We start from the raw sequence: 136819 nt of genomic DNA, 5'->3' as shown, positions 1-136819 counted from the left end.
CTGAGGCCCAACAGCAGGGGTGGCCAGGAGTACAGGCACGGTTGGAGGAATTTTGGGCCAGGGCTGCACAACTCCAACAACTCACTTGATCTTCAAAGAGCCCATTTTATTGGACCAGGTGCTACCATTGTTCCTTCTGCTTAGATGAGGAAACTGAGGTCCAGGGTTGTTCAGTGATGCATCCAAAGTCACCCTGGCCCTGACCATCTGGCTCAGTGGTAGAGCATTGTCCTGGTGTGTGGAAGTCCTGAGTTCAATTCCCAGTCAGGGCACACAGGAGAAGTGACCATCTGCTTCTCCACACCTTCCCCTTCCTCTTCTCTCTCTCTCTGTCTTCCTCTCCTGCAGCCATGGCTCAAATTGTTTTGAGCAAGTTGACCTGGGCGCTGAGGATGGCACCATGGCCTCTACCTCAGGCTCGGTTGCTGAGTAATGGAGCAGTGGCCCCAAATGGACAGAACATCGCCCTGTAGGGGACTTGCCAGGTGGATCCCAGTCAGAGCTCATGCAGGAGTGTCTGTCTCTCTGCCTGCCTCCCTGCCTCCCCGCCTCTCACTTAAAAAAAAAAAAAAAAAAAAAAAGACAAAGTCACCAGGCCACTGGGCTGACCCAGAGCTGGAGCGCCAAACCCCAGGGGCTGTCAGGACCATCAAGAATGGAAGCTGAAACTCAATTTAAAAAAGAAAGAAAGAGAGAGAGAAAGAAAAGAAAAATTAAAATACACCAGAAAAGAAACCATTTAAGAAACAAACAAAAAGTAGAAGCTGGTTGCTGCAAGTAAATAGAACTAGCTGACAGCCACAGAGAAAAACCAGCGGGTGTGGGGTGCAGAGGGCAGAGGCAGGGAGCACGTGTTGCAATGCAGAGGCGCTGAGCAGTTGGGGTGCAGGCGGGCCCTGCGTCAGCCTCTCCCAGGCCTGAGCGCCGGCCTGCTGCCCCCACTCCTGCTGCCTAGCTCGGGGACGCTGTGGCACCTGAGCCTGAGGTCACAGAGGCTGGCACAGACCGAGCCTTTTCTCTGTGCCGAGCCCTTTCCAGCCCTTGCTCATTTGAGCGCCACCCTGCACTCTGAACCTTCCGTCCATTACCCCGGGCTGTCCTCTGGGCCAGGAATAAGGTCACCTCTTCCTGCAGGGGTGGGGTGCTGGGATAAAACAGGGCCCACCCAGTTCCCGCCCAACCTGCTGGGTTGGTTTGGCCCTGCCTGTGCCCCACGCCTGGGGAGCCAGCTCGTGCCTTGCCCACTGGCTCGGTCTATGAGCAGGGACTTTCAGAGTCTGCTGTGGCCACAGCGGGTGTGGGCCCTTGGGGTACCCTCCTGAGTCCTGGAGAACTCTGGGTTTGAGGAGCTGGGCAAATCCTCAAGCCCGCCAGCCTTGTGGGTGAGTGCAGGTGTCCAGGCCCCCCCGGACCCTGAGGCAGGTGAGCCATGGGGAACCATGCTCTGGACACAGATAGCGACACGGACCAGTCATGTTGCCGGTTGGGGGTCTCAATTTTTCCACATCTGCAATTTTGGGCAATGAACACCCCTCACAAAAGCTAGGGGGCTGGTCTTTGCAATGACAGCTCTGAGTGGAGGCCCAGCGTCTGGCCCCACCAGGTTCAGCTCCCTAGTTCCAGGGTGGGGTCAAAGGGCATGGACTGGAATCAGGAACAGATGTTCAAGTCTGTTGGCCCTTTGCTAGTCAGACAACACACTCCCTCTCTGTGTGTTGGTTCCCCCGGGGGTAATAGCTCACACAAGGCACTCCCGGGACAGCTGAAGGGTCCCCGGGGCACGACAGGGGTGAATACACTCACACACACATGCCACCCTCAGTCTCCTGGCATGGGCATTGTGCATGGCCCGTCTCCAACTCGGCGCTCTTTGGGGCAGAGCGGGGTTCTGTGCAGCACGTGGCAGGCCCTCGCTGTTGAACTCAGCAGAGAGGAAGACAACCAATGAGAAGCCAGCCCGGTCCTGAGCCCCACCTAATGCCCCGCTGGTCTCCCCTGTCATCCCCCAGAGCACTCTGAGACAGAGATGCTGCCAGACCACTTCCCAGAGGAGATGCTGAGGCCTCATGGCTCAGCCCCGTCGCCTGCCATGACCTGGTCCACGTGGCAGAGTGTGGGACCCGCCACCAACAAGAACTCTCCTCCTCCAGGCTGCACTGCCCCAGCTGTGACCGAGGAAACGGCTCCAGGAGCGAGAAAACTCGAGGAGGAGGACTTGCCACGGGGGCGTGGCCTAGTTCACGTGGGACCTTGGCCACCACGCTAGAGCGACTTGGTGCTCCATGCCTCGGGTTTTTTCATTTCTGAGACAAACCAGTGTTGCTAGGGGCTTGGTGCTGTTTATGTTACAACATGAGGGGCTCAGGGGGCCTCCTGGGTTGAGTGGTGTTGAGTTGATGGTAAGGAGGGACTGGTCTCTACTAACGGATATAGTGGGGAACAGTGTTCAGTAGAAGGAACAGCATGTGCAAAAATATCAAGGCCTGGAGATCTGCTCAAAGCCAGGGAGGGCTGGAGCCAGAGTGGGTGGGGTGGATTGTGGGGGGGAGGCTCTCCATCTGCATTATGAGGGTGACCACAGAGGGGCTGCTGTCAGTGGATGGCCACACTTCCGATCCCAGCGGTTCCTTCTGCTAGAAGGCCACCCGCCCTGTGCACGCTCTCTACCCCGTGCAAACTAACCCAAAATGCAGCCTCATTCAAGGAGCCTCCCCCCCCCCCACAACCAAGGTGTGGAAGTGGGAGCAAAGCCGGGCTTGGACCAGCTCAAAGGACACACACTGAGGAGACTCCACAGCTGGATCCAGGGGCCAGAAAGAGCCCGTGGGCTGGGGTGCGGGTGGGGGAGCCTGGGGTCCAGCCCCGCTCTGCCTCTCTCTGAAATCACTCCCCTTCCAGAGCTAGCCAGGCTCGCTGCAGAACTTTCCCAAGTATTAGAGACACAGGTCCGCAGTGGGGTTTCCAGCTCCCACAAAGCTCCTCAGGGAGCTTACAGTGGGGTTTCCTGTTGCAGGTGTAGCCTGGGCATTAACCCCACCCTCATCATAGCCTGTCGTATGGATTGGACCACTGAGGGTAACAGCCAAGAGGAACACAGTATCTTGGCCCCGGGGGGTGGTGGCCGGGAGGTAAGGTGCCGAGGCTGTTCCCGGGCAGGGCAGGACCCGTGCCCGTCTGTGGGAACTGTCACCTGGGACCCGGAGAAGAAACAGCAATAACCCCTGGGTGCCCACGGCCAATTAGCTAAGGAGGAAGAGGAGGAGGAGACTGTCGCAAGGGCCCAGATTTTGAAATCTGACTGTGACAACTGCTCTGATGAACTCGATTCCCCCACAGGCTGGGATCCACCTTCTCCAGAGCCTCCTCCCTCCAGGTAACCCCACAGCCTCTGCTTAGTGGGGTCCTGGCCCACTTCTTAACCACTGGGTCTCCCTCATCTGTAACATGGGGTGATGAATCTTCCCTTCTGGGGTGTTTTGGGTTGAACTGTACCAGCCAAATCCCCATGTTTGAGTCCTAACCCCCAGGTCCCCAGAATGGGACCTGTACTTGGAGAGGGGACCTTTACAGAGGTGACCCAGGGACAGTGGGGTCACTAGGGTGGCCTCGACCCAATCTGACAGTCGTCCTTAGGAGGGGGGATGTTTGGACGCAGGGACACAGGGAGAGCGCAGTGTGACCATGCAGATGGCCGTCTACCGGTCAAGGACAGGGGCCTGGAGCGGAGTCTCCCTCACCAGGGGGCCTCAGGAGCAGCCGGTTCTGCTGACACCTGGTCTTGGACATCGGGCCTCCAGAACTGTGAGACCAGAAATGTCCCCCATCTCACAGGCCCCTCTGTGGAGTTGATCATGACAACTCGAGCTGACTAACACAGGGAGGTTGTTAAGATCATTCAGACAAGAGTATTTGAAGTGCGAACACAGTGCCTGGCAGATGCAGGCCTCCAATAAGCGTGGGTGATCATATGAATATTTAAAAGCGCATCACACCCTCTATAAAACAAAAAAACAACTACTAAGACGTGGGATTGTGCCGCTGGGAGGTGCAGGGCTATTGCGTACCTCTGAACTCCTGGGTTGGGGTGTGCACTGTGCACCTAAGGCCTAGGAGCACAGACAGTCGCTAAGGGCTCTCGGTGACCGACTTAGCCCCTCTGTGCCTCAGTTTCCCCATCGGCTAATAGCATCTATCCGGACGGCTGTGAAGAGCACCCAAGGCAGGGGTCAGCAAGCCCTGGAAAAGGGCCAGAGAGCAAATGTTTTCTTCTTAGAGGGTCACACTCATCTGTTAATTTGCGCAATTCTGCAGGTAGTGTGTAAAAGGATAGTTGTGGCTATATTAAAAAAAACAAACAAATTTTATTCACGGATACTGAAAGTTGAATGTGTAACACTGTCAGGTGTCATGAAATGCTAGCCCTCTGCAGATCTGTTTTCAACCACTCTTAGCTTGAAGTCTGCACACAGACAGGTGGCTGGCCAGCTGGGGCCCACGGGCCCAGTCCTAAGTGAAGAATGACCCCTGGGCAGCTGGGAGGTGCTGGGCAGGATGGTCTGCACAGACTGGGTTCTCGAAACATTTCTGAAAGTCACTGGCTCCCTTTGGGAGGGTGGCTGCCTCCATGACGTGCCACACTTTAAGGCCCCCAACCAAAGGTTCCGGAGCCCCTACTGTGTGCCCAGCCCAGTGTAAGTGCATTGGCATTATTGCTCTGAAACTGCACCTTAGACGCCCTAGGTCCCATTCCTAGCTCCCATTTTACAGAGGAGCACAAATTGAAGTTCAGAGGGAGGTCACTCAGCACCACTCCGCTTGGGCCTGGAGCCCCTGACCCGCCTCTGCAAACCCAAGCCAGTGGGGCAGTGGCAGGGGCTGTCAAATGAATGGTGGAGGGGTTCCCAGGAGCATCCAGGAGGAGGTGACACATAGTAATGGAGAAGCAGGGGTCAGGGAGGGACGTTTCCTGCAGAGGGTTGGCTTATGCAAAGGCCAGGAGGTGGGAAGGGATGTGGACAGTTGGGACAGATGGAAGGAGGGGTTAGTGGTGAGAAATGACACTGAGTCATAATGAGACTCCACTCTGGGTGTGAGGACTTTCTCTGAGGGCTGTGGGAGCCACTGATGGGCTTGAAGCAAGGGAGGGACAGACTTTCCTTCGGAGAGCCCTCTGGGGGCGGTGTGGACACTGGTCTCCAATAGAAATCAAATGCCAGCCATGTGGGAAAACTTGATAGTCATGGTAGAAAGAAAAAAAAAAAAAAAGCAGTGCAATTTATTTTCATAATATATTTAACCAACTATATCCAAAATATTATTTCAACATCTCATCAATATAATAAATTATTGAGATATTTTACACTATTTTTCTGACACTAGGTCTTCAAAACTGGGTGGGTGTCTCACACTCACAGCACATTTCGACTCAGAACAGCTACACTTGAGGTGCTCAGTAGCCACGTGAGGCTCGCAGAGGTGTGGACGGTGGGCTGTGGAGGCAGGTGGGCTGGCGGGAAGCCCCTGTCTAAGGGAGAGCAGTGGCGGCCCTGGGGCCCACAGGATGGACTCAGGACTGGCCCGAGAGTGCACAGAAAGCAGCACTGAGTCTGGGCTCTGTCGAGTGTCCAGTGTGCAGTCACAGAGCAGCAGAACTGCCCGAGTCAGTGTCAGCCCAGACAGCTGGTGTCCCCAGACCTCCGGGTCAGCCTCTGGGCCCCTGGCCACCCCCCACTCCAGTCTGATGTGAGGCTTCCTGTCCCAGCTGGAGGGTGACCCGAGGCCTGACCCCGGCGGCCCTGGCAGATGAGGCCGGAAGGAAGGCCTCCTTCTTGATGCACTCCACAGCACGCGCTGGGCTGGCGGGGGCTTCCCCGGGGACTCCCTCGGGAAGCACTTCACACGCTGGTGGGCACTCAGCCAGGGCGGCCCCCAGCCGTGGCAGGAGGCGCGGGCCTCGGGGCCAGAACGGGCCAGCAGCATGAGGGGGCTCCCCATGGCACCTGGATCTAGGGGTACGCCACAGTTGTCCTCACAGATATCCAGAGTTCTCAGGGAGCATGCAAACAGGCTAGGAGGCCAGCTTCCTCCCAGCCCCAGACCCTGCCCCCAAGACTCGGGGCAACAGAGAATTGGGTCAGGAGCATATCTAGATGAGTGGCCTGGGTGAGGTGTGACACCTCCCTGATCCTCACATGGCTCCTCTGTGAAATGGGGGAGTTTTGAACCCTCTCTCATCGGCCAGGGTGAGAATTCAATGAGCTCATGTGGGTGCTTGTGGGTCCACCAGAGTTATCTATGGCCATGTCATAAAAGGGATCAGGGCCAGGGAAGTGAGTATAAGAACTGAAAGAAGGGCAGAAAGCAGGTGGGAGGGTGCAAATGTCTTGTGACAGGGGTCACAGCTGCTGGGCCTCCGTGAGTGGAGGCTGGGGACAAGGCAGAGCCTGGCCAGGCCTCCCAGGGCAGGCTGGGGACGCTGTCTTCCCAATCAAGAGCAGTGGCAGTCGGGGAAAGGGACTAAGCTGGGGGTGATGTGTTCCGATCTGAAAGATGGGCCCGGAGCCTGGGAGAGGGCTTGGAGGGAACAAGGGTGAAGCTGTCAGCTTGGACAGGACAGGAGGGACAGAAAAGGGGAGAAGTGGGTGTCTGCGTGCAGGAGGCAAGAACCACCATGCCCTCTGACAGGCAGGCTTTGGGGGCTGGTAAGGGGGTGGTTCGGGGGCTCTCCCTCCAGCTCTTTCGGGGACTTCCCGCAAGTGGAGAGCGCTCTCCCGGGTGCTGCTCCTGGCCGCCCGCCCTGCTGCCCGCTGATTGGTGGTTCTGGGAGGAGGCTTTGCGCACGCTCAGCTCAGGAGCCCCGCCCGCAGGCGATACGCCCTCTGCGCATGCTCAGCCCCAGGAGCCCGGCCGGTAGGCAGTGATCCCTCTGCGCATGCCCAGCCCGGGAGCCCTGCCCGCAGGCGGCAATGAGTCACAGGGTTCTTAGGGGTCCGAACTCTGCCCTTAGGGAGGGCCGAGAGGGAGTCCATTGTAGCCCCATATTTGAGCACCCCCTCCAGTATCTGCTGACTCAGGAATGAAGGCGGCATTGGCTTTTCCGTGTGTCTTACTTACTCTCTTATCTGCTCATTGGGAATTAAGTTGGGGGACGTGGTGGGGTGGGGCTGCTCCCACCTTTTCACGGAGGTGGGGTGGTCGTGGGGAGGTGCCCAGGTCTAGGTCCGCACCTGGGAGGCGGTGGGCTGGAGGGGAGCAGGGTGGCGTGATGGGGGTTCTTCTCCAGGACTTGATTTCTCACCTAGAGTTCTAGAATTCATGCCACAAGTCGGGACGCTGATGCCTCCTGGTGTGTCCACATCCTGCCTTCCCTGCTGTCCTCACCCTCCCACCCAACCCCTGCGGACTGGGGGTTTTGCTTCCAATTTCAAACGTACCAGATTTTATTCTGTTGCCATTCCCTATCCTGAGCTGTCTGTGGGCAGACTGGGCCTTCCCCGGGGGAGTGGAGGAAGATGGACCCACCCCCCACCACTAGAGTAGTGTTTGTTCAGCCTGCATCCCCTTGGTGTTTGGCCAGGGGATGGGGATGCGGGTCCCTGCCAAGCCTTCTGAGGCCTGCTCAGCTGTGGCTGCGCGGTAGGCACGGGTAGAGCCAGTTGGAAATTTATGCCAGGGGACGGAACCCCGTGGCTTTCTGTCTGTGCTGGTGAGGCTGGGGACACCGTGTCACCCTCTTAGCCTCATTTTCCCTGCTGTAACTGGGCGAACGGTACCCATCTGCCTGCCAGGCAGGTGCTCTGCAGAACCAGACTAGCTCAGCCTACAAGTTGCTGGTCTTGGGTCCACACTCCGTGACCCCAGTGGGCATGATGGGGTGTGGGGACAGAGCAAGGGGGACTGGGAACAGGATGAAGGGCAAGGGGTGGCCTCTGAGTTGGCACCTGCTCCTATCTTTAGTATCAGGACTCTGATGGAAGTGAGGTCACAGCTGATGTTCACAGCCAAGGTTCTAGGCAGAGGGTCTAGGGGCAGGGGAGGTGGCTCGCCCAGCTGGGAGCCAGTCAGGCCAGCACAGAGCGGAAATGGGAGCTCCCTGTAATTCCTTGACTGGAGGGCGGCACTCCATAATCCCTGCTGCCCTACCAGATAGCAAAGGGACCATGGCATGGGCCTTGGGGCCCCCTCGAAATGCTGTCACAGCATTCTGAACCCACTGTTGGGGTCACATTGCTGGTTTGCTGTGTTAAGCAAACACTTTTTAAGGGTCTTCTGTGTAGCAGCTTTGGTTCAGAGCTTTTTTTTTTTTTTTTTTTAAAGCTCTTATTTATGCAAGAAATAAATCTTAACAGCCCATTTACAGATGAGGAAACAGCAGCTCAAAGAGGTTAGGGTACTTGCCCAAGTTCACCCAGCTCATGAGTGGCAGAAACAGGCTGGAACCTCGCCTATGTGCTGATGGGTGGGAGCGCCCTGATTCATCTTTGATGCCCCCACCCCTCGCCCTGGTGGGAGTAGCAGGCCCCTGAAAACAGGCTGAAGGGAGCTGGTAACTGATGGTGGGGAAGGGAGGCTGCACTCGGGTCCTCTGGTCCTGGGTTCAGACTCCGCTCCACCGCAATGAGGAGTGCCCTCGGACGAGTTTCCTCCCCTCTCTGCGTGCCAGTGTCTTCCTCTATCATGTTTATGGACATAATTTAGAAATCTGTTGTGAACATTTAGTGGGAAAATCCTGCCAGAGTTCAGAGCCAATTTATTTAGTTTGACAATAAACAGTTTTTGCAGTGCTCCCCAGGGTCGGGAGTGGTGGTTTGGAAGTGCCCGGGTGGAGTGCTGGGCATTTGGGAGGCTGTGTCAGGGCCCAGCTCCAGGCTGACAGCCCCTCCCCCTAAATTAGAAAAAGGCACCTCCTCTGAGCAGATGCAGGCCCTTGGGCTCATCGGCTTGGCCTCTGGGAAGAGACCCAGTTCTCCTCTTTTTGAGCCTAAAAGGATTGCGGTTTCCCCCTCATTCCTCTCCTCAACCCCGAACTGGGGCTGGACCACATGACTGGTTCTGGCCAATGCAGGTGCGACCAGGGCCACGGCTCAGTGTGCGCCCAGAGTCAGGGCCCAGCATGTGACCAGGATCAGGGCTTACTCAAACCTGGGACCACTCTCAAGGGTCAAGGTGTGACTAGGGTCAGAACTCATTGTGTGACCAAGCACAGGACCCACTGCGTGCCAGGGTCACAGTCAGTGTGTGACTGGAATCGGGGCTCAGGACGTGACCCGCGGCAGGACTCGGCGTGCCCTGGGGCTCCGCAGGTGACCGAGGTCCGGGCGTGCTCTGCAGCCCAGTGTCCCCGTGCGGTCGGTCCCCTCTGCTCTGCAGCCCAGTGTCCCCGTGCGGTCGGTCCCCTCTGCTCTGCAGCCCAGTGTCCCCGTGCGGTCGGTCCCCTCTGCTCTGCAGCCCAGTGTCCCCGTGCGGTCGGTCCCCTCTGCTCTGCAGCCCAGTGTCCCCGTGCGGTCGGTCCCCTCTGCTCTGCAGCCCAGTGTCCCCGTGCGGTCGGTCCTCTCTGCTCTGCAGCCCAGTGTCCCCGTGCGGTCGGTCCTCTCTGCTCTGCAGCCCAGTGTCCCCGTGCATGCGGTCGGTCCCCTCTGCTCTGCAGCCCAGTGTCCCCGTGCGGTCGGTCCTCTCTGCTCTGCAGCCCAGTGTCCCCGTGCATGCGGTCGGTCCCCTCTGCTCTGCAGCCCCGTGTCCCCGTGCATGCGGTCGGTCCCCTCTGCTCTGCAGCCCAGTGTCCCCGTGCGGTCGGTCCCCTCTGCTCTGCAGCCCCGTGTCCCCGTGCTTGCGGTCGGTCCCCTCTGCTCTGCAGCCCAGTGTCCCCGTGCGGTCGGTCCCCTCTGCTCTGCAGCCCAGTGTCCCCGTGCATGCGGTCGGTCCCCTCTGCTCTGCAGCCCAGTGTCCCCGTGCGGTCGGTCCCCTCTGCTCTGCAGCCCAGTGTCCCCGTGCGGTCGGTCCCCTCTGCTCTGCAGCCCAGTGTCCCCGTGCGGTCGGTCCCCTCTGCTCTGCAGCCCAGTGTCCCCGTGCGGTCGGTCCCCTCTGCTCTGCAGCCCAGTGTCCCCGTGCGGTCGGTCCTCTCTGCTCTGCAGCCCAGTGTCCCCGTGCGGTCGGTCCTCTCTGCTCTGCAGCCCAGTGTCCCCGTGCATGCGGTCGGTCCCCTCTGCTCTGCAGCCCAGTGTCCCCGTGCGGTCGGTCCTCTCTGCTCTGCAGCCCAGTGTCCCCGTGCATGCGGTCGGTCCCCTCTGCTCTGCAGCCCAGTGTCCCCGTGCATGCGGTCGGTCCCCTCTGCTCTGCAGCCCAGTGTCCCCGTGCGGTCGGTCCCCTCTGCTCTGCAGCCCAGTGTCCCCGTGCATGCGGTCGGTCCCCTCTGCTCTGCAGCCCAGTGTCCCCGTGCGGTCGGTCCTCTCTGCTCTGCAGCCCAGTGTCCCCGTGCATGCGGTCCTCTCTGCTCTGCAGCACATTGTCCCCGTGCGGTCGGTCCTCTCTGCTCTGCAGCCCAGTGTCCCCGTGCGGTCGGTCCTCTCTGCTCTGCAGCCCAGTGTCCCCGTGCGGTCGGTCCTCTCTGCTCTGCAGCCCAGTGTCCCCGTGCGGTCGGTCCTCTCTGCTCTGCAGCCCAGTGTCCCCGTGCGGTCGGTCCTCTCTGCTCTGCAGCCCAGTGTCCCCGTGCGGTCGGTCCTCTCTGCTCTGCAGCCCAGTGTCCCCGTGCGGTCGGTCCTCTCTGCTCTGCAGCACAGTGTCCCCGTGCGGTCGGTCCTCTCTGCTCTGCAGCCCAGTGTCCCCGTGCGGTCCTCCCCAGGTGGCACCTGCTGGACTGGAAGTGGGTCTTCATCTCCACGGGTGCCCCCTGCCTGAGACCCGGAGGCGTGGGGTCAGCCGTGCTGCGGGTGTCGTCCTCTCTCTCACCCACACCCTGCCCGCAAGGATCTGGACACAGGGGTTACACCCCGAGTTCTGCTCGAAGCCAGGGCCTTCTCTGCTTGTCCACGTCCCGGATCCCGACCTGCAAGTTCTCCAGGCCTCATTCTAGCCTTCGTGCTTGCTCCTGGGCCAGGACACTGCCGAGCTGGAGGGGAGGAGCTGCCCCCTGGAGGGGTCAGACGCAGCTACGGAGATGGTTTGTGGAAACCAGGAAACGTACATGTGTGTCCACAGGTCCCTGAGCGCAGGCAGGCAGCCCCCCGCGGGGCTGACCCCAGTGAGGTGAGGAGGGGTCCGTGGCTCTGCTGCAGGCGGCCCACTCTAACCGCTGGCCCTGAGACCGGCTCTCATTCTGCAGGGAGTGAGCTGAGCCCAGAGAGGGTGCCTGCTCACCCTGCATCCCACAGCAGAGGAAGCCCAGTGAGAGGGAAACAGCCAGCGTTCTGGCCTCACCACTGCGGCCGCAGCAATTAAGGCGACTCCTGGGTCTGTGGGCTCCAGCCTGACACCGCTCCTGGGTACCATGGTCGATCACATCGCTAGGATATTGGGGGGGGGGTCTTCTCAACGAGTGATACATTTAGTTTTTAAATGGAGAGCAATGCTTAACCCACTGTCGGCACTCCCAGACACCCGGCCTGTTCCCTGGGGGCTTGGCTGAGGCCCACGTGCACCCCCACCTGTTGTCTCTCCGTGACTAGAGGACGCTCTGCCCCCAGCGCGCCCCGGGCTGAGGCTCGTATGGGCCCAGCGGGGGAGAGAAGAATGGGAAGTAAAGATCGCCTGAGATCTGAGAACAATGGCCAGGTCTGTAATTAATATTTCAGCAACACAGGATAACATTAGCATCGCCCAGGCTCTCCCTCCGCGGTTTGTCCACTGCTCCGCGTGTCAGTGAGGCTGTGGTCTCACTCCGCCGGTTCGTCCACTGCCCCTCGTGTCAGGGAGGCCGTGGTCTCCCTCACGCCTGGGTTCGTCCACTGCCCCTCGTGTCAGGGAGGCCGTGGTCTCCCTCACTCCTTGGTTCGTCCACTGCCCCGCGTGTCAGTGAGGCCGTGGTCTCCCTCACTCCTTGGTTCGTCCACTGCCCCACGTGTCAGTGAGGCCGTGGTCTCCCTCACTCCTTGGTTCGTCCACTGCCCCGCGTGTCAGTGAGGCCGTGGTCTCCCTCACTCCTGGGTTCGTCCACTGCTCCGCGTGTCAGTGAGGCCATGGTCTCCCTTACTCCTTGGTTCGTCCACTGCCCCGCGTGTCAGTGAGGCCGTGGTCTCCCTCACGCCTGGGATCGTCCACTGCTCCGCGTGTCAGTGAGGCCGTGGTCTCCCTCACGCCTTGGTTTGTCCACTGCTCCGCGTGTAAGTGAGGCCGTGGTCTCCCTCACTCCTGGGTTCGTCCACTGCTCCGCGTGTCAGTGAGGCCGTGGTCTCCCTCACGCCTGGGTTTGTCCACTGCTCCGCGTGTCAGTGAGGCCGTGGTCTCCCTCACTCCTGGGTTCGTCCACTGCTCCGCGTGTCAGTGAGGCCGTGGTCTCCCTTACTCCTTGGTTCGTCCACTGCCCCGCGTGTCAGTGAGGCCGTGGTCTCCCTCACGCCTGGGTTCGTCCACTGCTCCGCGTGTCAGTGAGGCCGTGGTCTCCCTCACGCCTTGGTTTGTCCACTGCTCCGCGTGTAAGTGAGGCCGTGGTCTCCCTCACGCCTGGGTTTGTCCACTGCTCCGCGTGTCAGTGAGGCCGTGGTCTCCCTCACTCCTTGGTTCGTCCACTGCTCCGCGTGTCATGAGGCCGTGGTCTCCCTTACTCCTGGGTTCGTCTACTGCTCCACGTGTCAGTGAGGCCGTGGTCTCCCTCACTCCTGGGTTCGTCCACTGCTCCGCGTGTCAGTGAGGCCGTGGTCTCCCTCACGCCTGGGTTCGTCCACTGCTCCGCGTGTCAGGGAGGCTGTGGTCTCCCACACTCCTTGGTTCGTCCCCTGCTCCGCGTGTCATGAGGCCGTGGTCTCCCTCACTCCTTGGTTCGTCCACTGCTCCGCGTGTCATGAGGCCGTGGTCTCCCTCACTCCTGGGTTCGTCCACTGCTCCGTGTGTCAGTGAGGCCGTGGTCTCCCTCACTCCTGGGTTCGTCCACTGCTCCGCGTGTCAGGGAGGCCGTGGTCTCCCTCACTCCTGGGTTCGTCCACTCTCCGCGTGTCAGTGAGGCCGTGGTCTCCCTCACTCCTGGGTTTGTCCACTGCTCCGCGTGTCATGAGGCTGTGGTCTTTCTCACTCCTGGGTTTGTCCACTGCTCCGCGTGTCATGAGGCTGTGGTCTCCCTCTGCGGGTTTGTCCACTGCTCCGCGTGTCATGAGGCCGTGGTCTCCCTCACGCCTGGGTTCGTCCACTGCTCCGCGTGTCAGGGAGGCCGTGGTCTCCCTCACGCCTGGGTTCGTCCACTGCTCCGCGTGTCAGTGAGGCTGTGGTCTCCCTCACGCCTGGGTTCGTCCACTGCTCCGCGTGTCAGTGAGGCCGTGGTCTCCCTCACTCCTTGGTTTGTCCACTGCTCCGCGTGTCATGAGGCTGTGGTCTCCCTCACGCCTGGGTTCGTCCACTGCTCCGCGTGTCAGGGAGGCCGTGGTCTCCCTCACTCCTGGGTTCGTCCACTGCCCCGCGTGTCAATGAGGCCGTGGTCTCCCTCTGCGGGTTTGTCCACTGCTCCGCGTGTCATGAGGCTGTGGTCTCCCTCCGAGGGTTCGTCCACTGCTCCGCGTGTCAGGGAGGCCGTGGTCTCCCTCACGCCTGGGTTCGTCCACTGCTCCGCGTGTCAGTGAGGCTGTGGTCTCCCTCCGTGGGTTCGTCCACTGCTCCGCGTGTCAGGGAGGCCGTGGTCTCCCTCACGCCTGGGTTTGTCCACTGCTCCGCGTGTCAGTGAGGCTGTGGTCTCCCTCCGTGGGTTCGTCCACTGCTCCGCGTGTCAGGGAGGCTGTGGTCTCCCTCACTCTGGGTTCATCCACTGCCCCGCGTGTCAGTGAGGCTGTGGTCTCCCTCACGCCTGGGTTTGTCCACTGCTCCGCGTGTCAGTGAGGCTGTGGTCTCCCTCCGCGGGTTCGTCCACTGCTCCGCGTGTCAGGGAGGCCGTGGTCTCCCTCACGCCTGGGTTCGTCCACTGCTCCGTGTGTCAGTGAGGCTGTGGTCTCCGTCACGCCTGGGTTTGTCCACTGCTCCGCGTGTCATGAGACTGTGGTCTCCCTCCGCGGGTTCGTCCACTGCTCCGCGTGTCAGTGAGGCTGTAGTCTCCCTTATACCTGGGTTTGTCCACTGCTCCGCGTGTCAGTGAGGCTGTGGTATCCCTCACGCCTGGGTTTGTCCACTGCTCCGCGTGTCATGAGGCTGTGGTCTCCCTCACGCCCGGGTTCGTCCACTGCTCCACGTGTCAGTGAGGCCGTGGTCTCCCTCCGCGGGTTTGTCCACTGCTCCGCGTGTCAGTGAGGCTGTGGTCTCCCTCACGCCCGGGTTCGTCCACTGCTCCACGTGTCAGTGAGGCTGTGGTCTCCCTCACGCCTGGGTTTGTCCACTGCTCCGCGTGTCAGTGAGGCTGTGGTCTCCCTCCGCGGGTTCGTCCACTGCTCCACGTGTCAGTGAGGCCGTGGTCTCCCTCCGCGGGTTCGTCCACTGTTCCGCGTGTCAGTGAGGCCGTGGTCTCCCTCACGCCTGGGTTCGTCCACTGCTCCACGTATCAGTGAGGCTGTGGTCTCCCTCACGCCTGGGTTTGTCCACTGCTCCGCGTGTCAGTGAGGCTGTGGTCTCCCTCCGCGGGTTCGTCCACTGTTCCGCGTGTCAGTGAGGCCGTGGTCTCCCTCACGCCTGGGTTCGTCCACTGCTCCGCGTGTCAGTGAGGCTGTGGTCTCCCTCACGCCTGGGTTTGTCCACTGCTCCGCGTGTCATGAGGCTGTGGTCTCCCTCTGTGGGTTTGTCCACTGCTCCGCGTGTCAGGGAGGCTGTGGTTTCCCTCACGCCTGGGTTCGTCTACTGCTCCGCGTGTCAGTGAGGCCGTAGTCTCCCTCATACCTGGGTTTGTCCACTGCTCCGCGTGTCAGTGAGGCCGTGGTCTCCCTCACGCCTGGGTTTGTCCACTGCTCCGCGTGTCATGAGGCTGTGGTCTCCCTCTGTGGGTTTGTCCACTGCTCCGCATGTCAGGGAGGCTGTGGTTTCCCTCACGCCTGGGTTCGTCTACTGCTCCGCGTGTCAGTGAGGCCGTGGTCTCCCTCACGCCTGGGTTCGTCCACTGCTCTGCGTGTCAGTGAGGCCGTGGTCTCCCTGACACCTGGGTTCGTTCACTGCTCCGCGTGTCAGTGAAGTTGTGGTCTCCCTCATTCCTGGGTTCGTCCACTGCTCCACGTGTCAGTGAGGCTGTGGTCTCCCTCACTCCTGGGTTCGTCCACTGCTCCACGTGTCATGAGGCTGTGGTCTCCCTCCTGGTTCGTCCACTGCTCCGCGTGTCAGTGAGGCTGTGGTCTCCCTCACTTCTGGGTTCGTCCACTGCCCCGCGTGTCAGTGAGGCTGTGGTCTCCCTCACTTCTGGGTTCGTCCACTGCCCCGCGTGTCAGTGAGGCCGTGGTCTCCCTCACTCCTTGGTTCGTCCACTGCTCCGCGTGTCAGGGAGGCCGTGGTCTCCCTCACTCCTTGGTTCGTCCCCTGCTCCGCGTGTCAGTGAGGCCGTGGTCTCCCTCACGCCTGGGTTCGTCCACTGCTCCGCGTGTTATGAGGCTGTGGTCTCCCTCCTTGGTTCGTCCTCTGCTCCACGTGTCAGGGAGGCTGTGGTCTCCCTCACTCCTGGGTTCGTCCACTGCTCCGCGTGTCAGTGAGGCCGTGGTCTCCCTCACGCCTGGGTTCGTCCACTGCCCCGCGTGTCAGTGAGGCCGTGGTCTCCCTCACTCCTTGGTTCGTCCACTGCCCCGCGTGTCAGTGAGGCCGTGGTCTCCCTCACTCCTGGGTTCGTCCACTGCCCCGCGTGTCAGTGAGGCCGTGGTCTCCCTCACGCCTGGGTTCGTCCACTGCTCCGCGTGTCAGTGAGGCCGTGGTCTCCCTCACTCCTGGGTTCGTCCACTGCCCCGCGTGTCAGTGAGGCCGTGGTCTCCCTCACTCCTTGGTTCGTCCCCTGCTCCGCGTGTCATGAGGCCGTGGTCTCCCTCACTCCTGGGTTCGTCCACTGCCCCGCGTGTCAGTGAGGCTGTGGTCTCCCTCACTCCTTGGTTCGTCCCCTGCTCCGCGTGTCATGAGGCCGTGGTCTCCCTCACTCCTGGGTTCGTCCACTGCCCCGCGTGTCAGTGAGGCTGTGGTCTCCCTCACTCCTTGGTTCGTCCACTGCTCCGCGTGTCATGAGGCCGTGGTCTCCCTCACTCCTGGGTTCGTCCACTGCTCCGCGTGTCAGTGAGGCCGTGGTCTCTCTCACGCCTGGGTTCGTCCACTGCCCCGCGTGTCAGTGAGGCTGTGGTCTCCCTCACTCCTTGGTTCGTCCCCTGCTCCGCGTGTCATGAGGCTGTGGTCTCCCTCACTCCTGGGTTCGTCCACTGCTCCGCGTGTCAGTGAGGCCGTGGTCTCCCTCACGCCTGGGTTCGTCCACTGCTCCGCGTGTCAGTGAGGCCGTGGTCTCCCTCACGCCTGGGTTCGTCCACTGCTCCGCGTGTTATGAGGCTGTGGTCTCCCTCCTTGGTTCGTCCTCTGCTCCACGTGTCAGGGAGGCTGTGGTCTCCCTCACTCCTGGGTTCGTCCACTGCTCCGCGTGTCAGTGAGGCCGTGGTCTCCCTCACGCCTGGGTTCGTCCACTGCCCCGCGTGTCAGTGAGGCCGTGGTCTCCCTCACTCCTTGGTTCGTCCACTGCCCCGCGTGTCAGTGAGGCCGTGGTCTTTCTCACTCCTGGGTTCGTCCACTGCCCCGCGTGTAGGTGAGGCCGTGGTCTCCCTCACGCCTGGGTTCGTCCACTGCTCCACGTGTCAGTGAGGCCGTGGTCTCCCTCACTCCTGGGTTCGTCCACTGCTCCGCGTGTCAGGGAGGCCGTGGTCTCCCTCACTCCTTGGTTCGTCCTCTGCTCCACGTGTCAGGGAGGCCGTGGTCTCCCTCACGCCTGGGTTTGTCCACTGCTCCGCGTGTCATGAGGCCGTGGTCTCCCTCACTCCTGGGTTCGTCCACTGCTCCACGTGTCAGTGAGGCCGTGGTCTCCCTCACTCCTGGGTTCGTCCACTGCTCCGCGTGTCAGTGAGGCCGTGGTCTCCCTCACGCCTGGGTTCGTCCACTGCTCCGCGTGTCAGGGAGGCCGTGGTCTCCCTCACTCCTGGGTTCGTCCACTGCTCCGCGTGTCAGGGAGGCCGTGGTCTCCCTCACTCCTTGGTTCGTCCTCTGCTCCACGTGTCAGGGAGGCCGTGGTCTCCCTCACGCCTGGGTTTGTCCACTGCTCCGCGTGTCAGTGAGGCCGTGGTCTCCCTCACTCCTTGGTTCGTCCACTGCTCCGTGTGTCATGAGGCCGTGGTCTCCCTCACTCCTGGGTTCGTCCACTGCTCCACGTGTCAGTGAGGCCGTGGTCTCCCTCACTCCTGGGTTCGTCCACTGCTCCGCGTGTCAGTGAGGCCGTGGTCTCCCTCACACCTGGGTTCGTCCACTGCTCCGCGTGTCAGGGAGGCCGTGGTCTCCCTCACTCCTTGGTTCGTCCCCTGCTCCGCGTGTCATGAGGCCGTGGTCTCCCTCACTCCTGGGTTCGTCCACTGCTCCGTGTGTCAGTGAGGCCGTGGTCTCCCTCACGCCTGGGTTCGTCCACTGCTCCGCGTGTCAGGGAGGGCGTGGTCTCCCTCACGCCTGGGTTCGTCCACTGCTCCGTGTGTCAGTGAGGCTGTGGTCTCCCTCACGCCTGGGTTCGTCCACTGCTCCGCGTGTCAGTGAGGCCGTGGTCTCCCTCACTCCTTGGTTTGTCCACTGCTCCGCGTGTCATGAGGCTGTGGTCTCCCTCACGCCTGGGTTCGTCCACTGCTCCGCGTGTCAGGGAGGCCGTGGTCTCCCTCACTCCTGGGTTCGTCCACTGCCCCGCGTGTCAATGAGGCCGTGGTCTCCCTCTGCGGGTTTGTCCACTGCTCCGCGTGTCATGAGGCTGTGGTCTCCCTCCGAGGGTTCGTCCACTGCTCCGCGTGTCAGGGAGGCTGTGGTCTCCCTCACACCTGGGTTCGTCCACTGCTCCGTGTGTCAGTGAGGCTGTGGTCTCCCTCACGCCTGGGTTTGTCCACTGCTCCGCGTGTCAGTGAGGCTGTGGTCTCCCTCCGTGGGTTCGTCCACTGCTCCGCGTGTCAGGGAGGCTGTGGTCTCCCTCACTCTGGGTTCATCCACTGCCCCGCGTGTCAGTGAGGCTGTGGTCTCCCTCACGCCTGGGTTTGTCCACTGCTCCGCGTGTCAGTGAGGCTGTGGTCTCCCTCCGCGGGTTCGTCCACTGCTCCGCGTGTCAGGGAGGCCGTGGTCTCCCTCACGCCTGGGTTCGTCCACTGCTCCGTGTGTCAGTGAGGCTGTGGTCTCCCTCACGCCTGGGTTTGTCCACTGCTCCGCGTGTCATGAGACTGTGGTCTCCCTCCGCGGGTTCGTCCACTGCTCCGCGTGTCAGTGAGGCTGTAGTCTCCCTTATACCTGGGTTTGTCCACTGCTCCGCGTGTCAGTGAGGCTGTGGTATCCCTCACGCCTGGGTTTGTCCACTGCTCCGCGTGTCATGAGGCTGTGGTCTCCCTCACGCCCGGGTTCGTCCACTGCTCCACGTGTCAGTGAGGCCGTGGTCTCCCTCCGCGGGTTCGTCCACTGTTCCGCGTGTCAGTGAGGCCGTGGTCTCCCTCATGCCTGGGTTCGTCCACTGCTCCGCGTGTCAGTGAGGCTGTGGTCTCCCTCACGCCTGGGTTTGTCCACTGCTCCGCGTGTCAGTGAGGCTGTGGTCTCCCTCCGCGGGTTCGTCCACTGCTCCGCGTGTCAGTGAGGCCGTGGTCTCCCTCACGCCTGGGTTCGTCCACTGCTCCACGTGTCAGTGAGGCTGTGGTCTCCCTCACGCCTGGGTTTGTCCACTGCTCCACGTGTCAGTGAGGCTGTGGTCTCCCTCCGCGGGTTCGTCCACTGTTCCGCGTGTCAGTGAGGCCGTGGTCTCCCTCACGCCTGGGTTCGTCCACTGCTCCACGTGTCAGTGAGGCTGTGGTCTCCCTCACGCCTGGGTTTGTCCACTGCTCCGCGTGTCAGTGAGGCTGTGGTCTCCCTCCGCGGGTTCGTCCACTGCTCCGCGTGTCAGTGAGGCCGTAGTCTCCCTCCCGCCTGGGTTCGTCCACTGCTCCGCGTGTCAGTGAGGCCGTGGTCTCCCTCACGCCTGGGTTTGTCCACTGCTCTGCGTGTCATGAGGCTGTGGTCTCCCTCTGTGAGTTTGTCCACTGCTCCGCGTGTCAGGGAGGCTGTGGTTTCCCTCACGCCTGGGTTCGTCTACTGCTCCGCGTGTCAGTGAGGCCGTGGTCTCCCTCACGCCTGGGTTCGTCCACTGCTCCGCGTGTCAGTGAGGCCGTGGTCTCCCTGACACCTGGGTTCGTTCACTGCTCCGCGTGTCAGTGAAGTTGTGGTCTCCCTCATTCCTGGGTTCGTCCACTGCTCCACGTGTCAGTGAGGCTGTGGTCTCCCTCACTCCTGGGTTTGTCCACTGCTCCACGTGTCATGAGGCTGTGGTCTCCCTCCTTGGTTCGTCCACTGCTCCGCGTGTCAGGGAGGCTGTGGTCTCCCTCACTCCTGGGTTCGTCCACTGCCCCGCGTGTCAGTGAGGCTGTGGTCTCCCTCACTTCTGGGTTCGTCCACTGCCCCGCGTGTCAGTGAGGCCGTGGTCTCCCTCACTCCTTGGTTCGTCCACTGCTCCGCGTGTCAGGGAGGCCGTGGTCTCCCTCACTCCTTGGTTCGTCCCCTGCTCCGCGTGTCAGTGAGGCCGTGGTCTCCCTCACGCCTGGGTTCGTCCACTGCTCCGCGTGTTATGAGGCTGTGGTCTCCCTCCTTGGTTCGTCCTCTGCTCCACGTGTCAGGGAGGCTGTGGTCTCCCTCACTCCTGGGTTCGTCCACTGCTCCGCGTGTCAGTGAGGCCGTGGTCTCCCTCACGCCTGGGTTCGTCCACTGCCCCGCGTGTCAGTGAGGCCGTGGTCTCCCTCACTCCTTGGTTCGTCCACTGCCCCGCGTGTCAGTGAGGCCGTGGTCTTTCTCACTCCTGGGTTCGTCCACTGCCCCGCGTGTCAGTGAGGCCGTGGTCTCCCTCACGCCTGGGTTCGTCCACTGCTCCACGTGTCAGTGAGGCCGTGGTCTCCCTCACTCCTGGGTTCGTCCACTGCCCCGCGTGTCAGTGAGGCCGTGGTCTCCCTCACTCCTTGGTTCGTCCCCTGCTCCGCGTGTCATGAGGCCGTGGTCTCCCTCACTCCTGGGTTCGTCCACTGCCCCGCGTGTCAGTGAGGCTGTGGTCTCCCTCACTCCTTGGTTCGTCCCCTGCTCCGCGTGTCATGAGGCCGTGGTCTCCCTCACTCCTGGGTTCGTCCACTGCTCCGCGTGTCAGTGAGGCCGTGGTCTCTCTCACGCCTGGGTTCGTCCACTGCCCCGCGTGTCAGTGAGGCTGTGGTCTCCCTCACTCCTTGGTTCGTCCCCTGCTCCGCGTGTCATGAGGCCGTGGTCTCCCTCACTCCTGGGTTCGTCCACTGCTCCGCGTGTCAGTGAGGCCGTGGTCTCTCTCACGCCTGGGTTCGTCCACTGCTCCGCGTGTCAGTGAGGCCGTGGTCTCCCTCACGCCTGGGTTCGTCCACTGCTCCGCGTGTTATGAGGCTGTGGTCTCCCTCCTTGGTTCGTCCTCTGCTCCACGTGTCAGGGAGGCTGTGGTCTCCCTCACTCCTGGGTTCGTCCACTGCTCCGCGTGTCAGTGAGGCCGTGGTCTCCCTCACGCCTGGGTTCGTCCACTGCCCCGCGTGTCAGTGAGGCCGTGGTCTCCCTCACTCCTTGGTTCGTCCACTGCCCCGCGTGTCAGTGAGGCCGTGGTCTTTCTCACTCCTGGGTTCGTCCACTGCCCCGCGTGTCAGTGAGGCCGTGGTCTCCCTCACGCCTGGGTTCGTCCACTGCTCCACGTGTCAGTGAGGCCGTGGTCTCCCTCACTCCTGGGTTCGTCCACTGCCCCGCGTGTCAGTGAGGCCGTGGTCTCCCTCACTCCTGGGTTCGTCCACTGCCCCGCGTGTCAGTGAGGCCGTGGTCTCCCTCACTCCTGGGTTCGTCCACTGTCCCGCGTGTCAGTGAGGCCGTGGTCTCCCTCACGCCTGTGTTTGTCCACTGCTCCGCGTATCAGTGAGGCCGTGGTCTCCCTCACGCCTGGGTTCGTCCACTGCTCCGCGTGTCAGTGAGGCCGTGGTCTCCCTCACGCCTGGGTTCGTCCACTGCTCCGCGTGTCAGTGAGGCCGTGGTCTCCCTCACTCCTTGGTTCGTCCACTGCTCCGCGTGTCAGTGAGGCCGTGGTCTCCCTCACGCCTGGGTTTGTCCACTGCTCCGCGTGTCAGTGAGGCTGTGGTCTCCCTCCGCGGGTTCGTCCACTGCTCCGCGTGTCAGTGAGGCTGTGGTCTCCCTCACTCCTGGGTTCGTCCACTGCCCCACTTGTCAGTGAGGCCGTGGTCTCCCTCACGCCTGGGTTCGTCCACTGCTCCACGTGTCAGTGAGGCTGTGGTCTCCCTCACGCCTGGGTTCGGAGGGAGACCCCCCTCCCTGCCCTCTCTTGTCTGAGTCCCACCTTCCCTGCATCTGAATCAGCAGCTTTGTAACAGAAGGGAAAGTAAATGTATGGAGGGAATATTGGTTAATAACATCCTTCCAAGCTCCAGGTGTACAATGAACATGACAGCCGGGACCTGAGCTCTCCACGGCGTGCTCCCTGCCCCAGGTCCGGTTCCCTTCCCTCACCGTGGATTTGACCCTCTTTACAAGGTGATCCTACAGAATGTTCGCTAAAAATAACCCTGTCCAACATCCACAGACACGGATGCTTATTAAGAATGAGAGCATCGCCTGACCTGTAGTGGCGCAGTGGGTAAAGCGTCGACCTGGAAATGCTGAGGTCGCCGGTTCGAAACCCTGGGCTTGCCTGGTCAAGGCACATATGGGAGTTGATGCTTCCAGCTCCTCCTCCCTCTCTCTCTCTTTCTCTCTCTCTCTCTCTCTCTCTCTCTCTCCTCTCTAAAATGAATAAATAAAATAAAATAATTTAAAAAAAAAAAAAAAAAAAAAAAAAAAAAAAAAAAAAAGAATGAGAGCATCCCAAATAGATTTTCATAGAATATGAATTTTTCTTTTTTTAAATCTGTTTATCATCCTGCACAGTATCAGTCTGTATCCACCAGGACTCTGGTGCCTGGGCCCTGGTGGGTGGCCCGGGTGGTGTGACCTCTCCCACCTCCACCTCAGGGTGGGCTCTGGGGCCCACCAGACTGGGTTCCAGTCCCCGACGCACACCTGGGGAGCCGGCCAGCTGAGGGGGTGGTGGGAGTGGTGGTCTGTCTCTCACTTGTCCCTGGAAGCCCTGTGTGGAAGTTTGATTCCACCCATTTAATAGAAGGAAAAACCAAGGCTCAGCGTGGCCTCCACCCAGGCCCAGAGCAGTGTCTGAGCAGCAGGCTGGCTGCCCCCAGGACCCCCAAATCCCCCCAGAGACCCTCCCCCTGCTCCCTGCCCAGCAGACTTCACCCCTACCACAGCTAAAGTCCCTCCATGCCTCCAACCACGCTGCGCCTTCTGTGACCACGGCTCACCCTCCCGGGCCAGGAAGGGCTGCAGACCCAGGCCCGCCCACCGGCAAGGGCCTTCGGGGAGGGGACACAGGGAATGGGGGCTGTCTAGGGCTGGGAATATTGGGGTACCTCTCCTTCAAGTCCCTTGTGCGCTGTCAGTCTCCCGGATGTGGGGTTCACGAGGCCCCCTTGGGAGCTGGGAGCTCGTCCTCCTCTGGGCTGTTGTTCTAAGGTATGGAGCCACACACAGCTGGTCCTGGCTCAGAGGTCTGAGCTGAAGCCCCCCTCCCGAGGAGGGGGTAAGGCATGGTGGGGCAGAGGTCAGAGGTCAGAAGCCACACACAGCTGGTCCTGGCTCAGAGGTCTGAGCTGAAGCCCCCCTCCCGAGGAGGGGGTAAGGCAGGGTGGGGCAGAGGTCAGAGGTCAGAAGGCAGGTGCAGGGATCAGTCCGGGCCAGGAGGCAGCCTGCAGGCAGGTGGTCAGTTCTGCCTCCGACCCGGGAGGGAAGTTGGACCCACAGGCTCCTCCCTCCCTGCCTCAGTTTCCTCATCCATCAGATGAGATGGGGATCCCTGCCTCCTCACAGGGCGTGAACAAGCTCCCAGGTGGCACAGGGCACCGAGACCCCTAGAGTCTGTTTGAAAGGACACAGAGGCCCCTCGATGCAGCGTCCCCCCTGGGCGGAGGGCTGCTCCCCGGTGGGCTGGGGGCAGGTGGCCACTGGCAGGAGCTTGGTGGTGTTCTCATCCGTGAGTCAGCAGCAACGGGAACATTAATTTATCTGAGTGGCTGAGAACGAGGAGCCTTTGCCAAGGTTGGGCTGAGGGCACTGGGTGGGGGCAGGAAGGCAGCAAGGATGCTGCTCTCGGGCACCTGGTTGATGCCCCTGGGGTCTGCTGGGCTGCAGGCCCTGTGCCTAGCTCCAGGGACCACCGTGAGAGAGCGCCGGTCTGACGGGAGAGCCAGGGGACGTGTGCCTCGCATGATGGCACCGGGGAGGGTGGGTGGGGTTGGCAGGGCCCGTCTGGGCCCTGGGGCATGCTGGATGGGGCAGAGCCCAGCGTGGTCCAGGGCGCTGAGGATCTGGAGGTGGTACAGCAAGGGATTCAGCCCCGGAGCCTCCTGGGGGCGCCAGCTGTGAGCCACCTCGATCTCAGGACTGCTGACCTTGGAAACATCCAAGAGCAAATGGACGTTGTCCTGAGCAACTCGGTTTGGGGTGAGGTGTGACAGCAACTGTAGCGGACTCAGACGGCTTTCTGGGGCCAGAGGCCAGCCAAGCGCGGCCCCAGGCGGAGGCCAGCTGGGGCCCTGCCCAGCGCCCGTTGTGGAGTGCGGTGGGTCAGGACAGCCCAGGATTCTGAGGGGCGGTCACGAGGAGCTCTCAGGCCACAGCCACGGCCCACCTGTGCCACTGGGGTCCCTCCTGCAATGGCAGGTGTGAGGGCGGGGCAGTGATGCGAAAGTCTGTGTAGCCTGCCGGCCAGCCTCTATAATACCTTCTCCCTGGAAACGTCCAGAGGCCCAGCCGTCCTCTATGGAGCCTGCCGGCCAGCCTCTATAATACCTTCTCCCTGGAAACGTCCAGAGGCAGCCGGACGGCTGGGCCCGGTGGGTCAGGTGGAAGGCGCTGTTCTGTGTTGACTCACGGCCCTCTCGCCACAGCCTGGGCTTGGCTGCAGGCAGTGCTGGGTGCGCCCAGGTTTCACATGCTGTAAGGTATTGTTAGCCCTGTTTTTCAGATAAGGAATTTTTAATAGGCTTTTTAATTTTTTTTATGGAGGTATAGTTCACATAACATAACATTAACCATGTTAAAGCGAAAAGTTCAGTGGCATTTGCAGCTACCACCTCTACCTCATTCCAGAACATTCCGTCACTCCACACGGAGACCCTGGACCCAGGGAGGAGTCGCCCTAACCCCGCCCTTCGGGTTTGCCTGTTCTGGACATGTCACAGAAGTGGGACGGTGGCACCCGTGGCCCTTTCTGCCTGGTTCCTCTCTCGTAGCCTAGCGTTTTCAAGACCCACCCTCGTCGCGAGGGTGTGTTGAGGCTTTGTCCCTTTTCAGGACTGTGTAATATTCCAGAGTGTGGCCGTTGATCCATCCATCTGCCAGTGGGTATTTGCGTTGTGTCCGCCTTTCGGCTGCAGCGAATGATCATGTCAAGATCGTGAGGCAGAGAGGGGCGGGGACCTGCCAGGAGCCCAGGGCCATTTGGGTAGGAGCCGGGGTTTGAACTCCTCTTTGTAGGGTCTCGCTGTGCTCTCTCTCACACCCCGCACCACCTACCCCTTTGGGACTGAGAACTTGATGTGCACCCCCAGGGATAGCTCTGCTTCTGAGGGTCAGGCTGGGAGGCCCCTCTGAGATGCGTGAGCACAAGGGAGACATTCTGCAGGTGGTGTCCTGCCCGAGGCTGCAGACGTGACACGTTCTGCATGGCAAGGGCTCAACACCCTGGGGTCTGAAGAATCTCACACACTAAGCTTCCGAAGTTCCCGCGTGTGTCCCGCCCCACCAGGGCGGACGTCACTAGTTAGGACCAGGCAGGCCCGGCCTCAGCCTCCCCGCAAACCGCCAGGACAGCCCCCAGCAGCCGCTCGAGGCCAGGTCTGCTGGCCCCGCCTTGCGCACGCTGCCCACCTCTAGCTGACCCCTCCTGCTCTCCTGGTCTCCCACCCTCCTCCCCTCTCAGGACCCACGGCCCCATCCTGTGCCCGCCATCCTGAGGCAGGGCCTGTGGGCAGCTGGGAGGGACCCCAGAGAGGACCCAGGAGTGATGACTCTGAGAGGTCTCAGGGTGGGGACCACCAGTGACAATTCCCTGGGCCCTGCCCCTGCTTCATCGAGGGTGTCTGCACTGCTCTTGTTGATGACAGGTTCTGTTCCTGCTCCTTGTGACCCCTGCCCCTGTCCTTCCACCTCCATCGGGGGAGCCGGAGTCCTCTGTGGGAAAGGACGAGCTCCGGGCCCAGAAATAGCCGAGAGTGGACAGAAATAGCCCTGGCCTCCACAGAGAGCGTGGAAAATCAAACAGGGAACATTAGCATTTGCCCGGCAATTTCCACAGCCATTATCTCATTGGGTAGGTGATGTTTTTTATCCTCATTTTAGACACAGGGGAACTGAGGTCCAGAGAGGGGAAGTGACCTGCCTAAAGTCCTTCTGCCGGGCAGCCAGGTCGCTGATCCCTGTGCTTTCCGTGATACGGTCTGCACGTCCACACCTTTGAGCCTCTGCCCCCCACAGTGCCTGCTGCTAAATATGCCTTCACTTGCTTCTCTCCAAGGGGCAAACTCCTACTCACCCTTCAAAACCCAGCTACATGGCACTTCCTCGGGAAAGCCTTCCCCAATCCTGCGGAAGGCAGGTGGGCCCTAGTACGGGTCCCTGCCAGGGCCTCACCACACTGAAGGAGAGCTGTGGGTGCCTTCTGATGAGGATTGCGCCTTATGTATTGCTGCATCCTATGCAATAGAATTCTATGCCAAGGAGCATAGTAGGAGCTCAGTAAATGCTTATTGAATGACTGATCAGTGGAGACTGTTCTCACTAACATCTGAGTGATGGTAAGCTGAATGCCTGTCCCTTCCCTGCATTTTCATCTCAACAACCTGAGAAGTGAGCATTAGTAAGGGCATTTCACTGGTGAGCTAGCTGAGAGAGGTGGACTCACCTACCCAAAGGTCACAGAGCAACTTGGACTTGGGATTTGAACCCAGTTCCACAAGCGTGGATCTCTCTGGAAGGCCAACTGTGTGCCTGGCACCAGGCTCAGGAAGAAGGACTTGAGGTGGGCAGTGCATCTGACTGCCCAGCCTGTCCACTCCTTGCTTCCCCGTCCCTTGGGCTGGCTCTCAGGGGTGGCGTGTGAATGCCCTTCCCTGTGCCCAGCAGCCCCTCTGCAGGGTCTGGCGGCATCTGCTGAGCACTCCTCCCAGGCTGGGGGGGACATGCTCTCCTAGGGACCCCGCGGCGCCCCTCTCAGCCAGGATCCTGCCAAGTGCCGTCTGCAGCTGCCAGCAGGGGCCCGGGACAGGTTGATCTTCATGGGAAGATGAGGGCTCGGTGCAAGCGGCCAGAAGTTCTGCACTTGGGGGGACCTGCGTGCATCTTGGGGATCCTGGGAACACCTCTGGACTACACTCCTCCCTCTCTCGCCTTCCTCAGGCAGGCCCTCCACTTCTGGTCTCCTTTGAGGGGGTCGGTGGCAAGCTGGGGCCTGAGGCTGCCCCTGTGAGAGGCTTTGGGGTGTGGCGGGCAGAGGCCACAGTGCAGGGAAGAAAGGAATGGGCAGAAGGTTCTAGAGCCATCACAGTGAAGGAAGATCCAAGGGAGGATTGCAAGGTTCTGATTTAAAGAACTAAGGTTCTGGCCCTGGCCGGGTGGCACAGTGGATAGAGCGCTGTCCTGGTGTGCCGAGGTTGTGGGTTTGATCTCTGTCAGGGCAACAGGAGAGGCGACCAGTGAGTGCACAGCTAAACGGAACAAGTAAGTGGAACATGAGTTGATGCTTCTCTCTCTCTCTCTCTCTCTCTTCCTTTCCCCCTCTCTCAAATCAATGGGGGGAAAAGGAATTAAGGTTCTAGGACTATTAACATCTCTCCAGTTCAACAAGGCCTTGGTGGCTGGGGAGAAGGCCAGTAGCTCTGGGAGGGGGGCAGGGCCCGTGGTGGGTGGACAGGCCTGTGGTGGGGGTGAGTGGACAGGTTCACGCCGGTGCACGAGGGAAGGACAGGGTAAGTTGGGAGGGGAAGTGCGCCCCAGAGGGAGGAGCAGAGCTGCAAGGTGACTGGCCCTTGCTCTGGGAGGGGCCACCTGAGAGGGTCTCAGGGCCCACTGGCCACACGGTGGGAGCTTCCTGGGGTGCCGATGGGCACGTCTGGGGGAACTGGCCTTGTGCCCACCCCACCCAGGCTGCCCTCAGCTGAGCCAGGGTGCGGGTGGATGGAGACATGGGCGGTGTCATAGCCCAGCTGTCAGATTGGGGTGCACTGGACACCATCTCTCTCTGTCCCTCGAAACAGGGCCTGTCCCTTCTGCCTGACAGGAGAGGCCAGGGATCACCGAGGGACTCCTACCTAGTCCGGTTTCTCCCTGGCGTCTGTCTGTCTGCCTGTCTGCCTCCTGCTTCCGTGCTGCCTGGGTTTGGGACAGGTGCCAGCGCTGTGGTTGTAAGGCCATGGCACTGCTTGTCAGGACATTCCAGCCCTCGGGCATGTTTCTCTTTCCCCCCGCGCACATGCTGAGCAGCCCGAGGGCCAGGCTGTGACTCAAGGCAGGGGTCTGACCCTCTTTGGGCTCAGAAGATGGTGCAGAGGTGACTTCAGGCCTCGTTGCTCAGGAGGGGTGGCTCACCAGGGGACCTCCCCTCACGGTGGCCACCTTGCCCAGCTCTCTTCTGGCAGGTGGGGACACAGACACCCGAACCCAGGGCCGCCTTGAATTTCCCCGGTAGGAGGGGCCTGGGTTTCCCGACTCAGCGTCACTCTTCTTCCCAGGTGGGCCAGGAAGCTCCTCCGAGCAGCTTTCCTGGATTGCTGGCTCTAGGGCCACCCCCACCCCCCGAAGGTCAGGTAGCAGAGGTGATCTGGAGGGTCACTGCCAGCCCAGGACAGCTGGCTGCCTCTGCCAGGCCAGCAGCGCCACCTGGTGGCCCCAGGCTCCCAGACACCTTGGTGCATCTGACGTCTCCCTCAGACCAGTGGGAGGGGCTGGCCCAAGGTCACTGGCAGCCCTGAGAACCCAGGAATCCTGGGCCCCTGAGCCCCGCCCCCTGCCAGGTGTGTGCAGGTCCCAGGGGATGCTCAGAGGCAGGGCTTGTCCAGAGGGATAAGCGAGAAAGGGGAGGGGTGTCTCAGTCATTGTGACCGTGGGCTGGGGGGGAGGGGACCCTCAGACTCTACCTGGCAGAGGGAAGGAGGGAAGATGCTGTTGAGTGAACGAGACACTACATGCACATGCACACATATGCACGTGTACATGGACACATACAACATGGGCACATGCCCAATGCATGCATACACACACACACACACACACACACACACACACACACTGGTGTGTAATTCTCATAACCCCACCGTAAGGCAGAAGGTGTCAATTACCCTCCCATGACAGAAGTCGGAGCTGAGCCTCAGGCTGGCATGTGACTCAGGCCAGATTGGAGAGATGGTGTGGCCAAGGGGGCGTGCACAGGCAGGACACCCACTGCCCCTGCTCGGGCTCTGTTCCTGGAGTGTCCACCCTGGGCTGGGCTGCGGTGCCCTCTCTGGCTTTAGGGTCCCAGGAGCTGCCCCCAGCCCTCCCTCCTTGGCTTTGCCCTGGAGAGGACAGGGAGAAGGGGGGTTCAGACCCCTGGACCTCACCCCCATGCCCTAGAGCTTGACTTTCAACACCCCCGTCAGGCCACTAGGAGGCCAGTCGGAGGCCCTCCCAGGTCCCAGGACTCCTCCATGAAGCGGTCCTAGGCCACCAGCAGTGTGGACACCCGGGACTCCCAGGGGCAGGTGCCTTTCCTTCCCTGCAGCCTCTGGATGTGAAGGTCTGTGGCTCCTGGGGCCCTGTGACAGGCTGGGGACGCTGACATCCCTCCAGGGCCACAGTTGGGGTCCCGATGGGTGAGGGCAGGGCAGGTGACTCTACTCCTGGTCTGCTCCTTCCACCGAGTTCCTGCCCCACCTCTACCCCCACGGGGGAGCCCCTTGGGAGCCCCCACCCTGGCATGCGGTACCCCGGGAAGGCCCCCCTGTCTTGAGGTATAACTGAGGATCCTGCACTTTGTGGGGCCACCTGTCTGTCCAGGACACCCTCCACCCCCAAGTTGGAACCCTGGAAGCTGAGGGTCCGCAGGGGAAGGGGCGGCAGGCCCTCAGGCCGGCTTATAAACACACAGCGTGTTCTCCCATCTAAGTCGTGGCTGGGCCGGGCGTGCAGTCCCGCTGGCTGGGTGGAGGGAGCAGGCAGGGCCCCCGACAGGCCGGGGAGCTGCTAGCTCTGAGCTCTGATTACAGATGAGGCCCAGAGAGGGGCAGGGATGTGGCTGAGGTCTCATGGGGACCAAGAGGGGCTCCTGCCCACCAGACGTGGTGGCCTCTCCTAGGCTGCTCCCTGGGCAGAGGGCTCCCCCTTACAGATGGCACAGCCGGAGGGTCCCAAGGTCAGCTGATCAGCTGGGCAGATGGGTGGGGTGGTGGGCCGGCTAAGACGAAGACACAGAATAATAGGAGAACCAGGACACAGAGCAGTGACCCCACCAAGGGTGTTGGGGCCGAGAGCAGGGTTGGGGCGCGGGGCTCTCTGCAAGTCTGGGGGGCTCCAAGTGGCAGGCGGTCATGTGGAAACAGGTGGTGGTGGGGACACAGGGAGAGAGTAGGGGCCTAGGTCTGGCTGCAGGGGCCACGTCCCCAGCCTGTCCTGCCTCTTCCTGTCCCCCTCCTTCCCTCTCCCCTTCCCCTACTCTGGGGACACCCTCCGCTTTGCTCTGCTCACACTGGTCTCTGCCTCCCCGTCCACAGCCTTCCTGGCTCCTTTGAAGGATCAAGGGCTGGGGGCAGCCTTGGCTCTGGGGTCAGGCAGGTCCGGGTGGGAATTCTAGCTCATTTTCCAGGCGGTATTAGATAGCTCAGACCCAATACATCTCTGAGCCTGTGCTCTCCTCTGTGAAGCGGGAACACAGACCGCTGGGGTATGGGGACCCGCCCCCCGAGGGTGTGAGTACCGGCAGTGACTGGCTCAGGGGTGTCTTCACACATTCACACCTGCCTCCTGGGCTCCCCAGCCCTGTTCCCGGGGGGCGGACCAGGCACAGAGAGCCTCCTGAAGGGATGGGGCAGAGGAAGTGCGGGAGGCGGGGAAGGGGTTGTGTGTGGCATGTGTGGGGTCTAAACCAGGACATTGGGGTGGGACGCCCACCCTCACCGGGTGCCTGCACTCCTGCCCCAGGCGTCGGAGGCCTGCAGGAAGCCGGGGACTGGGCCGCTGTGACATTTCCTGCTATTAACGAAGCCGAATGTAAACAGGCCCTAATATTTACTTCTGACGCCTCCGGCTCAGAGGGTGCCAGACAGTGAGAGTGATGAGCCCCTCGGCCAACGCCCTCCCCACCCCAGCGCTGCTTCTCTGGGCCGCAGATGGAGACCCTGCCGTGTGTGAGGCCGGAACTAAGAGTCGGAGGCCCAGGTGTGAGACTCTCCTGGGTGCCCAGAGCCTCAGTTTCCCCATCTGTGAAACGGGGCGACCATCCTGACCTCCCAGGCTTACAGGGAAGCCCAGGGAAGGGGACAGCTCAGTGTCACTTTGTGAACCCACAGGTAGGGCCCTGGTTCCCCCCATCCTGTGGGTTTCAGCTAACTGCCCCATCGCCTCCCTCACCCTGTCACCACATACTTTGGCAATAGGAGGACACTGTAGGCATTCTGGCTGACCTGTCCACGCCCACATCTTCTCCCTGAGCAGGTGGAGTTGGGACCAGCATGGGGCGAAGACCCGTCACTCTGCTGGCCTGCACCCCCACCCCAACGATGGCGCCCACAGCCTGCCCGCCAGCTTGCCACCTGCTCCCCCCTCCACCCCCTGCCCTTCTGAGTGACTAGCTCGAGACCTCTAAACCTGCCGCCCCGTCAGTGATGGCAAAACCATGAACCCACCACCCGGGCCTTTCCTGGGAGCTCATACCTGTCCACAGGACAGCGAGTTCAGGGGGTCATGCATAGATACCCTCCCAACCGGCTCAGGGCCCCACGGCGACCCCTGCCCACTAGCTGGGTCAAGGGCACAAAGGGAATAAACGGGTTTAATTTAGGACGAGGACTTCTTGCTAAGGAGACTGTTTACATCAGATATAAATACACAGGCCATCTCACGGCACTCGGGCTTTCGGAAAACCCGGAAGGGAGGCCACAGGAGGGGGATGCGGAGGCCTCATACCCTGGCCCCTGTGGGACCACGGACGGTCCTGGTCTGGCCTCTGGAAGAGAGGGCAAGCATCTGTGGGAGCCCCTACCCCTCCAGTTGCAAGGCCGAGGAGAGGGGTAGAGCTGGGGAAACTGAGGTCCATCTAGCCAGGGTTCTGCACAGGGGGCCATTAGACTGAGTTCTCAAAGGTATGAGGTTGGCCCCCAATTCCTGCGCCAGCCCCAGGAGACAGGTGGCCACCCTCTCAAGCTTGAATGGTAGAAGGCTCCCCCTGGGTCCAGGTATCCCTTAGCCCCAAGGCTTTTGCAGACCCTTAGGGACCCAGGTTGGATGGTGGGCTTGTAGACCTGGGGACCAACGGCGCATGGAGGCAATCCTGGAGTCCAGGTCAGAGGAGGTGACCAGAAGCCCAAGTCAGAGAAAGGCTCCCTTCCCAGAAAAGGTGGGGGGCAGGACGAGCCAGGTGAGAGCAGCTGCTCAGAGCCCAGGGGAGAACAAGGGCTGGGTGTGGGGAGGCGACCCGGGGCCGGCAGACCCGCGTTTGGGTCCCGTGTGTCTTCGCTCCTGGTTTTCTCATACATAGGATGGGGCCATGAGCCCTGCCATTCTCCATCCTCCGAGGACAGAAGGCAGGGTCTTTGAGAACATTCCTGGAGTGGGTGGGCGCTTTGAGCAGTCTCCACGGGGCAGGTGTGAGGAGTTGGAGGAGCGGGACCGGGTTTTGGTTCGGACCTGGCCACCCCCAGCGGGGCGCCACATTGCTGCTTCACCTCTGCTGCAGGCACCACACACAGGTGGCGGGAAACAGCCTCTCCCTGTGGGGTCCTTGCAGGTTCAAGTGTCAACCCAGATATCCCAGTACTGGCTTGGGGCAAATGCCGCAGGGTGTCATGTGGTCTTACCATGCAAACCACAGACCCTCGGGCAGGACCCACAGACACACCCCTCGGTCACTCACGCGTCACTGTGTCCCCCGGCAGTTTCTTTCTGTGCTTGTTCTTCTATCTCTGGAGAGAAGGGGTGCAGAGGGGAGGGAAGGGGTTGGGGAGGGGGGTGACTCCTTCAGGTTGACTTTTTAACTCTCCTTGGAATCCCCAGTATCTAAAAAAAAAATCTTAGTCCCTTTTTCTGAGGACCCTACTCTGGGGACAGAATGGCCCAGGCGAGAAGGAGCTCCTGGCTCCTCCTGTTTTCAGTGGACACCATGGACAGCATTCTGAGCACCTTGTCCCATCTGGAGCCTGTGGCAGACATTGCTAATCAACCAGAGCACAGCGGCCTTAGCATCTCCAAGCTACGCCCTAGGCAGCCATCACCAATCGATCAAGGCGAAACTAATTTGCTCCCGAGGCAGAGCCGGCCCCAACCTGGCACGCTCCGCCCAGTCCTGACCTCTGGAGACCTCGCCGGGTCCTGCCGACTACGCCTCGGGCCCGTTGGCCAAGGCCTGCGTGAGGGCGCGAGGGCCGGGGCTGAGGATGCGACAGCGGCCGGAGCCCCCGGCACCCTTGTGCACGCTGACCGCGTCGCCCACGCCAGGCCCGCACTCTGTCCCGCGCCGGCCGAAGAGGCCCCGGACGGTGGCCTGGAAGCCGCTGGTGACGAAGCAGTAGACGATGGGGTCCATGCAGCTGTTGAGGCTGCTGAGGGTCACGGCCACGTGGTAGACCACCAGGCTGGCGCGGCGCGGCACGGCCGGCCACAGCGCCACGGCCACCTGGCGGGCGTGGAAGGGCGTGAAGCAGACCAGGAAGATGACGAGCACCGTGAGCAGCAGCTGCATGGCCCGCACGCGGCGCTGGCGGCCCTGGCGCAGCAGCCCCGACCGCGACAGGGCGCACACGATGCGGCCCGTGAACACGCTGATGACCAGCAGCGGCAGCAGGAACTCCAGCACGGTCAGCGCGAAGACCCGGCAGCAGGGCCGGCCGCCGGCCGTCACGCTCAGCACGGACAGGGTCACGGCGCCGGCCGCCAGCCACACGCAGGCGCACACGGCCCTGGCGCAGGCCGGCTGGCGCCAGCGGCGGGAGCCCTCGGGCCGCACGATGGCCAGGTACCGGTCCACGCAGATGCAGGTGAGGAAGAGGATGGAGCAGTGCATGTTGAGGAAGTAGCCGAAGACGTGGGGGAAGGCGCAGGGCAGGCAGCCCCGCGTGCCGTAGAAGACCGCAAAGCGGGTGGGCAGGGACAGGCCCACCAGCAGGTCGGTCACCGCCAGGTTGATGGTGTACGTGATGGACGGCGTGGCGGCCCGGGTGCGGCAGCAGAAGACGTACAGCGCCAGCCCGTTGAGCACCAGCCCCACCAGGAAGATGACCCCGTGCACCACCATCAGCGCCAGCCACAGGCTCGGGAAGGTGGCGTGCAGCTCCTTGTCCAGCCCAGCGAACAGGTGGAACAGGGGCCTCTCTGGCACGCTGGCGTTGGCCCACGCCGCCACCGTCACTGTGGCATTGGGGGCCGCCACAGTCGAGGGAGACTCAGAGGGCATGACGGTGGCCGGCCAGGGCTCGCTCCAGGCCTGCGAGGAAAGAGACGGCATTACCCTCGGGGGTTATGTGAGCCCCGCCTGGAGGCTGGATGCGGCTGGTCTGTCCACCGAGAGCCTCGGCGTTTCCGCCTTCGTGCCGCTGCCCGGCCCGGCCCGGCCCTGCCCTCTCTGCTCCTCTGGCCCCGGCACTCGCCAGCATGTAGCTTGGCAGAAGGCTGGTGCTCCGAGCCTGCTCCTGCAGCGGGAGGTAGAAACCGCTGTGGTGCAGGACCATCCCCAGGACCGGGAAGGCAGAGCTGATGGGTATCGCACAGTTAAGGGGGCAGGGCCAAGTGTGTGGTGTTTGAACCCAGCACCAAGCCCACCTCCACCCTTACTCTCTGTGCAATTTGAGGGGAGTCACTTAGCCTCTCTGTGCCCGTGTCCTAACCGGGCAGTCAGGACTGAGGAGCTACGGGAGGAGTGACAGCACAGCCAGAGAGACCAGTGTTCTGCTCCCAGAGCCTGGCCCTGGGAGGCCCCACCTGACGCTCGCCCCGCCCGGCTGAGCCACGCCCAGCGGGCATGACCCTGCCCTCCGGGCCACCTGTCTGCTCTCACCCTCTGCCTGTGCTGGTGCCGGGTCAACACCCTGGATGAGGGTCCTCGGTAGGCCCCTTTCTCAGGCAGGGGTGGGGGCTGAGAACCAGCCTCCCTGGGTGCCCCCGGGCCCTGGCTCTGTTGGAGGCCCAGGCAGGCCGGCTCCCCGGGCCGGAGCTGGAGCCCACGTCCCAGGGGCAGTGGGGCCTGAGTGGGTGTGAGTTAAACACACGCTGTGTGCCCCAGTTGGCGGGGTGGGTGGGGGGCCAGGCTGCGGCTGCTCCCTGTTTGTGTTCCTGCTGAGCTGTTGAGCTTGCTGAGATTTATCCCTTTATTTATAAAGGAGGGTTGAGGGCCCCCAGCCCCACCCAGGCAAGCCAGTCCTCCAAATAAGGACATTTCTGGCTTTTTCAGGGGAAAGGAGAAGGCTTTGGGGAGAAGCCCAGAGGAGGGCTGGACGTGCGGATGTGTGTGTGTGTGGGGGGGGGCATAGGGCTCCCCCCACCTGCAGGGCAGGGAAGACCCTCCTCTCTCCTAGTGGCTGAGGGAAGTGAGTCATCTGCTGGGAGCCGGCTGGGCACTGCCCACTTCTCCGGCAACAGGCTCCCTCTGGCAGCTGTGGAGCGAGAGCCCTGCGTCCTGCCTGCTGAGGGACGGGAGAACCGGGAGTCATGCTTGGCCACGGCGGGCACAAGGGCAGAGCCCTCACGGGCAGAGGGCCCAGGTCCCCAGCTGACCTGGAGGGAGGCCTGGGTAGAAAGGGCAGCCCCCTCCATCCATGGGCTCAGAGAGGCCAGCACCCGACCTCTGCACCTGGAGGCTGCTGGGAGGGCTGGGCGCTGCCCAGGGCTGTGCCTGGCCCCTGCAGCCATGCTCAGCACGCTCGGGCCCAGGCCTCGGCTAACAGGGTGCTCCGGGCGGGCTGCCTTGTGCTTAGCACCTCCGGCCCCTAACAGGGTCAATGAATGCATCGGGGAGACAGGGAGTGTGAGGGACATCTGGGGCAGGGAGAGACCCTCTGTGGGCGTGCAGGCTGGGGACCTAGCACTTCAGGCTATGGGCTCCGTCCTCTGGCAGGAGGGGTGGGGACAGAAAGTCGCCGGAAAGGAGAGAGGCCTCCCAATGTGTCCCTCCTCTACTGTGAAACAACTGTGCCTCACAAAACACAGGAGGAAAGACCCCAGGAGCTGGGGGCTGGCCCAGGGGACAGATGGCAAAGGTTTTGGACTCCCACGTCCTTTTCAGTTTCCCAGTGTGTTTGCATGAGGCCACCATCACTGTCCCAATCAGAGATAGATAGTAGACACCGCGGGGCACTTCCTCTGGGAGACGTCCCAGAAAGCTCCCCGGGGACAGCCTCGCAGCTGGCCAGCACCTCGCTCAAGGTGCCGGGCCTCGGCCCCCCCTGGTCTCCTCTGCCTCGGCTCCTGCTCTCCGACACCCCCAGGACGGCTCCCCTCACAACCCCCGACTCTGCTTGGTCCGAGCGTGCCCTCCTGGGGGCCCCCGACCCCTTCCACAGTCTCAGCATGCCCCTGCTTCCATGGGAAGGTGTGCAGATGTCACCCCCGGTGACGGCCAGGCGTGGGGTGCTGTGGGGAGGCCCTGAGCAATTAACCAGCAGAGGGTCAGGCTTGGGCTCCCTCGGACCCTTGGTCTCCCTGCCTGTAAAGTGACGTAAGGACATCCTCCAGCGGTTGTCTGGAGGACTCCCGGGATGGGCTGCTGCGTAATTACAACTCCTCCCTGTCCGGCTTCTGGTCCTCTTCCGCCGGGGCTCGAACCCAGGTCTGCCTGGGGTGAGCCCACAGCCAGGTCCTTGATTTTGAGGGCATGTGGGATACCCAGGAAGCGGCCCCCTCCGCGGGCAGTGCACGGGGCACTCACACCCCATGTGACCCTCCTGCTTGACCACTCCTGTAGTCTGGAATGGGGGGGGGGGATAGTTCTGTTCCTCCGTGGACAGCCTGGCCCAGGCCCACCCACCCAGTCTGAGGGGGAGGGGCACAGAGCTGGCCCCCAGAGGGACCCTCGGCCTTGAGCAAATATAGGAGCTGCAGACAGCCAGGTTCAAGCCCGCTCTGCCACTCCCTCGCCCCAGGACCTTGGCCAGGTCAGTGAGCCTTGCTCTCCTCGTCTGTTAAATGGGGTCACTGGTGTTTCCCACAACCTGATGGGGGAGGCATGGCCGTATTCTGGGCGCCCATTCGACCGGGAAGGCACAGCCCTCTCCCTTCCTCCTTCCTGGCAGATAGATGCCCGGGGCCTGGATGAGGTGGAGCAGACCCTGGACCTGGGGCCAGCTGGTGGAGCCCAGTGGGCAGGGGCCACGTCCTTGCCTAGCACAGTGCTGGGCTCAGAGCAGGGAGCCTGCTCCAGGGCCGCCGCCCAGGGCTGGGAGGCTTGTCCCTCTCCACCAGCCATCACAGTGTTTGCTTCAGCCCTCAGCGCCTCAGTCTCCTCACCTGTGCTGCTGGGGGTCATGCACACCATGGGACGGAGCGATGACTGAGAGTAGGCAGTGGCTGGAGGTGCCCGAGGGAGTGAGGAACGCCAGGCGCCCGCCCAGAAGGCTCATCACAGTGAGGCTCCAGGTGGCCCCACCTGCACGGAGGCCCTGCCTGCCCTTTTCTGGGGAGGGGCCCGCAATTCCAAGGTGCACAGTGCAGGACTTCTCAGAGCCTTTGCGAAGGCTCAAACCCAGGCAATCTTCCCCAAGAGGAGAAATCTTTCCCCAAGTCATTGGACCCTGTCCCCTCCTGGGGCTCCCTCTCTGACCAGCCTTATGGCCACACCAATGAATGGGGGCCCCTGTGGCCTCTACTCATGTGTCACTGGGTTCCTGCTGTTTGTACCCAGCAACACACGGCCATGGGAAACCCAGGCCATGCTGACCTCACCTCCTTGGGAGGTAGGGGTGTGTCCAGACCTCTCCTTGGCTCCTTTTGCACCCCCTCACCCCCTGCCCCCATCCCTGCATGCTCTCTGCAATGTCCTCCTGCCTCCCACCCTGCCACACACCGGACCGCAGGGGAGCCTGGTCTCAGCCTTCAGGTAATAGGTGGCTGACTGGGAGTTTGGCCCACCAGGGCTGGGAGGGACAGCTGTGGAAGACAGGCCCAGCTTTTCCCTGACCCAGGTCCTCAGAGCGTCCACACAGAAGTCCCGGGGTTCATCGGTGAGGGAGGGGAGTCCCAGAGAGGTGCGTGATGTGCCCTAGGTCACACAGCATAGAATGGGTGGAGCTGAGCACTAAAGCCAGGTCCCCCTGCTCCTGGGCCCAGGCAGGGGTGGAACCACACCGGGTGGGCACCCCTGGACCTGTGGTCTATGCACGAGGAGATTCTCAGGCACACACTACCCACGTGTACGCCCCCCAACAAGATGGCATTCCCGGGCCAAAATATCCATTATCAGGGGAACAAACCATCAGCCTGTTTAGTTTCTAGATTATTTTTGGTCTCACGGCACCTGATCTAGAGTATCTTGCCTGCTGGTTTGGGCTGGTCCGAGCCTCTGCTGGTTCCGCCAGGGATGGCTGGGCCCTTACCGAGGCCTCGGAGAGGGACCAGACCGGGGCACCCAGCAGGGCCTAGGTGGTGCCCGCCAGAGTCCAGGCCCCTTCCTGGCGAGGGCTTCCTCCACTCGGCTACGGGAGCGGGGTCACTTGTGGGCGTGGGCGGAGCGCTCTCAGAGGGCACCCAGCAGGGCCTAGGTGGTGCCCGCCAGAGTCCAGGCCCCTTCCTGGCGAGGGCTTCCTCCACTCGGCTACGGGAGCGGGGTCACTTGTGGGCGTGGGCGGAGCGCTCTCAGAGGGCACCCGGACTGGGCCACACCTGACGGTCTCCATTCCGCCACCTGGTGAAGGGCCCGCTTCTCTGGGAGGGTGGCCCCAGTGTCACGGCACCTGGTGAAGGGCCCGCTTCTCTGGGAGGGTAGCCCCAGGGTCACAGCACCTGGGGCCCGCGTTGCCGCCCAGCTCACCCCCTGAGGCAGCCTCTCCCCTCCCCTCACGCAGCCTTTCCGGGGGCAGGGGGACAGGACCTCTGCCCTTCTCCACGCAGACCCTTAGCACGGGTTCTTGGCCTTTGCCTAGCTGTTCCCTCTGTCTGGTATGCCGTCTCTGCCTGTGTCACCTGCTGAATGCCACAGTCACCACCCCAAACTGTCCTCCCTGAGCCCCTCTGACTTCCTGCTGCCTTGGGGCAGAGCTGTATCCTCACAATACAGGTGTTGTCCCCAAGATGACCCCTCCCCCAGACACCCCAAGTTGGTGTTGGCGGCCCCGTTTTGCCCCTGAGGAACCTGAGCGTGTCTGAGCCACCCACTGGGGGGCGGTGAACTCTGCCCTGTGGACCCCTCTGCCTGCAACACGCCGTGGGAAGTCCACCACAGCCCGCTGCGCAGAGAAGGAGCTGGAGGCTCCGGGCAGCAGCGTGACGGGGCTCAGGAAGCCCGTGAGGGCCCCGGCTGCTCCTCTGACTGGAAGTGACCACAGCTCGGCAGAAGGACACAGTGGCCAGTGGGCAGCTCAGCAGCCAGTCTGCGGGCTGTGAGCGCCGCCTCCCTTCCAGCCTCCCTTCCGTTCCCAGTCCTGCCTGAGGCTGCACAGCTGCTCCTTGTCTGCCCTGCCCGGCCACCCTGGCCACAGGCCAGTTCCCAACTCGCCTGCCCGCCCCCCTCGGGACCATGTTCCTTCTCACAGGGCAGTTACCACCAGCGAGAGCCAGGCAGGGGCAGAGCCAGCGCCGATGTCCGTGCTGGGGGCCGGCTGGTGGGCTTGGGCCTCAGTTTCCCCGCTGGGCTGGGGAAAGGCGGGGCTGGAACTAAGGGCTGGAGTTGTGGAATGGCCGGGCCAGCCCTCTGCGGGGGGTGTGCCCTGCTCTGAGCCTGTCCCAGGAGCCCCTCAATCCCCAGCCCTGCCCCAGCCCAGGGGGATGGCGGTGGCCAAGGTTGCAGAGCTTGTCAAGTGCCTCTGGGGTCCCCATCCTAGTGAGGGACAGGGGGGAAACCAAGGCCAGGGTGGGGCGCCAGCAGGGGGTCACTGACGGCTGCATGAATGAATGAATGAATGAAATGCAGAGAAGGGCTTTGGGGGCCCTGGGGCAGGAGGGATGCCCCACACGCCCTTGGGAACGCTGCCTGCGCCCTCTGCACCCAGCCTGGCCGGATCTAGCCACCCTCCCCGGAGGGCTCAGTTTTCCCATCTCTACAATGGCTCTCTACAGGGCAGGACCTCTTGACCTCTGGCTGCTGCCCGCCTGGCTGGGGACTGAAGACACCAGCACCTACCCTCTTTTGAGGCCGGGCCAGCCCCAGGACTCACCTCGCCTCCCACGGTGGCTGGAGACAGCAGGCGCTTCCTGAGCCTCCCTCCGCAGCTCTCCGCGGCTCTGTGGCCGCCCAGACGCGCCTTCCTGGGCCTGACGTCAGGCCAGCGCCCGGGTCTCCTTTTGGGCAAAGGCAGCAGAGGTGGGGGCGGGGCGGGGGCGGGGCAGGGGCGGGGCGGCTCATTTTCTCCCCCCGCCCCCCACGCTCAGGAGAGGAGTTTGGTTCCAGGGCCCTGTGGGGAGGAGCTCAGAGGCTGCAGGGTCCTCAGCCCCGCCTGGCAAAGGAGGAAACTGAGGCAGTGAGGGGTGGGGCCAAAGCTGCCCCACTCAGGACGGGAGGAGGAGAGCGCAGAGGGGTGGTGGCTGCAGCCCTGGCTCTCGTGCCCGCCATGCCCTGTCTGCAGGAGAGCGCAGCTGGCACCAGAGTGCTGTGGGAGGGGGGAGCACTGGCAGACCCAGTGTCCTGCCCAGGAGGGGGTAGGTGTCCCTGTGGCTGCCCCATGCTGCTCTCCGGTTCCTGTGTTTTGCACACACGGCCTGGGTGTGCCCATGTGTGCCTGAGGTTCGGCACCAGCCGTGTCTGGGCCTCTGTGCCCGCTGGTGTGTGTCCCTAGGGTGGGTGCGGCTTTGCAGGGCACACGCATGCCACAGTGTGTTTATGGGGCTGGCTCCAGCCCGGCACCAGGCATGACCTGGTGTAACCTCTGTGAGTGCCACGGCTCTGTGGGGACACATGGGGTCAGCTGCGTGGGAAAGGCCTGGACCTGACGAGGGCCAACGGGCTGTAAACCTCAGCGGCCGAGGCCTGACCCGGGGGTGACCCGGGGAGGGATATCCCTCCCTGGACAGACACCCTGACTGGGGCGTCTGGCTGGTGAGCAGCCCTGGTGGGTCAAGGTTCCAGGTCCAAGTGAGGGTGGCTGGGGTGAAGTTGGAGTGCCCTCCTTAGTCACCTGTCCCTGTGCTCCCGCTCACTCACACACTTTCGTCATCCAACACAGTCTACCGAGCACCCACTGAGAAGCAGGCACTGAGGACACAGGGACAGCTGCCCCACTGAGGCCCCTGTCTTCCAAGATCGCAGTCTGGGGAGGGACAGGGTGCCAGTGCCACCGACAGGAGGAGGCAGAGGTGCCCAGGCCCAGGCCCAGCCTGCCAGGGAGGAGTGTGGTGGGAAGGGCTCCTGGAGGAGGGCCACCACACAGCTTGAGACAGAGGCAGGGGTAGCAGGAGGCGGGCAGCCTGGGTGGGCGGAGGGAGGCCTCTGGGCAGCAGGAGCTGCACTCCGGGGTCCTCAGGAGTGGAGGGCAGGGATGAAGAAGGCAGTACAGTGGGTCTCGGCTGCCCCTATGGGTACCAGAGTGGCGGGCTTGGCCCTGAGGGCAGTGGGGAGCCACTGAGGATTCTGGGGGGAGGGTGGCGCCTGAGGAGGCTTCCCGCTAATGCAGGCTGAGCCCACGTGCTCTCATTATCTCCTTAGAAATGCTGTTGTATCTTTCCCAGAAAAGGAAGCTGAGGCCCGAGAGGCGCAGAGGCCTCTGGCCCACGAGAGCCCCTGTCCCAGGCCGGCACGGGCTGCTGGCCGGCCAGGCAGGGGCGCCCGGGGTCTTGCTGGGGGAGTGTGGATTCCACATTGGCCGGGACGTGGGCCGGGGCGGGAGGGCTGAGCCAGGGGAGGCTCAAGTTTTATGAGCTGGAGACGGCCGCTGAGTCACAGGCAGGACCAGCCAGGCCTCGCACCCACCTCTGAGGGCCCTGGTGGGGCCCCGCACCGGCGGGTTCCCAGAGGAACCTCGGGGCGTTCCTCCGGACAAAAGATGCCGGCGGACTGTGTGGGGAGGGGCGGGCGACATTCTGGTGGGCCTCCAGGACCCCTTCCCTGGGGGGACTCTTCTCTTCAGGGCCCGGGGTGGGTGGGGTTGGGGTGGATGCCAGAGTGCGTGACTCGTCCACAGTCCTCGGTGGAGATGAGTGCTCAGGGACGTTTTCATCCTTGTCACCTCCACAGCCTGGTCGAGCCAGGCTGTCTGTGGTTGGGCCAGGGGTCAGGACCCTTTCCAGTGGGTCTGCCTGGGGCAGCGTAGGGTGGAGAGCCTTCCGTGAGCCCACCGAGCCCCCGCCTCAGGCCGGAACTGTGCACTTTCATCCTCAGGACTCCCAGAGGACAGTCTGCTGCCATGCTGAGGATTAAGCCACAAATAGCTGCAGAACAGCCGCATGGAGACAGAGGGGGAGCAGGGGACACTCCGTCACAGCCAGGCGGGTCCTGTCACCCTCCTGGAGCCGGTAGCGCCAGACCTCATCCGTCCTCCCCAGCGCCCTCGTCTCGGTGCCACCGGAGAGTGTAAACAGCGCTGGGACCCTGGCCATGTGTCCAGTTGTTTGCCAGAGTGAGGCCGGCCCAGGGGCTGGGGGGGGGGGGTCGGAGGAAGCAGGCCGGCTCTGCAGGAGGACCCCTCCCACTGGGAATATGGGGACCCCAGCCCCGGGGTGACCCGGAGAAGATGTCGCGGCTGGGCTGGGTGGGCGAGAAGGCCCCTTGGAGCCCTCCTGAGAAGTCAATAGCTGTGTGCCCCGTTCTGTACCCTGGAGTCCCTGGCAGGGCCCAGGCACCATGGGGGAGGGCCCGGCTGGGCTGGGGTGGGGGGTTTTCTCTGCTCCTGGGGAGAGCTGACCCTGTGTATCTGGGGTGAAGGGGCTGGGAGACTGGGAGTGGTGGGTCTCTTGGGCAGTCCTGGGTTCGAGCCCAGCTGGGCCACTTACTTATGTGCTCGAGTGGGGAAGCACCTCCCAGGAAGCACCCTGGCCTGCGACTCTGGGGGACGTGGTACAGGAGCACTCTCCCCCAGCAGATGTGGGGACCCAGGCCGGAGGTGGGGGCTCCTGCTGAGCCCCAGGGCCACGAGGGCAGAGCTAGGGAAGAAGGGGTGAGACTCCACTGGGGCAGAAGTTTGGATAAGTGAGTGAGCAGGGGGTAGGCTGGGAGATGCCCGCTCTGCCCCACCTCCGTGTTCTGGAATGGTCCTGAAATTGCCCTACTGGGCCAGGCCTGCCTTCTCTCCAGAAGCTTTGGCAACCCACCCAGGCACGGTGGAGAGGACCCCATACCCTGGCCCAGGACAGAGGGGGTTGGGTTGGAGGTCTCTCCCAGGTACAGCCTCCTGTCCTGGGCAGCTGACTGTTTTACCCCTGGAGACCCCAGCCAGCCACCAAAAGCTGCCCAGGGCCAGGCTGGGCCGTGGCTCTGTCAGCAGAGCCAGCCATGTCCCCTGCAGGGCCTCGGGACCTGCTTCTATTTCAGAACACCCCGTGGGACCGGAATAGCCGTGTCTGTCTGTGTCTGTCTGCGTAACAGGCCTCCCAGGGGCGGCCCTGGACTCCTGAGCTCTGCTGACCTCGCTGCCTCGGTGACCCTGGAGGCCGTGGGCATTCTCCCTCCAATGGGCATTCTCCTTCCAATGGGCATCCTCCCTCCAATGGGCATTCTCCCTCCAATGGGCATCCTCTCCTCCAATGGGCATCCTCTCCTCCAATGGGCATTTTTCCTCCAATGGGCATCCTCTCCTCCAATGGGCATTCTCCCTCCAATGGGCATCCTCTCCTCCAATGGGCATCCTCCCTCCAATGGGCATCCTCTCCTCCAATGGGCATTTTCCCAGGGGCAGCCAGGGGCCTCATCCAGGCCGGGATGCAGCAGTGGCTGCTATGTCATCTGCACACCCCTGTCCACCTTTCTCACAGGGGGTAGAGCGCTCCCCTCACTGTATGTGGCAAAACAGCCTGGATGGACACATTCCTGAGCTGATATCAGCACTGGGAGGGCAGGAGGACTGATGGCCTCCGAGGAGTGGACACAAAAACTCCAGGCTCTCCATGTCATCAATTCTAAGACGTGGTCTCAGTCTTCTAAGATGTTACTTCTAAGCCTGAGGTCAAAGCGTCCAGGACAGGCCCTTCCTAGGCAGAGCCCACAGGTCCTTTCATCACCTTGAGACAGAAATGGGGCCCTGAGGTCTTTCCTTACTGTCTGGGAGTGGAGACATGCTCCTTCCCCCCTCTGCCCCTCTGCCCCAGCTGTTCTCGCCACCCGGAGTGCCCTCCCACTTCTCCCTGGATCTAAACCCACTCTAGCTTCGAGGCCACCTCTTCCAGGAAGTCTGCCTTGACTGGTTTCTCTCAGCTGTAAATTCCAAGGGCAGTTTGGGCCTGGATCACTTGTCTGGAGGTCCCCAGGTCTCAAGTCTGTCTCTAATTGAATGGTCAGGTCTGACTGGCCAGGGCCAGGATTTTACTGGTTTCACCCTCTCTGATGCTCAGTATCTAAGAGGGTATACAGTAGGAGCTCAATAAATCCAAGTGTCCACTGATCTAAATAATGGGCAGGTAGAGCAGGGTCTTGGCCTGGCATGGCCCCACCGCAGGCCCTTGAAACCTTCTCTGCTTTCATAGGTCTCTCGAGAGCTTTCCAGGTGGTCTGGACCCCTCTTACAAGGAGGAAGTTCTTCCTGCTGTGTAACCGCCTTCTCTCGGGCTGCACCTTTGTCTCGTTCTTGCCGGGTTTGCAGCCACTCACCTTGCCCTCTCCTCCAAGGGGCCGGGCAGCCACCTCTTGGTTGGAGAAGGGGAATGGGGTGAGTTGGGAGGCACTGTAATATTGCTCTACCTGTTAAGAGTGAGGAGACTGAGGCCCCTTGGAGCCCTCCTGAGGGGTCAATGGCCATGTGCCCCCTTCTGTACTCTGATCCCTGACAGGACCCAGGTACCTGTAGGGAGAGGGATGAGCCACCTGGTCAGTGGGAGGTGGAGCCAGGATTTGAACCGAGCACCCTGCCTTTCTCTGCATGGAGCCCCTCCGGCAGCTGATGAGGCATGGAGGGGTGCCTGGTTTGGTGCCTGGCTCCGCGGGTTGCCCCGGACATGTCCCAGCCTGTCTGCTTCCTGCCCTCAGTCTGTCCCTCTGGGCAGCGGTGACAAAGCCCAGCCAGGGTGATGGGAGGATGTCTAGGCCGCTCTCCACGGGGGACCCACCTCCTCCTCACTGCCTGCCGCCCGAGGAGCGGGGAGCTGGTGGGAACGGGTGGAGGGAGGCTATTTCTGTTGGCCAGTTCTGTTGGCCAGGGTGGTAGCTTTCCGGAAAGTCGTGCCAGTTCTCCGGGTGGGTGGGTGGCCATGGCACGGGGAACGGAGCGTCAGGGGGTGTGGACAGGCCCCGGGCAGTCTGGGCAGGGGTGCAGGCTGAACCCCACATGCCTCCACAGTCCCCACCCAGGAGCCTGAAGCCCAGCAGGTGAGTCTGACCAGGGCCCTCAACTGTCCACTGACCGGAGTGGCCTGAGGGCAGCTGGGATCCTGACGCGTCCAGTTTACGGAAATGGTCAGTGTGCTTGCTGGAGGGGCGGCTGGCCCTGGTCCCGTGGGGGTGTTGTGACACGGAGCGTGCGTGTTCATTGTCTTTTTAAAACCTGAGCCAGGCACGCAGGCCTCACAGAAGCGGCTGTGGATGTGCCGTCTCCTGCACTGTACGGGGGGGACCAGGTTTGCTGGGGTATTCCCCAGGGGCTGGGACGTCTCCACTGGCCGGACCTGAACCCTGGGCCTTGCTGATGGGACACAGTGTTGGGTCGTCTCTCACCAAGGAATACCGGCCCCTCAGAGAGGTCTGTTCTGTCCTGAGCCGTCTTCCCAGGGGCCTCCAGGGGAGCCAGGCCAGCACCCACCCCTGCCGGGCGTCGCCTTCAGTCACTGCGGGCTCAGACGGCTCTGGGACCAGACCCGGGCCTGGCCTGGGAGGGCTGCGCTCTTCCTCCTCAGGTGGCCCTGCCAGGGCCCTGGCCAGGCCCTCAGAAGCTTTGGTGGGAGGGAGACAGTGCCAGACTCAGAGTCCAGGACCTGGGCTCAGGTCCTGGCTCAGAACCGGACCAGCTGTGGCAGACAGCTGTGGCTTCATGACCCCCAGCCTCAGCCTGCTCACCTGGAGTCAGGAACAGTGATCTCTCTGCCCTTCCAAACTCATGGGGCCACGGGGCGGGGTGTGGGGTGGGGATCAGGTGTGAGCCCTGGGTCAGGACTCAGAGTGGGACAGGGATCAAGGCTCAGTGATGCCCAGGGTCAGGGTTCACTGTGTGACCCAGTCAAGGGTGCAGTCTGTGAGGAGGCTCGGGGTTGGCTGGGGTCAGGACTCAGAGTGGGACAGGGATCAAGGCCCAGCGATGCCCAGGGTCAGGGTTCGCTGTGTGACCCAGTCAAGGGTGCAGTCTGTGAGGAGGCTCAGGGTTCAGCATGTGGCTGGGTCAGGACTCAGGCTCTGACCTGGACTCATTCTCAGGCCGGCGTCAGCAGTCACGGCACACGCCTGGGGACGCGCCATCCCCCCACCTGACCCTGGAAGCCTTCTGCAGACAGGTCTCACCCATCCCAGATGTCCCTGAGAGCTGTGAGCTCTGTGCCCTGCCCCAGGGACATTTCTCTTCCATGAGGAAGTGAGGGGGTCCCTAGAGGTCCCATCTGAGGCCTCTCTCCAGCTTTCTTCTTTCTCCCCAGAGACGATGGTGTCTGGACCCTCCCAGGGAGGGCCTCTGGGCTATTTCCTGCTTATGAGACATGTCAGGAGGACAGAGGCCAGACCTGGAAGGTGTTTAGATGGGTGGGAGGGCTCAGGAGCGTCTTGGGCTTGGAGCAGGAGCGGGGGCCAAGCTGGGGGCTCATCCTGTTCTCTGACGGTCAGGGCGGCTGCTCTTGATCAGGGGTGCTATTTGATAGCCAGCAACCTGGTCCCATCCCTGCCTGGGTGCCCTCAGGCAAGCCAGGGGAGGGAATGAGGGTTGGGCTGGACGTCTGGGCCTCGGCCCTGCGGTCCCTCCAACGAGCTGGACTCTAGGCTCTCTCCTGCTCCCAGGAAACGACCTGCGTGTCCGTACTCGATGCCCGTGCTGGACACTGCGCATCAGGTCCTTCTCCGGGAGGGTGCAGAGTCTTGAATTTGGCAGGAACATCAGTCACCAAATTCACAGCCACAAATGGGCATGATGATGGTGGTGGTGGTGGTGGTGGTGATGGTGATGGTGACAGTAATCGCATTAACTGACCATTGAGATAGCGACTGTAACAGCCCTTAGCTGGCGCTTACTGGGCATGGACAGAGCCCGGGCCGGCTGCTGGGCGTAGGCTGGCTCCCCACAGGGACCCACAGCATGGCACAGCACTTGCTACAAATAAGAGAGAGACCCAAGGGTGGCAGAGACAGCATGGGGGAGTCACAGTCGGCCCAGGGCAGCCGGCGGGAGTTCCTCCTGGCCGCCTCGTTCTTCTCCGCTGACTCAGGACAGGAGTCCGCCGGGGAGCAGGGCCTCGTACCCCTGGGCGCCGGGGCAGGCGATGCCTCAGTCATGTCTAGTAGCCGCGAAGTGACCACTCGGGAGCTGTCTGGATGCTGATAACGGTGCTGTACGCCCCACACTCATATAATGTCGGTTGTCAACTCTAATAAAAAGTAACCGCCCCCAAAACAAACAAACCCGTAATAAAAACCATTTGGTGTAGGAGGGAGCCCTTAGAATCTCTTGTTCTTCCAGCTGAGAGGCCTGTCCCAATCCTCTTCTTCAGGGTCCTGAACCCCCCGAATTTGTCCGTTTGTATCCTGAGGGTCTGCCGGAGCCTTCAAGCATGCAGGCCCCTCCCTGCAGGCGGTCAGCGGTTCCTGCGGCCACACAGGGAGGCGGAGGGTCAGAGCCAAGACAGGCTTGGAAAGACCCTGGAACCTTGTTTGGGGACTGATTTCTGATCCCAGCCCAGCCTGGTTCCCCAAGAAGTTGGAGAGGGTGGGATGGGACCTCAGATGAGGTGATGGAGGGCATTTTGGATGAACAGGTTTGGATTCTGACCCTGGTCCCACCGCCTCCTACCTGAGACAAGTCCCTTAGCCTCCCCGTGCCTCAGTTTCCCCGTCTGCACGACGAGGACAGCTGTGCATGCTCTACAGTGAAGAGTGAATGAGACCACAGCCGTGTTTCAGGGTCATGGCCGTGCAGGGGTGAAAGTGTGAGTGTGCAGCAGGACCACTGGGCAGCTTCTAGCAAATACAGATGCCCAGGCCGGGCTCAGGAGAGGCTGATTCGTGCAGTCTGGGCAGGGGCCTGGGCATCAGCGCTTCAGGAAGGTCCTCAGTGATTCTGATGTGCAGCTAGGGTGACCGTCACTGGGTCCACCGTGGCTCCGTCACACTAGGTGCTGGCTGGAATGGACCCTGGGTTACCAGCCCCCTGAGCTCCCAGGTTCCAACCGAGGCCCTGGCTAACCCGTAGTCCCTGCCGGAGCTTAGTCTCGGGCGGGCAGCACCCCTCCATCAACCCCTCCATCCATCCCTCGTCCATCCGTCCATCCCTCTGTCTCTTCCAGAACAAACAGACTTGACTTTGTCCGAGGACGTGAAGATAATTATGCTGTTCCCCTCTGGAAACCATATCCTGCTTCGAGCCCACTTTCATCCTCCCGGCCCAAGCCCCCGCCGCCCCCCGGCCTGCTCCTCGTCTCCGGCCACGCAGGTTTGTTTATGGACGGCTGACACCTCTTCTCCTGCCGCCCCGGCTGTTTACACCAGGGTTGTCTCTGCAGACTCCAGGGCTGTGAGTGTGTGGGGAGGCCTGGGCTGACTCTGCCTGGCGCAGAGAGGATGGGGACCACGAGGGGTTTCAGAGTACCCTTCCACATGATGTCTTGGATAGCACTGTCCCCTGCCCCGTCACTGTCCCCATTTCACAGGCGAGTCCTCGGAGGCTCAGAGGTCACTTAACAGGCCAAGGACAGACCTGAGATGTGGCCTCAGGCTTCCAGGTCCTTCCAGGTCCCTGCCCCCTCAAAAGAGGAGTCAGTCCAGGAGTGCTTCCTGAAGGAGGTGACATCTGAATCGGTTGTGTGTGAAGACGGAGGAGCGAACCAGAAACTGGTTGAGGGAAAAGGCATTAGTTACCAGCAGAGAGAACAGCCGGGGCAGGGGCCACCCAAACAGGGGGTGGCCATCACGGCTGCCTATTCCAGAACATTCCCATCACCCCGGAAGGAAACCCCTCCCCGCCCCGAGCACTCGCTCCTTCCCCTCCCCCAGCCACCCGCCACCACTGGTCTGCCTTCTCCCTCCGTGGGTCCGCCTGGCCTGACATTTCACAGACAGGGAACCGCATGTGGCCTCTGTGTCTGGATCCTCTCACAGCATCCTGCTCGCGAGGCCGTCCGCACGGAGCGGGCGTCAGGGCTTCCCTCGGCGTCAGGGTGAGCGATGTCCCTGTCCGGACAGGCAGCGTCTGCCCAGGCTTCGCTCAGCTCGTGCACACTGTGCTCGTCTCCTCCCTGGCTGTCGTGCACGCAGCTTCCGACACACGCGTGAGCAGGTCTGGGTGTGGTGCCCGCCATGAGTCTTTGGGGGCATGTAGCAGGGTGCCGCCCCACTCAGGGCCTTCCTCGCACTGGCTGTTCTCTGTAGTCACGGTTCCTGTGAGGCCCCACTCCCCCGGGACGTGAGCAACCCCACTCAGGGCGTGTGCGGGGTCAGGCGCCTTGCGTGGACGGACCAGGTGTCGCACATGCCCACAGAGCTCGGCACATGCCCACAGAGCTCGCTGGCATCTTCCGTCACTGTTGCTGCCGGGCATGGTGGTGGGCAGGGGCCTGGCACAGGCATGGTGCGCAGAGTGTTCAGATGAAGCTCTCAGGATCGTGAACGAATTTGCAGTGATAATGGGCTGCTCTGGGGGTTCTGTTTCTTCGGCTGCCCAAACGCCCAGGTCCGTGTGTGGCGTCTGCTTTCCCTGCTGGCAGTCTCTGCCCGGGCCTGGAGCCAGCTGAGGACACCCACTGCAAGTGCCATGCTGGGGTCCAGGCATGGGGTGGGGGTCCAGTGGCGTCTAGTGCACCAGCTCTGAGAAAACTTCCCCGCAGGAGTTTCAGGTGCTGCTGTGCCCAGGACGGCAGACTGGCTTCCCCTCCTCTGCTCTCATCAACCTCTGGGGCGGTCCCAGTGAGACTTGGTTACCTCCAAGGACAGGGTGCTCACCACCTTGCTAAGTGTGGGGGTCCACTTTTTCTTTTAAACCAGAATATTTATTGTGTGACTAATTGTTGAAATCCTTCAGGCCCTGGCCAGTGGCTCAGTAGACAGAGTGTTGAATCGACGTGTGGATGTCCTGGGTTTGATCCCCGATCAGGCGCACGGAAGAAACCACCATCTGCTTTCTCTCCCCCTCTCTCCCCCTTCTCTCCCTCTTCCCCTCCGGCAGCCGGTGGCTCTGATGGTTCAAGCACTGACCTCAGGGGCTGAGGATAGCTCAGATGATTCAAGCATGGGCCCCAGACGGGGGCTGCCGGGTGGATCCCGGTCGAGGTGCATGCGGGAGTCTGTTTCGGTATCTCCACTCCTCTCACAATAAATACATAAGTAAAAAGGAATCCTCAGATGAGCTGGAGCTGCACCAGCTGCGCCCGTGGGCGTGAGCACTGCTCCTTCGTGGCGTCTGTGCCAGAATGTGCGGGGCGCGAGTTTTAGTGCCTCACCCGACCCTGCCCGGCCGGGTTTTGTTGTTTAGCCTTGGCGCTCCAGTTACATGCCCCTCCGCTCGCGGAGCCCCCACACTGGCTGCGGGAGGACTGCTGAGGGCGGTGGGCCCTCGAGCCGCAATGGCGACACGGCGTGTGCGTCTTGTCGTGGCGCTTGCTGAACTACGGCGGTCCCTTCATCATCTCGCTTCTGTGGCCGAGGCCGGAGCTGGGGTCCACTTTTGACAGTTCTTCTCTAAGTCCTAGAGGAACTGGGAAGCCCCCCCGCCCCCAGCGTCCCGTTCTGAACTCACTCGGTTCCTCGCTGCCCTGGGCCATTGCCCTCATTCTACCTTCTATCTGTGGGGTGTCTCTCTGTCGTGGGGCTCCCCCTCGAGTGGGGGGCTGAGGGCATCGGCGATGGGAGGCTCTGGGCTTGCCCGGCCTCTCCATTTCTTTGCCATTTCATTTTGGGCAGGTTCCTACCCTACACTGAGGACTGGTTTCTCTTCTGTTAAACGGGGACAAGGAGATGCCCAGGGGCCAACTGCCCTGAATGCTCAGTACACGCAGCTGCAGCCCTCCAACCACATCTAACGTCTACCGTGCCCCTGCTTGAGCCCTTGAAGGACGTCCTGGCCCCCGGGGCAAAGCCTGGGCCGGCTAGCCGGGAGCCCGAGGCCCTTTGCCGACCTGGCACGCCTCACAGGGTGCCCCAGTCCCGGGAGTGCCGGCTGTGCCTGCTGCACAACGTGCTGTGGGGTCTTGCAGCTCTGGGGCCCATCCTGGGTCCCTGCAGCATCCTGCAAGCAAATGTCACCCAGACCCTGTGTCTGCTGGGCCTGGAGAGCAGGGATGCGTGTGCCCACCCCAGGGGCCCTGCATGCGGGCACTGGGAGGACTGGGGGTGCGGTCAGGGGGAGCTCTCCTGGCTGGGGGCGGCCACCCCTCCAGCCTAGGGAGCTCCAACCAAAGTCCGCATGGGGTCTCCCGGTACGGGAAGTGCAGTGAGGGCCTGCAGCTTGCACTGTCCGGTTCAGAACATTGTAGCAGTTCAGCATGCCTTTGCTAGTATGTATCGGGCTAGTCCCCTGGCAGGGAGCTCACTGCATTGTGAGGTCACCTGTTCAGCAAGGGAAGCTGCCAGGGATTGAGGGTTCACCCTGTCTCCCAAAAGGCTCCCACCGAAGGAGGTCAGCAGCCCCAGGAGGTGTGACAAGTTGCAGGGTCCCATCCTCTTGAGAGCCATACAGGGAGGGAGCTGGGCTCTGATGAGCCGGGTTGCCCCCTGGTGGCCGCCACACGCAAGTGCCGAAGCTCTTCGGTGTCTGCATCTCAGAGTGCCCACCTCGGGGGATGCAGGGGATCCCCGCACTTCCGCCCACAACAAAGACTGTGGTCCCGGGAGAGGCGCCTGCGTGTCAGGACCCGGCCGCACAAAAGCCCCAGGTGTCAGCCCGAGAGCGTTTGGTCTGACCTCTCACCCCTAACACTGCGAGGAGAGCAGGTGTTCCAACTCTCCGCCCAGCCCACCCGTCCAGCAGCCGAGGCCCAGAGAGGCCCAGTCTGTGGTCAGGGCACCTCAGTGGGCATTGAAGGGGTTGTCGTTTGTATACTGGAGATGGGCAAACAATACCCGTGAAAAAGAAAGTGAGGCCGGAGGCTTCCTGGAGGAAGTGAGTGGGGTTAGGGCCTGTCCAGGGTGGGGTGGGGTGGGGCTCAAAGGCTCAGGGGAAGGAGAACTCAGATAGAACCACTGGCGAGTTGGGAGGGGCAGGCGGGGGTCCTGCAGGAAGACCACCAGCTGTGTCTCAGCAAGCTCACCCCCCAGGGAGAGGACCCCAGTATAGAAAACCTAAGTGGGCAGGGGAGGCCCCAGCAGAGCTAGCAGGGCATTGGTGACACTGAGGTGGGGGGCCCTAACGGTCAGGATGGGAGGCGTGAGGATTCGCCTTCCACCTGCCGCCCCCCACAGCTTGCCCGCCTCACCCAGGCGGGTATGAAAGTGCGGCCCTTCTTGGGGGCCCTGGGTTGGGGAGGGCCCTGCTTGCTCCTGCCTACCCTCCGGGCAGCCCCCTTATGTGTCTCTGGGCCAGTGTCATCCCTGTCCCTCATTCTCCAGAGGACCCTCTGCAGAGACAGATCCTGGTGAGACCCATGGGGCTGAGGGCCAGCTCCACACCCAAACCAGGACAGCAAGCCTGGTTACCAACATTAAAGATCCCAGTCCTGTCTTCCCAGATGAAATGAAGGTCCCTGAGTTGGGAGACAAGAGGGGAGGGAGAGGAGGGGGGGGGGAGGAAGGGTGGGGTCAGTAGGGCCAAGGGGAGGGGTCAGTGGGGGGCCACACCCCTGCTGCCTGCCCTGCCGCCCTGCCCACAGGCACCACCAGGGGGCGCCCACGCAGCATGCCTGACTTCCGTTCCTGGACAGCGCCCAGAGGTGCCCATCCTAAGCTTCCAGCCCTAACTGTTGGGTTAGACAAGTGGGCGGTGTGAATGCCCAGGCCCCTCACTGGTGGGAGCCCTGGACGACAGGGCCCTCAGGCCTCTGACTTTCTCTGCGGCCGCATCCCTGGTGGAGGGCATACCAGGAGGTGGGCTCGACCTGGAGCCCTGAACAGAACCCAAGTTCAGAGGGGCCCAGGGGCCAGCAGGGCTGGTGAGGGACACTGTTGGCTGAGGCCAGCTTTGCATCTACTGGAGCCCTGTTCCCCACTCACCTGCTTAACATCGTCTTGGCCCATAGGCCCCCCTCAAACGCTAATGCCTGGGCGCTCCTGATGGCTGCAACCGGTGGCTGTCTGGGTGGGCTCCTCTGGCTCCAGCCTGCAGCCCCCCCAGGGCAGCCCTGAACATTCAGTAAGTGTCAGAACCACGAGGGGTGTAAGCCAGCAAGCAGGAAACGGCTGGAACTTCCAGGCTTAGCTGGGGACCCTGCCCCCACAGGGGGTCTCGGGCTGATGTCCCTGAAGCTCCCACTGTGCATCCCATCCCCATCGGCGCTGTTAGAACCCCCGGCCCCTGGAGGGAAGCCCCCTCCTCCCCAGGGAGCCGAGCTTACCCGGCAGCTGCCCGTCCTCCAGGAAGAGCCTTTGCAGGTTGCTGGCCCCTGAAGGCTGCCCTGCCGTCCCCACAGGGACTCAGGGCCAGCTGTGTGACCCATGGAAACCACCCAGCAGACCTTGTGTGACTTTGGAGGCTGGGCTCTTCGTGCATTGCAGCTTGCGCTCTGGGACGGCTCGGCCTGGTGCAGCCCTCCTGCCTGCAGCCCCTCGGAGGTCTGCTCGCAGGGAGGGCTGGGGGCCACGCCAGCTCCCCGGCCGCTCGGGACAGTGAGCTGCTGGGAAGCAGGTGGCCCCGGCCGGCCCGGGGAGCCTGCAGGTGGTGCGGCCCCAGCTCTGACCGCTCTCACGAGAGCCTGAGCCCGCAGTGCCCACGGGGCCACCAGGACGCCAACCGACCCCCGGACCAGAGCGAGGACAAGTGGCTGTGGCCGGTTTCAGCCGCTAAGTTTGAGGTGGCTTGTTCCTCAGCACAAGTAACCAACGCAGAGCAGACGAACAGGTAAGTTCCTCCTCATTTACATCCCGTGGCTGCGTCATTGCAAACTCGGCCAGGAGAGAAGTGAGAGGTCATCCTCACAGCTCCGTCACCTCACCATCACCCCGAGTCCTGCTTCTCCCGGTCCGGTTTAACTCTTCGTGTTTGGGATGTGGGTTCTCATGGGGCTCCCTGTTTGCTGAGCCCGAGGCTGACACTGGGCATGGGTGGTTGATTTGGGGTGAGCCCAGGCGAGGGAGGGGCAGCCCAGCTGGCTCACAGGAGCACTGGGGGGGTCTGTCCACCTGTCCGGGACCTCCTGAGCTGTGTTCTGGGTGCCCCCACGGTGGTCTGTCTGCAGGCGGGAGGCCGGGTGCACACTCGCTGGTGAGGGCCGTCCTGGGTGTTCACACCTCCATGCCTTGGTCTGTGCTGGGGGGGGAAGGTATTGTCAGGGTGAGGTGGGTTGGAGCATGCTCAGAACAGGCCCCCGCTGCTGCAGCTGAGATGGGGGTGGCAGGGGGTGTGACGTGGCCACCAGGGCTTCAGTCCCTGAGGCTACTCTTCTTGTTGTACATATGTACTCCTCGCACCCATTATGACCCCACTTTAGGGATGGGGAAACTGAGGCAAGGAGAGGTTAAAGGGCACAGCCCTGCACTGGAGGCTCAAAAGCTGCCGCTGCTGCTGCCCGCTGCGGGGGCTGCTCTTGCTCCGTGCCAGGGCCTCTCCTCTGTGACTCTGCCCCTCCCGGGCCAGGCTGGCTGGAGGCTGCTCGCTGGAAATCCACTTAGCCCTGACCTGTCACTGACCTGTCTGTCCTCCTCGGAGCTGGCCTGCTAATCCCGCCCGCCCCAGTGGGGTCCTGCCTGTCTGGAGGTCTGGATCGGTGGTCGGAACACACTCTTCCTGCGAGCCCGGCCCAAGCCCAGGGGCTCCTGCTCGGCCATGCCTCTGAGGGTGATGGGCAGGTCCAGTGACCGGGTGGGGAGGGTGGGACCCCCTGGCAGAGAGGAGCTGGGCACAGGAACTCAGGCCTCTACTCAGACCCCTCCTTTTCCTGCCCAGCCTTCCCTTCTGCCCTCCTCTCTCTGTGAAGGAGACCCCAGGACGTGTCTCATCGCCCCTTCCATCCACTCACAGCAGTGGTGCGGCTCTGGTCCCCCCGAGACCTGGGTTCGAGTCCCAGCTCTGCCCTGACTGAGCTTTAGTTTCCTGATCCACGGAGGGGTGGGGGGTGGGGGGTGGGTGGGGGGGTGGATGTCCCGCCGAGACCTGGGTTCGAGTCCCAGCTCTGCCCTGACTGAGCTTTAGTTTCCTGATCCACGGGGGTGGGGGTGGGGGGTGGGGGGGTGGATGTCCCGCCGAGACCTGGGTTCGAGTCCCAGCTCTGCCCTGACTGAGCTTTAGTTTCCTGATCCACGGGGGGTGGGTGGGGGTGGGGGTGGGGGTGGGTGGGGGGTGGGTGGGGGGTGGATGTCCCCACCACTGCAGGCGGATCAGAACCTGGTAGCACAAGGCTGGGGGACGAACTGCTGGATTGTCCTCTGATCCCCACACCAATGCCCAGAAACATGGAGGTGGGCCCCCGGGGGCAGGCTGGGAAGTGTCCCTGTCAGTAAACTGGAAGGCAGGCCCGGGTTGGGGTTCGGTAGGTGGGGGCCTCAGCCGGGTCCAATCCCTGCGCAATGACCCCGCAACCCCCACTGCCCGCCCCTGCCCAGGCCTCAGCTGTGGCCCCGGGGGCAGGAAGAGGAAGCTGGGGGTGCATGTTCCCTGGGAGCCCTGGCCAGGCCGGCGGTGGCGTGCGCCGTGGACACAGGGCCTGAGCCTCAGCTTCCGAGGCCTCTGCGGGCTGGAGGCGGCTGGAGCCTCGTGGGGACCCGCCACAGCCCACCAGGATGGCTGGACTGGAGTGACAGGCTGCTCTCCTCGGCCATACGCTGGAGGGGAGGGTCGGAGAAACTCCAGCATTCAGACCCGAGCCCGGCCTGGCTCCTCCTGTCGTCCCCGTCCTGGATTTTTCGGGCCACCGCCTTTACTATGTGAGCCCAGACTTAGCTTGGCTGAGTGCTGGGCGGGGCGGGAACAGGACCCGGGAAGGGCAGTGTGGGTGGGTGGGACGGTCGGGGAGTGGGCAGAGCCCTGGTCAGGGCCCGCAGCACTGTGGCCAGCAGGAGAGGACCCTTGAGCCTTGGGCTCAGAAGCTGTTGGCTGGGGGAGAAGTGGTGGAGCTGGGCCTGGAAGGTGAATTTTGGGTCCAACTCTCCTGCTGGGGCCCTGGGGGTGGGCGTCGCGGCCCTGGCTCTCTGTTCTGCACCAGCCAGTGAGGGGCCAGGTCAGAACAGCCAACGGCTGTCCACTGGGGCAGTGCCTCCGAGGCGTGGTGTCATTCAGGTCGACACAGGCCCCCAGGAGTCTGGTGTCCCCGTGCAGGGAGCACCACTGCTGTGTGGGTGGGTGGGGGTGGGTCTGAACCCCCGAACGGCTGAGTGCCGAGGCTCCTTTTCGGGGTTCAGGTTCTGGGGCACTCGGTGGCAGGAGGCACAGAATGTTCTAGAACCGGGTGGTGGGGATGGTGCGACGCCAGTAGGGGTCCACCCTCCTTGGGGTATGGTCCTCGAGTGGGAGCCTCAGGAGGATGGCTCCAGTGGCGGGGCTCAGGGGGTCTCGGGTGCATGGCCGGGGGCCAATATGCTGGAAGGACTGCGGGCTGGGGGCCCAGGAATGGACAGTGGTCTCCCCAGCACCCTGCACGGGGCTGCCCAGGGCACACTTCGTGGGTGACAGGTCGGCTTCTGGCAGGCTCTTCTCTGGCCTCAGTTTCTCTTCTGCCGAAGGGGCCGTGGACCGGCTGTCCCAGCCCCTCCAGCCCCCCCCCCAGCTGCAGGAGCCTGTTCCCACGCCCTCCCGCGCAGAGACCCCGAAGCCGGGCTGGCCCTGCTGAAGGAGGCGGGCTGGCGGGCAGGCGGCCTTGCCCTGTCCACTCCCCATGGGACCAGTGCTCCTGGCCACTCTCTGGCCCTGGGGCTCCTCTGTGACTCAGGCTTCCTGGAAGAGGCGCGGAGGACAGAGGGTACAGAGGACTCCCTGCCATCCAACCCCGGTGCCTGCCCGCCTACACGGCCCATCATTACCCCCATGGTCACGCAGAGCGAGCTTCACTGCTTGTCTAGCCTGCCTCTGCCCCCCCCCCCCGAAGGTCATCCCCTTCCTGCTGGTGCTGGGACAGCAGCCCCTCCTCTCTCCCTCCCTGGTCCCGCTCTGCCAAAGCAAACATTTTCCCTCCTTCATCTCCTGGCCGGCTCAGCTGCTGGGTGTCCTCTGGGCTTCATTTTTCTCTGGCCAGCTGCCCAGGGGCCCATCGGCTGGGAATTGCCTTAGGGAACTCAGGGGGTGCCTGGGGGGCACCTGGGGCTCCCCACAATGACACCCCTCCGCATGGCCCTAGGGAGCCCAGGGGCATGGCCGAGGTCGGCCCGACCTCAGGGTGAACTTGGGCCTGCCCCCGTCCTTCCTGAGCCTCCGTGTTCTTGTCCGGAGAATGGGGGGGGGGGGGCTGGGACGGACCATGGATGCCGTGGCAGACTGAAGAGGGGTCAGTACAGAGATGGTAGCCTTGCTGGCTAAGCCCCAGCCCCCGAGCTGCTGCCCCCTCCCGATCCTCGCCTGCCCCGTGCACCCGGATGCCGCAGGCTCGCCGTTCCGCTCTCCGAGGCCTGTGCTCTTGGGTGGCGCCATCCACAGGCCCTTCCCTGGCCTTCTCTGTCAGGCTGGGCAGTGACGGGCCCAGGCCCTTGCCCAGGGGAGGTCCAACAGTGAATCAGGGCTCTTACTCTGTTGTGGTTCTGATCACAGTCCGTGATGTCCCTTGTGTGGTTCACATGGCCCAGGAAATTATTACTATTATTATTTTTTCCTTCTTTTTCAAGTGAGAGGAGGGAAGATAGAGAGACAGACTCCCACATGTGCCTCGACTGGGATTTACCTAGCAACTCCCATCTGGGGGCCGGTGCTCTGCCCATCTGAAGTCAATGTTCACAACTGAGCTATTTTTAGCACCTGAGAAGGAGGCTCCATGGAACCATCCTCAGTGTGGGAGGAGAAGAGAGAGAGAGAAGGGGAAGCGGGAGGGGTGGAGAAGCAGATGGTCACTTCTTCTGTGTGCCCTGGCCAGGAATTGAACCTGGGATAGCCACATGCCGGCCAACGCTCTTCCTTTGAGCCAACCAGCCAGGGCTTTTTTTTTTTTTTTTTAACTTATTTATTGATATTTTAGAGAGAGGTAAAGGGAGAAAGACAGAAACATCAATCTTCTCCTATATGTGCCCTGACCGGAGATTTAACCTGCGACCTTTGTGTGTTGGGATACTGCTCTAACCGACGGAGCTATCTGGCCAGGGCATGGGAAATTCTAATCGCTGTGGGTCTGAGCTTTTGACATGTCTTCAGTCGCATGAGAGAAAATGGTGCCTCACTCGAAATTTCCCTTAATGCTCACCGTGTACCTCCTCCTGCCCCACCTGCGGGCTCAGGGCCCGGGTCTGGGCGGAACCTTGTTTATTGGCTGGTACGCTGGACTCTTACAAACAGGGCCGTGCACAGTCGGGGAAGTGCATCTGGTTGCTCGTGTGAGCTGCTCCTGGTCCTGTAGGTAGAACTCTGGGCTGTAGCGAGGTGGCCCGCTGTTCCTCCCACCCCATCAACTTTATCTTGGCTGTTGCAGATTGGGGGTGGGATGCAAGGGACTGTTTGGCTTTGCTCCTGTGCCTCTTGAGGGGGCTGCCCAGGCCTGTACTGGCTCCCAGGGGAGAGGGGGCACGGCAGAGAGAAGAGGTCCTGATCCCGGGAGGAATCTATGAGAGAACAAGACCTGCAAGAGACAGCAGTCACCTTCCGGGAGTGTGTGTCCCCAGCATTGAGGTGGTGGAGGGGTGGAAGGCAGGGTGGCCTTCCGGGAGGAGGTGGCATCTGACCTGGTCTCGGAGGATGTGGGTGTCGCAGTGGCTGGAGGGAGGGGCTCTAGGAAGCGGGGGCTGGGTGAAGGCAGGCTCCCCGGGGCTCAGGGCCTGAGCTAACAGTGCCACAGGAACCAAGTGGCACCACTGTGGGCCCGCTATGGGCTGGCAGGGAGCCTGTCCTGGGCACCTCCGTTTATCCTCCTGGTCAGCTGTTTGGCAGCTAATGTGGCTACCTGTTTCCCAGGTGGGGAGGCTGTTTGGAGGTTGAGACCCCTGCCAGGGGGCAGGGGGGCAGGTGGTCTGGCTGGAAGGCAGGTGTGTCAGTGCCCAGTGCTGCTTTAGCCAGGGTGGTGCGGTACTTACCCATGCCCTTGTCTATCGAGGGGGCACCAGGGAGGAACCTCCCGGTGTGTATGTGGGGCGGAGGGGGAGCGGACCCCACCCCAGCACCACCGCCCCTCCTCCTGCCCTGGGAGACCCTCTGCCCTCCCGCCTGGGTTTTCCCCATCGCTGAAATGGGCCCAGAGGACCGGCCTCCACTGTGGGATGACAGGCTGGTTGAGAAAGGGGCGCCTGGTAAGCGGACAGGGTTAATCGCTAGCTTGTGCCTCAGTTTCCCCCTTTGTAAGTGGGGGTGTGCAGCCCTTTCCTGGCTGTCAGGGCACGTGAGAGGGGGTGGCACAGGGCGTGCTGTCAGGGCTCTGCGGACGGGTGAGGCAGCCCCTCCCCACCCCCACCCCGCTCTCACCGCCGTTCCCACGGCCGCCTCTGCAGGGCAGCCGAAGGAAGCCATCTGGAGGCCTTGTTTACCCCTCCTCCAGCCGCCCTGGCAGGAAGTCACCAGAAGGGCCGTCCCCAGGGGCCCGCAGGCCTGTGAGGACAGAGGACAGCCAGCAGCTGGGGGTCCCCGGGGGGAGCGTTGGGGGCAGGGAACAAGGAGGACCACATGGACGGAGCCGGGCGCTCCAGGGCCCACGTGGCTGGGGCACGGATGGAACTGTTCAGGCAGTGTGTCCATCTGTCCATCCAGCTGCCCCTTCCGCATAGGAGCCCCAGGTGAGGCCCAGCAGGGTCCTGGCCCAGGAAGTCACAATCTCTGGATGTGGAAGAAGCCACAGCAGCCTCAGCCCTGGCTGTTAGTGTGATGTCAGGGAGTGGCAGGAGGCAGGGTCTGGGGGCATGGATGGCCATAGTTGGGTTGGCCATGGCCTCTTCTGTCGGCCCCCAGCCCCTCCCTTACACACACCTTCCCCTGTCAACCTGCCGGTCTGGACACACCTGAAGCAGGATCCGGGCCTGGGCTTCTGCCCCGTGGAACATGCACGGCCGCCCTGGCATGTGCGGCTGCCCCGATGCCCTCTCACTGGACTGAGTGTGGCTGGCTGGGCCTGGGGACCATTCCCACAGACACTGCCAGCTGGACCTGCCCGGCCCTAGGAGGGACGCTGACCCCAGCAGGGACGCTGACCCCAGCAGGGCCCTTTATCTTGTGTTCTTGGCTGCCTTGGCTGCCCAGGCCTCTGTCCTTCAGATGGGCCCGGTGGGCTCAGGGGTCAGACAGCCCTGCCCAGACAGCCAGGGGAGGTCAAGGAGTGCCCACCGGCCGGTTCCTCCTCCTCCCCTTCACGCTTCCCCTCCCTTTGGAAGCCTCTGGCTCAGGGTTCTTACGGGCAAATCCCTTCCTGAGAGCTTGCCGGGGTTTCGGGGCCAGGGCAAGTCTCCCCACCCCCACGAGGAAATGAGCGTGAGAACCAGGATTTGGGGCAGGCTCGGGATCCCGGAGCACGCTGCCGGGAGGCGTGTCCACCGGCCGGTCCTGGACGGCTGGGAGGCGTGTCCATCGGCCCGTCCTGGACGGCAGTGAGTGTTTCAGGGACATCGGTGGGCTGAGTGAGGACAGGCAGCCATGGGCGTGTCCCAGGAGGGTGGCTGGCTGTTCCCAAGCATAGGTTGTATGTCAGTCCCGCTGGGCTATGACCCAGCCTCACAGCTGCCCCTGGGGGTGGGGGCCCCGTTTGCAGAGGACCGGCTACCTCCTAAGGCAGAGCCGGGGGCTCCGAGGTCCGGGTGGGGCTGGCCCTGCCCCCACCGCCTTGTGAGGCGATCTACGTGGACCGTGTGTGGTGCTGCCCTGTCCCTGCGGGTGAGATGCATGCAGACCGGGCCTGGCCCGGATGCCCACCGGCCGAGGAGCAGATGGCAGAATGTGGTCCCTCCACATGGTAGAATATTACCCAGGCGTGAAAAGGAACGGCGTCCCGACCTGTGCCGCCGCACGGATGGCCCTGGAGAGAACGGCGGAGGAGAAGGAGCCCACAGGCTGCAGAGGACCACAGGGCGCGCGAGGACACCCACGTGAGGTGTCCGGAGGCGGGGCTTCCACAGAGACAGGAAGTGGTTCGGTGATTGACAGGGCCCGGGGGAGGGGAAGGGACTGCTGGTGGACATGGCATTTCTTTTGGGGTGAACATGAAAGTGGTCCGGAATTGGAGCGTGGGTGACAAGGACAAAACACTGAATACGCTCAGAGACACTAAAGTGTACACTGTAAAACAGTTGAAACAGCGAAGGTCACGTTACGTGAATTTTAACTCAGTTAAGAGAAAAACTAAAATATCTCCCCTGCCCGCACCATCTGGCTTGAGCAGGCTCTCGGTTAAAGTCTGCAAAATTGGATTAACTTGGCTCTGCCCAGGGCTTTCCAGCATGTAGGGACGTCCTTAGCTCCCAGGGAGTGAGGCGGACACTGGCCCGGCACTGGGACGCGGTGGCACCCCGGAGCTGGACCACCCGCCTCAGGGTCCTCCTCCTGCGTGGGGTGACTGCCTCGCATGGGTGAGCTTTGCCGAGTGAATTAAGGAGCAGAGGCTTAGGGACAGGCAACCACATCACCCCTGACGTGTGTGGCCTGTTTTCCTGCTTTGCGGGGGTCTGCCGTTGGTTCCTTCCTGGCCAGGGGGCTTGCCTCTTGCTGATGCGCAGAGCCCGGGTGGCGGGGTGCGGGCACACGCTCATGCCCAGTGAGGCCCCTAACGGTGTGTCCTGGGCATAGCAATCTGCCTCACTGGGCCTTGGTCACCCCTTCTGCCTTGGCTCTTTGGGGGTGCCGGGAGGGGGTTGCTGCGTCTCGCTGCCAGACCGACCCAGAAATAGCCTTGACCTTCCGCACCCAGCTTGGCGGCCACCCGGGGCTGGGAGGCCTGCGTCCACCGTTCGCCAGCCGAGTCCTCGCGGGGCGGTGGGGCTGGCTATTTTGGACGTGGCCTCCGGGGGCCGGGTCAGGGCTCTTTCCCGCGGCTCCTGCGGGCTCCTCTGACGTGCGTCCGCCAGGATCTTGGCTCGCAGCCCCGACTACCTCCTCGTTCTAGCTCCCCTTCCTACCCGCCTGACCCCTCCCGGCGGCCCTTGGGCTGGGGTGGGGGGTCCTGCAGGGGAGAGGGTCCCAGGGACTGGAGCAGGAGCTGGGTGAGGGGACTTCCTGGAGCCCTGACTGCTATTGGAGGGCTGGGCCTCACCTTCCCCTCTCGGAGGAGGCTGTTTTAAGGAGAAAAATGCATAGAAAGTGCCCATCCTGGGCTGGGTCTGAATCCTGGCTCCGTTTCTCAAAGCTGTGTGGTCGCAGGCAAGTCCCTGATTGTGTAGCCTGAGCCTTAGTTTTCTCCTCCATCGAAAGGGGGGGACGATGTCTTCCAGGACCACACTGTGGACGGATGTCAGGAGGGGTCTGTGCCAAGGGCACCATGTGAAGCCAGGGTGTGGCGGGGCCCTTGGGCTGGCCCCACGTCACAGGCCTGGAGACACCGAGCCCAGGGAAGGGACACTCACGGGATGTGTGAGGAGCGGTGAGCCGGGCAGGGGCTGAGTGTGGGCTCAGAGTCGTGGGCAGCCCGGGGACCTGGGTTCCTGCTGGGCTGCAGTCTCTTCTTCTGTGATGTGGGCAGAGCGTGCTGGCCTCCTGCTCTGGCCAGGCTTCCGGGGGTGTTGGTGAGCAGAGGGGGCTGGCACACTGTGATGTCCCGAGTTCCAGCCACCCCGGGAGTGCCCCCCAGCTTCCTGGGCACCTGTGGACAGTCCTAAGTCTGAGGACAGGCCAGCTTGCTCCTCACCTCCCAAGTGTGGACAGGGTGGCTGAGCGGGCAGAGGGGATTGGCTGCCCTGTCTGCGGGTGCTGGGGTGGGATCTGACCCTGCTTCCTGGTTGGGGAGGAGCAGGGAGGGGCGGCATGGCCTGCTTGGCCTGCTGAGGGCTAGCTGCCAGCCGCCAGCCCTTCCCCTGCTCAGGGGCCCTGTCCCTGCACTGTCCAGGGGTCCCAAGGAGCCCTAGCTGCTCCTCCGTGGAGAGGGGCTGGGGTCCACAGCCTGGCTCAATTCATGTGGGCACATCGAATCCAATGAATTCTGAGTCCTTGTGGCAGATTGGGCTTAACTGGAGACCACTCATTTTGTGTGCACCTGCCCCCTGCCCTCAGACCGCACGACAGCGCCGTGGGCACCTGTGGGTACGGTTCCTGTGTTCTCACCTTGTGGGTAAGGACTTGGTGGGCAGCCTCTCCCGGCCAGTGAGAGGGACTGTTAGCAACATGAACCCGCTGTGAGGGCCTCGGCACCCACCGCAGCTCTCTGAGGCACAGCCTGCGGTCTAGTTTGTGTCCCAGGGTCCCTTTGCTTGCTGGGGGTCCCGTGTGCACCGCACGGGCGGGGTGGGTGCTGCCTAGTGAGCTGGGGGGGGGCCCTGAGCTTTCAGGGAGGGCAGGATCAGGGGCCTCCTGGGGGCCTTCTCGTTCTTGGCAGGGCTGAGCTGGGGGTTAGGGGGCCAGCGAACATTCGGGAGCCTCTCAGGGGCCATTAGCTCCAAGTGTGTCTTGAAGCTCCAAGTCCTATTGGCACATCATGCCCGTTCTGGGCATGGCCGTTAGGGGCCTTGGAGATGTGGTGCATGGATCGGTGCCAGCTCTCAAAGCCCTGGAGGAAAGTGCCCGGAACTGTGGGCGCAGGTCTAACACTGGGGCCAGGGTGAGCTTTCGAAGCCCGGTTCCTCCTGTCTGGAATTCTGGGGACCTGGCATTCCTGGCCCGTATTCCAGAACAGGGGGCTCTGGGCTGGAAGCTGCTGCCGGCATCTGAGACAGACAGGCCTCTGAGGCTGGGGTCCCCATACACAGGGGGCTGGGGGCCGGGGCACAGCAGGGCCTGCAGGACACTGTTTCCAAGCGCCCAGGGTCAGCCCAGTGTCTGTGCAAATGCAAATACCGGGGCTGGTAGAGGGTGGCAAGGCCTAGGAAACCAAAGGTTGGGTGGAGGTCCCCGGCAGCGTGAGGCCAGAGAGCTCGCCCTGTCATCCGGTCTGATGTCCAGCCTGGGCGGTGGTTTCCCAGAGAGAAGCTGAGGGCAGGAAGATGTGCAGGGCTTGGTGGCGCTGGGCTGTGCTGGGCGAGGGCTGCCTGCTTCTCCTGGCACAGCTGTCCGGTCTGGACGTCCCCATTCGTGGCCTGAGTGTGTTCACGCACCTCCACGCTTACCTGCTGACAGGGTCGCGCCGGGCTGTGTCTGTGCTGGGCTCCCGTCGCACCAGGACTTGGGGGTGAGTGCTGGGAGTCCGGTCTGAGCCGCTGGCTGGGTGGCTGTCACGGAGCTGTCCTGTGCACTGTGTACAGTCACCCTCTGAGGTTTGTTCCCCCCTGGGGGGGTTGGACGTGGGCCTGTCCTTCAGGAGCCTAGACTGGTGGGCTTCATACAGCCCTTCGCACAGCCACTGCTCCCCTGGGAGGACCCTAGGGGTGGACTTCTTGGTGGCCTCCCTCTGTCCCTAAGCGTTCCTACAGGGGCTGGATTGTCCTGAGAACCCCCACACCCCCTCCAGGAAGCCTTCCTGATGTCGCCATGGCCGGGGCAGCGTCCTGGTGGGGGAGGGACCCCTGACCTTGGCTCTGGGAGGCAAGAACCGCACCTCCCCCTCCCGTAGGGGGTTCCCCACTTCCTCAGTGCTGGAGGGCAGGCAGGCCTGGGTGGGACGGGCTACCTTGCTCACTCGCTGACCTTGCGCCTCCTTCCTCAGGGAGGAAACGGCCACGACAGGATGAACTGAGCACCTTTGAGCTCAGAGGTGCTCCGGAAGCCGGGGCTGTGACCTGGACAGGGAAGGACCCTGCAGTGCCCCTGAGCTGGCTGGGGGGGTGCAGGGAGGCTCAGGCAGAGGGCAGGATGTTTCTGGGTGGGCAGGCGGGGTGCGGGCAGTGCACTGAACCCGCCCAGCAAGGACAGGGCCTTAGGACCCCATTCCCGGCCCCCGGCAGCAGGGGGAGACAGGCCAGAGAGCTGGGGAGCCCCCAGACCGCCCCCTGCCAACCCCACCCCCTGGCAGCTGCAAGGTCTGGGCCTTGGCGCGTGTGGACACCCCTCCCCTCTGGCTCTGTGCCTGCCCCCCTTGCTCCCGCCTGTCCCTCCAGCTCTGGCTGCCTGCAGTTACAGGACCCTGGGGACTACCCTGCCCAGAGTGGGCCTGCCCAGTGGAGGAGGGGCTCTCCTTCCCTCCTCCTGGGACCAGGGTGCCCCCTTCGACCTCAGACCTATATCCCAGCCCGCTGTCCAGCTGTTGGCTGCCCTCGGAGGCAGAGGCGGGAGTCTGAGGCTGGGCTGCGGAACCTCCCAGGGTAGTCCCTGCCAGCGCCCCAGCCTTCAGGGCAGGGCAGGCGGGGTCGCGGAGGGCGGGCAGTTGGGCAGGGATAAAACCCGGCTGGGGGCGCGGCCACTGAGGGACTCCAGGACTGGGGACTCGGTGAGTGTTTGAGGGCCCCCAGTGGGCTCAGTGGGCCCTGGGGTGTGGGTGGGGGGGACAGGGTGTGGAAGGTAAGGCGGCCAGAGGCCTGGGGGTGGCCACCCCTGGCCACAAGAGAGCAGCAGGGCTGGGGTCCCCAGGTGGACCTGCGTGTGCTGGCAGCAGGGCTGGGGTCCCCAGGTGGACCTGCGTGTGCTGGCAGCAGGGCTGGGGTCCCCAGGTGGACCTGCGTGTGCTGGCAGCAGGGCTGGGGTCCCCAGGTGGACCTGCGTGTGCTGGCAGCAGGGCTGGGGTCCCCAGCTGGACCTGCGTGTGCTGGCAGCAGGGCTGGGGTCCCCAGGTGGACCTGCGTGTCAAGTGGGGTGAAAGGTCGCCCCGGTGGACAAGCCCACTCCTTCCAGAGCGCAGACTGGCCCACGTGGGAACGAACCCTCCCTCTCCACGCTCTCTGATCTCGTCACGTGCTCCAGCCTCCCAGCTGTGGTGCCCCGGCCTCAGTGGGACAGAAGGAGGTGACCAGGCTGCACCATCAGGACGTGGGGGGGGTGGGGACACAGTGCAGGGGTGATCAGCCTGTTCTTCTGCCCCTTGGTAGTTATGGAACCCACTCTGTGCCCACCATCCTCTGTGTTAAGTGAGGGTCGTATACGCGGAGATGGCATGATTGATCATTTATAGTCACGGCTCCAGGACAGCCGGTTTGCACAGGGCTGACTTGGGTCACCCTGTCATCATGTGCCCTTGGAGGCACTGAAGGGGAAGGCAGGGAGCAGGCCGTGCTTGGTATGGCCACTAGTTGACTGCACCTTCTCCTGCTCCGTTGTAAAGCTTTGATCCTCACAGAGACCTGTGGAGTCACGTTAAACCCCCTTGTACAAAATAAGTCGCTGAAGCGTCAGGGATACAGACTCTCCTGCTCCCAATTAAATGGAGGAGCTTCTTATATAACAATCGGTTGTTATTCTGGGTTTAATGACCCCCCGAGGGATCTGGAAGTATCAAAGCAAGAGTTGCAGTGTCCTGCTCTCCTGGTGACCGCCTGCCCGCCTCTGAGGGTGGCAATTATAGCTTTCTGGTCTGTGGTGGAGCTGTGGCCTGCCCAGGATGTGCTGGTGGCTGACAGCATGCGGCGGTGGCCTTGGCAGGCAGGCTGCATGGGTTGGAAAGTCAGCGCCACGCCCCATGGGCCCCACGTGTGTGGAGAGGGTGACCCCCTGCAGGGCTTGTGGGTCAGCAGCTGAGCCTCGGGGAGAGTCTCTTCCACCTCGAGGTCCTGGCTGGGGAGAACAGGTGCCTGGCCCTGCGGAAACCGAAGCCTGCTGCGGACAGCTCTGCTTCCAGGTCACAGCAGGGTGCCCTGTGACCGCCTGGGAGCTGCCACCACCTCGGAAAGTGGCTTCCCTCCCTGGCAGTGTCTCCACTGACAGAGGAGGCCCCAGGCCCCAGAGAGGACAAGCACTGGCCCTGGGTCAGACAGGGAGTCAGAGCAGCCGGTCAAGCCCTGATGATGCAGTCTCGGGCTTCGGGAATATGCCTGTCTCCCTGACTGGCTGGCTCCTCCAGGAAGCCTTCCCAGAGCACCTGATCCTCCAACTTTGCCTTCTGCAGGGACTGCCTGCTATGCTGGCTTATTCTGCTCAGAAACTTCTCTCCTGCTGGTCCCTGTCCCAGCGAAGGGCATGCAGGAGGTGCTAAAGTGTGGGGTTGATTGTTGGGGAGCTGCCCGAAGGCGGAAGAAGCTGCCAAGGGGTAGCGAGCAGGCTGGGGCGTGCGAGCTGGGGATTAGGTGGCTACGGTGACCTTTGAGGTTCCTCTGGACCTCAGGGACTGAGATCCCATGATGGGCTCTGGACGTTTCCCAGATCTGGATCTCCGCCCAGAACGTTGGGTCATTTGTCCACAAACAAGTGGGGGGCTCTTCTGGTGCCAGGCCCTCCCCGTGCCGGAGGCAGGGTGGAACCGACAACCTCCGTCTGTCCGGCCTTCGGGACACGCCTTCCCTAGGACTGGGCCACTCTCTGCTCTGAAGGGCATGTGGCTAAAGAGAGAGGGACAAGACAGGAGTGGGGGGAATGGAGGCTGCAGTGATTGGCCGGCGAGGGGGCTGGGCCCTGGTGCTGCTGGGTGCAGGGGCAGGAGGGTCCCAGGAAGGGTTCTTGGGTGGGTGGGTGGGGTTTGGTCGGCTTGGGTGTCCGCTCCAGGCCCCCCTAGCCGCCAGTGTTGTGGACTCGGGCTTGTTCTGGGAGAGTTCCAGGAACAGCTCCTGCCTGATAAAAATAGACTTCTCCGAAGGGCTTGGGGCTGTGCCAGGGGCAGCAGGTGCCCCCCAGGCCTGGCCAGAGTGGGTGCCCCGGGCCAGGGAAGGTGGGGATGCTGGGATCCAGGTCTGCAGCCAGAGCGGCTCCCGGGCAGGCGGGAACTTCCGCCCCCGGCGACCGGCTGGGTGAGGAAAAGCCGCTTGTCCGGGTCCCATCTCCCAGAGGGCCGGGCTGAGGCGGACAAAGATCAGCCCAGCTGCGGTTCCACTTCCCGGCTGCGTGACTGCGGCAAGTTCCCGGAGGCTCTGACCACACGTCTGTCCGAGGGGATGGACGGACCCTCCGCAAGCAGTCCGGGTGGGAGACTGGTGAGACGCTGAGTGTCCAGAGCTCTCTTCTGGGGAGATGCTGCTGGAAGTGGGGAGTGAGCAGCACGGGAGTAGGCGCGCCGGCCAAGGCGCTGTGGTGCTGGCTGGAGCGGAGGAGCCCTCCTCTGGGAACTTTCGCCATCAGAGCCTTGAGCTGGCAGCAGAGGACCTGGCTTGGTTGGGGGTGTGTCCTGTGAGTGGTGCTCCTTGTATACTTGTCTGTCATCGAGGGTCACAGGCACGGCTGATGCCCTCTGAGTGTGTGTGTGTGTGTGTGTGTGTGTGTGTGTAAGGAGAGCCCAGGAAAGAGCTGTGTTCTCCGCTGGGCCCCAGCCAGCTCCTCTGGCTGTCCCCGCAGTACTGACTGCTGATTGCAGGGTCCAGGCAGGCTGTCTGGGAGCTGGGTTTCCAGCAAGGCGAGGCCTCCAGGGATCCTGTGTCTTGGGGGGCGGTCTTCCCACCAGGCTACCCCCATGACGAAGGCCTCTGGGCTGGCAGGGCAGGTAGGCCGTTGACCCAGATGTCAGTTAGCTCTTGGGGTTCACAGTTTTGGGAGCACTTGCATCTGGACATAGGGTTTCCTGGAAGCAAGGCCAGGACCTGAGAAGGTGCTGCCTGGAACTGTCATGGAGGGCTTCCTGGGGGAGGAAACACCTTGACGGAGCTTTGGAGGATGAGCTGATGTGTAGACAGCCGACTGTGAATCCTGACTTCCTGTGGGATCCTGTGAGGGCTCTGAGTCCCGGGGCCTGGATTCCTCATCTGCACCTTGGGGCGGGGCAGGGCAGACAGTGACAGCTACATTCCCTCCGTGAAGAGGGTTCAGCGAGGGACCAAGGTGTCTGGCACCCAGTAGGTGCTCAGGAAATGGAGCATTCTCAGCGTGAGGCTGGAGTCTGAGCAGGGGTCTGAGCAGGCTGACTTCAGGGCCAGGCGAGGTGGGTGGTCCTCCTGGGGGCATCCGCCTCCTCGCTAATCCACCGGGGCCATGGGCGTCTTCTTTTGCATTTTCTAAGTTGAGAGCTCTGGGTCCAGGCCTTGGCCTGTTTCGAGGTGCCCACCAGGAGCATGCTGGGCGCCAAGCTTCTTCTCCCCAGCCCGGAACCCCGCGCAGCGCCCCTGCTGTGGGGCTCCTTCCTACGCGATGGGGCCCTGGGGAGCCCCAGAGGGCTCTAGGGCGGCGCGCACACGAGGAGGAGGCAGGCCGTGCGTAGGGCGGCAGGGGCCCCGCCCCGCGGCGGTCAGCGGCCCTCCCCTCTGCCCTTGCATTTCCCCTTCCTCCGCGGCGCTTCCTCCGCGCTCGGCCCTCCGCCGCCCCTTTGTTTGCCGGGCGCGGCGGACCCACGGTTATATTTAGGCAGCAGGTGTTGGAGCCGCAACAAGCCAGGTCGCCAGCCCGTCACCGGCCACCGCGCCCACGTGATGTCCGGGCGCTATAAATAGCCCCCCGCCGCCGGGCCGGCGGAGCATCCGCGGGGAGCCAGCGCCCCGCACTCTGGGTCTCCTGGTCCCGGCCCGGTTCGGCCCCGTGCGGATGGAGGCAGTGGTGGGACGCCTGCGCGCTCGGGTGAGCGGGGCCGCGCAGGGCGCGGGCGGGGGGCGTGCCGGGAGGACCCCAGCCCCGCCCCCGGGAGGTGGCCGCACCCCTGTGAACCAGCCTCCCCCGACGGCCTTGGCGGGCGCTGCCACGCGCCCGTGGGACAAGGTGGCCCCGACCCGAGTCCGCCTGGGCCCAACCCTGCCCGCTCTGCTCTCTTGTTCTTGCCTTACCTCTCCTGGCACCCCACCGAGCCCTAGTCCCCCAGCCTCTCCCCACCCCGCGTCACACTGGGTTCTGGGTCCAGAGGGGCTGGCCCTGTCTAAAACTCTCTGAATTCAAACTCTCGCCCGCTCCTTAGACAGCTGTTGACCGGCGAGGAGGCGGTAGCCTCCCTGAGCCTCGGTTTCTACCGCCCTCAAGTGGGTCGAGTGTTGCTTTTGTCTTCTAGATGGGGGCTGGTGAGCACCCCTAGGGAGTGCTTGCTGGTGTGGTCGGGGTCAGAGCAGGGCCTCTGTCCTGTCTGGGCTGTTCCCTCATCTGCAGTGGAAGGTGCTGAGGCCTCGCCTCACTGGTCTCCAAGGACGGTTGTTCTGGACATGGTAGAGGGCAGGAGGAGGCTGGCTGGGACCCCAGCAGGGGGTGGGGGGCAGTGATAGGAAGGCCAGAGGGATGGGCTTCAGGCTCCTGTGGAATGGGGGGTGGGCCTGGAGGTGGTGGCTGGTGGACTTGGGTCTGCCCTGCCTGGGGATCCTGCTCAGTGACCTCCCTGAGGAGGTGTGGTTGCGTGTGGGAGGCCTTTTGAGCCACGTGGGGTGCCTAGGATAGGGGAGTGGGCATCGCTGTTTGCTCCCACCTGGGGCTGGGTGTCCTGGACACTACAGGACGAGTGAAGTGTGTGGTAGGAACCCACCTGGGCAGTGGCCTCGGTCCAGCCTCTGCCCGGAACCCTGACTTTATCCAGTCTAACCTGTGGCCCCACTGACAAGTGACAACTTTTGGCTCAAGTGGGCCGTAGAGTGGGGAGGCTCTGGGCTCCTCCCTGCCCAGTGACCCTTGGCCCTGAGGGCTTGACAGGGCTACTGAGCAGCAGAGCCAGGGCCTCTGCTGTTGCCCACAGGGTCTCCCCAGTACCTAGCAGCTGCGGGCAGTGAGGTGGTGGTCAGCCCCGTAGGGAAGGGCCTGCAGTCCTGTGGCTTCCTTGGCTGTTTTTATCTTTTCATTCTGGTAAACACACGCATGCACACAGGGACGTTCTGCTGCCCCAGAGGCACAGATGTTTGTGTGCTGGTTGTTTGCGGTGTCTGCAGCTGTCCCTTGTGGCTTTGGGACGGCACAGGCGGGTGGATGAGCCAGGACAGAGGTCCTTCTCTCTGCCTTTCTCCTATTCCCAGGGCAACGCACCCCTGTTTAACCCTGCCGGGACCGTGGCAGGGGGCAGGGTGTGAGTGAGATGGGGTGTCTGCCTTGGGCCTGGGGGCGGCGGTGCAGCTGGCCCTTCCCGCATGCAGGCTGATGCCCCAGGGGCACCTGGAGAAGAGGGTGCAGGGGCATGGTAAGAGGGGTGGGCGGGGGCATGGAGAACCCTGCCTGGTGAGCAGTTAGAAATCCTGGCCGTGGGTCTTGGGCTGAGCCAGTGGCTGGGGGAGTCTGCTGACCACTGGGCCACAGTTGGAGGGACCTTGGGAACATCTTGTTTGGTCTTTCATTGTGCAGATGGGGAAACTGAGGCACCTAGCCTGCGTGTTGGTCGAATGGGCTGGCACTACTGCTGGGGCCCCAGGCCTGGCACCTTTGGGACCCAGAGAGGGAGAGACAGGGATGGAGGTGCTTGATGGCTGTCTCTCTGGCTCCACAGCTTCCCTCCCTGGGCCCTGGTCACAGAGTGACCCCACTCGGGGCCACCTGTGCTGTCACCACCTTGGCATGTGCCTGGTGGCTGGCCCTTTGGCTGTTGTGATCTGTCCTGGTTCTCTGACATCCCAGAGGGAAGAGCCTGGCTTGTTTACCACTCTGCCTGGCCAGCCCCGTGGGTGGGGACAGTGGCCGGGGCGGAGAGGCATTTAAGGTGGATCGCGGTTGTGAGAGGGACATCCGTCCACTCACCTGCTGGGTCTCAGCACCTTGGCCTCCATGACTGAACCTCTTCCCCTGAAGATCAGCTGCCCCAGAACCATCTGGCTCAGAAATTCTGTAGCTGACAGAAGGACAGTCCTGGGGTGTAGGTGGGGTGTCTGCTTATCACAGGAGGGGGCCAGGCTTGGGGTGCTCGGCCTCTGTTGCCGTAGACGACCTGAGCATCCGCGTGTTGGGGTTCAGGACTCTCCGAGGATATCTCTGTGGCCCCGAACCCCCCCTCCCTCTGTCCCTCTCCACTCGTCCTGGTGGCTGTCCTGTCGCCTCAGGCCCTGGGTCAGCCTTGGCAGGAGCTGTCTTTCCCTGCACTCCTGCGGGAAACTGAGGCCCGCGGAGGGTCGTTCCCTCGCAGGCTCCTGCAGCGGGGCCCCGGGAGGAGGAGCATCACTGTGGCGGGGGGCTCGGGCCAGCGGACACCCCTCTCAGGAGGCAGGGCCCCCGTGACCCCTGTTCTTTTTTTTTTCTTTTTTTTCTTTTTTGTATATTTCTGAAGCTGGAAACGGGGAGAGACAGTCAGACAGACTCCCGCATGCGCCTGACCGGGATCCACCCGGCACACCCACCAGGGGCTACGCTCTGACCACCAGGGGGTGATGCTCTGCCCCTCTGGGGCGTCGCTCTGCCGCGACCAGAGCCACTCTAGCGCCTGGGGCAGAGGCCAAGGAGCCATCCCCAGCGCCCGGGCCATCTTTGCTCCAATGGAACCTTGGCTGCAGGAGGGGAAGAGAGAGACAGAGAGGAAGGGGGGGGGTGGAGAAGCAAATGGGCGCTTCTCCTGTGTGCCCTGGCCGGGAATCGAACCCGGGTCCCCCGCACGCCAGGTCGACGCTCTACCGCTGAGCCAACCGGCCAGGGCCTTTTTTTTTTTTTTTTTTTTATGTCCCTGTTCTTTTCATGTCCTCCTTCTCTGTCCCCAGACGTTGCCTGCGGTTGACCGGCCTGGAATTCATGGAGAGAGCCCTGTGGGGCAGCCCTGAGTACTGCCGGGCCCAGCATTGCCACGCCTGCTGCTGAGGGGGCCCCCGTGCCTCCGGCCCTCACCATTGCCCTCGTCCGCCGATGGCCTCCGCCCGGCCCAGGGCCACCTGAGCCCTCCGTGCCCTGCCAGGACTCGCCGTGCCCTGATGGGGTAACGTGACAGAGGCCCAAGCATCAGAACCACTGCCCGCTCGCCCGCCACGCTGCTGCCTGTGACCCCACCCCAAGGAGGCCCTGTTGGTTCCGTTCAAGTGTGTTTTTCCTTTGGTCCTTGGGGGCTTGGGGCCCGCCTTTGAGAGAAGGGGGTCGTCCACCTGTCCACGGATGCAGAGAGGACGTCCCCGGCCACAGGCCCAGCACTGGACACGGTTGCGGTGGCCAGATTAACTCTGGGCTTTTTAAAAGTTGTTTTTGCTGAGATTTTTGGTTGATATTTTTGCCCTCTTAATAATTATTCGTCTCTAAGAGGCAGGAGCTTGGACGCGCTCCTTTTACTTCTGGGGGGACTGTTTCTGCTGTTTCTTCTTTTCCTTTTTAAAGTTTTTTTTTTCTTCTTGATTTTTATTTCCTTCAACTATCCACACACTGGGCAGTCTCCTACCGCCTCCCAAGTATTTGCACAATATTTGTGCGGGGTGTGGGGGCAGGATTTTTAAAAAGCATTTCCTCTCTCTTGGACAAGCACAGGGATCCCGCTCTTGGGTGTGGGGAGGCGGGGGGCTCCTCCCGTCCGTGTCCCCAGCCTGTGTCTGGGAGCAGCCATGGCACGCATGAACCGGCCAGCCCCCGTGGAGGTGAGCTACAAGAACATGCGGTTCCTCATCACGCACAACCCCACCAACGCCACCCTCAGCACCTTCATTGAGGTGAGTGGGTCAGGCCAGGTGCCCGCACTCCTGGCTGCCCTGCCCGACAGCTGTCAGGCCAGTGGGGGCAAAGCTGGGCTGTCACGCTGGTTACAGGGTCCCCGAGGGGGACACGGGAGTGTGCTGAGGACCTAGGGCAGGGGTCCCCAAACTACGGCCCGCGGGCCACATGCGGCCCCCTGAGGCCATTTATCCGGCCCCCGCCGCACTTCCGGAAGGGGCACCTGTTTCATTGGTGGTCAGTGAGAGGAGCATAGTTCCCACTGAAATACTGGTCAGTTTGTTGATTGAAATTTACTTGTTCTTTATTTTAAATATTGTATTTGTTTCCGTTTTGTTTTTTTACTTTAAAATTAGATCTGTGCAGTGTGCATAGGGACTTGTTCATAGTTTTTTTTATAGTCCGGCCCTCCAACAGTCTGAGGGACAGTGAACTGGCTCCCTGTGTAAAAAGTTTGGGGACCCCTGACCTAGGGGTGAGGGCTGCCTTGGGGACCGGCTGGCAGCCTGGGGCAGCCTGTGGGCAGGTGGTCTCTGCAGGCAGGTGGTCTCTGCAGGCAGGTGGTCTCTGCAGGCAGGTGGTCTCGGGCTGCACACACACAGGTGGTGCAGAGGTGGGAGGAGCATCCCCACCCCCTCTCCTCCGCAGAGGCTGAGCAGAAGGAGGAGGGGGCCCCAGGTGAGGAAGGGCTGTCCAGACAGCGGGGAGATAGGCAGGTGGGGGAGCTGGTGTGGAGGCCAGCACCACGGCCAGCTCCACTGTCGGCCCGGCTGCGGGAGGTCCACAGACGCTGAGGGGACGGCTCAGGTCAGAACAGCTTGGGCTGGGGGCTTCAGGGCACGGACGTCTGTGTGAGGAGGGGCTGGCCACAGGAGAGAGTGGCTGCTGTACCCTGGAGAGTCAGCAGGCATATGGTGTTGCTCGTAGCCCCAGCAGGTGGGACCACATGAGTCCGCCCAGCCGGCACCGGGAGCGTGAGGTTGGAACCCGTACTGTCTGCAGGGCCCGTGGCTGTGTCCTGTCCAGGGCCACTCGTGGCCTCCGCCTCTCTGCCTCTTCCCTCTGCAGCATGAGTGCTGTCATCGTTACACAGGGACCTGGGCATGAGTGGACCTTGGAAACTGCACAGCGGGGCCGCTGTGGGTACCCTGCCATCAGGGGGTCTGGACCCTGGACTCAAGCCAGGTGCCCTTCAGAGGGCTGTCTCTCTGACAGATATGACCTTTGAGAAACTAGCAGGACCTGGGAAGAGACTGATCAAACGCTGCCTGTGGCCAGGGTCAGGGCTTATTGTGACCAGGCTCAAGTCTTAGTGTGTGACGATGTCCGGGGTTCAGTGTGTGACCAGGACCAGCGCTCAGTGTAACCAAGCACAAGTCTCTGTGTGTGGCCAGGATCGGAGCCCAGCCTTTGACCAGGGTCAGGGTTCAGTGTGTGACCAGGGTCATGGGTCAGCCTGTGATGAGGGTCAGGGCTCAGTGTGTGACCAGGGTCATGGGTCAGCCTGTGATGAGGGTCAGGGCTCAGTGTGTGACCAGGATCACGGGTCAGCCTGTGATGAGGGTCAGGGCTCAGTGTGTGACCAGGGTCACGGGTCAGCCTGTGATGAGGGTCAGGGCTCAGTGTGTGACTAGGGTCACGGGTCAGCCTGTGATGAGGGTCAGGGCTCAGTGTGTGACCAGGGTCACGGGTCAGCCTGTGATGAGGGTCAGGGCTCAGTGTGTGACCAGGGTCATGAGTCAGCCTGTGATGAGGGTCAGGGCTCAGTGTGTGACCAGGGTCATGGGTCAGCCTGTGATGAGGGTCAGGGCTCAGTGTGTGGCCAGCGTCAGGGTGAAGTGCATGCTGGGGTCAGGGCTCTGACCCGGGCTGGGCGGAGCACCTTCTGTGGCGGGCACAGCCTCGTAGCCCTGCACCCTCTCGTGCCCCCGAGGTCTCAGAGGTCCTCTGTCCTGCCCTCACTGTGTCCGGTGTCCCAGCTGCGTGACAAGCAAGGTTTAGCTGCTGATTCCTCACCACCCCCAAAATAGCTGCTGAGAGCAGCCCCTGCACGTGGCTGGTGTGGGGACCCCGCCCGCCCCCCCGGGGTATAAACATCCCCGGGCCTGGCTGCGAATGGCCTCGACCTTGTCCCTGGGGCTTCCCCACTGTGTGCGGGGCCAGTTCCCTTCTGCCGCTGGCCCTCTCAGTGCGTGCCACGCTCGCCCTGCCCCTCCCAGGCTGATGGCCCCGGTGTGGGGTCTGGATGTGCCCCTTGATTGGACCATTCATGCCCCCCCCAGTTGGGAGGGCTGCTCAGAGTGGGGAGTCCTGCAGGGGTCCCTGTGTGCACTGATCATGCCCTGTCCCTGCTTGGGGGACCCAGGAGATTTGTCTGGTAAATGGGGTCTTCCTGGGTCCTGAGCACCCAAGAGGAGAGAGGTGATATGCTGAGGCTGCAATCACAGGGGGCCTGGGTGGGGACCCCTCCTCTCTGCTGGTGGGCCGGGGTGCAGATGACCCTGAAGCATCAGCAAAGGCTCTTGCACCCAGCACGTCATGGAGCCAGAAGGCCACTCGTGGGGTTCACGTGCGTCAGCCTTCCTGTCTTGCTGAGTGGGGCGCACACAGCCCTGCCCCGGGGCTCTGGTCCCGGGCCCCACCCCTGAGCCTGCAGCCCGACCTCCTCCCTCCCTGCCAGGACCTGAAGAAGTACGGGGCCACCACCGTGGTGCGAGTGTGTGAGGTGACCTATGACAAGGCACTGCTAGAGAAGGACGGCATCACCGTCATGGTGAGGGTCCCGTGGTGCCGCCCACGGGGTGGGGGTCGTGGTGAGGGTCCCGTGGTGCCGCCCACGGGGTGGGGGTCACGGTGAGGGTCCTGTGGTGCCGCCCACGGGGTGGGGGTCACGGTGAGGGTCCCGTGGTGCCGCCCACGGGGTGGGGGTCACGGTGAGGGTCCCGTGGTGCCGCCCACGGGGTGGGGGTCGTGGTGAGGGTCCCGTGGTGCCGCCCACGGGGTGGGGGTCACGGTGAGGGTCCCGTGGTGCCGCCCACGGGGTGGGGGTCACGGTGAGGGTCTCGTGGTGCCGCCCACGGGGTGGGGGTCGTGGTGAGGGTCTCGTGGTGCCGCCCACGGGGTGGGGGTCGTGGTGAGGGTCTCGTGGTGCTGCCTGGGGTGGGGGCGGGGGGCGGGGGGCGGGGGACTCCCTCTCCGCCTGGACAGTGCTGTGAGGAGGGCACCTGTGGTCTCCCTGCGCGCCACCTGCCACCTTGGCATGCTTGCGTCTGGGCCACATGTGTGTTTGGGACACATCTTGGGGAGGCCCAGGCACTGGGCTGTGTGATCTCGAGTGATCACCTCCGCTCTGCATGGCCTTTTCCCACCTCAGGGGTGTGTTTGTCCCAGGCCGGCCTGGCCAGGGGGTGGCACGTCCTGAGCTCTGCTGCAGCCCTGACCACGCAGCCAGCAGTGGGCAGGCGCCTTGGCTTCCTGGCCTCAGGACAGCCCCCCAACAGCTCAGCTGTGGGGAAAGTGGGGCTGGTGTCAGTGGCTTTCTGAGGCCACAGCCAGACTACGCAGAACCTCCCGGGAGTGGCATGTTGGTGACAGTACCCTTTCCAGGGGCACTTCTCCATTAGGGGCCGGGGCTCTGACCCCAACACCCCGGTCTGGCGGGGACACGGCCCCCCTGTGCAGGCGCCCGAGACTCAGCGGCCGCCGTGGGTCCCCAAGCGGGTGTGGGCAGAGCAGGGAGCCCAGCAGCACTGTGCTGGGTCCTGGGTCTGGCGGGGACACGGCCCCCCTGTGCAGGCGCCCGAGACTCAGCGGCCGCCGTGGGTCCCCAAGCGGGTGTGGGCAGAGCAGGGAGCCCAGCAGCACTGTGCTGGGTCCTGGGTCTGGCGGGGACACGGCCCCCCTGTGCAGGCGCCCGAGACTCAGCGGCCGCCGTGGGTCCCCAAGCGAGTGCGGGCAGAGCAGGGAGCCCAGCAGCACTGTGCTGGGTCCTGGGTCTGGGCCCGTCTCGGAGGCCTCGTCTCAGTCGCTCGCTGCCTGAGTTCGGGGCCCTGTTGTTGGGCTGCAGTTGCTGCCAGAATGGTGAGGCAGGCACACCTGGTGGGTCCCTGGGGAGGCTGTCTGCGGAGGCCGGGGGAGGGACCCGTGGGCTCTCTCCGTGATCCCGGGCCCTGGGGACCTGCGTCCGCATTGAGGGTGGGTGGCTGTGCCATGGTGCTGTCTCACAGCACCTCCCTGGCATAGGGCTGCCCCTGCTTGGGCTGGGGTCACAGAGGGTGTCCAGCAGGACACCAGTTAGCTTGGCTGGTCCTCGGCCATCTCAGCACCAGATGACCCCTTAGTTACTCCTGTCCATGCAAGGACCTGGTCTTTGGTGGTTGTCACTTGATGCCCTCTGCTCGGCCGTTTGGAGTGACATGAGCCAGAGCTTTGGGGTCACACAGGGCTGGTGTGACCCGCCTCTGCCTCTTCCCAGCCTTGGGGTCCCGGGTTCTCACCTGCAGCGTGAGTCTTTGGAAGGACTCAAAAGACCAGCAGATGCAGTGCCTCCTAGCACAGGGAGCCGCAGCCTTTCCCGTACACCGCAGCAGGAAGGATTTGAGTTAGATGTAAGGCAGCCAGGTGGACTGGTGTCATCCAGGTGTGGCCGTGTCTGGAGGCTGGGGACAGGCTGGCCTGAGCTCCACTGGCCCACCCACCCCTGGGGCGGGGGTCCTCATGGGCTGCTCTCCTCTGCAGGACTGGCCCTTTGATGATGGGGCCCCCCCGCCTGGCAAGGTGGTGGAGGACTGGCTGGGCCTGCTGAAGGCCAAGTTCTGCGATGACCCAGGCAGCTGCGTGGCCGTGCACTGTGTGGCTGGCCTGGGACGGTGAGTGGACAGGGCAGTGTGGAGCTGGAAGGTGGAGGGTCTTATGGCCTGACTCGCTCTCAGATGTGGGTGCTGAGCCCACATCACTCATGACCTCTTTCTGTGTGTGTGTGTGTGTGGGGGATTCCCAAACATGGGCCTCCCACAGCCTTGCAAGAAGTCCTTCCTGAAGTCTGACCTCACTTTCTTCTGCTGTGGTTGCAACTCTATCCCTGTACTTGAGCAGGAAGGTGCTGCCAGCCCCCCCCCCCACAAACACAAAGACTTTGACCCCACCGGACAGCCTGGGTTTGACTGGAACAACCCAGCTTTGCAGGGGAAGACCAGCCAAGCACAGCCGATTGGTCGATCACTGAATATCAAGCTTTTATTCTGAGCCCAGCACAGAGAGGTTGTCTGGCCCACCCGCGGTCACACAGCAGGGCCAGGGGTGGGGGTGTGTGTGTGGGGGATGGGACTTGGGCTCTGCTGGTTGAGTTGAGCTTCAAGCCTGTGCCCTTCACGGGGCAGGGAAAGAGTGGGCAGCCGTCTAGCAGAGGGTGAAGGCCTTGGCCCTGCGTCTTCAGCAGGTGGCCTGTCAGGGGTTGGGGGTGCTGAGGGGTGACCCGCCACACCGTCTGCCCACAGGGCTCCGGTCCTTGTGGCGCTGGCCCTCATCGAGAGCGGGATGAAGTATGAGGACGCCATCCAGTTCATCCGACAGTGAGTGGCTGGTGGGGGCGGTGGGTGGGGACAGCTCAGGGTCTGGGTTTTAATGGGGCTCCCCACCCGCAGGGGCCCAGAGGCCTGCCAGTGGGCACTCCTGGCCCTTGGCTCTCGGTGTCCTCTGAGGTGTCCCCCAGACCGGTGCAGCCTCGTATAGTGGAACAAGTTGCCCTCCTGACCGAGCGGACCCAGGGCCAGGTGGCCTGCCTGGAGTGGGGACTGGCCTCTCTGTGTGGCCTGCTCCTGGGACCAGGAGTGTGGTGAGGGGAGGCTGAGGCGAAGGCGGGCTGGGCCCACCTCCAGGACTGTGGTCCCTGAGCCCGAGTTCGTGTGAGTGAGGACCAGGTGGGCTATGCTGCAGCAGGAAGCCCGACCCCAGCCACTGAGAGGCACGCAGGGCGTCCCCGCTTGCTCGTGGGACCCGAATGACGTCAGTGGGGGCAGCCCCATCTCCAGTGTTGCCGTCCTCTGGGAGAGCCATGGCAGAGCCACACAGGGGCTCTCAAAGCTCTGCCTGGCATGCGCGTGCCCCTTCCACTCGTGTCTCATTGGCCAGAGCAAGTCCGTGCCCCATTTGAGATCCTGGGTGGCGCTCAACTTCCAGAAGTGCTTGATACACAGCTGTTGGTGCGCCCAACACTCTCACTAGAGGCCCTCCCACTCCCACTCTCCCTCCTTCCTTCCCTCCCTCCCTCTTCCCTCCTCTTCCCCCCCTCCCCTCCCTCCCTCCCTCTGACCCTGGTGGTCCTCCAGGAGCCCATGGCCTGGGGGGGACTGGTACCTGGGTAAACATGGGGGCATTGGCGGGGAGACATGCTGGTAGGGAGATCAGGGGCTCAGTCTGGAGGGGGTGACAGCCACGTGAGCTGCAGGCCAGCAGGGGTGACCGCGGGTGACTGGGAAGGGGCGTCCGACAGTGGGACCGGCTCCGGCAAAGGCCAGAAGGCAGGATGGAGTCTGCCCCAGCCCCACCGGGCAGGGCAGGTGGCCAAGCCGGGTCCCCCCTCATCACCACCCCTGTCCCGTCCCCGCCCCACAGGAAGCGGCGTGGAGCCATCAACAGCAAACAGCTCACCTACCTGGAAAAGTACCGGCCCAAACAGAGACTGCGGTTCAAGGAGCCACACACGCACAAGACCAGATGCTGTGTCATGTAGCTCAGGACGTCAGCCGCCTGGGGCCGTGGGGTGGCCTGCAGCCCTGCCCTGCCCAGCAGGGCCTGGGGGCCTCCCTCTTGCCTTCCTCCCGGGGTCCAGCTCTGCCTGGGCGTCCACGGCTGTCTCTCTGTCTCTGTCTCTCCCCGTGTCTCTGCAGACTCATCCTTCCTTCGTCTTGTCCCCATACCCTGTGTCTGTCTGTCTGCTGTGTGTCTGTCTCTGAGGCCTGGTCCAGGGCCCTGTCCCTGGCCTCCCTCCCGCCCTGTCTCTCTCCCCACCCCCCACCCGTGGCTCTCCTCTTTGGCCTTTTGTTGGGGGCAGGTGTTCTTACTGACCACTGGGCCTGGCCCCTCCTTGGCCGCCCCTCGCCCTGACCTGTTCTCAGCCACTTAAATGATTGGGTCTGAGGGCGGTCAGCTCTTTTGGACCTCGAAGGCAATAAAACAGGATCCTGTGACTGTGTGTGTTTGTGTGTGTAGAGTGGGGTGCAGGACCGGCTGGGTGGCCCGGTGGCCCAGGGAAGCCACTGTCCAGCTGCACTGGGGCTCCCCCTGGTGTCCATCTGGGTCCCTGCTCTTCCTAGCTTAGGGACCTGGGATACAGCGGAGTGAGTGGGGATCCGACGGTTGCCATGGTGATGTTGTGGGGGCTGGGGTGTTAGGAGGCAAGGCCGCGGCCTGGTGTCCGGTGGGCGGCTGTCCTGTCCTCCTCCAGTCAATCGTCCTCATCTCAGCCTTTGAGGACCAGAAGGGAGAGGGTGATGGCTGACTTGGCTCAGGGTGGAAGGACACCCCGTCAGCCCAGGGCATGGATGGGACACCAGAGGGGCAGAGGGTGACCCTGGGACCCCTGTGGGTGAGTGGGTCTGAGTGTGCATGCAGGGGCCCGGCCTGAGGACATGCTCCGTGCTCCTGTGGGTGGGCTTTGCGGACGTGGGGGTCGCTCTCTGGGCTGAGAGAAGGTGCCTGGAAGACCGGGACACAGCTGGGGGAGGGGGCCGGCGTGGTCTGGAGGGCTGGCGTGGCGGCACTGGACGCGGTCTGCCCCAGGACCCCTGACCCCAGGCACACTCACTCGCTCTGGACACTGCTGAGAGGGCTTTACTGACCCGTTGTGTGTCCCAGTCACTGGGACCTGCTGGCTGTCACAGGAGCTGTAGACCTGGGCCCTGCGTCCGCCTGCCTGGCCTGCCCCTCCCTCCATGACACCCCACCCCCTATGCCCACTCCGGGGTGGGGGCTGTCCCAGCTCCCCAGACCACCACGTGTCCTCTGTCCAGGGGAGGAGGTGGGCCCAGGAAGCGAGACTCAGGCCCCGTGAAGGCGGGTGACCCCTACCTGGGCCCATTCTACTGGGGGCCCTGGGTGGGTGGCCAACAGGGACAGGCCTGGGCTCTCCCTCCCCTGGCCTGCTGAGGCTGCCTGGCAGTGGAGTGTCACCCCGGGGTCAGTTCCCACAAGCCCGGCTGTGCAGAGCCCGGCCACCTGCTGGGCAGGAATTGGGCTCCTCCCCACTGCGACTTGGCCTGAGTCCGTTTCCCTGAGGGGCGTGTCCGGTCACCAGCAGCTCCAGGAAGCCACCGGGTCCAGGCCCACCCAGCTCCACGCTTTGACTAACCCTGACCTTCCAGAGGGAGGAGGAGCCGGAGGGCAGAGAGGAGGAGGCTGCCCAGAGGCCAGCTGACAAGTGAGACCAGGGTAGACTCCTTTAAGGGGAGATGGAACACCCCCAGACCACACCCGCCAGGCCGGGCCACGAGGACCTTCCTCTCCAGCCCCTTGGTCCCGACGGTGTGTACCCCCAGCCCCCCAGCCAGGGGCTGGAGTGGGCAAGGCGGGCAGTCGTGAAGAAAGAGCCTCCCCACCGCCCCTCCTCCGGAGGCTCCGTTCAGAGATGGACAGACAGACAGATGAGGCGGGGCGGGAAGGGGGACATAGACCCGGCTCCTGGGTGGAGAAGGGGCCGCCAGCGCTGCCACGTGGTCCTTTCCTCCCTTCCCGGAATACGTCTGAGGGTGCAGGCGCACACGTCTGTGCTCCAGGAGGGTCGCTGCATTTCCTAACCCGCCATCCGGGCGGGGGGCCTCCTCTCTGTCAGCCCCGTGCCACCTGCCTGCCCCAAGGGGCTCACAGTCTGCGGGGGGAGGGGTGGCAGGCGAGGACTTTGTTTAGGGCGAGGGGGATGCCCAGCCGTAGGGAAGCTGATGGGAGGCTGGGGGAAGGGAGGCTGGTCCTTGAATGGACAGGGTGGTGTGATGGTCCCGAGGTGGATGAAGGTGGGGAGGTACTCCCCGTGGAAGGAGTGGCCTGAGTGAAGAGGTGGAGGGGTCAGTGTGGGCACTGGAGAGGCAAGGCAGGTGGGCAGGCTGGGCTGGTGGGTGCTGTGTAGGGGCGGCTGGCTGGTCTGGACCAGAGAGAGAGCCTGGGATAGGGACCTCCCCTGGACTCAGCCCTCGGAGAGGGGTCTTGGGAGGAAGGCGTTACTACCCATTTCACGGATGGAACAACTGAGACCACACAGGTCGTCCACGTGGCCAGGCCCCACTGGGAAGGTCTGATGCTGGGTCCAGGCTGGTTCTGGTATCAGGAGAACCTCAGGCCACAGGGCCCCTTCCTCAATGGGACCCCTTCCTCTTTGTCAGCCCCTTCCTTGGTGACTGGAGCTCCGAGCTGGAGACAAGCTGAACACTGTGGGGGCACCTTGGCAAATGGCCCCGTTCCACTGTGAGCCCAGGGCCCACCCTCCTTGTGCCCTCAGCGCCACGGGTGGGCGCGGCTTGGGCTGCAGTGAAGTGTGGTCCACTGACCTCCGTGAGCGGAGGGGCTGTCGTTTGCAGGGTCCTGCACAGACTTCACAGTTTGTCTCTGGGGAGCCCAGCCTATTCTGCCACCAACCCCAGGCCTGGCCCTGTCTCCTAGTCCCGTCAGTGTCTCCTAGGCTGGCCTCGGTTTTCTGGGGGCCCAGGAGGAGGGTGGACAGGAAGCCAATAGCTGTGATGCATCTTTGTTGAATCTACATCTTTCTTTCAAATGGAAAAATGTTATGCAACCAAGCAACCAAGCTCTGTGCAGACATGGCCGGCTGCCCCCGCGGTGGGCCCAGGGAGGAGAGGGTCAGGGCAGAGGCAGGTGGTCACTCCCCTCGGGCTGCCACCTCCTGGAGAAAGCGGAAGTGCCTGGTGGCGAATTCCCGGATGCCAGGCTCCGGGTCATTTTTCAGCTCTTCAAAAGCTTCAGGAGAGGAGGGGCCAGTCAGAGGTGACGCCCCCCAGCTCTGCTCAGGCGGAGGGAGGTGGGCCCCGTACTCCCTGGGGTGGGGTGGGGCTAGCAGGATGGGCCCGGGCCCCATCTCCTCTGACCTCTAGACCTGGGGAGCCTCCGTTTCCAATCCCAACCCTCACTTGGGGCCCCTCACACTTGGGCGCCCAGCACAGCCTCAGGTGGCGTGGGTGAGCCCCTTGTCACCGAGGAGTGGGCAGGGGCCCTTACTACAGAGCAGCAGCTTCGTGTCCACATTGTTCAGCGCCTGGGACACAGCCCGGGGGTGGTAGCAGATGGTGTAACCTGTGTGAGGGACAGAGGAGAGCCTGCTGGCCGGTGGGTGTGGCTCCCTGGAGGGTGGGGGCTCCGTGTTCTCTGGGGGGCTCAGACTCACTCCTGCCCGAGCAAGGCCCCCACCAGCCGCCTTTCACTCTCGGTGGTGGACCCTGAGGCCCAGCTGCTGGGGTGCGGTTGGTGCTAGGTAGGGGGCCAGGGTGGGCGAGGGTCAGGGTGCTCCGGCAGGGCAGGTGTGGGGGGCACCCCAGTCACCTAGGAAGAGCACTGCCCAGATCTTGAGGGAGTGACGGCGGCTCTGCAGGTAGCCGAGGGCCTGGGACAAGTGGATGCTGAACTCCTCCTGGCTGTGGGTCATCTGGCCGGAGAACAGCAGGCCTGTCATTTGCTGGGACCTGCTTCCCCACCCTGCCTCTCCTTCCCACCTGCAGCCCAGGGCCGCCCGCCCCTCCCCCAGGCCCCTCCCCAGGGAGGACCAGAGGAAGTGGCGGGTGCTGAGCCCCCTCCCACAGGCCCCTCCCCAGACAGGACCAAAGGAAGTGGAGGGCGCTGAGCCCCCTCCCACAGGCCCCTCACCAGGCAGGACCAGAGGAAGTGGCGGGCGCTGAGGCCCCTCCCCCAGGCCAGGGTGCAGAAGAGGGTGTGTGGCAGCCGCCAACGGAGCACCACCCAGCAGCGGAAGAGGGTGGACTTGGCCTGCTGTGGGGACCGCAGGAGAGGGTTCGCCTGCTGTCCTCCCTGTCCCGTCTCCCTGCTCCTTCCCAGGGTCAGCTGTTCTCCCTGGCCACACCCACACTCGGATGGCTCCTCCCCCCGGAGAAGCCCTAGTCCCTGGGCTGCAGCACCAGGGCCCTGGGCTGGACAGAGGGCAGCTCTCTTGTGTGCTTTGGAACTGGCTGCTTACTGTCCATCTCCCTGGTGGTCGGGGGCTCTAGGAAGTTGGAGCTGGGTCTTAATGGTCTGGGAGTGAGGCACTGGCTGGCACACAGTAGGGCTGGACACAGAAAGGCTCGATCCATATTTCAATAGGTTCAGTGAACAACCTGATCCCCTATGGTGTGCCAGGCACTGGGGACACAGCGGTGAGCAGAACAGACTGGGTCCCATTCACACAGAAGGCAGAGCATGCACACATGTGCATGTGTGTGTGTGCACATGGGGAGGGCAGGTGATTGTGTGTGTATATATGTTCACATGGGAAGAGCAGATGACCACGTGCATGTGTGTGTGTGTACACACGGGGAGAGCAGACGACCACGTGCACGTGTGTGTACACACGGGGGGAGCAGACGACCACGTGCACGTGTGCACATGGGAGAGCAGACGACCACGTGCACGTGTGCACACACATGAGGAGGCAGGCAGACTGTGGAGAGGGAAACCAGTGCTCCACCAGGGGACCCATCACTCTACAGACCCTCAGTCCCATGACCCCTGGCCACCTGTGGGCCCCCAGTCTCCCCAAGGCAGAGGCCCATCAGCAGGCACTGACCATGACGACAGCTGGACAGCGGTCCTTCAGGTGCAGGAGCAAGGGCACCATGCTCTGGTGGACCTGGGCTCGCAGGCTTCCGGGCTCCGTGCCTGTCACTGCTGCCACCAGGTCCCCAAACAATGCCATGGCCGCCGCCCGGACCCCTTCCCGCTCCTGCAAGCCAGGGGCTCAGTCACAGCAAACTTGCTGGGGGTCCTTGTCTCCACCCAACTCGGGCCCCCCCTTCCCCATAGCGGGATGGGGCTCAGTTCCCTCAGCAGGACGCTTTCGCCACGGCTAGGGGCTCCCAGGGCTGGCCGTCCCTTCCTGCTCAGACAGGGCTCCTGGGGCAGCTCCCGAGCCATCCTTAAGGACCTCAAATCACCGCTCTTACATTCACAATCACATCCTGACCGCCCAAGTGTCACGAGAGTGTTACAGGGGCGGGACTCATCTCCTAATTTCCAGCGAAGGGGAAATAGTCCTTGTAAACATGAAGACACATCAGGAAGGTGGAGACTGAACCTGGACTCTGGCTCAGCCACGTGGGGAAGGGCCACCCCCTACCCGGCAGCCACTGAGCTGGCCCAGCCCGTGTGAGCGAGCCTCCTGCTACGGAGCTCCCTTGACTCTCCATCTCTCTGCCTTGCTGGAGGGCAGCTGGGGTCCTCCTTGCCTTTGAAGAGCGAGGAATGGGGGCCCAGGAAGGGCATGAGTAGGGGGTGCCCCACTCCCATCCGGGGCACACTCACATCGTCAAAGAAGGAGCGGGCGTTGCCAGCGACGGCGAGGCTGTGGGCCCCCGCACCATACGCCCCCAGGCGGTGCAGCAGGTCGGACACGGTGCCCATGACCTGGACCACCACCGCCTCGCTGCTCTGGAAGAAGGCGTTGAGGAAGGACGGCAGCTGTCCACGGAGCAGGCTCCCCTGCGGGGTGGCGAGGGGGTGAGCGCAGGGCGCCAGGACCGGCTGCCCCTGTGCCCCTCACCCCCTGCCCTGCTGCTTGGACCCAGAACAAACTCAGGTTCTCCCCAGACCACAGCACGGCCCGGGCATCCCGCGGGGCAGGGAGGAGATAAAGATGGAGTCGTCATCGCTCCCATAGCCCTGCCAAGAGGCCGCCCGAGCCCCATTCTACCGGGGAGGAAACTGAGGCCCAGGGAGGTGATGTCACGTGTCCCTAACCATACAGTTGGAAGGGACAGAGCTGGCATTCTACCCGGTGGGCCTTGTCTGCAGCCCACGCCCCGGCTGCTCTGGGGGTGGGCTGTGCCCCCGCCACGGTGCCCGCGCCCTCACCTTCTCCGGGTGGAAGAGGATGTTCCCTAGGCCCTGCAGACTCAGCACCCGGACCTCGGGGCTGGGGTCCTGGAGGCACTGGGCCAGCCTGGACAGGGCGTCCTCTTTGGAGAGCACCTCCAGCAGAGTGGGACTGTAAAGGAACTGGGGTGGTCCCCGAGCACAGGCGGGTCAGGCCCGGCCCCCTCGCCCCGGAGTGGCGCTCTGGGACCAGGGTCTGGTAGGGGCTTCGAGGTGGGGCAGTGGTTGACCAGCAGTACCCTCTGGGTATCTTGGTTAACCAGAATCTGAAACCCACCTCCAGGCTGGTGCAGCCCCTCTCAATGTACAGCTGCAGGAACTGAAGCTCAGAGAGGAAAAGGGCCTTGTCTGAGGCCACACAGCGAGTCTGAGGCAGCGTCCCCCGCCAGCCTGGCTCGTGGGGCTCTCTGGGAACAACGCCAGGGAGGCGGACCTGGACATTGCTGCTGGTGGGGTGGGGTGGGGTGGGGTGGGGGGTGGCACCTGGCTTAGAGTTCTCCCTCCTGCTGTCCTGATAGAAATGGTCCATGCCTGCGCCCCCACCCCCCACAGCCTGTGCCATCCTCCAGCTCACAGCTGTGAAGCTGCCCACACCCAGCACCTGTCTTCTAAACACCACCTTTCAGCCTCAGGGGCGGACCTGGGCCCCAGGAGGGAGGACAGGCTGAATTTCAAGGCAGGTGAACCTGTTTTGCGTTCTGTGTCCTTCAGCGCTGCAGGGCCGAGGCCCGGGAGGGAGGGCCTTTGGGGGCCTGAGAGCCAGGAGCCCAGAGTGGGAAGGAGGGGTGTCAGGGGTCCTCCTGGGTGGGCCTGCCCCCAGTCGGGGTGAGGGCCTGGTGTGGGTTCTGATGGGGCGCTCATTGGGGGCCTGAGAGCCAGGAGCCCCAGTGGGAAGGAGGGGCATCAGGGGTCCTCCTGGGTGGGCCTGCCCCCAGTCGGGGTGAGGGCCTGGTGTGGGTTCTGATGGGGCGCTCATTGGGGGCCTGAGAGCCAGGAGCCCCCGAGTGGGAAGGAGGGGTGTCAGGGGTCCTCCTGGGTGGGCCTGCCCCCAGTCGGGGTGAGGGCCTGGTGTGGGTTCTGATGGGGCGCTCATTGGGGGCCTGAGAGCCAGGAGCCCCCGAGTGGGAAGGACGGGCGTCAGGGGTCCTTCTGGGCGGGCCTGCCCCTAGTTGGGGTAAGGGCCTGGTGTGGGTTCTGACGGGGCGCTGAGGCAGCTGGAGACAGGGTTCAGGCCTCTCTGAGGGGTCCTGCCCCACCCAGGACCTACCTCGTTGAGGATGAGGATGGCCACCTTCCTCTCCCGCTCCTGCGGTCTGTGTAGGCTGGGCAGCAGCTGGTGGGTCACTGCCATGACCTGCCCAGAGGGGCCCTGCACCATGGCCCTGGAGGGGAGGCAGAGGGTGGGACAGGGCCCGGCCCCCAGGGCAACCTCTGCCCACCTTCCTGCTGCCACCAAACCCAGCCTGGACCGGGAGGCTGGGCGAACCACTGGAGTGCGGGTCACTCTATTTGTTAGAGCAAGCTTCTAGTCCCTCGGCCCTCACTGGGTGCCAGGCCTGGGCTGGGTGTGGGGGAGAGAGAGGGGCAGGTACAACCCTTGTCCCCTAAAAGACCTTGGGCCGGGGTAGGGTCTGGGAGATGCCTGCACCCAGGTTCCCAGTGCATGGGTGTGACCAGGTACAGGGGGCACAAGTCGTCCATGCCTGAGGGCCGTGTGTGCCCACGTGCAAGTCCTGGGGCTGTTCTCACAGGCCAGCCCCGGGGGTCACTGCAGCCCATCAACCTACCTGCCCGGCCCTTACCTCGCGAGGAGGGCCACTCCCTGTGGGTAGGTGTCCATGGTGGTGAAGAAGTCCCAGCTGCCCTGCAGCTCCAGGTGGGCAAAGGTCTGCCAGGGCCCCGCGGTGGACAGCAAGCTCTTCAGCGCCTCTAGTGACATGCTGCAGGGGAGTGGAGAGGGTCACGGGGCCAGTCCTGCCGCTGGGGAGGACTTGTTAACAGAAATAGTCAAGTTTCTGAGTCACAGGGTGGAGGGGGGGTCCCACCTGAGCCTTGAGGGATGGTGCCTTTTAAATTGTGGGGCTCAGATTCCAGAGAGGGCACAGAGAGGGCGGGGGGAATCGTGGAGATCCAGAGAAGGGTCTGTCTGACACTCCTGTGCCCTTAGAGAAGCCGGGCTCCACAAATACACGCCCATGTGCAACAGAGAGAGCACTCCAGGCGGGAAGCATGGTGACAGAGCGCTGGCCAGAGACCAGCTGGCATCGTAGCGCCCCACCCTCCCCCCGTGGCCATAGTCCCTACAGAGGAGGAAGCAGTCCAGAGGGTTGGTGCGCCCTGTCCTGGTCACACAGCCTGGCCAGGAGTGGCAGAGTGGAGTTGAACCAGAGCCCTTGCCCCGTGCCTGCACTGTGATGTTGTGACCATGGGCCCAGGCCCTGCAGGAGAACCCAGGCCCAGGGCCCAGGAATGCAGATGCCCCGCTCTGTGCCCCCACTCTGTGCCCCCCCCCCCCGCGTCTGGTTTCATCACCCACGTGAGTGCGTCCCCAGAATGAGACTGTCAGCTCCACCCAGGCACATTCTGAGCAGATTCGCAAAACCAAGTGTCAGAGGGTGAGAGACTCCATGGAAGTCCCCGGGGGTGCCAGCCAGAGTGCCAGCTGGCTTGTTATCTTGCTCTGAGCCGTGCCACCGAGAAGAGGCAGCATTTTCTAGGTCATTGGTCTCAGCCACAGAGTGACGGTGGTTTCAGGAGAAGGGAACTTCGGGACAGAGTGGCGTTCTGTCCCCTAGGTGGGGATTTCTGGGAGCCTCTGGTTTCACCAGGGCCGGGGCTTCCAGAGAGACAGTGTGGTCTGATTTGGGGACTCCCGCCGGGCTCTGGAGAGAAACCGGGGGCGGGGCCCACGTGGGCGGGGGAGGCAGAGGCAGTGAGGTGAGGCTGCGCATGGCGGCTCTCTCCCACCTCTCCCGCATTCTGGGAGGAGGACTTTTTTTTTTTTAGCTTATTAGGGAAGATTCATGCATTTTGCATTGGAGCTCTGAATAAAAAAGGAACTTGATGCACATTCGAATTCAGAAGCAACATGAGAAGAAGCGACACCCCCCCTCCCCGTGCTGCGCCTTGGGGAGAGCTGTTAAAACTGACAAATTGCGTGAAGCACGTCGTAATACAAACAAATGAAAAGAGCCGGGCCCCTGCGGTTTCGAAGACGTGCTTATTGGATTTCTCAAGACAGATCGGATGCGGAGGGAAGCTGAGTCCACCAGCCCACAACCAGGACGAGCGCGGCCAGCCGGACCCTGACCATTCTACACAGGTTCCATTCACACTGTCAGGGCAGGGGTGGCGGCCAGTGACTGTCCGTGACATCAGCACAAAACTGTCCCGCGGTCCTGTGACATGCACGAGGACCCGGAAGGTGTCGGCCTCCACGGGGTGGGCAGCAGCCAGGTGGATGACCCCGCCGTGGTATGGACTCTAGCTCAGCAACGCATGGACATTGTGTGGGGCTCAGGGGAAGCCTCTGACCCTTTCTGAGCCTCAGTTTCCCCGTCTGTTAAGTGGGGAAGACACAGTCACCTCACAGACCCTGCCTGCAAGGGCCACTCAGGGTAGATGTGGCAAACATGGCAAGTGCCATCTCATGGAGTCCCGTGTGGCCGGCTGAGTATCTGCTGGACACTGAGTACCCTCGGTGACAAGTCAATGGGACACACACACTAGCCCTCTGAGCGCTCTCCACGCTGACTGCTGCGCAGGCCACAGATGGGGTTCGGAGGGTTGAATGGTGCCCCCTCAAAAGTTATGTCAAAGTCCTAACTCCCGGTATCTGGCAATGTGGTCTTACTGGAAATAGGGTCTTTGTAGATGAAGTCAAGTTAGGAGGCGACTAGGGTGGCCACCAGAATCTATCATGTTTGGAGTCCTGATAAGAAGAGGGATTTTGAGATGGAGAAAAAGGGGAGAACCCCTGTGGAGAGTGAGGCGTCTACAGGCCAAGGACACCAAGGATGGCTGAGAGCCTCGAGGGGCAGGAAGGACCCTTCCTACAGCTCTCAGAGGGGGCGTGGCCCCGTGGACACCTGGGACGCCCGGCCCCTGGCACTGTGAGAGAGTGAACGCTCAGCTGTGGCACTCAGTCACTTGGCCCTCGGAAGTGGATGTGTCTTTCCTGGCAGGTCCTGTGGACACCTGACCTCTGGGGGCTGGGCGTGGCCGCCTCCTGGGACTTCTGGCCGGGCTGAGGCTCCGTGGGCAGGTTCAGCTCCAGGACGTAGTGCAGCTGGGCGAGCAGGACCAGCAGGAGCTGGGGGTAGGCCTCCCGCACTGTTGTCTCGTACTCCGGTGCGCGCTGCAGCTGGTGTAGCGTGCTCATGGCCTGTGGGGGTGGCAGGGGACACGGACGCTCCCAAGATCTGTAGCCTAGGGGGCCAGGCCTGCTGACGGACCATCCAGTAAACCCATTCCAACTACGCCTTTCCCTCCTTGCTCACTGGGGCCAAGTCCCGGAGCTGTCCCTCCCGCGGCCTGGCTCTGTCCACTCACACCGCTGCTTGGCTCCAGTGCTTACAGGGGTGCTTATAGGGACGTTCAGCCCAGAATGTTCTCAGGGGGAGGGCTGAGTGCATAGTGATGACAGGGAGATGCGGGATGCAGGGGAGGCCCCCTGCTGCTGTGTGCCGTGGGCATGGGAGGCCGGCGTGAGCACGGGGCCCAGGGTGGGGGGGTGTTGGGGAAAAGGGCCGGCTGAGGGCCAGGCGTGGGGACAGGTGGGACTTCCCTTCCGCCACCGTGTGCACCTGTAGACAGCAGCTGTCTAGGTGTCTTCAGGTGGGGAGGGGAGCTGTGTGCTCTGGGCTGCTGCTCTGGGGACTTTTGGAGCAAGGGGAGGTCTCAGCCTGGCAAAAGCCAGGGCTGGGGCAGGGCTGCCGCCTCCTCAGAGCCCAGCTGAGGGGGACAGGCCAGGCCAGGCGTGTTAGGAAGGGAACTCCCTGTTCCGGGGGCCTGGCTTGCGGGGAAGGCTGGGGGCAGGGCAGATTCCTGCTGGAGGGCGGGGCGGCAGGAGGCAGCCTCTAGGATTCCTCCACAACCTGCCACCCCCAGAACCCGGCCCCCTCAAAGGAACCTGACCTGACCGCAAGGCCCCCCGTGTGACGCAGGCTGCCCAGCGAGTGCTGAGTCCTGCTGGTCTCTGTGCCCGAGTGCTCGCCCCAGCCCTGCAGGACCACCACGGCCCACCTCAAGGGGAAACGGGCTCTGGAGGGGTCCAGAGCCCTCAGCCAGGGAGTGGGAACTGGGCCTGGACCCAGGGGCCCGTGTGGTCAGCTCTGGCTGGGTGTCCTCGGAGGCCCTTCCGGGCAGGGCAGGGCTGGGCAGGGCTGGCCTTTCCTCCTGCCCGGGGCCTGGCACATGGTGGTACCCAGACACTACTGATATCTGACTGAATGCCCACGTGATGTCCCCTCAGCCTAGGGGCAGTGGGTGATGGCTTCTGGGGGGGCGGGGGGGCGGCAGGGACTCACAGCCAGTGAACGCAGGTGGGTCTTCTTGGGCTGGAGGCTGCTGTCGCTGGTCCCGGTGGGCAGGGGCCTGTCCTGCAGCCACCCCAGCAGCGCGGCCAGCACCCGGCGGCCCACAGGCGGCTCGGTCCCCAGGGCCCTCCACAACAGCAAGGAACGGCTGTGGGCAGAGAAGGAGTGAGGGCTCAGCCACACCCATGCGCCTCCCGGAAGGGGCCTCTTTCCACTCTGCCTGGAGGGCTCCCCATGGTCTCTCCTGGGAGCTGTGCGGGGTCCCCCTCTTGGGCCTGGGCTGGCCGGGGTCCACTCCTCCAGGCCCAGCCTAAGTCAAGTCAGGGGCCGCCACTGGTATGTGCAGAGCTTCGTAGTGTCCTTGCGCCTATTTTGTGGGTGGGGAAACTGAGGTCCAAGGGCGTGGCCCTCTGAGAGCCAGGGAAGGCAGGGCGCATCGGGGCTCCTGAGATGTAGGTGACTGTGACAGCCCTCTGTCTTATGTGTTAGGTGATCTTTGTGCCTGAGGGCTGGGTAGAAGGGGCTGCGGGGCGGGGTTGGGGGCTCCAGAATGGTGGATGGGCGCTGGGAGGGTCGGAGTGGGTGGGCTGGATGAGCTCCTACCCCCAGCTTTCAGACAGACCCAAGAGATGGCCCCCTGTGAGCCCTGGGGAAGCCACCCCCTGTCCCATCTGACCCTGGGCTGGGTGGTCACAACAGCCCAGAGGACTCTGGGAGATTTCCAAATGTGGTCACTGCCCATCTGGAAAGGGGGGCCTCTGGAGCCAGAAGGGCCTGGGGCACAAATCCCCTTTCCGCCCCGTGATGGCCCTGTGACCTTGGGCAAGTCACCTCACCTCTTCCGGAGCAAAGCCTGCCCCCAGAGGCTTCAGTGAGATGACTCCCCAGGAGCCAGGGTGCCCCGGGTCCAAAGTCTCTATTCTGCTGCCTGTGGGCATCCGTCACCCAGTCAGTGTGTGCGTGCTGAGCACTGCCACGCACAGGCCACCTCCCGAGAACCCGGCGGGGACAGAGCCAGTGAGAACCCCTGACAGGATGGGAATGACCCCTGCCACCGGACACGGGCAGCAAACAGGGGCACGGGGGACTCTAAGTGCAGGAAGCAGGGGAGGGTGTGGGAGGGGACATCCGGTGTCGTCAGTTTTAAGGAGGGCAGTCGGGGAAGGCTTCGGCGAGAAAGGGACATGGGCACAAGCCTGAGGCTTTTAGGGCAGAGCCACGTGCAGCTCAGGGGTGGGGGGAGCCTCCCTCCAACTATATGTGATAAGTTGGGGTGACCCCTGAACGCACAACGTCAAAGAAAGCCCGATAAAAGAACCCTGAAAGGGTACAAACGACACCCTCTCTGTTCACGTGTCTGGTAGGACATGCCCTGTTCTCTCCCGTACTCGTCAGACAGAATGACCCAGGGCGTCAATGTAAGGCCATCCTAGCGCGGGGACCCCACGGGCCGCTGGGACAGCGGGAATGTGATGGAACGGGACACCTGCCTCGCAGAGAGAAACAGCAAGGCTGCCGCGTGCCTCCGCCAGCGCACTGGGGGGCGGGGGGAGGAGGCCGGTCTCCCGGGGATCTGAATCACAGAACCCGCCTCGGGGTCTGATTCGCACCAGCAGTGTGGCCCCACAGGACCTCAATCCCGGAGTTTAAATTGGAAATGTTGGCAGGTGCAGGCGGATAGTGCCCCCAGGGGACCGAGCGGCTAGGTGTAAGCACCCCCCCCCCCATGTCACATGCCCTCCCACTGCCTAGATGCTGAAATGTGGAAAATGCTTCTGAGGACGAAGGCAGTCAGGATAAATCCTAGGCAGCGGAAGTCAATGTTTCCTTGAGAACAAAGGCAGGGCAAGAAGGGGCCGGGGAGACGACACAGAAACCGTGACCCCGGCGAACACCCGCATGCCACTGTCACCATGAGCCGAGAAGAAAGATGCCGGTGTCGGGGTGCCGCCCGGCCCCGCCCCGTGGCGATGGTGGGTAACGGCGGGAAAGGGACGGGCGGGCATGCGCGGTCTGAAGGGCAGGCGTCAGCCTGCGCAGCTGTGGGGAGGGGAGAGAAAAGGGCGGAAAGAAGGAAGTCCCCCTGTTGTACATTAAGGGGCGAAAGGGAAAGACGCCCAAGGGAAGGGTGGAAGGGAGTGGGAGAGAGCAGAGAAGCCAGGACTCTGCGGGACCCCTGGCCCTCTTCCCGGCCGGCCGCCCCACGGAGAGGCCTGCCTGGCTACCCGGACTTTACTGAGCCGACAGGAGAGGGTGCTGTTGAATCTGAAATTCCGCGGGAAGGGCTGCGGTTGTGTTTTCTAGGAACAGGAAGAAGACGAACAGATCCACAGAGTAATTGCAAAGAAACCAGAAGACAGCAAATCAACACACCTCAGAGGAGGGAATGCTCCCCTGAAAACCAACCGCCTCGATGCAGAAGAGCGGGAAGACGACACCCCGAAGGCAGCTAAACGCACCTGAGCCAGCGTTTAAACATTCGAGAGCAGCCGCTGCGGATTGTGCACGTCAACAGGAGGACACACAAGCACACACACACACACACACACACACACGCACACACGCGCGCGTGCAGCCGCTCATGAGAAAGGAGAAGAGGACTGAGTTCAGAAAAGAGACAGAAACAATGACAAAGTTGTCTCAGAAATAATAACAACAACAGTAATTAAAAGAACACCAGGTGCCCAAGAGAGAGAGGACTGAAATGAAGATTGATGTAGAGGCAGGGAGGAAAGGCAGTCAAAGCAGTGAAGAGAATAAAGGCGAATCTAAGACCGAAGTCCGAAGGGTCAGAGAAAGGGGGAGGGAGTGGACATGAGTGACAGGTGAGGAAATAGCGGCCTCTCTGGCTGGCTGGGTTCTCTGTAGACACCGAACAACAACGGAACAGAACTCATGTTTGAAACTATAACCAAGAGAAAATTTTCGGAGACAACAGCAGCAACAACAACAACAACAACAAACTATTTAAATCTACATATTGTAGGAACCCATCAGGACCCGGGGAAATAAACAATCAACTCTAAGACATTTCTTAGGGAAAATGTTACATTTCAAAGATAAAGGAAAAAAAAATAAACCCACGAGGTCTCTGCTCAAAAAGGTCACACAACTCACCATGGTGAATAAGTTATCGTTGTCCAACTTTTCAAAGACAAAGCAAGCATACAACTGAGCAGCATTTATGAAACACAAGAAAAGATGAACCAGGGATTTTATACCCAGACAAGCTGTCCTCCACTATGAAACAACTTTCCACATAAAGAACCCGGGTGGCGGGGGGCCTGGGGGGCGCTCTGAAGCCATGAGCCCTTCTTGAGCAAGCTCTTAGAAGAGGAGTTTCATCCAGCAGAGAGATGAGCAGGTAACTCCAGCAAAGGAACTCAGCTCAGTAAGCATACACACTAATAACAAACTTGCAACTGAAAAAAAAACAACTGGAGGATATGAGAGTCAGAAAGAGGAAGAGAGGGTAACCTTACCGAGGGTGATACAGTCCACGGGTGGGAGTTAAAGAATAGGCATAAAAACTGCAAAACCAGGCCTGACCTGTGGTGGCGCAGTGGATAAAGCGTTGACCTGGAAATGCTGATGTCGCCGGTTCAAAACCCTGGGCTTGTACGGTCAAGGCACATATGGGAGTTGAAGCTTCCTGCTCCTCCCCCCCTTCTGTCTGTCTGTCTCTCTCTCTCTCTCCTCTAAAATGAATAAATAAATAATAATTAAAAAAAAAAAAAAAAACCCCTGCAAAACCAGATTATTAGAAAGGTCAAGTAATAAAACAAGGGACTGGGGGCATTAAACCAGGTTGGGAGCACAAAGGTAACCACTAGAACAAAAATACAGCCTTTTCTAAATGAGAAAACACCCTGAAGGTCAGAGAACACACATCTGGTAGATACAGAAACACAGCAGGTATAACAAAGCTCACAATTACAGAAGGTTATGATGAAGCTGAGACTCAACGGCCCCTCCCTGTACTCAGCCCTGTGGGGGTCCTCGTGGACTAAGAGGGGACCCGCAGGAGGGCAGGGCCAGGGGAGGAAGGGGGTCGGCAGGGGGCAGTGAGGGAGGTGGGGCCGGGCACCTGTCCAGGGGCACGGAGAAGTCCAGGAAGGCGGACACCAGCTCAGGGGTGTGGCTCCGGGCCAGCAGGGTGATGGCCTGCAGCACATTTTCCTTGGCTTCTGGGATGCGGATGGAGCAGAGCTGCAGGTGGATGGCTCTGCCCAGGTTGGCAACCTGTGCAGGGAGGACGAGTGTGGGGGAGAGGGTCTGCCCAAGTGGGGAGGCCAGGCCCATCCTGGTGAGCCTGCAGGGGGAGGGAGGCCCCGTCCTGGTGAGTGTGGAGCTGTTTCAGATATGGTCCTCTGGGGGGGGGGGGGATGTGAGGGGGGAGACACAGCCCTGCTCTGGGCTCCTGGGAGACAGTCCCACTATCTTTCGCAAGGTTATCTGAGGTCTTCCACTGTGTCTAAATGTCACCCAGTCATTGGATGGGTCAGACACACCCATTCGTCATCTCCTGAACATGCCACTTTGGCATATACTGTTCCCTGTGCCCAGAATGCCTCTCCCCTGCCACTCTGGGTGTCTCTTCCTCATCCATTCGTACCCAGACCCAGTACCACCCACCTGAGGTTTCTTCTGCAGGACCTGGCATTAGTCACCCTCTGCCTGGGGGCAATGCCCCACTGGGCACACTTTGTTGCCTATGCATTTCCTGTGCTGCCCAGTCCTTATCTGTCTGGGGTCTCTCCCCGCCGTCAGACCAGACCAAGAGCTCCTGGTGGGTCTGGGCTATGCCCTCTCCTTCCCCATTTCCCATACTGCTGCTCTATAAAGCCTGTTTGCTTCTTGACCCCCCCTTCCCCCAGGGCCCCAGCACACCTGCTGGGGCCATTTGCTCCTCCCTCCCTCCCTCCCTCCCTCCCTCCCTCCCTCCCTCCCTCCCTCCCTCCCATCTTTGCTTCCTTGGGACCTATCAGGGTGGGTCTGTGTCTCCCCCCTCAGGCTCAAGCTCGGGGCCACTACCTTAGCCCAGAGGTTCCAGCCCTTGGGTACTGACTGCTGGGCAAGCCCCCTGCCCTCTGCCCCATCTTGGCCGGCCCTCAGCGGGTTCCCCAGCCCCTCACGGTCTCCAGCTTGGCCCCGTGCTCCTGGACGGCAGTGAGCAGCATGCTGGAGGCCGCCTGCACGTGGGAGGGGCTGGTGGAGCCCAGGCCCTCGACGGCCGTCCAGATGAGGTCGGTGAGCTGTGCCAACGTGAGATACTTCATGACCTTCTGTAGCAGCAGGAATGGAGGCAGCCATCACTGTGGGTCACCTGTTCCTGGTGCCACTTCCCCCTTTGCTTGTACCCCTTCTCCTCTGTTCCAGCAGCCTCGAGACTCCAAGCACTTCCACATTCCTGAGCCCCACTCCTCTGGGTCCCCCAACGTGTAGCCTGGTTGTCTGTGCATCTCTCTGAGCTGACCACAGCCCGGGGGGGCAGGAAGGGAGGCATGATGCTCATCACAGGACAGAGACCAGCTCCCTTCCTGGCTCAGACCCTGCTCATCACAGGACAGAGACCGGCTCCCTTCCTGGCTCAGACCCCGGGGCTTGTCTGGGGACCTACGTGGCCGAGTCCTCTCTGCCTGCCTCTGCTCTGTCCTCCCTTCATGGGCTTCCTCCCTGCTAGCCTCCGCCCAGCTAGGCTGCCACACCAGGCTCTAGTCCCCGCCTTGCATTTATTTTATTTTATTTTATTACAGAGACAGAGAGAGAGAGAGTCAGAGAGAGGGATAGACAGGGATAGACAGACAGGAATGGAGAGAGATGAGAAGCATCAATCATCAGTTTTTCATTGCGACACCTTAGTTGTTCATTGATTGCTTTCTCATGTGTGCCTTGACCGTGGGCTTTCAGCAGACCGAGTGACCCCTTGCTCGAGCCAGCGACCTTGGGTCCAAACTGGTGAGCTTTTGCTCAAACCAGATGAGCCCGTGCTCAAGCTGGCGACCTCGGGGTCTCAAACCTGGGTCTTCCGCATCCCAGTCCAACGCTCTATCCACTGCGCCATTGCCTGGTCAGGCCTTATAGCATTTTAATTGAGAGCAACTGAACTTCAGGGGTGGAAGGAACTTCAAAGTCACCTGGACCAACCCCAAGGCTTGAAGAGGGGTGCGGGCCGCCCTCGCCCTGTGTAGGGCAGAGCTTGTTGGGGTCAGACCGTGTTTGGAACCCAGGCCTCGTCCCATAGGAGGGCCCCCTCCCTGCCTTCTGCTCCCATTCTCCCAGGGGCAGCTCTAAAGGGGGTGACTGTCACTTTTGATACCAGAGCATGAGCTGCTCAGGGTAATACAGTCTCTCAGAGACCTGCAAGGTGGTGGGTGGGACCCCCTCACACCACTATCTCCGAGAGGGAGGGCAGCTCAGCCTGGGGCCGCTCAGGTTGGACTTCCCAGAGAGGCTCTAGCATCACTGCCTGATATATGGAAGCTACCCGACATGGCTGCACGTAGCTATTCAAACTTGATTTAATTAAGTGAAATGTAAAACTCAGTTCCTCAGTTGTACTGGCCACAGTTCAAGTGCTCAGAGCCACGCGTGGCCGGTGGCTGCCTTGCATGGTGTGGATATAGACACTCCCAGCCGTCCGGAGAGCTCTGGTGGAAGGCTGGGACTTGGAGCACCTGATCATCAGGAAGATGAAACCCTGGGGTTGGGGCGAGAGCTGGGAAGCCTGATAGAAAATTACAATGTTTGCAAAAATAGTAAGGATAATAAAATGATCCTTTGCATGTTAGGATAGTTGTTAAAATTTTTGAAAGTGTGCTAAATGTTTGTATGTATATTCAATATAAAAATAAGTACTAGGCCCTGGCCAGTTGGCTCAGCAGTAGAGCATTGGCCTGGTGTGCAGGAGTCTCAGGTTCGATTCCCGGCCAGGGCACACAGGAGAGGCGCCCATCTGCTTCTCCACCCCTCCCCCTCTCCTTCCTCTCTGTCTCTCTCTTCCCCTCCCGCAGCAAGGCTTCATTGGAGCAAAGATGGCCCGGGTGCTGGGGATGGCTCTGTGGCCTCTGCCTCAGGTGCTAGAGTGGCTCTGGACGCAACAGAGCGACGCCCTGGATGGGCGGAGCATCGCCCCCTGGTGGGCATGCTGGGTGGATCTTGGTCGGGAGCATGCTGGAGTCTGTCTGACTGCTTCCCCGTTTCCAGCTTCGGAAAAATGAAAAAAAAAAAAAGTACTAAATAATGGATGTTATAATATTTATTAGAATCTTCTAAAATTTTGCAAAAAAAAGGCCTGACCTGTGGTGGCACAGTGGATAAAAGCGTCGACCTGAAAATGCTGAGGTCGCCGGTTCGAAACCCTGGGCTTGCCTGGTCAAGGCACATAGGGGAGTTGATGCTTCCAGCTCCTCCCCCCTTCTCTCTCTCTGTCTGTCGCTCCCTCTCTGTCTCTCTCTCTCTCCTCTCTAAATATGAATAAATAAAATTAAAAAAATAAAATAAGTAAAATCTTCTAAAATTTTGATAAAAATTTTTGTAGGAACAATAGGTTTGGTTGTCAGAATGTGAGAATAATTTCAGTAGAATATTTATATTTTATACTAGCTTTTAAAAAAGAATATTAGGCTATTACAATAGAACATTTGTTAGAAGATTACATTTAAAGTTCTTTTCTAAAATGTTAAATTTTAGTTCAAGTTCTAGGATTTAGAATGTTTGTAAAGAAATTCAACTTGAATGGTGTTTAGATGTTCAGAATTCTAGAATACTACAATTTCAGAATGGGTAAATACTTTGGGGATGTTTTACTTTAACTCAGAGCATGATAAATGTCAGATGGGGTGACAGTGATAGTAGAATCAGTGATGGTGGTGATGATGGTGGTGGTGGTGATGATGGTGATGGTGGTGATGGTGGTGATGATGGTGATGGTGATGGTGGTGGTGGTGGTGATGACGCTGGTGATGGTGGTGATGGTGGTGGTGATGATGGTGATGATGGTGGTGATGATGGTGGTGATGGTGGTGGTGATGGTGATGATGGTGGTGGTGATGATGGTGATGATGGTGGTGATGATGGTGGTGGTGGTGATGGTGATGATGGTGATGATGCTATTGATGGTGGTGGTGGTGGTGATGATGGTGATGATGGTAGTGATGGTGGTGATGGTGGTGATGATGGTGATGATGCTGGTGATGGTGGTGGTGATGGTGATGATGGTGATGATGGTGATGATGCTGGTGATGGTGATGATGGTGATGATGGTGGTGATGGTGGTGGTGGTGGTGATGGTGATGATGGTGGTGATGGTGATGGTGATGATGCTATTGATGGTGGTGGTGATGATGGTAGTGATGGTGGTGATGGTGGTGATGATGGTGGTGGTGGTGGTGATGATGGTGATGATGCTGGTGATGGTGATGATGCTGGTGATGATGGTGGTGGTGATGGTGATGATGGTGGTGATGGTGGTGATGGTGGTGGTGGTGGTGGTGGTGATGGTGGTGGTGGTGATGATGGTAGTGATGGTGGTGATGGTGGTGATGGTGATGATGGTGATAATGGTGGTGTTCATGATGGTGATGAAGGTGGTGATGAAGGTGGTGATGGAATAGTGGTGGTGGTGGTGATGATGACAAAGGAGGTGGTAGTGATGAAGGTACAGTGAACCTAGACCACACAGGGAATCAAGAACAGACTTGGGACTAGAACCCAGGTCTGTTCTCCAAACATTTCCTTGATCAGTACCCTCTCCCATCCTGTCCCCTCTCTGTGCTCCTGTCCATCACTGCCACTTATCCATAGGAGAGCGAGGGCTGAACAGCCATTCTCAGTGTTCAGGGACAGTGCAAGGCGGGGCAGACTGTCCCTTCTCAGGTCCTGGACATTACGCTACAAGTAACTCAGTCCATCTGAGGGCCCAAATGCCCTGGCGTCCCTCACCACTGGTCCCCACTGAGCTGATGGCCAGTGGAATGCTCCCTTCCTGCTCTGCCTCTGCCTCTGGCCCAGGCTTTCTTACTTTTTTTCCCCCGGCATAAACTGTGGACAAGCCAGGTTCCCGCACTCTGGCCTAGATGATTGATGTACTGGCCTGAGGGCTTTAGGTCTCCGTGTTAAACTTCTGATCAGCCTCACTGACAGCTCACTGCAGCTGCAGAGAGCTCGGGTTCCGGAGTCAGCCAGGACTAGATTCAGAACCTGCCGGGCCCTTACCACTTCTTCGCACTGGGTCCAACTTAATGGGCGGTTATTGAAGGCTGGCTGTCCCACTAGGCCCTGCGCCAGGCCCTCCTGAGACCCCGCTTCTGGGCTGGAGTGCACAAGGTCTAACGAGGGCAACTGACAAGCACACACACAGGGTCTTCACTAGCCATGGGTTCAACACCAAGAACGGGCTAGCCGAAGTCGTCATGTCCAGAGACACCATGAACTGCCCACTTCAGAACATGGCACCAGGCTCCATGCCACCCAGCCCACCTACACCAGCACCTAGCCCTACCCAGTGCTCAGCCTTCAGAGCTCATGCAATTCAAATGCAACATGAAATGTCACAAAGACAGGGGAGTTTGCTGTGGTGATGGAAGGGACACCGGGGAACAACTGGACTCCCTCAAGCCATTGACCAAGGAGGATCTGGCCAAGGTAGAGCAGGTGACAGTGGGAGAGGGCAGACAGGCTGTGCCTGTGGAGGAGCAGAGGACGAGGAGGGGTGCCAGGGGAAAATGAGGAGTAGAGTATATTTCTGCAGAGTGGTCATCCTGCAAAAACCAGACTCCAAGGGAAAGATGTCGTATGGTGCCTCAGAGAACCCCTACCATGACAGTGGCCCCAACAGCGCCATTTGTGGAGGCTGGGATATCATTGGTACCACTGTGCCCATTTTACAGAGGAAGACTGAGGCTCAGAGAGAAGGAGCTTGTCCAAGATTGAAGCAGTGAGACACAGATCTGGGACTCAAGCCTAGGCTGTGGACCCCCGAGTCTGTCCCCAGCCCCTCCCTCCAATGCCCTCTAGGCCCCACTTCCCTGTCCCAGCCCCAGGGCCTGGGCTTCTCCAAAAGCTGTCAGTTAACTACCAACGACGTAGGCGAGATCCTGGCCTAGGTTTTAATATGCACTCCCTGGCCCGGGTGCTGACCCCCTGGGTCCAGCCTGGCTGCACCAGCAGCCGGAACCCTGTTAGAGGGGGCTGCGGTGGGGGTCGGTGCAGAGCATGGCCATGGCCCCCCACCCAGACCTGCCCACGATTCTAAGGGCTTTGACCTTGATGACTTGTTTGCTGCCAAGCTGGAGGACGCGGTCCTTTAGCAGCACCATCCTCCGGGGGACGGCGGGAGTCACCTTCTGGTCTCCGCTGGTCCAGCGCTGGTCTCCGTGGTTGCTGTCCTGGGAAAGTGCTTCCTGCAGGAAAGCCTCTGTGGGCCGGGCGGCACCAGGCGGGGTGAGCGTGGGGCAAAGGCAGGCTTGGGGTCTAGGTTGGGACAGGTGGGAGTTAGGGTGGGGTCACTGGTAACCAAAGTCAGGCTTGTGCCCAAGTTTGGGAATGGGGGTCCGGGTGAGGCCATCACAGCACTGTGGTTGAGGTTAGAAGCAGGTTTGGGGGCCGGCTGGGGGGATCTGAGCTCAGGAGTGCTGGTGTGGGTTGGGCCGAGGCTGTGGCTAGGTGGCAGTGGGTCCCCCGTGGTGGTCTGCAGCGGCTCACCTTTCTGATGCATCAGGAGTTCATAGAGATGGCCCAACCCTTCCAGGCTGAAGTTCTGGGTGGCCACGTCCGGGTCCTGGCACAGGACCCCCAGCATGCCCATCAGCTGCCCCATCCGTTTGAAATCTTCTTTCGGCTGTAGGTGGAGGGTCGTGCGGGGCAACCTCGAACGGCAGAACCCACCCACGGAGCCCATGGAGCCCCCCCCCACCCCTCCCACGCAGCCAGGTCAGAATGGACCTCCTCCAATCAGGTGACAGGGCTGGGGTTTGGGTTTGGGCACAATGTAAGGGGTGGTCACAAAACTCAGAGATCAAGAGAAGTAAGAGTTTCACGGCATATTTAGAAATATTAAGAGGAATGGGAAAACGCAGCGATAAAGTAAGTTGCCCAATTGTAAACAAAGACAGCGAGGGACTCCGTTTCCACGACCCGGCCCCACCGGCTCCGCCCTAATCCCAGACCTGGTTCTCCCTCCTAAAACTTTATTTACAGCAGCAGGCAGCCAGCCCAGGGGCCGCGGCGTGCCAACTTAATATTGTTTAGAGTGTCACTTCAAAACATTATCGATCTTGACGGCAGCGTGTTTTGGCGCCCCATAAATGTTGTGCCGCGGGCACCCGCCTGTCCCTCGATCCGGTTCCGTGCTGTAGGCATTGATTTCGAGTAAATTGAAGCCACTTGGATCCCCTCTCAAGGGGTCCTCCTCGTCATGGGCGCGCTGGAGGAGTCTGCGCAGTGAGCCGTGGGCACAGCAGACCTCGCTAGCCAGCACCACGCCCAGGAACTAATTTCCCGACCTCTCCACGAGGCACCTTAAGGAATCAATGCTGATTTCTGACTGACAGATGAAGTATACATCTCATTTCCTGAATACGGGCTGACGTTCATTCAACCCGGGAACGGCAGGGACAGAGAGGGAGGCTAACCTGGGACCCCTGAACAGAAGGGTGTCTCCATGATGGACCGGGGGCGATGGGGTGGTGGCTGTCCCTGTAGTAACTGCTAACCCTAGTCTGGGGCAGGGACGCACACCTTAGGAGCCCTTCACGACCCCCACTTCCTCTGGTTCCCACTGTAACCCTCTGAGGGATCATTTCTCCCCATTTCATGGGTGAGAGGCTGAGGTTCAGGGTCCGGCTTCAAGGTGCATTGACAAGAGCCCAGTCTCCTGGGTCAAGCGTCAGGGCACCTGGGTTCAAAGCCCAGCTAGGAGGACTTGAGAGGTCCTTAACTTCCCCCCAGGCTTGTTTCCTCATATGTAAAAAGGTGGGTTATCCGGCCACCGCAGGGTACTCAGGAATCCACCCTGTGTTGGTGGCAAGGGCACGCGGGGTCTTGAACCCTAAGAACCCTGGCGGGCTTTGGGAGGGGTTTGGCTGGGACTGCAGAGAGGGTGTGGGGTGTGGGGCGCGGGGCCAGAGAGCCGCGTACTCACGTCCAGGTGGAGGTTCTTGCGCAGGAACCTGAGGAGTCCTATGCAGCTTTTCACAGCCCGCTGCCGCTCGTGCACCTTATCCGACGCCAGCCAGACGTACAAGTGCTGCAGTTGGGCGGGGGGCAGGGAGGGTGCTGTAGCCCGGGACCCCGCTCTGGCCCGGCCCTGCTCACCCACAGCGAGGCCACACCCTCACCTGATACCCCGCCCACCTCAGCTCTGGCCACGCCCCCGGCAAGGAGCTTATATAAGCGAGGCTCAGGGCCCGCCCACCATAGACTCAGGCTCCGCCCCCTCAACCTCCACCCTTGCGGGGTGAGGCTCCTTTGTCCTTTGTACAGTCTCCGCCCACGCCCCGCCCACGCCCCCGACAGCCGCGCTATCTCGGGAGTGTTTTCCTCCTTTTGTCGCCGGTACACCCCTGCTGCCTGCTGGTCAAAGCCCTCTGAGCCTCCAGTTGTTAACCTGTCGCGCACAGCGCGGCCCTTTAAAGAACAAGGTTTTGCTGGGTGCGTCCTAAACGCACGGAGTTATAAAGGGAGACCAAGGCCCAGGAAGCCAGTTATGGTGAACAGTTTGAAGCCAAATTAGAGTCTCTTTGTTAAGGTGATATCTGAGTAGAGTAGTGATTCTGGACGGAAAACAGTACTTGGGGATTCTGTGACGTGGTTTTGTTAATCCAAATTCGGAGGGACCCGAATTATGGAAGACAGGAGCAAGGTCCGTCGTTTACACATTAAAGCTTTATTGTCTAGCTTGGCCAAGCGGCCGGAACTCCGACAGAAATCTGACGGAGAGCGCGCCGGCCCTTTGTTCTACTTAGTTTTTATAGTTTTGTAAGTGGGAAATACAGAAGCAAAAATTGCAATTAGGAGACCCTTACCGCTATTGGTTATAGTCATATGTCCTTTAACATGATAGGACCACGTTCAATTTGCAAACCATACATCATTTTGGAGAAAACAAAATTTACAAGTCAACACAATGGTAGAAAGATATCTTTTTACATATTAAAAGGCCTTCCTATATTTTCTAGTGTCCATCCGCCATCTCTCTGTCCAGAGTCAGAGGTATTAACCACATGCATTTACATAAGAGAGGTAGTTTCCGTGGGGACAAATGCCCGCAAATGGCTCATAGTTATAAGAAAAGGTTTATTTTGGCTTTTCCCTTCCTGCACCTGGCTAGCCATTCACTCCTTTCCCCACAGGTGTGGTGGAATGTCAGGGAATCTATGCTTTCCTTCCCTTTTCATTTACAATACAATGGCAAGAGCCATCCTGGTTATGCCAATCACACAGTACAGAGACTATTCTCACAATTTCTCTGCACACCTTAACCCAAATTAATAAAATGTTCTCCAAGCCTCCTAAAATATTAATTCTGTAGCCTTTGGTACTTTACAACACCTGCGGGTGAAATGACTCAGTGGCTCCTCAGTTTTGCCCTATGACATCTGTGACTTTTCCACTGGTGGCAGACAGCCACTCTGGCACTGCTGTGGTTTGTCAGCCACGTTCCCGGGGAAGGGACATGCTACTACTTTGCAGCTTGAGGTGAGTGAAAATGCTGATGCGATTTCTTCCTAGCCATGCTCACACACCCTGACTTCCATCGTTGCCCCCTGGGTTGGGAGTCCCTGCTGGCCTGACCTCACCCTGAGCACCCTGCTCATGCCCTGGCCATGCAGAACCCTCTCCGTTTGGGCTCATTGTACTCCTGTGTGCTGTTCACGTAGCCCGTAGCCCCCGTGTGCCTTCTGCCTGCAGGGCCCTTCCCTTTCCTTCCACCTCCCCTCCCCTTCCCTTCCACCTCCCCTCCCCTCCCCTCCCCCCTCCCCCTTCCCCCTTCCTTTCCCTTCCTTCTCCTTAGTCCTCATTAGGAGAGTCCCAGTGACCTTGACCTTTGACCTGTCTGGGTCTTTTTCTGCCTCTGGATACTGTCATTGACTATTGACTGGTCACTTTCCTGCCCCCAGAAGACAGGTGAGAAGTGGGGTGGTGGGCTCATAAAAACCCCTTATAGATGGGGACACTGCTGCGGGGAATGTTCTCTGGGAAGTGGGAGGGCAGGTCCCGGCCAGGGCTGGACCATGGCCTGTTTCCTCAAGAGCTCCCTTCAGTGTGGCATTTAAGGCCCCTTCACCACTTGGCTGTACCTGCTCCCATGCCCCTCCTCCCCACTAGTCCCAAATCATAGTGATCCCTAAAGAGCTCAGCTCTAGAGCCTCCTGGGCCACCCCCCCTTCAGGCCTCGTCTCCTCCAGGACCTCCTCCTGCAGTCGGTCACCCTGGGGCCCAGCCCTGCCTGCGCCCCCCCCCTGCACTGCCCCCCACCCCCCTTCAGGCCTCCTCTCCTCCAGGACCTCCTCCTGCAGGCAGTCACCCTGGGGCCCAGCCCTGCCTGTGCCCCCCCCTGCACTGCCCCTCCCCTTCAGGCCTCGTCTCCTCCAGGACCTCCTCCTGCAGGCAGTCACCCTGGGGCCCAGCCCTGCCTGCGCCCCCCCCTGCACTGCCCCCGCCCCCCTTCAGGCCTCGTCTCCTCCAGGACCTCCTCCTGCAGGCAGTCACCCTGGGGCCCAGCCCTGCCTGCGCCCCCCCTGCACTGCCCCCGCCCCCCCTTCAGGCCTCGTCTCCTCCAGGACCTCCTCCTGCAGGCAGTCACCCTGGGGCCCAGCCCTGCCTGCGCCCCCCCTGCACTGCCCCCGCCCCCCTTCAGGCCTCGTCTCCTCCAGGACCTCCTCCTGCAGGCAGTCACCCTGGGGCCCAGCCCTGCCTGCGCCCCCCCCTGCACTGCCCCCCACCCCCCTTCAGGCCTCGTCTCCTCCAGGACCTCCTCCTGCAGGCAGTCACCCTGGGGCCCAGCCCTGCCTGCGCCCCCCCCCTGCACTGCCCCCCACCCCCCTTCAGGCCTCGTCTCCTCCAGGACCTCCTCCTGCAGGCAGTCACCCTGGGGCCCAGCCCTGCCTGCGCCCCCCCTGCACTGCCCCCGCCCCCCTTCAGGCCTCGTCTCCTCCAGGACCTCCTCCTGCAGGCAGTCACCCTGGGGCCCAGCCCTGCCTGCGCCCCCCCTGCACTGCCCCCGCCCCCCTTCAGGCCTCGTCTCCTCCAGGACCTCCTCCTGCAGGCAGTCACCCTGGGGCCCAGCCCTGCCTGTGCCCCCCCCTGCACTGCCTCCCACCCCCCTTCAGGCCTCGTCTCCTCCAGGACCTCCTCCTGCAGGCAGTCACCCTGGGGCCCAGCCCTGCCTGTGCCCCCCCCTGCACTGCCCCCGCCCCCCTTCAGGCCTCGTCTCCTCCAGGACCTCCTCCTGCAGTCGGTCACCCTGGGGCCCAGCCCTGCCTGTGCCCCCCCTGCACTGCCCCCCACCCCCCTTCAGGCCTCGTCTCCTCCAGGACCTCCTCCTGCAGTCGGTCACCCTGGGGCCCAGCCCTGCCTGCGCCCCCCCCTGCACTGCCCCCCACCCCCTTTCAGGCCTCGTCTCCTCCAGGACCTCCTCCTGCAGTCGGTCACCCTGGGGCCCAGCCGTGCCTGCGCCCCCCCTGCACTGCCCCCCACCCCCCTTCAGGCCTCGTCTCCTCCAGGACCTCCTCCTGCAGTTGGTCACCCTGGGGCCCAGCCCTGCCTGCGCCCCCCAGCTCACCGACAGCAGGAAGTGCAGCTCCTCTGCCGTGGGGTTCTGCGTGATGAAGGCCTGCAGCATCTGGTCCAGCGCCGTGGAGGTCTCGCAGTAGAGGGTCTGTGTGGGGATACTGAACGGTCAGGTGGCTGCCAAACCCCAGTGGGTGGACAGAGGGGAAAGGCGTGTGCGGGTCGAGTGCTTTTGGCCTCTTGGAGCTGGGGTTGCCCATTCCTGCAGACTGCCCAGGCCAGGCCGCCCCAGAGAGCTCACACAGGCCCAGGAAGGGCCCGCACAGGCCCTGTTTGACAGACGGGGAGACTGAGCGGGAGGGTGCTCTGGGCTTGCCCAAGGGTACAGGATTCCCCGTGGCCGAGGCAAGTTCATCTCTGGCAAGGCTGGCTTGCTAGGTGTCCACCCCGCGCAGGGCCTGATCTTGGAAGGGCTCTGAGTGCCCCGTGCACTGCTGAGCCACCCCCGTCTTGAAACTCTTAATAGATTTTAAACAAGAGCCCCACATTTTCATTTTGCAGGGGTCCTGGTAAGTTACGTAGCTGGTTCCAATTCTTGGGTCCCCCATATTAGACAGACCCCAATCTCTACTGCTTGGCTGTCCAGGCATGCGCAGGGAGGGAGGGGGCCACAGAAAATGACCCAGGCCACCCTCCATCACAGCCCATCAGAACAGAGCCCTCGGGCACTGACCCTCGGCCTCCTGGGTGCCCTGGGAGCTCCCTCAGCTCTCTGAGTTGCTGCTGGGAAGGTCAATGCAGGGTCTGCTGTAGCAGGAGCTCCCTGCCGGGACCTGGGCGGCAGGCAGAGCCGGAGGTACTGCCCGAGGGCCCCCGCTGGAGAAGGGGTGCAGGCACCCAGCTTGCACCTGGATGTTGGGTGGCTCCAGGAAGAGGCAGGTGTGCTTCTCTAGGACGTCCAGCTCCGGCAGGGTCAGCACGCTGCGGAGGCAGACGGACAGGAACCGCGATTTCTTCTCTGAGTCCAGGGTCGGCCTCAGTTGACTGTGTGGAGGACAGAAGGCGGGGAGGGAGGGGTGTGAGAGCTGGGGGTGGGAGGGGGCACCTGCCGGTGCAGCCAGGAGCGGGCATTCCCTCCCCTCTCGCCTTTCCACCTTAACCAGAGGCTCACGTGTATACTCTGCCTCCCCAGCCTTGTCCCTCTGTGTCCTGTGGTGAGCCTCCTGTGCAATGAACTTCCGCAGGGATTTGCAAGGGACTCACCGGACAGGCTGGGAGCAGGGGCTCGCAAAATCCTGCCCCCTAGGCACCCTTTTATGGGGCAGTCTGGCATCTCCCTGCCCTGGTTGCACCCCTGGGATTTGAACCTGGTCTGTCCACTCTGGGGAAGGCCCGCCAGTTCCACCTGCCACCTGCCACGTGCAGGGCTGGGCCCGCAGGATGCTTGGCGGGTGCCTGGTGTGTGCCCCTGCAGTCGGAGAGCCTGCAGCCCTGAGCCTCCGCTTCCTAGTCAGACCCACTGTGTCCTGGCCAGGGCAGGGAGGCCAGGTCCCCCGTCACCCCGCCTGTGGCAGACAGCTAACTCAGGGCCTGCCACTGCCTTGGGGTTCCCGAGTCTCCCTCCCTTCCCTGGGATGATGGCTGGAGAGTAAATTCAGTTTCCTTTGTATTTGCTCCTCTGACTACGGAAGCCCGCGCTAGACCCTGCCTGCAGCTTGGATCCTGCCGGAGTGACTGCTGTGACCTTGAGTGTGTAGGGGAGTCAGCTAGCTCTGGGGAGCAGCTGTGTACCAGACCGAGTGCTCAGGCCCCTAGGAGCTGCCCATCCCCCAGCCTCCACAGCCGGGGGGGCTAGCCCTGCCCAGCGGGGCCTTGACCTCTGACCTCTCCCTGCTGGGCTGTCTTGCTGGCCCCCCACCCGATGGCGATGGCGAGGTGCTGTCTGATGCCGGGAAGGCCCTGCGGGGGGCTGGGCACCTACCAGAGGCTGCAGGTGACGTGCATGACCTGCTGGCGTGTGGACGTGCACAGGGTGTTCTTGGGTTCCTTCTCCATCAGAACCTGTGAACGCCCGGGGTGGGGTGCTGTCACTGGGGGGGGGCGCTGTCACTCACGGCTGGGCCGACCCCACTCCTGACACCAAGTCTGATCTCTGCCTGCAGACCTCAGTGCCCAGCGCCTGTGTGACCACCGCAGGACTCTGCTCCAGCTCCTCGCCCACGGGGTGGCCTGGCCCCCACGTTGAGAACTAGAGCGTGGACCTTAGAATCAGATGGGTCAGGCCTACATGCTGCCTCCCTGTGCACGAGCTCCGTGGCCTTGGGCGCGGCCCCAACCACTCCGAGCTCTGTTTGTTCAGAGAACGTGGCGTGGCGTTGCTGCACGCGCCAGGCATGAAAAGAGGCGCAGCAGGAGCTCAGCAAATAGGGAGTGCTACTGTGACGACTCGTAATTGTCTGTCTCTAGTGTGTTTCCTCCCTAACCTGGGGCTCTGTGAGGCCACCATCCCTAGGACCTACTGGTCTCTAAGTCAGCATGAGCAGAATGGATGGGCTGGGCTTTTCTGGGCCTCAGTGACGTCAGCTGTGAGGCGGCCGTCGCTGGCCAGCGCAGGGCCCCTGGGAGAACCGCGTGAAGTAGGGGACATGGGTTGGTTTCCAGGTGTGAAAGCCCGTGGGAGGCTTGTACAGGCTCTAGAAATCCAGCTGCCGCCCCCTTCCCCGGCCATTGCCCCCTGTGAACACTGCTGGCCTGAGGAGTGGGCGCCCTCGCTCTGTCCACCTCCCCTGCCCCCAGGGCCGGCACTCACCATCAGACATTCCAGAAGCTCGGAGAGCTGGGAGAACTCGTAGCTGTGGGCGCCGCTGCTGCGGCTGATGGCCTCCACCAGCATGCGGATGGCAGCGAGGAAGCTGTGCTTCAGGGTCTCATCCTGGCGTGGGGGGGACAGGCCCGGGAGCCAGGGGGTGGAGAGGGCAGGAGAGAGTGAGAGCCGCTTCCACGTGGCCGGCCGCAGGCCTGGGAGGGGGAGGGGCGGCCCCGGGCACTGGACCTGCGAGGGGGTGGGGCGGCCGTGGGCGCTGGACCTGCGAGGGGGAGGGGCGAGCACTGGACCTGCGAGGGGGAGGGGCGGCGGGCACTGGACCTGCGAGGGGGAGGGGGCGGCCCCCGGCGCTGGACCTGCGAGGGGGAGGGGCGGCCCCGGGCGCTGGATCTGCGAGGGGGAGGGGGCGGCCCCGGGCGCTGGACCTGCGAGGGGGAGGGGCGGCCGCGGGCGCTGGACTACCCAGGAGCTGTAGCGGAAGAAGAAGATCATCCGTGACAGGACGTTGTCCACCCAGGGGAGGATTTGGGCCTTGGCCTTGGCCGCCATCTGACCGTAGGCCAGGAGGATGGTGCTGCTGGCCCACTTCCACCGCAGGTTCTCCGGAAGCTGGCCCTGCGGGGGGGGGGGGGGGGGGGGTGCAGATCAGGGCCCTGCTGGACCCCGGTTCTGGAGCAGCATGATGGGAGGCATCGCAGGCCTGACCAGGGTGCCCTGAGGGGTGGCAGGCCTCAGTTTACCTCAGTAGAAATATAGAGAAAATTATTCTTTTTTTTTTTTTTCAGGAACAGAGAGAGAGTCAGAGAGAGGGATAGATAGGGACAGACAGGAACGGAGAGATGAGAAGCATCAATCATCAGTTTTTCATTGCGACACTTTTAGTTGTCCATTGATTGCTTTCTCATATGTGCCTTGACCGCGGGCCTTCAGCAGACTGAGTAACCCCTTGCTTGAGCCAGCGACCTTGGGTCCAAGCTGGCAAGCTCTTTTTTTGCTCAAGCCAGATGAGCCCACGCTCAAACTGGCAACCTCGGGGTCTTGAACCTGGGTCCTCTGCATCCCAGTCCGATACTCTATCCACTGCGCCACCGCCTGGTCAGGCAGGAAAATTTTTCTTGCCTGTGGGAATTACCCAGGGTACAGTGTGAGGATGGCCGCTCCATCCTTCCGCGGGGGCACAAGGTTGACCTCTGGCCCTTGTCTCATGTTTGATATGTGGCCCATGGCAAAAGAGCTACTACTAACAGACACACAGCGGTTACCACAGCGGTGCAGGAGCTGCCACAGAGCACCGCCTGGCTCGTTTTAACTACAACTGCCGGCAAGGGAGGAAGAAATTATTAAAGGGGCAAGCTGAGGCATGGGTGTGTGTGTGTGTGTCACACTACAGGTGGGCGGAGAGGTGGGGCCGAACTGAAGGCCAGGACATGAGGTCCAAAGCTTGTGCCCCTAACTTGCCCCAGGGGACCCTGCTGGGGAGGGACAGATCTTTCTGGAGGGGGAGGGCCCCGACGTCCCAGTCCCTTGCCAAGGCCCCGATGACACTGGAGCTGGTACCTTTAGGGAGAAGCTGTGGAGGCTGCACTTGATGGGTGTGCTCCGGCCAAACTGCTCCAGGACGGCCCACACGTGGTCCAGGTGGCGGACCGCAGCCAGCCCCACCGTGAGAGCGATGCCCTGAGGGGTGGGGAAGCAGAGCCACCATGTGGAGTCCCAAGATCAGGCCTGGCCCCTCCCGGGGTGTGGGAACTGAGGCCCAGAAAGAGAGGGGCCCCCTCTGAGGTCACAGACATCTCCCATACCTGCACATCCTGTAGGTCATGCAGCTCTGAGCCCAATCCCATAGGGGTCTGGGGTCTGGAGGGTGGGTGGGGAGGCAGGACGGAGAGGTGGCTCCCTGGAGGCCTATAGTCACTCCCCACTCCCACTCCCACTCCCAGCTCTGAGCAGACATGAGCCAGAGGTGGGGATGGTGGTCCAGGAACTGGGTCTGTGACCACAAAGAGGACCCAAGCTGTGGTGGGCTCAGAGCATGACCAGGGGCAGGGCTCTGCAGGTGACCAGCGGCAGGCTGAGCCTGTGGTCAGGGCCAGTCCATTTTGGGATGGGCCGAGTGCTGGGTCCTCACCTCCCTCTGCTCGGGCCACTCGTGGGATGTCTCTAGGAGGGTGCACAGGTGTGTCCTGACCGTGGCGCTGTTCTCCTCAGCTTGAAGGATCAGCCCATAGTAGATGAACAGGAAGGCCTGGGGGAGGGTTCAGCTTCCTGTCCTGAGCCTGTCCCACCTCTGTCCATCCCCGTCCACCTGGAGGGCCTGCCAGGGCTCCTGCAGAATTCTGTGCGACCATCAGTCCCCCCCCCCCCCCCCCCCCCCCCCCCCCCCCCCCCCCCCGGTGGTGGAGCTTTGGGGGTGTGGCTTTAAGTCCACTGCTCAGGTCCCCACACCCCTGGGGACCTTTCTCTTGGGTCTGCCAGTTTCTTTCTAGGGCCTGGGGCTACCCGCGGGGCGGTGGAGTGTGGCCACCTTCTCTGGGGGCTGCTCCTGATGTGTCCGGTCAGGCTTGCTGAGTGCCCACTGCAGCTCCTTGGACCACATGTCTGTGTTCAGGAACTGGACTGACTTCCCGGCTATCTGCGAGCAGATGGGGGGTGGGGGTGGGTAGGGCCAGAGCTCTCCCTGTGAAAAGGGGAGGGTCTCCACCAGCCCGGCCCACCCCCAGCCACTCGGTGCCCTGACTCATCATCCTTTTGTCTCCTCTCTTCTGAGAATTTATGCAGAATTGGTGTCGTTCTTTCTCGACTGTGATGGGATTAACGAGTGAAGCGCCTGAGCCCAGGTGCACAGGTGTATAGTGCTGTAGAATTTCCTCCGACTGCTCAGAGTTTCTGTATCTTCTGTCAGTTTGGTCATTTGTGCTTTTGAGGGCTTTTGTCTGTTCTAGCTAAATGGCCTCATTCACTGGAGTCATATTACATTGTTGCCGTTTGAGGTGTGAAGGCTGTGTGGTGCTCTTCCTGCTTTTCTGATACTGGTGTTTTTTGTTTTAATTTTCTTTATTTTTTCTTGTTCTTAATACTTGATTATTTCTACCTTTGTGTGTGTGTGTGTGTGTGTTTAAGTCTTCTTGATCAACCTATCAAGGAGCTCATCACTTTGTCAGTCTTTTTTGAATGACCTGCTGTGTAGGGTTTTTTTTTTTTGTTTTGTGACAGAAAGACAGAGAGGGACAGATAGGAACTGACAGAGCGGAAGGGAGAGAGATGAGAAGCATCAATTCTTCGTTGCGACACACCTGTGCACCCTCCTAGAGACATCCCACGAGTGGCCCGAGCAGAGGGAGGTGAGGACCCAGCACTCGGCCCATCCCAAAATGGACTGGCCCTGACCACAGGCTCAGCCTGCCCCTGGTCACCTGAGGAGCCCTGCCCCTGGTCATGCTCTGAGCTCACCACAGCTTGGGTCCTCTTAGTTCATTGATTGCTTTCTCATATGTGCCTTGACCAGGGGGGCTACAGCAGACCGAGGGACCCCTTGCTCAAGCCAGTGACCTTGAGCTCATGCTGGCAACCTTGGGGTTTTGAACCTGGGTCCTCCGCGTCCCAGTCTGATTCTCTATCCACTGCGCCACTGCCTGGTCAGGCTACTGTGTAGGTTTTAAACTCTCTGTTGTTTGTTCCTTTAGAAACTTTCTTTGAATCCTCCTCTAATTTTTATTACTTCTTGTAGTCCACGAACTTTGGGTTTAGTGTGCTCTTTGTATGAGAGCTTCTTAAAACGAGGGTTTAGAGAACACTAGATGCCTTTCTTCTTTTCTTTTCCAACACAGGAATTTAAAAAGATAAAAGAAATTTCTTTCTAAGCACGGCTCTCTGTTGGACCCCAAAATTTCCGTGTGTGGCGTTCTCCTTGTCATTCGGCTTGAGTACTTTCCAAGCCCCCCTGTGATTTCTGCGATGAGCCCGGGTTACTAACAAATGTACTGTCTGATTTCCAAATATTTGAAAATTTTCTGCGTCTTTTATTCGCTATTGATCTTTAATTTATGTTCCGGTTGCAAACTGTATGTCCTCTGCTTGATTTCAGCCCTGTTACATTTATTAAAAACTTTACGTATGGCCCAGCCTTGAATCTGTCAAATGTCCTGTTTATGTTGGAAAAGAATGTCAATTAGATCAATTTGGTTAATTGGGTTGTTCCAGCCGTCTATACCCTGAGTGATTTCCTGTCTTATTTCTTTATTAATTACCTATATTGCTGCTGCTGCTGCTGCTGGTCTATTTCGACTACACCGCTCACACAAATTAGGGGATATTTCATCGCTTCATATTCATTTGGAAATATCCCCTAATTTTTGTGAGCAGTACAGATGCCATTTAACCACCGTTCTTCTGTTGCTGCTTTATGTGCTATAATAGCTAACAGTTAACAAGTCCTTGTTAGGGTTTTGTTTCCTGTGGTGCTCACAACAGACCTTTGAGCTGGGTCCTACGCCGTTTGACAGAGGAGGAAACTCAAGTACAGCGAGGCGAAGTCGCTCAGCGGGGCCGCATGGCTCTGACTGGTTGGATTTGGCCTGGGATCCAGGTTAGCCAGGGTCCCGCGTCCCTTCTCCCAGCCGCACCAGCCCTCCCAGGTGGGTGGGTGGTCAGAGATGGACGTGCCCAGACCTGTGCCTCGACGACAGCATCTTCGGCCCACTCCCACCTGCTTCCTTCTGGCCCTGCTCTGAAATCTGGCCTCTGCATCCTCTCTGCCCCCACCACACCCAGTCCTGGATCCCCCATCATGAGGGTGGGTGTGAAGGGCCGTGTCTGTGCTGGACACCTGTTCTGTGCCCAGCATGTAGGGGCCGAGGTTCAAATCCTGAGTTCCCCAGGAACCAGCCCCATGTGGTCAGGTCCCTTCCCCTCCCAAAGCCTGTCTGCTCAGCAGTGAAGTGGGGCTCTCCCCCACTCCCAGGGCTGAGCATGTGCCCATCCGGGCTGGTATGTGTCCTGCTCCCCCCGCCCCCCACTGTCCCCACAAAAGGCCCCGATGTCCGGGCTCCCTCCCTACCTTGGTCAGCTTCTCCTCCCAGCATGCTTTCTCTTCCTGGCTGAAGACCCCACCTGTGGGAGAGAGGGGGAACTGGAGGCTGGGTCTGACGTCCAGGGCTGGACCACAGCCTCCATATTCCCCGTCCCTCAGACACCAGACTGAGTCCGGCTGACACTGTTCTGCCTCTGCCTGTCTCAGCTGCAGGGCGGGAGTGAGCTCCGGGACTGTGAACCCTGCTAGGGGTTGGGGTGCAGAGCTGGGCGGCAGTGAGCTCCGGGAGTGTGGACCCTGCTGGGGCTGGGGGTGCAGAGCTGGGTGGGAGTGAGCTCCGGGACTGTGAACCCTGCTGGGGTTGGGGGTGCAGAGCTGAGCGGGAGTGAGCTCCGGGGAGTGTGAACCCTGCTGGGGCTGGGGGTGCAGAGCTGGGCGGGAGTGAGCTCCGGGACTGTGAACCCTGCTGGGGCTGGGGGTGCAGAGCTGGGCGGGAGTGAACTCTGGGACTGTGAGCCCTGCTGGGGCTGGGGGTGCAGAGCTGGACAGGAGTGAGCTCCGGGAGTGTGAACCCTGCTGGGGCTCGGGGTGCAGAGCTGGGCGGGAGTGAGTTCCGGGAGTGTGAACCCTGCTGGGGGTTGGGGTGCAGAGCTGGGCGGGAGTGAGCTCCGGGAGTGTGAACCCTGCTGGGGCTCGGGGTGCAGAGCTGGCTCCGGGACTGTGAACCCTGCTGGGGCTCGGGGTGCAGAGCTGGGCAGCAGTGAGCTCCGGGGACTGTGAACCCTGCTGGGGGTTGGGGTGCAGAGCTGGCTCCGGGACTGTGAACCCTGCTGGGGCTCGGGGTACAGAGCTGGGCGGGAGTTGTGGCCCCACTGGCTTTGCTGTGTGACCTCAGGAGGCCACGTGAGGCTCACCAATGGTGAACGAAGGGATCTCTCTGGCTTGGCCCTTTGGGAGGTGCTGGGGTCCCCTCAAGGTGAGAAGATAAAGCTGAGAGGAGGACATTGTGAGATGGAAAGCCCTACCTCAGAGAGAGGGACTGCTCCGAGGAGGACCCTGGGGGTCTCAGGCCACCCAGGCACAGAGGGACCTCTACCCAGCCTCCAGTGCCAGGACAGGGTGCAAAGCCAAGGCTAGCTGGAGCCTGCTTTCTCCCAGGCCTCGGTACTCAAACTCCCAAGCAGGGACTTTGAGGCCACATTATACCCTCCTACTTACCCAGCCCCTCCCTGATGCTGCTGACCAGCTCCTCTCTAAGGCCCTGAGGCATACACGCCCTTGCCTCCTCAAACTCCTACTGATCCCTCAAGGCACAGCTTTGACTTGGCTGCCTCTTCCTGGAAGCCTTCCTGGTGGCCACCAGGACAACCCAGTACCTACCCAGCTGGGCAGTAATGACCTGCCCCACCTCTGCCATGCTGGCCTGGGGGTGCCTCAGGACCCCAGGGTAAGACGTACGTTCAGAGGTCAAGATGCCCATCACGTAGAGGACGCTGCGGTGTGGGAAGACGCCCGTCAGGACCTCGGTCTCCAGGTGCTGGGCCACCGCCCGCCACGAGTGCTTGCAGATGGCCACCAGCACGTTGCTGGCCGCGTCCTGGTACACCTCCCCCAGCTCCTGCGGGGTGAGGGGAGGCAGACAGGAAGGGGCGGTGCTCGTCCGGAGAGCTTTGGCGAGTCACACACGACCCCCGGCGTCTGCGGTAGGTGGGGGTGGGCACAGCAGCCACAGAAGCGGTCGGGCGCCCAGGTGCCCCCCTCACTCTGCACACTGGAGGGGCCGGCAGAGTTGCAGGCTGGGTGTCTGGAGAGGGCCGCGGAGGGTTTCTGAGTGGGGAGGCCAGGCCTGCGAGCACAGGAGTGGCCACCCGGCAGGCCAGGTCCTCCGCGCGGCCGCGGGGCCTCAACCTCAGGCCGGCCTCGGGACCAGGGTCTTCTCTGGGAAACGTGGACGGCCCAGGAGGGAAGACATCTTCATTCCACAAATCCTCTCATCCCACCTGTGTTTTTGGAGTGTCCGATCAACCCCTGACCCCTGGCAGACAGCCACCGGGAAGGCCTCGGCCGTGGGAGAGAGAGAATAAACCAGGAGCACAAACCAGGTGGAGGCCAGGAACGCGCAGCTCAGAGGAAACGGGCCGAACAGAGAGACGGAGCCTTCCAGCCAAACCCCCTCGAAGAGCCTCTGAGATAAGGGAAGATACTCATCCGCGGATGTACAAACAGAACAGCGTGACACGAGAGGGCGTTTCAAGAACAGAAGCAAGATCTCTTGAAAGTTCAAGATGCGAGGCGTGGACGGGACACTCAGTGAGAAGGTTCGGAAGAGAACAGCGCGTCTTCAGAGGGCGGAGGAAGGACAGAGAGACAGAGACGGAGGAGGAGAGGCTAGATAAGAATATGAGGAGTTCCGATGCGTCTCCGCCGGGCGGGCGCGAGAGGGTTCCTGCAGCCCGGGACAGAGCAGGCCGGGAGACAGCTCCCTCCTGGGAATTCACCGGGGCCGTTTTCCATAAAGAAAGCAGGCAGACGGCAAGGACGCAGCACCGCAAAGCCCGGTGGCCCCAAACAGCCCCAGAGGGAGGCACACCGCTGTGGAACCGCGGACCAGCTGGGACCAAGAGAAGGTTCCAGAAGCTTGCTAGCAGAAAAGCAGGTTGTGGAAAAAGGGACTGATGTTTAGCAGTTGCATGGGAGGGGGCGGGGGCAGGGAAGACCATGGGACGACCACATCCCACGCACTGACCACGGTGAAGAGGACAGATAAGGCCAGAACCCTGCGGGGAAATGCGTCCCCTTCCTTGGGGATTAGGAGGCGGAGTCTCCTGAGGGGAGGGGCAGTGGGAGTGTCAGACCAGCTCAGACTCTGAGACAGACTTGGCTGGTAGGGATCTGGGGTGACAACGTGCCCTCTCTCCTCCATGAGTCCTGGACGGATTCCTGGCACCCAGGCTGGGGTCGGCCCCCTGCAGAGCCCAGTCCCGCCTCAGGCCGCCCCAGGGGGGCTCCTGTCCACCCTCAGAAGGGATGAAGCCAGGCCGCCACCCGGACACCGACAGGCTCTGTGTGGCCGGTGGCCTCACCTGTCTGGGTCACCACCAGGTGACCAGCTCTGGCCACCCCCCCAGCTCTTCATTCTGATGACGATTACCGTCAGTCTGTGGACTATACACATGGGTGCCTTGCACTTTTAGAATATGCCTGATTTACTTCCCAATGATGAGTTAAAATATATTTTTTATAAATTAAAGAAAAGGGTTTTAGAGAAATGAATAGGGTAGGTTGGACACCCTTCCGTTTCCCCTGATGGTCACACCAGGGTGATGTGGGGAGCATGGAATTCGTCACACCCGCCATTTACCAGCTGGGTGGTGGCTGCAGCCAGGTCCCCTATATGTGGTGCCTCAGGCCCTCCAGCTGTGAATGGGGGTTGTAAACACTCGTGGGGAATGAAATCATACTTTGTGGGGTGCCAGGGCTTGGACCCATGGCGGCGGGCCTGGTGACTGGTGACCACTCTCTGACCATGACTGGTCACGTATTTATTGGCTCTCCAGCATGGGGCTACCCTGGGCTCATGGTCTGAAGAAAAGCCGTGGTCAGTTGAGGCAGTTGGTGGGCCTGGCGCAGCCCCCTGGGTGCAGCCTGGGGGGAACATCTGACTGGGGAGGGGCACAGGTCCCGACCCACACGCCCATCAGACAGACACCTACGGTAGGTGACAGAGGGCCAAGTCACAGCCTGGGGGGGACGTCTGGCTGGGGAGGGGCACAGGTCCGGACCCATACGCCCATCAGACAGACACCCACGGTAGGTGACAGAGGGCCGAGTCACAGCCTGGGGGGGATGTCTGGCTGGGGAGGGGCACAGATCCGGCTCATACGCCCATCAGACAGACACCGACGAATGGTGACAGAGGGCCGAGTCACAGCCTGGGGGACGGGTGAGACTCACAGAGACTTCCAGAGGCGGGGGTGTGGGAGCCCTGCGGGGGTGGGGGGATGGTGAAGAAGGGGATGGAAAGGGGACCCGTGGCAGGGCAGCGACCTGTGGGCAAAGGGCACTGAACTGCAGAAGACGTTTGGCTCTTTGGCTCATGGGCCCTGAGGCCTCAGACAACAGTGAGCTCTCTGAGCCTCACCTTTCTCAACTGTGAAGTGGGTGCATGAGCTGGTCTCTCTGAAGGGGCTAGTGGGAAGAAAATGAGAAAATGGACAGGAATTGCGCGGTCAACCCGAGGCTGAGAGCCGCCCTAGCATAGTTGGATCCTCGGGGCAGCTGGCTGCCTGCGTTCCTGGGAGCCCTTGGGGAGAGGGGAGGCCCACCGTGGACTTGGTCATGTTCTCCAGGGCCATCTTCATGAAGATTTTCTCCCAGGTCTCAGGAAGGGAGTCACTGGCTTCAATGACCGTCTCCAGGACGTGGAAGAGTCGGAACTTGTGCCGATTGGAGATCTGTACGCAGCAGAGTGGACAGAGGTTCAGGGACGAGTTGGGAGTCACCAGTGAGAGTAGGGGTGGGGGGGGAAGGAGGTGAGGCAGTCTGAGGGGAAAGACCCCAAGTGGATGCATGTGGTTGTTTGGCCAACAACCATTTAGTGAACATCTACTCTATGCAGGCCTAGAATTAGGTTCTGCAGAGACAGAGGAATAGAAATCTGTCCCTATCCTCAGGGAACTGCTATGGGATTTAAAAAGCATTCCATCTTTAAAGCCAATTAATTTTATTCATTTATTCACTCATTCATTAAAACTAACACACATCTTACCCAGCAATCGTCCACCAATAATCCATCCACCCAACAATCCATCCATTCACCCACCTACCCACCTATCTATCCATCTATCTACCCATCCATCATCCATCCATCCATCCATCTCTGCTACTCAATTGCTTCCCTAAGCCTCAATTTCCTGTGTGGGGATTATGATTCCTCAGCAAACTCATTAGTCAACAGAGCCAAACATCAACAGTACAACGATTGAAATTTCTTCTGAGAGCCAAATTATTTAAACTTAAACTATATAGGTAGGCACACTCCTTATCGAGGTAGCGCCCACGTGTGGTGTTTTGTGGAAGAGTTACACTCAAGGGGCCAAGGAGCCGCATGTGGCTCGCGAGCCACAGTTTGCCCACCACTGCTCTGTGGGGATTATAATATCTCCGATCTCTTTCATGAGATTGTTCTCAGGTCAGTCAACACATAATGGTCCACTTTTCTCCCTCCTCTTTCAGCTCATTGGACATACGTGGAGATAGACTTGCCCCAAATCAGGTAGCTGCTGTATGGAGAAGCCAAGGTTTGAGCCCACCTTGGGACCCAGCCCTCCCCTCTGCTCTCTGTGCCTTCCGTGAGTAGCCCGAACATCTCTCACCTGCGGGTTGTCTACAAAGAAGTCATAGATGGCTTCCAGCACCAGGTTGGGGGCCTTGTGAGCCATGTTCTTGATCTTCTTGGTGATGTACTTGGAGCGGAGGGGGTCTGAACCACTCAGGTCTCGGAACATCTTGAAGCAGATAGCTAAATACACAGCAAGAAGGAGTGAGGGGGCATGGGCTGTGGGAAGCTCCCACTGGGCCAGTGGGGCTGGGTGGGCTGGGAATGGAAAACAGTGACCTAGAGTGAGGATTGGAGCACTGAACACATTCCTGGGCCTCCTGATGGTCCAGCCAGTCTGTCTGGAGTTCAAGACAGAAGAAGCAAGAAGGCATGCATATTCCCATCTATTCATTGTTCACCACCTTCTTATCCATCCATTGTTCATTCACCTGCCAACCACCTACCCATTGGTCCATCTGTCCATCCACGCATACATTCACATGTTTTTTAATCAATCCATTTATCCATTCACTATCTGTCTATCCTTATATTCACCCACCAATCCAACCATTAATCAATATATCTATCTACCCACTCATTGATCCATCCATCCATCATCCACCCATCCATCCATAAATTCATCATCCATCCCTTTTTCTCTCCATCTATTTGTTCCTTCATTCCTCCACCCTCCACCCAGTTATCCAGCATTCAATGATGTTCACTCTGGGTGGCCATAGGGTGTGTGTAGGGGCTCAAAGAGAAATCAGAGTCCAGCTGTGTTCTGAAAGAGCCTCCAGCCCAGGGAGCCCTGCCCAGTATCAGTGGACCTTGGTTCCGTGGGGGTATTTGTATAAAAGGCCCTGGGCACGCAGAGAGCAGGGGCAATAAATCCTGACTGAGATAGAGGGGTAATCAAGACTGGCTTCTCAAAGGAGGTGGCAATTAAATTTTGTGTAGAAGGATGAGGGAAAGTTACCTTTAGAGCGAGGGGAAAAGCATTCAGGGAGTGGGCCAGACCCAAGCCAAGGCTCTAAGGTGTGGGAGGAGAGTAGAGGTGAGGTGGGAGAGAGGAGAGTTTTGGAGCTGGGGAGGCATGAAGAGGCGAAGGAGCGCATGCAGGGCTCTCTCTGAAAGCCGCACCGTGTCCACACCCCTCACGTCCCGCAGTCCCGGAGGACGCACCGTGTCCACATCTCTCACGTCCCGCAGTCCCAGAGGACGCACCGTGTCCACGCCCCTCACGTCCCTCAGTCCCGGACGATGCACCGTGTCCACGCCCCTCACGTCCCGCGGTCCTGGAGGACGCACCGTGTCCACGCCCCTCACGTCCCGCAGTCCCGGATGGTGCACCGTGTCCACGCCCCTCACATCCCGCAATCCCGGAGGACGCACCGTGTCCACGCCCCTCACATCCCGCAGTCCCGGACGGTGCACCGTGTCCACGCCCCTCACATCCCGCAGTCCCGGAGGACGCACCTGTGTCCACGCCCCTCACATCCTACAGTCCTGGACAATGCACGGTGTCCACGCCCCTCACATCCCGCAGTCCCAGAGGACGCACCGTGTCCACGCCCCTCACGTCCCGCAGTCCCGGATGACGCACCGTGTCCAGACCCCTCACGTCCCGCAGTCCTGGATGATGCACCGTATCCACGCCCCTCACGTCCCGCAGTCCCGGAGGACGCACCGTGTCCACACCCCTCACGTCCCGCAGTCCCGGATGACGCACCGTGTCCAGACCCCTCACGTCCCGCAGTCCTGGATGATGCACCGTGTCCACGCCCCTCACGTCCCGCAGTCCCGGAGGACGCACCGTGTCCACACCCCTCACGTCCCGCAGTCCCGGAAGACGCACCGTGTCCACACCCCTCACATCCCACAGTCCTGGACAATGCACGGTGTCCACGCCCCTCACATCCCGCAGTCCCGGACGGTGCACCGTGTCCACACCCCTCACATCCCGCAGTCCCCAATGATGCACCGTGTCTACGTCCCTCACATCCCGCAGTCCTGGAGGACGCACCGTGTCCACGCCCCTCACATCCCGCAGTCCCGGATGATGCACCGTGTCCACGCCCCTCACATCCCGCAGTCCCGGATGACGCACCGTGTCCACACCCCTCACATCCCGCAGTCCCCTATGATGCACCGTGTCCACGCCCCTCACATCCCGCAGTCCCGGAGGACGCACCGTGTCCACGCCCCTCACGTCCCGCAGTCCCGGATGACGCACCGTGTCCACGCCCCTCACGTCCCGCAGTCCCGGAGGACGTACCGTGTCCACGCCCCTCACGTCCCGCAGTCCCCGACGATGCACCGTGTCCACACCCCTCACATCCCGCAGTCCCGGAGGACGCACCGTGTCCACACCCCTCACATCCCGCAGTCCCGGACGGTGCACCGTGTCCACGCCCCTCACGTCCTGCAGTCCCGGACGGTGCACCGTGTCCACGCCCCTCACGTCCCGCAGTCCCGGATGACGCACTGTGTCCACGCCCCTCACGTCCCGCAGTCCCGGAGGACGCACCGTGTCCACGTCCCGCAGTCCCGGATGATGCACCGTGTCCACGCCCCTCTCGTCCCGCGGTCCCGGGGGACGCACCGTGTCCATGCCCCTCACGTCCCGCGGTCCTGGATGATGCACCGTGTCCACGCCCCTCACGTCCAGCGGTCCCGGAGGACGCATCGTGTCCACGCCCCTCACGTCCCGCGGTCCCGGAGGACGCACCGTGTCCACGCCCCTCACGTCCCGCGGTCCCGGAGGACGCACCGTGTCCACACCCCTCACATCCCGCAGTCCCGGAGGACGCACCGTGTCCACACCCCTCACATCCCGCAGTCCTGGATGATGCTGTGGGTGGAGGGCCATGTGCGGGACCCTGAGTCCCAGGGCCAGTGGTCACCTGAATTGTAGGCTTCCTCCAAGAACGTCTTGTGGTCCTGGGGCATCAGGGCAGCCTGGCTGCTCCGTGACTTGTACAGGAGGATGGTGGTGGGTGGCGTTGGCTTGTCCTTGCAGGCAGAGCTCTGAGGTGCCTTTCTGTGAGATGGCTCCTTCATGGATTCGGAGATGAGGGGAGAGATCCTGAAATGGAAATGGATGCACGCACCTGGGTGCCCTGGGTGTGTTCATGGATGTTCACATCTCGGTTTGGGTCAGGTGTGGTCACAACCTTCCAGGTGTTTACCCTTCTGTTCAGTTACCTGCCTGAGCCCTGAGAAGGGGACATGAGTCTTCCAGCCTCAAGGACATTGTTAAGTAGGCAGCTTTGCCTGTGGGCCTGCCTTCCCAGCAAGTGTTGGTGGGACAGACACGGTAGGGAGGACTGGAAGGTTCAGGGTATGGTGTGCCTGGCTCCAGCTCTCACACTGACTTGGAGGAGGAGCCAGTCTTTTCAGGACCACAGGAAACTGACCTGGTCACCCCCCCCACCCCCCGGTGGGATCTGGGAAGGAAGTCAGAGAGTATCAGGAGCAGCAGCATATTAGAAGGAGTCTGTCTCCCAATATTTCACTCATCCATTTGTTCCACCATGTCAGAAATGTGTCAGATCATACCACTCAAAATCCTCCAGTAGTCCCCCTACACACAAAATAAAAAGCTCCTAGAACTAAAACATGCTTTCAACAACTGTGAAAATATAAAGTCAGCATGCAAAAGTCAGTCCTGTTTTATATACTAGCAGTAAATAATCGAGAATTGAAGTACAAAAGTTACCATATACAATAGCACTAAAGATTGCAAGATACTTATGTCTAAACCTAATAAAGAATTGTATGATCTACATTCTGTAAAGTACAAGATAATGGGGAAAGAAATCAAGAAGGCTTCAGTAAGAAGAGATAAACCATGTTCATGGATTGGAAGACTCCATATTGTTAAGATACCACTTTTCTCTAAATTTTTATCAAAATATTTCATACAATTTCAATAAAAATCCCAGCAGGATTTATTTTTATTTTATTTTGTAGTAACCAACAAGTTGTTTCTAAAAGTTCTGTGGAAATGTTAGTGAAAGAACTAAGCCAAAATAATTTTGAAGAAGAACAATTTTGGAGGAGCAACGCGACTGACTTGAAGATTTATCACAAAGCTGGAACAGACAGGACAACATGGTGTAACGAAAGTGTAGAAGCATAAATGAATGCAACAAGACAGAGTCCAGAAACAGACCCACACATAAAAGGCCAACTGACTCTTGACAGAGGTGCAAAGACAACTCAATGAAGACAGGGCAAACAACGGGTATTGAAATTATTGGACACGCGCAGGAAGAACCACCCGATTTATGCCACAAGCTATGTACCAAAATTAACTCGAAATAGATCATGGAAACTAAAAGTGAAACCCCCAAATTGTAAAACTCCTGGAAGAAAATATAAGAGGATATCTTCGCTATCTTGGGTTAGACAAAGATTTCGACACCAAAAGTACTGTCCATGAAAGAAAAAAAAATTATCACAAAGCTGGAGAACTTCTGTTTTTGAGAAGTCATCTATTAAAACAACAACAATGAAAAGATAAGCTATAAGACTTGGAGGAGGTATTTGCCAATCATAGATCTGACACAAGACTGTATCCAGAATAACATGAAGAACACCCAGTGAAACAAAAATCACCAACAGCCTAGCAAACCGTGGGCACAAGATCTGAACCGACATTCCCCCCCAAGGAGATAAACGGATGGCCAACAGACACACAGAAAACGCTGCAGTCCCTCCCCATGAGGGGAGCACATAAAAGCCGGCGTGGATTCTCACCACATGTCAACTAGAATGGCTAAAGTCAGAGAAATGGAAAATCCCAAGTGCTGACGAGGCAGCGGCAAAGCTGGACGTCTCCCGCGTGGCTGGTGGGAGTGCAGAACGGTGCAGCCAGTGGGGAGGGCACTTTGACCCTTTCTTAGAAAGTTTAGACATACGTTTGCCGTCCGACTCAGCTCGTCCACATCTAGGTGCTTACTCGAGTGTAGTGACAACTTACGGTCACACAAAAGTCTGTTCACAAATGTTCATAGTGGGCTTTATGTGCAATGGCCCCAAATAAAAGACATCCAAATGTCCTTCAAGTGGCCAGTGCGTCAACTGTGTTATATCCATAGAAATAACAAAAAATGAGTTTCTGATAGATGCGGCCACACGGTGATTCTTCAGTGCGCTGTGCTATGGGAGAGAAACCGCAGGTCAAAGCGACACAGTGCCCGGGGCGGAAGCATCTCTCCCCGTCTTCATTCATCCGGCAGGTGTTTATTCAGTGCCTACTGCGGACCAGGCACTGCTCCAGTGAACAACACACACAGACACCCTTCCCTCGGGCACTCCCATTCTTGGGGGACAGAGGTGATGAACAGACAAGAAGCTATGTTTCATGCCAGCTGGGGACAGGGACGTGGAGGAAAATTAAGTGAGGACAGGGATGGACAAGCTGTGGGGGTCAGACTTTAAACAGCCTGGCTCAGGGAGGCTTGGCGGAGGGGCTGCCCAGCGTGTGTGGATGACGGAGGGAACGGGTGAGTGGTGTATGAAGGAAGCATTCTGGGAACAGGGCAGCTCCTGCCCGCCCTACCATCACCTCCGCTGCCACCAGAGGGTGGCCTCACACCAATCCCATACGCTGCAGGGGCCCGGAGAGGCTCGGGACCTGTCACAGGACACACAGCCTCTGCAGAATGGTGCTGTTCAGACCTGGGCTCTGACCCTGCAGCCCGCGTCCTGGACAGCTCGACCTTCCACACGAAACCTGGCTGGAGCCACCTCTGTGGGCATTGCACACCACACGGGGCTGGGGCCTGGCTTCCCTCTGTGCCCAGGGGGGGCTTTGGGCCGGCCAGTGTTGGCCACGGGTATGACTGAGACCGGTTATCTTGCCCTAAACTGGCATCTCAGCCCGGTGGTGACCAAAATTGAATATTTTTAACGCAAAGAAACGACAGGAACACAGACAAACAGCCGCAGATGGGCGGGTGTGTTCTCGCCTTAGAAGCATCTGAGACGCGCTGAGGAGGAGGCAGGCCTGACGCCGCTCAGAGACCAGAGCGTGCTGACTGGAGTGAGGGGACCCAGCGGTGCAGGGCTGGCCCTGGAACGGCCCACAGGAAGGGGCCCACGGGCCGGATCGGGCTCCGGAACTGCCCCGGCTGTCTGGGGAGCAGCCTCCCGGGGCTCTTGTGGAGGGCACCCTCCAGCCCGCGGCCCAGGAGGCAGAGGAGGGAGCCCACCAGCCAGGAAGGTGGAGCTGCCCTTAGGGCAATCCCAGGACCCTTGGGCCACGGGGGCCAAAGGCCATCGAGGAACCTTGCTTGAAGAAAGCCAAAGGTCAGGGAAGCAGGAAGACAGTCTGTCCATCTGTCCACTCCTACAGCAGGTGTGTGGGCTGGATTGGCACGCGGCTAGCCACACCTTTGGTCCTCACAGTCAACAGCCACATGGCTGAATTCAAGCTTCGTCCCCCAGCCATTTCTCCGCCATGCCAAGGGCTGCGGTGGGAGCATTACTCCCTGGCTGCTCCCCGCGGGGTCTGGGGTCTGTGCTCACTCCCTGGCTGCTCCCCACGGGGCCTGGGGTCTGTGCTCACTCCCTGGCTGCTCCCCTCGGGGCCTGGGGCCTGTGCTCACTCCCTGGCTGGGGGCCTGGGGTCTGTACTCACTCCCTGGCTGCTCCCCACGGGGTCTGGGGTCTGTGCTCACACCCTGGCTGCTCCCTGCGGGGCCTGGGGTCTGTGCTCGCTCCCTGGCTGCTCCCCACGGGGTCTGGGGTCTGTGCTCACTCCCTGGCTGCTCCCCTCGGGGCCTGGGGTCTGTGCTCACTCCCTGGCTGCTCCCCGCGGGGCCAGGGGTCTGTGCTCACTCCCTGGCTGGGGGCCTGGGGTCTGTGCTCACTCCCCGCAGGAGGCTTCTCACAAAGGAGGGACAGGCCAGGGCGCCTGTAGGAAGCAGGGTGCAGAAGTCCCCTCCTGGGCTCCCACAGGTCTGGCCGGGCACTGGCCTACCTGGGGTCCTGGGACACAGTGGATGGTGTCCTGTAGGCCGTGGTGTGGCTGCGTGGCTTTTCCGAGTGCTGCCCGTCCATGCCGGGGTGTGGTTTGGAGAACCCACAGGCCCTGTCCTCATGCCCAGCGAGGCAGCCCTATCTCTGGGCATCTCCCTATCTCCCTCCTCAGCCCTGCCAGGCCTGACCTCACCCCTGAGGTCACAATGGTCCCAGCATCCAGGGCACCTGTCCAGGGGCAGTGTTGTGTTCTGGGCACAGACGAGTGTATGTGCGTGTACTTGTGTCCTCGCTGTGGCCTTGGACCTGGCCCTTCCAGCTCGGATTCTCAGCTGTCCCCTGTAAGACCCACGAAGCCAGCACTAGGGGACACCTTGGCGGCACCGTGTGAGGGACCCTGAGACAGAAGACCAGCTAAGCAATGTCCTCAGGATTCCTGATTTAAGAAAATGTGGACAGGAAACGTGTGTTGCTTTAAGCACTACATTTTGGGGCCGTTTGTTACACAACAGTGGATAACTATTACATGTTCCATGCCAGGAAACAGGCAGAGTTAGGCTTCTGTGTGATTACATGATACTGGGCTGTGGTCCATACATTCAGCTGCAGAGCGGAGCTGGGTCCAGAAGGCGCACCGGGACCCCCAGCAGGGACTCTTATCACCATACTCAGCTGTTGGGGGCCCTTGAGTGGGCGAAGAGTGAGGATACCACAGGGACCATGCAACTGTTGGTGCTGGGACTTCCCGCTGGGCCAATCAGCCCCAGCCCATGGGCGCCTCCCTCTGCCCAGCCGGCCCCTGGACTGGGGAGTCCTTGCCACCACGCTGTGCAGGCAGTGCCATGCGCTCTGGAGACAGCCATCTGCCTAGGACTGCCCACAGTGGGTCCCAGAGACAACAGAAGGCCAGGGCTTACCTCCCCAGGCTGTGGAAGCTTTAGGGATGGCCCGGGGTTCAAACCCCACTCTAGTACTGCTGACCAGGTGACCTACCCGGGGCCGTGACTCCTCTGTAAATGGGCCAACAGTGCGCCTTCCCAGGTCGCTCTGAGACTGAAGTGGGCGGTGCTTAGGGCTGGACGGGGCCCAGGACAGCACAGCTGCGGGCTTTCCGGCCGCCTCCCTGGTCCCAGTGCAGCAGACCTCATGGCCCTCCTTCCTGGGGGGGCGCTACAGATTCCCACTAGGTGGCGGAGGGAAACTGAGGCTGGCGGGGCGAGGTGAGAGGAGGGAGGAGGGTCTGTTGACGGGGGCCTCACCAGGTCCCTGGTGTTGCCCTGAGCATGCTGCCCGAACCTTCGACTCCAACACAGGCCCGGGAGGTGGGCACGGACGTTCTCCAGGGCTCGGGAGGGGAAGTCGTTCACGGAGGTCACTCTGGAACAGAAGGCTCAGCCCGTGACCCGGCTCACCTGGAAACCCACCTTCCCCGCCCTCCTAGCACCATGGAGGGACTGGGGGATGAGTCCGTGGATCCGTTCGTGAAGGGGGGGGGGCCCTGGGCGGCCTGATCCCGCAGAGCTGCCAGAGCCGGTGTCCCCAGAGCGCCCCTTCTCTGCGAATGTCCCCCCAGGCGTCCGGGCATGTCCCTGGAGTCACCTGGCTCGGTGGCCTCAGCCAGTGTATTGCCGGAGCCACCGGGACAGGTGTCGTGAGGGGTCCTCAGATCTTCAGTGATTCTGAGGGCTGGTTGTTAAATCCAGCCCTAGAGGTTTCCCGTTAAATGGATTATACTGAAAACAGGTCATAAATATTCCACACTCGTGACGTCCTCATTATTCGACTGCATCCCTGTCACCTCTGCTCCAGAGGTTACTCACACAGACCACGGTGCGTAGGGCGCCGTCACGCCAGTGGCGGGAAATCAGCCCTAGGGGAGGCTCGACGCCATGGCAACGGGCCGCGCTACCCGCCAGGGCCTTGGGTGGCTTGGGAGGCCGCCTGGTAAACATCTGCCAGGCTGAACGGGCAAGGTGACTCCCACCCTTGGGAACCTGGAATTGGGGCCATGAGTGAGGCCGTGGGGGAGGGAGTGGGTCTTCTCCCAGGACTCTGGGGAGGACGGAGGAGGGAGAGAAGGGGTACGGAGAGAGGCTGAGCCCCGGGGTACTCCGTAGGTCCTGGCTCAGACCTCCCGGGCCCCCCTTGGCTTTGTGGGCTCCTGGACTGTCCTGGACAATTTGCACCTGGATTATGGTGAGGCAGGTTTTCTGCAAACTGTTTCCGCAGGAGAACTTTCCAGTAAAGTTCCAGTAAAGGTTGGCAGAGAAAGGAGCCACTTTGGAGGGGCGCCCACCTCTCTGCAGGGCCTGGGGGAGGCTGAATGTCGAGGGGTTTGTGCATCCCCTCGGGGGTGGGTGGGACTGGGCCCCTTCTGTGGACGGACCTCAGCCCCAGGACACGGGGAGGGGAACCTATTGAGACATGGGATCTGACGCTTGTGCCCTTCCCCCTGCCTCTCACCATGTTTGAAAATGGCGAGATGTCAGGATCGCAGTGCCAGCTGGGCCACACCTGGTGCCCATGAGCCCTTCAGGAGTTAAGGAGCACCGTCAGCGCCAGGGGGTCACAGCCTCTTCTGGATGTGGGCTCCCGGCCTGGTGGCAACTTCTCCCAGAAGCCTGGGAGCCGGGTGTGCTCACTACCCTGCACCCTGGCATTGGCATGAAGCTCAGAGAGGGTCAGGAACTGGCTGGAAGTCACACAGCCGTCAGTGGTGGATCCAGGTTCAAAATGAGAACCCTAACCCCAGTCCAGGGTGAAGATGAGGCCGATGGACCACCTCGCACCTGTCCCCCCATCCCAGGGTGGCAGCTCCTCCCCGGGGGCACAAGCCCAGCCGGGGCCTCCAGGCCCACTCCTCGCGCCTCCTCGTATCGCCGGCAGATGGCGCCGTGGTTCTAGGCAGCACTCCCTGCAGGGGCTGCAGTTGGGGGAGGAATGTGGGGTTTCTCCAGTGACACACCCTTCCCCGCCCCCACCCTGCAGCCCTCCTGAAACCAGAGTGTGTGTGGGAGAGGGCCCTGACACCCCACCACTCAGGGGTGGGCTGGGGCTGTGGACACCGTTACCCCTGGGAGGCCGCTGCTACAGAGAGCTCCACACCTTCGCACAGGCCCTTCCGCCTCCCTGGTTCCCCCCCGGCTGCAGCTGGGGCCACACACCAGGCTGCTGTTACTACCTCGAAGAGAAGGGGGGTGACCCAGGGCCCGCAGCCCAGCCTCTGCCAGGCTACCGAGACCCCCACCTCCTCCCTGTGGGACTTGGCTGGCGGCTCCAGCGCTTCCTGCTCAGGGCGTTGCTCCCCTCTCAAGGACCCCTTTCCGGAGGCAGTGAGAACACCTGCCTGGTGGGCACTCTGTGTCCCTGGCCCCCGGGGTCAGTCCCGGTCCTGCCAGCCCCACCGAGGCTCACCTTGCTCTGCCCACGCATGCACTCTTCCGCCTGCTGGAAACCTCCCTGTCCTTGTCACTGCTCCAGGGCAACTTTGCTCATGGCCCCGGCCAGGCCCGTGACCCTTGGCTTATAGCCAGGGTCTCCCCATTGGACCCTGCACCCCATGAAGGTGGAGACCCCGGGGGACTTTCTGCTGGGCTCCAGCACGTAGCACATGCCCACAAGTTCCTTCTGGGAGAGGGAAAAAGATAGTTCCTTTGTAGGGGCGGCCCAAGGCGGGGTCCCCATGGTGGGGTCCCCACTTTATGGAGCTGGCACCCAGGGGATGGGGACCCAGGATTAGCAGAAGCCTCCCGGGCCCCAAGCAGGTGCACTGCTCAGGGATGCCTCGTCTTCCGGGGCTCCCTCCTCCTTTCCCACCCTTCTCTTAACCTTTCACAGGCAGCAGAGGGGGGGACCGGGCAAAGGAAAGAGGTTTTCTCTTCCACTTTCTGAGAATGAGATGTGGAAAGTAACTGCCAGACGGTGGCAGCCCCAGGAGGGATCGTCTGGAAGGCGTGGGCTGCGCTGGGCGGGTCCGGCCCCTCTTCCTTGGCCACCCCTCTGAGCTGTTCCCCCTGGATGTGACCCTGCAGGACTTTGCTCTCCCTGCTTTCTCTGCTTAGAACCCCTTCTCTGCCCCCAGGGAGGAAGGAAAGGGAAACCGTGCAGTGCGGGGTGCTGCTGAGCGTGGAGGTGACCGTGATGAAGGAGGAAAGCGTGTGTGGACCATGACCCCAGGCTGGAGAAGGCATCTGGCCCCCACTGTCCCACCATCCTTGATTAGTGCCCTTGCTCCTTCTCCCAGCTCACTGCTCACCAACCAAGCCACGTGGCCTCCTGCGCTGTCTCCTGTTCCTACCTCAGGACCTTTGCACATGCACTTCCTCAGACCCTTTCCCCTCCCTTCACATGACATGCAGCTGCTTTTACCCTCAGCTTCAATGTCATTTCCCCAAGAGGCTGTCCCTGACTTCAGGATGGTACTGAGGTGTCCCTCCACCCCTGCCACTGTCACAGCCTGAGACAGTTTCCTTATTGATAGAATCAATCGGAGTTCAAAAGACCAGTGTAACAGGCTTTAATGAAAGGAAACCTGCAGGGCTGTCTGGTAAGGGAGAGCAGCCCCGGCCACAGACTCAGGCCACGTTTTAAGGACTAGGTTTAGGGAAGTAGGAAGGGGGGCGGTGCATTTGCTGATGGGCTGCCGCCATCGCTGGGCACAGGGGTGCTTGTCCACTAATTACAGATGTTGATGGATTTTCAGTCTTCAGCAGTTTCAACCGTCCATGACTTCATCGGACATTCCTTTGTGGCTGGTCACCTGCCGCATACCCTGAGACGAAACTCGTGCTGGCAGGGTTACAGAAATGACACCTAAGGTTTATTACGGTTGGTACTTCTTTCACTGATTGATTAACTTGCCTTTCAGCTCTCTCTCCAGCTAGACTGTAAGCTCCCTGCAGTAGGGGCTGGGGAGCAGATGACGCTGGTCCCCCACCTACCTCCCATGGCTGCTTCCTGTAGTTCAATGCCTACCCTGCCTTTCTTTGTCTTAGGGGCTCCCTGGCCACTGGCTGAAGGAAACAGAAACAACTATCTGGGGAGCAGCCCTCAACCAGTGACTGACAGGTGGGTGGGTGACCAGCAAGGCGCTTCACCCCCCAGACAGGAACGCCCAGGGCACTGAGCCCCAGTGGCCCCCAGAGCAGACCACTTGGCTGAGGACACCCCTGTCAGGCTCCTTCTGTCCCCTGGGGGTGCTTCCCTGTGACCTGGTGTCCTTGCACCACTGTTGTAGGGGTCTGCATAATGCACCCACCCCCCAAGATATCTATGCCCTAATCCCTGCACCCTGTACTTGTTAGCTTATACGGCAAAAACCGACTTCGAGGCTGTGATTAAGTCAAGGACCTTCAAATGGGGAGGTTATGGGTTATCTGGGTGGCCCTATGTGCAAACACAGGTTTCCTTGTTAGAGAGAGTTTTGATGCAGACAGAGGAGCAGGCCGTGAGACTGCAGAGGCAGAGACTGGGGTGACGTGACTATAAGCCAGGGGATGCCAGCAGCCACCAGAGGCCGGGAGGGGCAGGAACGGGTCCTCCTTTAGATCCTTTGGAGGGACCGTGGCCGTGCGGACACCTTGATTTTGGTCCAGTGACACTGTTGTAAAGCTCCCAGTGTGTGGTGACTTGTGACAGCAGCCCTAGGAAAGGAACACACCCAGATATACTGGGTCTGTCTAACTGTATATTTTGCTGCATAGAATGCACTCCCCCCCCACCCAAAAGCGGGGGGAATATGTCCATGCATCTATGGAGTGAAAAATAGGACATTTTATTAAATGTTCTAACACACCATTGTGTTCAGAAATTTTTTTTTTCTTATCTTCCTCCTTAAAACCCGAGGTGTGTCTTCTGGTCAGGTGCGTCTTATGGAGTGAAAACTACGGTAATTACTGCGGCACACGGGAAGCACCTGGCTGCCCCGGTGTGGACGGCACTTCCTAGCTTCCCTAGCAGCTAAGAGTGACCATGTGACCAGATTCTTCTGCCCCCCCCCCCCCCGCCCCTTGTGAAGTGAAGCGCGCCATTTCCCCTGGCGTTTTCACCCTTTCCCCCGGGGTTGGAATGCAAAGTGGCTTGACTCCATTCAACCGAGTGAAGAAACGCAGTGACTTCCCTGAGCCTCAGTTTCCCCATCAGCTTACCTGAGATGAAAGGTGGAAAGTACCTTGGAGGAGGGATGATAGGATGTAACAAAATAGAAATTCCACCTGGTCGTAAAGGACTCCCCCGGGACAGGAGCCTGGTCTCTGGAGCACCCTACGGGGTGGGGGGCAGTGGGACCAGGGCTGGAGCACCTCCGGGGAGAGGGGCAGTGGGACCAGGCCGGAACCCCCTCCAGCCTCAGGGGTGGGGGGCACTGGGACCAGGGCTGGAACCCCCTCCGGGGAGAGGGGCAGTGGGACCAGGCCCGAACCCCTTCCGGCCCTACGGGGTGGGGGGCAGTGGGACCAGGCCGGAACCCCCTCCGGCCCTACGGGGTGGGGGGCAGTGGGACCAGGCTGGAACCCCCTCCGGCCCTATGGGGCGGGGGGCAGTGGGACCAGGCTGGAACCCCCTCCGGCCCTATGGGGCGGGGGGCAGTGGGACCAGGCTGGAACCCCCTCCGGCCTCAGGGGCGGGGGGCAGTGGGACCAGGCTGGAACCCCCTCCAGGGAGGGGGGCAGTGGGACCAGGCCGGAACCCCCTCCAGCCCTATGGGGCGGGGGGCAGTGGAACCAGGCTGGAACCCCCTCCTGCCCTGGGCAGGGTGCTGTATGTTCCCCAGCAGAAGACCACAGAGGTGGCCAGGAAATAGAGTCCCCTACACCTGCTTGAGCAGGAAAGGGTGGGGCCTGCAAGGTGTACCCCTAGCTGGGCCAGAAGCAAGGCTCTCCCTCCCCCACGAGGTCACGGGGTACATTTGGGGGACAGGGATGTCTGGCCTTCCCCCAGGGGTCTAGCCCAAACAGGTGTCAGACCTGCCTTCGCTGGGCTCCCAGGGAAGTGGGAAGGCAGAGCAGCTGGTCTCCCGCCCAACCCCTCACAGTACCTTCCTAGGCCCCCCGAGGGTCCCCCTAAGCTGGCCTGGGCTGATCCTTATCTCGGGGACTGTGAGCCTGCTGAGAAAGGGCTGTGGCCTGTCCCTGTCGGATGGGATGGCTTCTGTCCCGCCTGTCGGATGGGATGGCTTCTGTCCGGGTGGGTGGCCTGCCTCTGCTGGGTGCTGGGTCGTGGCTGCTACTGCTGTACCAGGTGGGGGCCAGAGGAAAGGGGGCACGGGGTGGGGGGTGGGGTAGGAGAAGGTAGGAGGTTTGGGAGGTCTCTGAGTGCCAGGGTGGGGTCATGATGGCTCCTGAGCAGGGCCAGTGCCCTTCAGGGAGATGGGGCCCCTGTGCCTGCTGATCTCTCCCTTACCTTCCCCCCTCCCAGCCCAGCCCACGTCCAGGTGGGGCCCCTTTAAAATGCAGGGTTCTTTCCTTCCCTAGGAGGCCCCTCCCCCAGTCTCCTGGGCAGCCAGGGAGGGTAAACAAGCCTGACCCCAGGCTGCTGGCTGCTGACATGGCCTCCCCCTATCCTGGGGACCCCAGCAAAGCAAGCCTGCCTCCACCTCCTGTACCTGCTCCAGGTGAGACACCAGGGAGCGGGGAGGGATGGAGAAGAAGGGGTTGCTGGGGGCATCTGGGGCTCTGAGAACGTGGGAGAGGAAGCGGCCATGGCCCCCTCCTTGGCTGGCCAAGGTCACACAGCTGGACGGGGGACCAGGCTGGAGTAGAGGCATGGCCCGCACTCCATGACAGACAGCCCTTTCTCCAGCGCTCTTGGGGACCAGCGGCCCTGCTGTCCTCCTGCGGCCCTGGCCCCTCTGGGCCTTCAGCTGGGGCTGGTCCTCTTCATCCTTCAGGGCTCCCTCCAGATCCTTCTCTGGCCCTCCTCCCCCACCCTACCACGTCACTGACCCCATGGCTACAGGGCGGGTTCTCAGTGCACTCCCTTTGCCCCTGCTGGGGAGGGGCCATCAATTGCCCCCCTCACTCCTCCCCCCTCACCTCCCCCCCCATCATTCTTCCCCCCACACCTCCTCAGATTTGGGACTCTGGCTGCTGACCTTCTCTCCATCTTTGCAGCTGGTGATGTCTTCCCTAACGCTGGACCCTGAGTCTCCCAGACTCCTCTTACAGTGCCTTGTTCCCCCCCACCCCCCCGCCCTGCCCCTGCCCCCCCAGGCCGCCCACACCCTGCCCAGCCCTGGGCCTTGTCAGTACACACACTGTACCCCAGGCTTGACCCCAATCTCAGGAGTCTCACTCCAGCTCAGGCCCCCTCCTCCGGAACAGGACT

General features: G+C 61.5%; 4 protein-coding genes across 8 annotated transcripts in view; 2 read left to right on the top strand and 2 right to left on the bottom strand.

The window, feature by feature from the left end:
* Positions 1-31534: 31534 nt before the first annotated feature.
* On the bottom strand, positions 31535-40136 carry GPR20 (G protein-coupled receptor 20). Its single transcript, XM_066264612.1, has 2 exons — positions 40038-40136; positions 31535-34162 (listed from the first exon to the last, which is right to left on the bottom strand). Exon 2 carries the CDS (start codon positions 34130-34132, stop codon positions 33059-33061), a length of 1074 nt encoding a protein of 357 aa, XP_066120709.1. The 5' UTR covers positions 34133-34162; positions 40038-40136; the 3' UTR covers positions 31535-33058.
* A 25684-nt stretch (positions 40137-65820) lies between these two features.
* Positions 65821-81172, top strand: PTP4A3 (protein tyrosine phosphatase 4A3). Of its 5 annotated transcripts, none has more exons than XM_066265575.1 (6): positions 65821-65841; positions 73058-73984; positions 76666-76758; positions 78723-78853; positions 79481-79555; positions 80598-81172. In XM_066265575.1, exons 2-6 carry the CDS (start codon positions 73880-73882, stop codon positions 80713-80715), a joined length of 522 nt encoding a protein of 173 aa, XP_066121672.1. In that variant the 5' UTR covers positions 65821-65841; positions 73058-73879; the 3' UTR covers positions 80716-81172. The 5 variants fall into 5 exon arrangements, with proteins under 5 accessions (XP_066121672.1, XP_066121670.1, XP_066121671.1 ...); XM_066265573.1 differs by lacking the exon at positions 65821-65841 and adding an exon at positions 68239-68467; XM_066265574.1 differs by lacking the exon at positions 65821-65841 and adding an exon at positions 68949-68970.
* A 2655-nt stretch (positions 81173-83827) lies between these two features.
* Positions 83828-128578, bottom strand: LOC136328448 (maestro heat-like repeat family member 5). The gene is made up of 30 exons (XM_066264611.1): positions 128499-128578; positions 124414-124595; positions 121563-121708; positions 120513-120641; positions 117646-117805; positions 116215-116267; positions 113683-113790; positions 113287-113403; positions 112716-112835; positions 111621-111767; positions 111144-111266; positions 110316-110395; positions 109168-109378; positions 108387-108482; positions 104745-104849; positions 103265-103442; positions 102868-103001; positions 97738-97887; positions 96690-96844; positions 92594-92750; positions 91268-91449; positions 88868-89011; positions 88333-88447; positions 87045-87188; positions 86496-86672; positions 85762-85917; positions 84846-84968; positions 84525-84627; positions 84204-84278; positions 83828-83945 (listed from the first exon to the last, which is right to left on the bottom strand). The coding sequence occupies exons 1-30, from the start codon at positions 128576-128578 to the stop codon at positions 83848-83850; spliced, it is 3948 nt and encodes a 1315-aa protein (XP_066120708.1). The 3' UTR covers positions 83828-83847.
* Positions 128579-136039: 7461 nt separating this feature from the next.
* C3H8orf90 (chromosome 3 C8orf90 homolog) overlaps positions 136040-136819 on the top strand; it is a 4553-nt gene continuing 3773 nt past the window's right edge. The window contains exon 1 of the mRNA XM_066264610.1: positions 136040-136106. Coding sequence (XP_066120707.1) covers positions 136040-136106 — 67 coding nt within the window. The remainder of the gene's footprint in view (positions 136107-136819) is intronic.

This window comes from Saccopteryx bilineata, chromosome 3, assembly GCF_036850765.1.
Source record: "Saccopteryx bilineata isolate mSacBil1 chromosome 3, mSacBil1_pri_phased_curated, whole genome shotgun sequence".
Classification (NCBI taxonomy): Eukaryota; Metazoa; Chordata; class Mammalia; order Chiroptera; family Emballonuridae; genus Saccopteryx; species Saccopteryx bilineata.
Note: the sequence above shows the minus strand (reverse complement) of the source record. Positions and strands in the feature narration are given on the sequence as shown.

What these genes read in the sequence shown, in the direction of transcription:
- PTP4A3 (XM_066265575.1), top strand. Translation starts at nt 73,880, where the DNA reads ATGGCACGCATGAACCGGCCAGCCCCCGTGGAGGTGAGCTACAAGAAC. An exon ending in TGTGTGGCTGGCCTGGGACG is followed by an intron (nt 78,854 to 79,480) that starts GTGAGTGGACAG and finishes GTCTGCCCACAG; the next exon opens with GGCTCCGGTCCTTGTGGCGC. An exon ending in GCCATCCAGTTCATCCGACA is followed by an intron (nt 79,556 to 80,597) that starts GTGAGTGGCTGG and finishes CCCGCCCCACAG; the next exon opens with GAAGCGGCGTGGAGCCATCA.
- GPR20 (XM_066264612.1), bottom strand. Translation starts at nt 34,132, where the DNA reads ATGCCCTCTGAGTCTCCCTCGACTGTGGCGGCCCCCAATGCCACAGTG.
- LOC136328448 (XM_066264611.1), bottom strand. Translation starts at nt 128,578, where the DNA reads ATGGACGGGCAGCACTCGGAAAAGCCACGCAGCCACACCACGGCCTAC. An exon ending in CCATCCTCATCCTCAACGAG is followed by an intron (nt 87,189 to 88,332) that starts GTAGGTCCTGGG and finishes GGACCACCCCAG; the next exon opens with TTCCTTTACAGTCCCACTCT. An exon ending in CCCGCTCCTTCTTTGACGAT is followed by an intron (nt 85,918 to 86,495) that starts GTGAGTGTGCCC and finishes CCTGGCTTGCAG; the next exon opens with GAGCGGGAAGGGGTCCGGGC.